Consider the following 144,179-nt stretch of genomic DNA (forward strand, 5'->3'; position numbering starts at 1 on the left):
CTCGTAGAATTTTTTAAAGAATAAAATGGGCAAATTTGGCACGATCCAGTTGTGAAAAGCTCTTCGAGTTACCTAGACAGAGTCACTTCCAAAGGTGCTTCTACAAAGTAATGACTCAGGAGTGTGAATACTTATGTATTTCATTTTCAATAAATGTGTAAGAATGTCAAAAATCATGCTTTCACTTTGTCAATATGGGGTATTGTGTGGTGGGTGAGAAAAAAATGCATTTAATCCATTTTAAATTCAGGCTGTAACACAAAATGTGGAATACGTCACGGGGTATGAATACTTTCTGAAGGCACTGTAGGTAGGGATAAAGTGATTGAGCAACAGGATAATAAACAGTAACAGCAGCGTATGTGATGAGTCTAACGAGTTAGTCTAAAAACAGTCAATGCAGATAATCAATAGCTATCCGGACAAACTATTTAGCAGTCTTATGGCTTGGCGGTAGAAGCTGTTCAGGTTCTTGTTGGTTCCAGACTTAGTGCGTTGATACTGCTTACCATGCGGTAGCACAGAAAACAGTCTGACTTGGGTGGCTGGAGATTGACAATTTCTAGAGCCTTCCTCTGACACTGCCTGGTATAGAGGTCCTGGATGGCAGGGAGCTCGGCCCCAGTGATGTACTGGGCCATAAGCACTACCCTCTGTAGCACCTCGCGATTGGATGCCATACCAAGTGGTGTACAGCCAGTCAAGATTCTCTCAAGGATGTAGCTGTAGAACTTTGAGAATCTGATGACCCACGCTGAGTCTTTTCAGCCTCCTGCAGGGGATGAGGCATTGTCATTCCCTTTTCACGACTGTGTTGGTGGTTGTGGACCATGATAATTATTTAGTGACTTGGACACTGAGGAACTTGACTCTGTCAACCTGCTCCATTACAGACCCTTTGATGTGGATGGGGGCGTGCTCGGCCCTCCGTTTCCTGTCGTCCACTATGAGCTCCTTTGACTTTCTGATGTTGAGGGAGAGGTTGTTGTCCTGGCACCACACTGCAAGGTCTGACCTCCTCCCTGCAGGCCGTCTCATCGTCGTCAGTGTACAGGCCTATCACCGTCGTGTCGTCGGCAAACTTGGTGTTGGAGTTAAGCGTGACCAAGCAGTTGTGGGTGAACGGAGTACAGGAGGGCTTAGCACCCATCCCTGAGAATCCCCCGTGTTGAGGGTCATTGTGGCGGATGTGTTGTTGCCTACCCTCACCACATGGGGGCGGCCAGTCAGGATGTCCAGGATCCAGTTGGAGAGGGAGGTGTTTAATCCCAAGGTCTTTACCTTTATGATGAGCTTGGAGGGCACTATGGTGTTGAAAGCTGAGTTGTAGTCAATGAATAGCATTCTCACAGGTGTTCATTTTGCCCAGGTGGAAGTGTAATATAGATTGTGTCATCTATGGATCTATTGGGGCGCTATGCAAATTGGAGAGGGTCCAGGGTGTCTGGGATGATGGTGTTGATGTGAGCCATGAGAGATTGGAAACCCAAATTGGTCTAATCAGACAAGTTCTGGCCTAGTTTAGATCTTATCTGTCAGAAAGATATCAGGTTGTCTCTGTGAATGGTTTGTCCTCTGACAAACTGTAAATTTCAATGTTCCTCAAGGTTCCGTTTTTAGGACCACTATTGTTTTCACTATATATTTTACCTCTTGGGGATGTCATTCAAAAACAATGTTAACTTTCACTGCTATGCAGATGACACAAAGCTGTACATTTCAATGAAACATGGTGAAGCCCCAAAATTGCCCTCGCTATAAGCCTGTGTTTCAGACATAAGGAAGTGGATGGCTGCAAACTTTCTACTTTTAAACTCGGACAAAACAGAGATGCTTGTTCTAGGTCCCAAGAAACAAAGAGATATCCTGTTGAATCTGACAATTAATCTTGATGGTTGTACAGTCGTCTCAAATAAAACTGTGAAGGACCTCGGCGTTACTCTGGACCCTGATCTTTCTTTTGACGAACATATCAAGACTGTTTCAAGGACAGCTTTTTTCCATTGCAAAAATGAGAAACTTTCTGTCCAAAAATGATGCATAAAAATTAATCCATGCTTTTGTTACTTCTAGGTTAGACTACTGCAATGCTCTACTTTCTGGCTGGCTACCCAGATAAAGCACTAAATAGACTTCAGTTAGTGCTAAATACGGCTGCTAGAATCCTGACTAGAACCAAAAATAAATATCATATTACTCCAGTGCTAGCCTCCCTACACTCCTGTTAAGGCAAGGGCTGATTTCAAGGTTTTACTGCTAACCTACAATGCATGACATGGGCTTGCTCCTACCCATCTTTCTGATTTGGTCCTGCCGTACATACCTACACATACGCTAGTCACAAGACGCAGAATTTATAAGCAAACAGCTGGAGGTAGGGCTTTCTCCTATAGAGCTCCATTTTTATGGAATGGTCTGCCTACCCATGTGAGAGACACAGACTCGGTCTCAACCTTTAAGTCTTTACTGAAGACTCATCTCTTCAGTAGGTCATATGATTCAGTGTAGTCTGGCCCAGGAGTGTGAAGGTGAATGGAAAGGCTCTGGAGCAAGGAACCACCCTTGCTGTCTCTGCCTGGCCGGTTCCCCTCTCTACACTGGGATTCTCTGCCTCTAACCCTATTACAGGGGCTGAGTCACTGGCTTACTGGCAGTCACTGGTGCTCTTCCATGCCGTCCCTAGGAGGGGTGCGTCACTTGAGTGGGTTTCAGTCACTGACGTGATCTTCCTGTCTGGGTTGGCGCCCCCCCTTGGGTTGTGCCGTGGCGGAGATCTTTGTGGGCTATACTTGGCCTTGTCTCAGGATGGTAAGTTGGTGGTTGAAGATATCCCTCTAGTGGTGTGGGGGCTGTGCTTTGGCAAAGTGGGTGGGGTTATATCCTGCCTGTTTGGCCCTGTCTGGGGGTATCATCGGATGGGGCCACAGTGTCTCCTGACCCCTCCTGTCTCAGCCTCCAGTATTTATGCTGCAGTAGTTTGTGTCGGGGGGCTAGGGCCAGTCTGTTATATCTGGAGTACTTCTCCTGTCTTATCCGGTGTCCTGTGTTTAAGTATTCTCTCTCGAATTCTCTCTTCTCTGAGGACCTGAGCCCTAGGACCATGCCTCAGGACTACTTGACATGATGGTTCCTTGCAGTCCCCAGTCCACTTGGCCGTGCTACTGCTCCAGTTTCAACAGTTCTGCCTGCGGCTATGGAATCCTTACCTGTTCACCGGATGTGCTACCTGTCCCAGACCTGCAGTTTTCAACTCTCTAGAGACAGCAGGAGCGGCAGAGATACTCTTAATGATCTGCCTTGAAAAGCCAACTGACATTTACCCCTGAGGTGCTGACTTGCTGCACCCTCGACAACTACTGTGATTGTTATTTGACCATGCTGGTCATTTATGAACATTTGAACATCTTGGTCATGTTCTGTTATAATCTCCACCCGGCACAGCCAGAAAAGGACTGGCCACCCCTCATAGCCTGGTTCCTCTTTAGGTTTCTTCCTAGGTTTTGGCCTTTCTTTCACCTGCATTGCTTGCCGTTTGAGATTTTAGACTGGGTTTCTGTATAGCACTTTGAGATATCGGCTGATGTAAGAAGGGCTATATAAATAAATTTGGTTTGACCAGCCTTCCAAAGCATTTCATGGCTGCAGATGTAAGTGCAACGGGGCGATAGTCATTTAGAGACTGGTTACCTTGGCGTTCTTGGGTCTGCTTGAAACATGTAGGTATAATCCATGATAGTTTAAAAGCCCTGCCACATCCGACAAGCATCAGATCCCGTGTAGTATGATTCTATCTTGGTCCAGTGTTGACACTTTGCCTGTTTGATGGTTCGGAGAGTGTAGTGGGATTTCTAAGCGTCTGGATTAGTGTCCCTGCTCCATAAAAGTGGCAGCTCTATTCTTTAGCTCATTGTGGATGTTACCTGTAATCCAAAACTTCTGGTTGGGATATGTTCGTAATGTATGTTCACTGTGGGGACGACGTCGTCACACTTATTAATTAAGCCTGTGACTGTGGTAAACTCCTCAACGGCGTCAGATGAATCCCAGAACATATTCCAGTCTGTGCTAGCAAAAACAGTCCTGTAGCTTAGCATCTGCTTCATTGGACCACTTCCATATTGAACGAGTCACTGGTACTTCACAAATGAATCCATTATCTGTATCAGGCCTTGTGTGCCGGTGTAATTGCAGGTGAGTTTACTACTCTCCCCTCAGCAGAAGAGTCTCTCCAGCAACCCAAACAGACAAAGACAATCTACACACAAAATGTGCATCTGTATTTGGCTTGCAGCAACATTCAAATGAAAGGCTCTAAACCCTTACCAACCTGAAAACCCCTTTTAAATAGAAATTCCTATCCAATCAGATTCCTAACTCAGATTGAGCCCAGGTGTGATGAATTACATATGCCCATATGTGGAGTTCCTGCTAGGCCCATATCTGGAGATCCTGATAGGGCCCCAATGCCCAGATATGGAGTTTCTGTCAGGGGCCCCATTTCAACATGAATTTGACCCAAAAAAGACAGTCAGCTCATGGCATTTGCATTTGGGTTAATTTAATTAATGTAATGCATAATGTATTTTCATGATATAGCTTCCTGTTTCCTGTTCCAGACATACATTTTGGGGGGTTCTTTCTGTAACACATATACATTGTATAATAGTGAGTTTATAGCCTATAATGTTTCTTTAAGTTCAAACGAAAGGTATTTTTACCCTAATGCTGCATTCATAAACAAGTGGGAAGTGGGAATTTACCACATACAAATGGCAGAAAAATCACTTGAATGCCCTTCGAACAATACTATCTATCGCATCTTAGCCTATGTTGCTCTGACATTGCTCATCCATATATTTATATTTATACATTCTTATTCCATTCCTTTACTTAGATTTGTGTGTAGTAGGTATTTGTTGTGGAATTGTTAGATATTACTTGTTAGATATTGCTGCACTGTCAGAACTAAAAGCACAAGCATTTCGCTACACGCACAATAACATCTGCTAACCATGTGTATGTGACCAATACAATTTGACTTGATTTGAACTGATAATTAATAGGGGAAAACTAGTATATCATTCCTGAGCTCCAACTTCTCCCACATGTTGACTTCTGACATCGCCTACTAAGTAAATTACCTTGTTAATAGAATTTTCGACAGTTAAATGTAACAAGAAAACATGATTTATAAAAAGCAATCTATTAATATGGTTTCTAAAATCTATAATTTGTTTACAAGCATTATAGCTGTACTTTTGGTTTATGGTTGACACAGCTTGATGGCCATTAGCCAATCGACATTTCTCAACGAGTTCAAAGCACGTCAGTGCATCCAACTGGTTTTTACGACTTCACAACTGGTAAATTCCCACCTCCCACTTGGTTATGAACGCAGGAAGTTTATTTTTCTCTTAACAGCAATCGTTTACTCGTAACTGGACTTTGTCACATTACTCATTGTCTTATGGCTTACTGATTGTCCTATATATTTTTTATGTTAATATGATACTTCACTTCACTCAAAGACCAAATCTGGAGAGCACAAAAAAAGACAAAAAATAAGACAAAATAAAAACCTTTTAAAAATGTGCCTTTTTTTAATACATAACCATCAGTTGACTTTATTCTTTCACTATGGGCCATGTCTCTCCATCTCTTCTCGGTAAATGGTGTGAGGCAAGACGTCCTAAGTGTAAATCATTTCTGTGGAACACATGTCCCCTGTGTAATTTGCTTGCTTGGGGCATTTTATTTCTTCTAATTTTTTTATCTGCTTAACCCTTTGAAGAACCCTTTTGGGCTCCAGGTAGAGCCTTTTGGGTTCCATGTAGAACCCTTTCCACAGAGGGTTTTTACATGGAACCCAAAAGGGTTCTTCTTTTGGAACCCTTTTTTCTAAGAGTGTACTAATCATAGACTCGAATGTAAAGCTGACATTTAAATGAAGCTTATTTGGCATATCATGTATCTGGACAGTTGATGGTGTCTACAACAGTCTTAGCTATGCATTACAGAGTTCTATGTGCAGAACTGATGTATTGAAGCATGATCATCTTTATAAGTCATCCATTTGTTAAATACAGGAAATAAACTAAAACTGCAATATTTAAAACACACAACAGAAACATTTGAATATCCAAGAATAATAGGCATTGTACTGTACAGTATATCATAAGTATTCACACCCCTTGGATTTCTTCACATTTTATTGTGTTACATAGTGGGATTAAAATTGATTTAATTGTAATGTTTTGTCGACAATTTACACAAAATACTCTTTAATGTCAAAGTGGAAAGAATTGTATTTTTTTATATGAATGAATCTGGCCTCTTTCTAGAGCTACGACCTGAAGATCAATGACATCATCATGATTCGACCTGGTCTTTCTCCGAGTTCTCAGTTGTTTTGAAAGCACCATGAATCCAGATAATGCCAGACTTTGATGACAAAATTTTCCCATGAAGGACCGCCGCGCCACCTTCCTGTTCAAGTGAGCACAGCACAACAAGGTGAGCGCAAAAAATGTATTGTATGCGTAGGTTGTTGTGACAAGAGTCAAAAGTGGCTGAATGATGATCCCCCTTTGAGATGCACGGGGGCTTTCAGGCTGGTTGTGCCTGTTTATGTGCCTTCATTAAGTTACCGGCCTATAAGTTCTAAATGTTCTGAATCATGTATATTCATCCTCTTGTTATGTGAGCCATCATGAAGTCATCATGAGACATTTTGACACATGACTGTTTCCACTGTCTTTGACCATTTTGGCACAGTTAGCTGCCATCAACTCTATCACAGTGAGTGACGTGTGAGGTGAGGGGGTGGAGGAAGGTAGACACCATTGGTCAGTCGATAATGAGGGCTAAACCCCTCCCTACTGAATATAAAACAGTCCAGGACATATTAACCATCAATCCCACCATGGCCATTTAACCTGGGTTACTTCTCTAGAGCCCACGCTTGGGATTGTCTTCAACAATATTCATTGGCCAGTGGACCATCAGTCACACCGTTACTCTTTTGTCTGAAGATCTTACCAACTTCAGTAGAAAGCACTCTATTGTACACAATGAGTAACATGGTGACAGAGATTTTGGCCTTTATTCTCACCACGTCTGGCTGGGTCCTGATCTCCTCCACCATACCCACGGATTACTGGAAGGTGTCCTCTCTGGATGGCACGGTCATCACCACAGCTACCTTCTGGTCCAACCTGTGGAAGACCTGTGTCACTGATTCAACAGGAGTCTCCAACTGCAAGGACTTTCCCTCCATGCTGGCACTGGACGGTCTGCTCAAAGTTTATTTCTTGTCATTGGGAAAGGGTCTTATAGCAGCTGCTTTGCAAGCTTAAGAGGGCCTACTTGCCTATGGTGATACAATACACAGCTTTTAAACTGTAAGAGCTCCATATTACTGTGATTTCTAATGCCCTCATTGTGTAAAGGTATAGTTATTCCCATTTTTTTGATCCAGTTGATCAAGTTATTACATCTTAATGCATTCATTATGCATGGACTAGTTGTAAAAGCCTGTTACATGGATTGTACTCAACTTCATGGATGCTAATGAAAGTGTAGTCTTCAGGCTAGCAGTGTTTCAGCATCTGGTCAGTGTGTCTCAGATGAGGGTCAGTGGATCTGCCACATCAGTGTAACTGTGCCACAGTTCAATTTCAAGCTCATTACTTGGAAAGAGAAGGGCTCATTACTTGGAAAGAGAAGTGCTCATTACTTGGAAAGAGAAGTGCTCAGAGCTTGCCAGTGCTAATAGATTTTAGGGGAAGGTACAATGCAGGTTTTCTCCCAGGGACAACTCATCTACCTTCAGAAATGTCAATGTTTAGCCTAACTTCATGGGAGTTGAAGGCTATAAATTAGATTTACTGGGAGCTTGGGGCTTTCTGCCATGGTTGGATAATTTCTGGGGTTTTACCACCAAGCTAATATTTGCCTGTTAATCACATCTCAAAGGCAGCTCCAATTTCAAGACTACAAAAAAATATATGCTTTATTGTCACATACACCAGATAGGTGCAGTGAAATGTGTTGTTTTACAGGGTCTGCCATAGTAGTACGGCACCCCTGGAGCAAATTAAAGTTGTGCCTTGCTCAAGGGCACATCGGCAAATTAGCATATCTCTTTACTAAATAACAATTACTGGTTATGCTTACAAATGATTGTTTATTCATACTGAACCAATTTGTTGCTTGCACAGTTAGCTGAGCAAATGAAAAGTGAAGTCTAAGCAAGCCTAAATATCTTACATTGAGTGATAATTCACTTAAAATGTGTCTTTTTTACTACCAAGCTACAATATTGGCAAGATATTTTACCTTAATAAGACGATTAAGGTAAAAAATCTTGAAATAAGATAAATTACATGAATTAAGCCTTTTATTGGTTAAAATAAGCACAATTGTTAAAATAAGCAAAATGATCTGCCAATGATAATTTAGCTTTCACTTTTTGATGTGTGGTAATTCTGCATGGTATGTTGGTGTAATGAGATGGGGAGGGCATTGGGGGAAATGGCTGGGGGACATTTAGCTATTGGGAACGCTTCGACTATGCTTACAACTACAGTTGACCATGCATCAAATCAAGAAGCATGGCCTAAAGGTATGTGTAACAGATGTCTGACGTGGTCGACGCTTGTTCTTCCAGGCTACATCCAGGCCTGCCGGGGTCTGATGATCACTGCTGTATGTTTGGGCTTCTTTGGTGCCGTCTTCGCCTTGGTTGGAATGAAGTGCACCAAGATTGGGGGATCAGACCAAAGCAAAGCCAGGACAGCTTGCATCGCCGGAGTCAATTTCATACTCAGCGGTAACTATCATGTCACAGCCATTGATGGACAATACTGGCATAGTCTGCAGCACTGAATGCTCCTTTCTTCTCTGCAGGTCTCTGCTCGTTGTCTGCATGCTCCCTGTATGCACACAGGATAACATCTGAGTTTTTTAACCCCATGTTTGTCGCTCAGAAGTGAGTAACTCGTTTGATGTACAGGATCAGACATACAGTGCCTTGCAAAAATATTCATCCCCTTGGTGTTTTTCCTATTTTGTTGCATTACAACCTGTAATTTAAATGGGTTTTAATTTGGATTTCATGTAATGGATATACACAAAATTGTCCAAATTGGTGAAGTGACATTTAAAGAATAACTTGTTTCAAAAAATGATATATAAAAAAAACAGAAAAGTGGTGCGTGCATATGAAGCCCCTAAATAAGATCTGGTGCAACCAATTACCTTCAGAAGTCACATAATTAGTTAAATAAGTCCGCCTGTGTCCAATCTAAGTGTCACATGGTCTGGCACATGATCTCAGTATATATACACCTGTTCCGAAAGGCCCCAGAGTCTGCAACACCACCAAGCAAGGGGCACCAACAAGCAAGGGGCACCACCAAGCAAGCGACACCATGAAGACCAAGGTGCTCTCCAAACAGGTCAGGGACAAAGATGTGGAGAAGTACAGATCAGGGTTGGGTTATAAAACATGTTGAACATCCCATGGAGCACCATTAAATCCATTATTAAAAAATATGGCACCACAACAAACCTGCCAAGGAGGGCTGCTCATGGACCAGGCAAGGAGGGTGTTAATCAGAGGCAACAAAGAGACCAAAGATAACCCTGAAGGAACTGCAAAGTCCCCCCGGCGGAAATTGGAGTATCTGTCCATAGGACTACTTTAAGCTATACACTCCACAGAGCTGGGCTCTACAGAAGAGTGGCCAGATAAAAGCCCTTGCTTAAAGAAAAAAAATGAGCAAACACGTTTGGTGTTCGCTAAAAGGCATGTGGGAGACTCCCCAAACATATGGAAGAAGGTACTCTGGTCAGATGAGACTAAAATTTAGCTTTTTGGACATCAACGAAAACACTATGTGGGAATGTTTTTCATCGACAGGGACTGGGAAACTGGTCAGAATTGAAGGAATGATGGCTGGCGCTAAATACAGGGATATTCTTGCGGGAAACCTGTTTCAGTCTTCCAGAGATTTGAGATTGGGACGGAGGTTCACCTTCCAGCAGGACAATGACCCTAAGCATACTGCTGAAGCAACACTTGAGTGGTTTAAGGGGAAACATTTAAATGTCTTGGAATGGCCTAATCAAAGCCCAGAACTCAATCAAATTGAGAATCTGTGGTATGACGTAAAGATTGCTGTATATCAGTGAATCATCCAACTTGAAGGAGCTGGAGCAGTTTTGCCTTGAAGAATGGGCAAAAATCCCAGTGGCTAGATGTGCCAAGTTTATAGAGACATACCCCAAGACAGTTTCAGTTGTATTGCTGCAAAAGGTGGCTCTACAAAGTATTGACTTTGGGGTGGGGTGAATAGTTATGCACACTCAAGTTGTTTTTTGTCTTATTTCTTGTTTGTTTCACCCCAAAAAATATTTCACATTTTCAAAGTGGTAGGCATGATACAAACCCCCCAAAATAAATTAACTCCAGGTTGAAAGGCAACAAATAGGAAAAAATGCCAAAGGGGGGGGTGAATACTTTCACAAGCCACTGTACAGCAGTGACCCACATGATCATGGATGAAGTAATGCTGCTGTTAAATAACTAGTCTCCTTTGTTCCCCTGTTTTCCAGGTATGAACTGGGGGTTGCCTTGTTCATTGGTTGGGCAGGATCTATTCTTTGTATTCTGGGAGGGGTGATACTCTGCTTCTCAATAGCAGATAGTTCCACTACAAGGTAAGTCATAAAGTTCAATAATATGTAATGATATTTGGTAAATTACATTATTGGTTTACTTAACATTTTTCTCTCTCTCCTCTCCCTCTAGTCACACAGGCTATGCCTACAGAGGAGCTACCTCTGCCTCTAATGTTTCTTCTCACCCTAGAGGGCATGCACAGCCCATGAGCCAGAGGCCTCCACCAGAGTACAGTAGCTCTTCTAGAGTACAGCACTTTGATAAGAATGCCTATGTGTAAGGGATGATAGGACAAATGCAGAACCTGAACAGCGGCATGGTCTCGAGAGGCCAATATACTGCCATACCAGTTAAAAGGAGGAGAAAGAATGTGTTACGTGACTGGCTGGCCCATTGTGTCACAAATTATGACAGATCAGAAAGAGATCACTTTATATTGGAGTTGATCCCCATGTTCACCTATTTATGACAGCACTAATTTCTAGTCCAATGGAAATCAGAGCTTTTTTGAGTTCGTAGGAGATTTGCTGAGATTTGTGGCTCTGATATTTACTTTATAATAAAATGTGAGCCTTCTGGTAGACCTACGCTGTGAATCGAAATAGTGTCAATAATAACCACTTTTCTGTACAATTGTTGATTTTTTAAATTTTATTTTTTGATAATTGTTTGACATTAAAGTGAGGATGTGAACTGTTATATTGTCTTGTCTTGCCTGTCTCTTTATCTGCTAGACACACATTAAAATGCTGTTAATCTTTAATGACAGACCATTTAAAACTATGTTTAACACCGACAACATCATGTTTCTAACCTACCATTGACATAACCATAAACTACAGCATGTTTTATAATCAACATATCTTTGAGGTCACTTTTGGAAAAGTGTTATCCAGTTACAGTACCTCTTGTATATTTAAACAACTCATTATTTACAGTCCAATTTCAACTGGCACCTATTTCAGAAAATCCTAAACAACTTGTATTTAGCCTATTATAAAATCATGTGTATTTGTGCTTGTTTCAAATAATCCTCTCTCCCTAAAATATGATGTAATTACTATGCCATTACAATAGTACAAAGTGAATTACTACCACTAAATATAGAAAGTCTATAATATATGTTTTTTCAGAATATTACATATTAAATTCAACAAAGGGTTTTACCAGCATGGCTCAAATGAAACACATGCCCTTTGTGTAAAGCTGTCAGTGATGTGATTAATTTCAAGTTGGACCCACACTCCTTACAGTTTACAGTAAACAGCTTACATCATGGTTTTGACAACAGAGTCCACATCAACACTCTCCTATACACACACACCATGTCATCCAGTCCAGAGAGACATGTTATCACCTACTGAAACAAGACAACAAGCACCAACATCCTACAGCAGTCCCGGCATCACGTGTGTCCTGAGTCTCGAACCCTCACGCGCACCTCTTCAGGAGTGCCTAGGAGCAGCAGGTTAGCACACCCATCCTTTCTCATCTGGAACCATGAGGAAAAGGCTGATCCAGGTTTCTGGTTTCCTGATCTCAACGCTGGGATGGCTTTTTGTACTTTGTACTATGGCAATGGATTACTGGAGGATCACCCAGATAGGTGGCCAGGGAGGTTCATTCATTATCAAGGTGGCCTGGTACTGGTCCAACCTGTGGCAGGACTGCTTCACAGACTCGACAGCAGTCACCAACTGCAGAGACTACCCTGTGCTGTGGTCTGTCAAACGTAAGAACATTGTTCAAACATCTGACTTTCTGGTATATTAATTACATTGTAGGATCTCTGCAAATTGATCACCATCCTGTTGCATTATTCCATACTCAAAAATGACTTTGAATTCTTGAGAGCTTGTCGCGCTTTTCTAATGGAAAGAGCAACAACAAAAACGTTGTGCTGATCGATGATATGTTGACTCATATCTTCTCCTTTTATTTAAAAAATATATATATATTATTTTACAGCTATCGTCCAGGGAGTGAGAGGCCTGCTGATGTGTGGACTAACCCTTGGGTTTTTTGGTGCAATATTTTGCTTTGTTGGCATGGAGTGCACTTATATTGGAGGAGGGGGAAAAAACAAGGATATGCTTTTGTTCGCTGGATCCGTATTTCACTTTGTCGGTGGTAAGTACTGTCCATGGTATGTTCATTTCTCCAGATGACTTGTTTTTTCCCCATCAACATTTCCAAGTATGACTGAAACCTCTTCACACAGGTGTGTCAGACTTAGCTGCATACTGCTTATACATCAACAAAGTCGCAAGGACAACTTTTACTCAATCTTCGCCAGGAATCCTAAAGTAAGATTAATATTTCAAATAATCTGTTTGAAATTAAAAATATAAATTAACAGCTGCACATGTTAGTAACTGTACTGATGTATGCTTTCTACTATTTTCTAAGGTATGACTTAGGACCTCCCATTTTTATAGGATTGGTTGGGTCTTTCTGCATCCTCTTAGGGGGCATTCTCTACGCTGTGACTGTATACAAAGTCCTATTCCCTAAAGCAAAGTAAGAAAACTGTTTTGAACAAGTCATTTGATCAGAATGATAGATATTCATTATATCTCTGAACGGTAAGATCCCATCATTCTAGTGTGCCATCATTGTATTGCATTCATTGAATAATGAGAACAATGAGAAATATGTTTTACTATGTGTCTCATTATTTCAGAGTGGTGCTCGCCCATGGTGGTCCTAGAACACGAACATACATGGCCTCTCGGGCCGGAGGCAGAACCCTTTACACTGGATACTACAGACCACCCAGACAGTACAGATCCTACGGCTCAGGGATAACCAGCAGCTCTAAACTCACTAGGATCTCCCAGATAACACCTGAGAAGCTGTCAGACAGAGATGCTTTTGTGTAGTGGCATTGGCTACAGTACTAGTTCCAGACAATGTGTTTGTAAATACCATTAAGATAAAGTCTATTAAGGAAATTGTGAACATTGTTTTTTCCCCAGCTACATTATTTGATCTAGTCTTTTCAGGTCAATTTTCATTTGATCACTCTGTTGTTGAAGAGAATGTTCCTGCACAGAAGGAAATGCTAATTCTAGTGTATTTGAGGTTTTAAAAGGTTTCTAAAGTTTGTCATTTCCATGTTAAAATGTCAGATTTGCTTTATCATAACTAAAAATGTATCAACGCCGACAAAAAAAGTCCATTAATTTCAATCCACATAATAATTCACATTTCCTGTCCCTGCAGGATTATTTTCCTGCTGTTTAACTGGTCAAATTAAGATAGTATTGCTATGTATTGTATTGCTATGCCATAGGTTTTAATTTACAAATCTGCCACATACTGTTAAGCATATCTGTTTTCTGTCTGTATGATTGATACACCCAGAAAATATGAGATTCTGTGAAAGTGCTAAATGACTTAAATGTAAATGTAAATGTATGACATGAGAAGGATCTTTGTATGCAATTATGATATGTTTGATATTTTGATGAATATAAATACAACTTTGGATATACAATAGAAATAATGGAGTGATTATTGCAGACACAACTATTTCGTAAAACCTCTAGTGCAGACTGAAACCTATAAGGAAAATCATGGCAAAGCCATAACATGAACACAACCTGTGTTTTTAGGCCTATACGAAACAATGTTGGTAGAATCCTGGATATTGTACCAATAACAAACATGGCATGCCCTCATGGGGAGAAAAGTCATCGGTCAGCATACACCTGGCCTCTTTTTCCATCAGTTTGGAGAGAGGAGGTGTGATGATATACACAAAGACACGCTCTCAATGCGTTGAGGAGGGGTGGGGGTGGTGGAAGAAGGTGAGCCTTCATTCTCCCGATAGCTCACAGTTCTCAGTTTGAGTTCTGAAAGGGACGGCAACAGCTCAACTGTCATTACTTGGCTTTCTCCCTCTGCCTGGTGTCTGTTGCATACAGAGAGGCAGCAATCAACTACAGAACAGTAGCAATGTGCATGGAGATTGGCTGCTTAGTGCTCTGTGTGAGTGGATGGATCCTGGTCTGCTCTACAATGCCACTGAGATCTGGACCTGCTCTGAGGTAGACAGCATCGTTCTGACCACTTCAAACTACTTCTCCAATCTCTGGAAGGACTGCACTTCTGATTCAACGGGAGTGTTCAACTGCAAGGGTATCCCATCAATGGTCGCATTGAACTGTAAGTGAACAATTCAAGTGGATGAAGGAGTCTTTTTTTAAATGATAGCAGTATGTCAAAATAATGAAACTGCATTAGGTTCATTGAGAGGTAAGAGGAAAATGTACTCCGGTATCTTAATGCTGTACAACAATGGATGAGGTATTGTGCAGTAGTGAATTGAAAGGTTTGTGACTAAACCATGGTCTCTTTGTTCCTCCTGGACAGGGGGCATCCATGTGCTCCGGGCTCTGATTATCACCTCTATTATCTTTGGATTCTGAGACAGGAGGATCTTCTGCACTAAGATAGGAGGATCTGAGATTACAAACGCAAGTGGGACTTTTGATGGATGGATTAACTATCTTGTGTCTGGTAAACATTTATTTTTGTTGATGTTGATGTGGTTATTCTGATCATTGGGTTCCTGGGTGAACTCAAACAGTTGAGTTGTCTTGTTTCAGGGTTGTGTTCCATGACTGCATTCTCTTATTATGGAAACAAAGTAAGAGCAGAATTTCAGGATCTCAATTTCAGGGCACAAGAGTTAGTAAACATTTATCAATTCTATGTAGATCCAATACTTAAACTGGCGTTTAGATTTGTACTCAGTAATATATGAAAACACGTCACAGCTATTATAGTATAAGGGAGGGACATGGAGTTGTAAACAATGAAAATGAATGACACACCTTCATGGTATTTTTAAAAAATCAGATACTAATAGGTAAAGAAATCAAAGTAGGTGTTTCCATTGGATGTGGAGGCTCGAACCTACTGGTCGTTGGGGGCCTCATTTGCAGTTTCTTTGCACATAAGGAAGGGTGTCAATCAAGGTGTGTTTTATAGATTTTATTTTTTAAATGACATGCTCTAGATTTCAAATCATGTGCCTAATTAGGGTATCTAATGATGGTTCCATCTCCAATCCAACCTTCACAGATCAAAGAACAAACACATGCCTGTCTACAAGTTCCCTGATAGCTACATGGCACCTCCATCTAAACAGAGGTACCTACCTGTGTCAACAGAACTCACAGAGGGTGGAGAGAGCATAAGACCAAGACCAGCAGTTAGACTAGGAGCATAAGGAGCAGCAGCAAGACACCCTCCAGTTTGAACACGTATGTGTTGTGACCTGCAGTTTGACATTTGTAAAAAAACAAAAAATAAAATAAAAACATTAAGCTCTTTCTATGAGACTGACCAGGTGAAAGCTAAGATCCCTTATTGATGTCACTTGTTAAATCCACTTCAATCAGTGTAGATGAAGGGGAGGAGACAGGTTAAAGATGGATTTTTAAGCATTGAGACAATTGAGACATGGATTGTGTATGTGTGCCATTCAAAGGGTGAATGGACAAGACCAAAGATTTAAGTGCTTCTGAACTGGCTGTGGTAGTAGGTACCAGGCACACCGGTTTGTGTGTGTCAAGAACTGCAACGCTGCTGGGTTTTTCCATGCTCAACAATTTCCTGTGTGTATCAAGAACGGTCCACCCGCCATAGGACACCCAGCCAACTTGACACAACTGTGGGAAGCATTGGAGTCAACATGGGCCAGCATCCCTGTGGAACGCTTTTGACAGCTTGTAGAGTCCATGCCCTGACTAATTGAGGCTGTTCTGAGGGCAGAAGGGCGTGCAACTCAATATTAAGGTGTTCCAAATGTTTTGTACACTCATAAGATATTTGTATTGTATTCATATATTGCTTTGAAGCCTTAAACTCTAAATTACACTGTGAAGGTATTAATCAATGGTCAACTGTTTTTCCATTGTACGCTTTGTATTGCATCCCATGTCCTGAAATGTATTTTATATGTGAATAAAAGATCCCAAACATTGATCATATGTTCCAATCATTCATAACACTACCTAACCTAAATCGTACTTGATTTCCATTGCACCCCGTATCAATAAGCATCATCATCAGTTTAGGCTACAGCAGAGACAAATATTTAATTGTTGGCTGAGCCTTCTATTCAAAACCGTGACTGAACATGCCTACAGCTAGATAAATGCTTTTTCATACTAGCCTCTGGCCCTTCACTGAATGACACGCACTTACTGCTTACTTTTGTGCTGCCGTGGCTCGATTCCGTTGAACGAACAGTGGGGGGCGGAGTTTTCCAACAAATGGCCCAATCAGAGTAACCCACGACCGGTGGACTCGCTTTATGTCTGGTTGGTTAACTGAGTAACGTTAGCTGTCATCTAGCTAAAAATGGGACTGTCAAGTGTTTCGTGAGAGTTTGAATTGTCGTAGGTAGTATTTTCCTTTATTTCTAAGAACTAAGAGAGTTACATTATGGTTGCAATAAACCCAGTTGTGCACAAAATAATAAGTTATGTTCCTTTTCTTCTTGTTTTGATTGACCTGCGATACGAAGGTAAGCCTTCTCAGACAATGGATTTCAACCTATGTTTTATTAGTTATGCTACCAGGTTCAGTAACCTGCCATACAGACTAACTACAACAAGTATAATAGCTAGAGTAGATAACTAGCTAGGTTGCCGGATTGAGTTTCATGGAAGATAACCGTTAGCTAGTTTGTAAGGCTAACAACAGCATGTGCTTCATGTATTCCATCATTTGTGTTGGCATTTGCATACATGCAGTACGTTTGTTTGCTAACTAGGTACCTGGCTTGCTAACGTTACACCACGGAGTTGTATTTACATGGCAACAGTGTTGCTACTTTCACAGCTGCGGTAAGTTGCTTTTAGCAACGCGGGTGTATTTACATACACTAGCTTTGCGTTCAGCTGTACTGGGTTGCACAAACAGTCCGCCAGAAGTTGAAATAAACGTATATTTAAACTTACTGTACCGGTGGGCGGGACTGTTGGTCATTATGACGGGGGGAATTTGATACAAATGATCGTATTATTTAACATACTTTCCAAACGTGGGTCTGTTGTATTCCCACGTCCTCTCTGCTGACCTCATGCCAAAATCAAAGTACTGCACGTGCGCCATGTGGACAAAAATAATTGACTTGTGGGGGACTTTTAGACTAATTTCCCCCTCGTAGAAACTAACCGAAAATGTTCCAGACCCACGTTTGGAAAGTGTTTTAATAATACGATCCTTTAGATATTGTCTCAAATCCACCTCCACAGTAAAATTGAGACAGAGTTGTTTTTAACTAGGGGAGAATGACTGCCCCCTAATTGAAGCCATGGCAGTTCTAGGCCAGCTGCTGGCTGTACTGCAGGCATTCTTAGCAGCAAGCAGGATCCCCATTATAGTGAACGGAAAGTTGCATTCTTAGTGGGCAGCACTGAGCTAGCCTGCAACATCACTTCCTGGAGTAACTCAAGTTGTGGATATAAATTCCTTCTGTAGCTTAGTTGGTAGAGCATGGCGCTTGTAACGCCAGGGTAGTGGGTTCGATTCCCGGGACCACCCATACGTAGAATGTATGCACACATGACTGTAAGTCGCTTTGGATAAAAGCGTCTGCTAAATGGCATATATTATAAATTCTTCCATGAGATGCCTTCTCACAAATAAAACAAGACAGATATTTCACCTGCTATATAAATGTGAAGTATCCGCTTACCGTTTCCACTCATATGGTAGTGAGAGGAAGCACAGTGGCCGGCAGTGGGAGAAGATGGAAAGAGATGGATTTTGTCTGACATTCTGCTAATTTTCTCATCATTGAAACATTTGATCCCAATACAGTTTTATGTTCTCAAAACTAAAATCTGTTAACTAAGCTTTGTAGACTTTACCCGTTGCCAAAGTTTAAACAATGGTGGTGTTTAGGAGTGCAAAGGTGAATTGCTTTATTGCGCACTTGGCAGAGTGGGTGTTCCCTAACGGAAATATGCAAATGTATCCTAGAACGCACCAATAGGATCTCGCTAGCTCATGCTTGGCTCTGCCCACCTCCTTGCTTGTTCTGCCCACTATGACTCATTTGTTTCCAATTGAATCGACACACCGTCTATCTTTGTTATAACTAAACCGACTTAATTTATCTTCAATGCGCTATTGAGTCCTCGCATAGGAATGCATGGTGTCACGTGATTGATTGGCAGTCATTGTATTTAACATCTGGCGTCCAATGGACTGTTTTTGTGCAACCTAATGCAATTGAAAACAACGCTAGTGTATGTAAATACACCCGAGTTGCGAAAAGCACCTAAGCGGTCACCATACTTTAATCATTAGTGAAGTAGCTACCTAGCCACTTTGTATCAAATCACAAGGCAATGGAAGACTAGCTACGAGGTGGAAATACTGTAATATGCACAAATCGTGGTTACTTACATTTTGGATGACATTCTCCTTGGTTTCAGGGGTATGTGGCAAGGATGGAAGTTTGGAGAACCATTTGGAGATGGGGAAGAAACTCCTTGCTGCTGGACAGCTGGCTGATGCACTCTCTCATTTCCATGCTGCTATTGGTCAGTACTGAAGGGTTTACATTGTTGACAGTAAAATCAAACTGAATATTCATGTGTGCTTTTTAAAGTAAAAAGTGTTTTATGATTAACAGATATTTTATAATTTGTTTAATATATATATATTGTTTTGTCATTGCCTGTGTTTGATCATGTTCAGATGGGGATCCAAAGAACTACATGGCCTACTACAGGAGAGCGACAGTCTACCTGGCCATGGGCAAATCTAAATCTGCTCTGCCGGATCTGAGCAAAGTCATTGAACTCAAACCAGACTTTACATCGGTGAGTCCACTGTCTACTTTTAGCAGCAGAAACATAAGAGGAAGAATGTTTGTCTTACGGTTTCAAGGTCAGTGTATGCTTGAAATGTTTATTAACAGTAGTTTACTGTAGCTCTTATCTCGTCTATCACTCTTCCAACAGGCAAGACTTCAGAGAGGCAATCTACTCCTGAAGCAGGGGAGACTAGATGAAGCAGAGAGTGACTTTAAGAAAGTTGTAAGTAATGCCAACATACAGTAACCATCTCACTGGAAGTGACTTGCAGTGGTGGAAAAAGTACCCAATTGTCATACTTGAGTATATTTAAAACCAAATACTTTTTTACTCAAGTATCAAAAATAAATGGAATTTCTAAAATGTACTTAAGTATAATCCATTTCAAATTCCTTATAAATTCCAAACCAGACGGCATAATTTTATTTTTGTTATTGATTGGCGGATAGCCAGGGGCACACTCCAACATTAATTACCAAATGAAGCATTTGTGTTTAGTGAGTCCTCCAGATCAAAAGCAGTAGCGATGACAAGGGATGTTCTCTTGATAAGTGTGTGAATTGGACCAGTTTCCTGTCAAAATGTAACGAGTACTTTTGGGTGTCAGAGGAAAATGTATGGTGTAAAAAGTACATTATTTTATTTAGGAATGTAGTGAAGTAAAAGCAGTCAAATATAAACAATAAAGTACAGATACTACCTACATAGTACTTTAAAGTCTTTTTACTTAAGTACTTTACACCACTGGTGACTTTAAGGAGTAGCAGCCAGGAGATGTCGGTATTGACCAGTGGAAACAGCTCCATCTACAGTACATCCCTCAACAACAACAAAATATTCAGATCAACCTAATGCACTTGCGCTAATGTAGATACTGGCTTTGTTGTTTGCCATATTCATTGGCAAATAGCCTAAGGCTAAGATTTAACAATGCCTACCTGAACAGGAATAAGGATAATGAAATTAGATGGCCTGGTATTTTTATCATTTATATCAGACATATTCAATAAGCCAAATTAACATTGGAAATGTGAAATTGTCTGTCCTACTGAACACAATGTACAAACCAGGCTTAATTGGATGTCTAGTCATCTCTCCTCTTGCCCATCGGGGATAGTTTTCAGGTGCCCAGTTTTTTTAAGGATGAAGAGTGAAAATCACTGATAGATTTTCCATTAGTGTTACCGTTATGCCCGGAGCCTCATAACATTGCCAGAAGACATAAATGCCCTTGCAGTTCTACTTTTTAATGATTTGACTCCATTAAGTGGGTAGGTATACGCAGTGGAAATGTTGAAGTAGCCTAATTCTTCAAGCAGTAGAGTTTGAATGTTAGTCACTTGTCACCTTAGGTATTGTCCTGGGTCTGCAGCTCCTTGGGCCTTTGTCATTTACACATCCCTCTTCAGATACAGGGAGGGGACGCAATGAGGAACACTATGCAAAATAATGTACTTTATTACAATGTAGAATAGCAGGATTGAGAGTCTGTGTTTTGTTTGGCTTAAAATTATGTATTCAAGGACACTTCCCAGGTGGCTTCCCAGACACAATGTAATGCTGGTTTTTAAAACGCTAGTAGAAGTAGATTTTAAGAGACCGCTCAAGGTGTGGAAATTTCCATAATTGAAGTCAACTATCATGCTATTGCGCAGCACTGAGTCATAGCTGGAGGGCAATATGCATTTGGACCTGTACAGTTTTATGTGTGACATATTTTGCCAGTATGTTGTGGACAACTCTGGCTAGAGGTGCATGCGCTCCTGCTGCTTCAGCAGTTTACTACACAGGCATGCTGTAACGCATCACACTTATTCATCACTCCCCTGCTTAGGGCTGAGCTAGCAAGAAATCCTCATAGGATAGCCAATTCTATTTGTAAAGTATGTCCCATTAACTAAGATTGCTATCATGGCGATGATGAGCACTATGCTGGTGAATAATGGGTTCAGGGATCAGGACTGTAAGTACAGGGAGGAGTGACGGGTAAAAGCTTTTAAGAATTAGTGTTATTTTAAGTGTATTTGCAATAGTGGGTTCATCCTTTCAAGGAATGTTACTTTTTTTTCAAGTAAATAGGCAGGTAAATAGGCTGTAGTATCTGGTGTGCTTCCTTCCCTTTTTTACTGGTTAAAAGGAATGGTTCTCTCTTCCAGCTCAATTCGAACCCTAGTGACAAAGATGAGAAGGAGGCCCAAAGTCGTCTCAAGACATCTGATGAAATCCAGAGGTGGGTGACTCAGTCACGGGTTAACTTTGACCGCAAGGATTACATCACCGCCGCTGCCCAATTGGACCTAATTATTGAAGTGAGTGGCACACCTGACTCAACTCCTAATGTCAGAGATAAAGCAAGTCTTGTTAGTACACTATGATCTGTGGCTGTTCTTCCTGAGACTAGATGTTGTCACTGTCATCACTAACATAACATTATACCAAGTCTGTTGACACATATTGAGCTGTACTGCTTCCCTGCCAGACGTGTGTGTGGGACGTCAGCTCTAGAGAGCTGCGGGCAGAGTGCTTCATCCAGATGGGAGAGATGGGAAAGGCCATCAGTGACCTGACGGCTGCCTCCAAACTGAAGAGTGACAACACCCAGGCCTTCTACAAACTCAGCACCATCTACTACCACCTGGGTGACCACGAAATGTCCCTCAAGTAAGACTGTCTGTGAATGTGAGATTGACACACGTTACTTTTGGACAAAGCTGCATCCCTAGATGGTTGTGTTTCCTCTCTGTCTCCAGTGAGGTTAGAGAATGTCTGAAGCTGGACCCAGACCATGAACAGTGTTACAGCCACTACAAACAAGTCAAGAAGCTCAACAAGCACATCCAGTCTGCAGAGGAGTTGATCCAGCAGCAGAGGTGTGTCCCTGTGTGTCCCTGTGTGTCCCTGTGTGTCCCTGTGTGTCCCTGTGTGTCCCTGTGTGTCCCTGTGTGTCCCTGTGTGTCCCTGTGTGTCCCTGTGTGTCCCTGTGTGTCCCTGTGTGTCCCTGTGTGTCCCTGTGTGTCCCTGTGTGTCCCTGTGTGTCCCTGTGTGTCCCTGTGTGTCCCTGTGTGTCCCTGTGTGTGTATTAATAATATACCCTTGGATCAGCAGAGAACACATCCATTGTAGATACTGTGTGTATCCTATAAATTATTTATTTCTCCTCTCCTACATATCCTCTCCCCCAATAAGCTATTAAAAGCAGACTCTCTCTAAATGCATCTGACATCACATTTAGCATCATCGGTACCAGTCAAAAATGTGAACACATTCATTCAAGTTTTTTGAAAATGTTTACTATTTTCTACATTGTAGAATAATAGTGAAGACATCAAAACTATGAAATAACACATCTGGAATCATGTAGTAACCAAAAAAGTGTTAAGCTTTTTCAAAGTAGCCACCTTTTGCCTTGATTGTCAGAGTGTGCAAAGCTGCATTCTCTCAACCAGCTTTGAGGAATTATTTTCCAACAGTCTTGAAGGTGTTCCCACATATGTTGAGCACTTGTTGGCTGCTTTTCCTTCACTCTGTGCACCAACTCATTCCAAACCATCTCAATTGGGTTATTGTGGAGGTCATCTGATGCAGCACTCCATCACTCTCCTCCTTGGTCAAACAGCCCTTACACAGCCTGGATGATAGTCCCACTAAGCGCAAACCAGATGGGATGGTGTATCGCAGCAGAATGCCGTGGTAGCCATACTGGTTAAGTGTGCTTTGAATTCTAAATAAATCACTGACAGTGTCACCAGCAAAGCACCATCACACCACCACCTCCATGCTTCACAGTGGGAACCACACATGCAGAGATCATCCGCTCACCTACTCTGCGTCTCACAAAGACACGGCGGTTGGAACCAAAGGACAGATTTCCACCGGTCTAATGTCCATTGTTCGTGTTTCTTGGCCCAAACAAGTCTCTTCTTCTTATTGGTTTCTTTGCAGCAAGTTGACCATGAAGGCCTGATTCAGTCTCCTTTGAACAGTTGAGGTGTCTGTTACTTGAAATCTGAAGCATTTATTGTAGCTGCAATCTGATATGCTGTTAACTCTAATGAACTTATCCTCTGCAGCAAATGTAACTCTGGGTGTTCCTTTCCTGTGGCCAGTTGAGAGACAGTTTCGTCATAACGCTTGGTTTTTGCGACTGCACTTAAAGAAACTTTCAAAGTTCTTGAAATGTTCTAGATCTATTATTCGACAATGTAGAATAGTCAAAATGAAGAAAAACCCTTGAATGAGTAGGCGTGTCCAAACTTTTGACTGGTACTGTAGGTCTGGGTGTGGTGATATTCTCGGCAACGGTTGTGTAAAATTCTAGCGGCAAGACTTCACTAAGACTCCTATTTTACCCCAAACCCACGTGTAGGTATGGAGATGCAGTGAGTAAATACGAGTCTGTGATTAAGACTGAGCCAAATGTTCCCCAGTACTCACACCATGCAAAGGAGCGCATATGCCACTGTCTGGCACAGGTATGACTATCTGTCTAATGCAGATTTGACAGGACAATAAACGTTTTTTTGAATTACTAATGAAATGTAGACGTGTCTTTTGACTGAGTTTGGTTTTGTAGTATGAGCATGTTCCTTCGTGTCCTTGTTCAGGAGCAGCAGGATGTAAGCAGAGCCATCACAGTGTGCAGTGAGGTCCTTCAGTCTGACCCTCAGAATGTGAATGTGTTGAAGGACAGAGCAGAGGCCTACCTACTGGATGAACAGTATGAGGAAGGTAATATCTAATTAATTTGTAATAATTGAATGGCTTTACAGTGCATAATTTACAGTGCATTCAGAAAGTATTGAAACCCCTGGACTTGTTCCACATTTTGTTGCATTACAGCCTTATTCTAAAATGGATGAATTTGTTTTTTTCCATCCCTCAATCTACATACAATACGTCATAATGACAAAGAAAAACCTTTTTTTAATTTTTTTTATTTGTGTATACATGCATACATAGTTGGAGTTTACATACACTTAGGTTGGAGTCATTTAAAACTAGTTTTTCAACTTAAACATTTCTTGTTGACAAACTATGGTTTTGGCAAGTCGGTTAGGACATCTACTTTGTGCATGACAAGTAATTTTTGCAACAATCATTGAAAAAAAAAAAAGACAGATTATTTCACTTTTAATTCACTATCACAATTCCAGTGGGTCAGAAGTTTACATTCACTAAGTTGACTGTGCCTTTAAACTACTTGGAAAATTCCAGGAAAGGATGTCATGGCTTTAAAAGCTTCTGATATGCTAATTTATATAATTTGAGTTAATAGGAGGTGTACCTGTGGATGTATTTCAAGGCCTACCTTCAAACTCAGTGCCTCTTTGCTTGACATCATGGGAAAATCAAAAGAAATCAGCCAAGACCTCAGAAAAAAAAATTGTAGACCTCTGCAAGTTTGGTTCATCCTTAGGAGCGATTTCCAAACACCTGAAGGTACCACGTTCATCTGTACAAACAATAGTATGCAAGAATAAACACCATGGGACCACGCAGCCGTCATACTGCTCAGGAAGGAGACGTGTTCTGTTTCCTATAGATGGATGAACTTTGGTGCGAAAAGTGTAAATCAATCCCAGAACTACAGCAAAGGACCTTGTGAAGATGCTGGAGGAAACGGGTACAAAAGTATCTATATCCACAGTTAAACAAGTCCTATATTGACATAACCTGAAAGGCCGCTCAGCCACTGCTCCAAAACCGTCATAAAGATAGACTACGGTTTGCAACTGCGTTTGGGGACAAACATCTTACTTTTTGGAGAAATGTCCTCTAATGCAACAACAAAAATGGAACTGTTTGGTCATAATGACCATCGTTATGTTTGGAGGAAAAAGGGGGAGGCTTGCAAGCCGAAGAACAACATCCCACCCGTGAAGCACGGGGGTGGCAGCATGTTGTTGGGGTGCTTTGCTGCAGGAGGGACTGGTGCACTTCACAAAATAGATAGCTTCACGAGGAAGGAAAATTGTGGATATATTGAAGCAACATCTCAAGACATCAGTCAGGAAGTTAAAGCGTGGTCGCAAATGGGTCTTCCAAATGGACAATGACCCCAAGCATACTTCCAAAGTTGTGGCAAAATGGCTTAAGGACAACAAAGTGGCCATCACAAAGCCCTGACCTCAATCCCATAGAACATTTGTGGGCAGAACTGAAAAAGTGTGTGTGAGCAAGGAGGCCTACAAACCCGACTTCGTTATACCAGCTCTGTCAGGAGGAATGGTCCAAAATTCAGCCAACTTATTGTGGTAAGCTTGTAGACTGCTACCTGAAACGTTTGTCCCAAGTGAAACAATTAAAGGCAATGCTACCAAATACTAATTGAGTGTAATGTAAACTTCTGGGAATATGATGAAAGAAATAAAAGCTGAAATAAATCCTTCTATTATTCTGGCATTTCAGATTCTTAAAATATCACCACTTGGTGATCCTAACTGACCTAAGACTGGGAATATTTACTAGGATTAAATGTCAGGAATTGTGAAACTGAGTTTAAATGTATTTGGCTACAGTGTATGTAAACTTCTGACTTCAACCTGACCTTTACATAACTATTCAGCCTAGAGTTTTCTTGGTTATGACGCTACAAGCTTGGCACACCTGTATTTGGGGAGTTTCTCCCATTCTTCTCGACAGATCCTTTCAGGCTCTGTCAGGTTGGATGGAAGCATCGCTGCACAGCTATTTTCAGTCTCTCCAGAGATGTTAGATAGGGTTTCTGGCTGGGCCACTCAAGGACATCCAGAAACTTGTCCCGAAGCCACTCCTGCATTGTCTTTACTCTGCTTAGTGTCATTGTCCTGTTGGAAGGTGAACCTTCACCCAAGTCTGAGCGCTTTGGAGCAGGTTCTAGTAAGGTTGTTGGTGGTTCTAAAATTCTTCCACTTAAGAATGATGGAGGCCACTGTGTTCTTGGGGACCTTCAATGCTGCAGAATTGTTGTTGGTACCCTTCCCCAGATCTGTGCCTTGACACAATCCTGTCTTGGAGCTCTACGGACAATTCCTTCAACCTCATGGCTTGGTTTTTGCTCTGACATGCACTGTTAACTGTGGGACCTGATATAGACGTGTGTGCCTTTCCAAATCATGTCCAATCTTTTGAATTTACCACCGGTGGACTCCAAGTTGTAGAAACCTCCTCATAGATGATCAATTGAAACTGAATTAACCTGAGCTCAATTTTGAGTCTCATAGCAAAGGGTATAAATACTTGTAAGGTATTTTGTTTTTTATTTAATACATTTGCAAACATTCCTAAACCTATTTTCACTTCATCATTATGGGGTGTTGTGTGTCAATAAGGATTCAAATATATATATATTTTCTTTTTTAGAATAAGGCTGTAACTTTACAATGTGGAAAAGGGGAAGGGGTCTGAATATTTCCGGAATGCATTTATATAGTGCTCTTTCCAGTGTTTAAAGCACTTTTACATTAGTATGGGAGGAACTCGCCTCTTCTCTAATTGCATCTGACTTTTTCCTGACATGGATGAGTCTGTCCATACAACATGCTGAACAGTGAAATCTTGTCAGGTTTGCTGTTCAACATTGTCTTGGCTTCAGTTTTTTTTGGAGTGGTGTTGAGGCTTTGTAGACTGAATTATTCTGAAGGATAACTAGAGGGCACTGTTTTACTATCGGAGTCATGTTCATCTATAGTCTATGAAAAACAATTATTTGTTAGACACATTGCTACTACAATTTTTAAAAAGGATGGGAGGAAATACATATTTTAACTTTAAGTTTTCTGTTCAACAGTGATTTAGTCAGCTCAAAGTGATGCAATAGTATTATAAATGCAGAGGGAGCAATTTCCCCTCTGATCTGGACCCTAGTAAGCAGTAAGCAAAACCTGGAGTGATATACAGCTCTGCTGCCTCCCAGGCTGCACAGCCACTCGTTAATCAAGCCACTAGCAATTCAGTGGTGGCAGAGCCAACACACTCACACAGGCTCAGTGGTGCCATCTGTACCGGTCCAAACGGAAGGGACCTTAACACTTTGCCAAGTCTTACCTGTGGTCTCTGGAGTTGTTGCTACAGTGTAGGTGTGTACTTCCAGTCCTACTGCTACGCTAGACCAACAATTCTCACTACCAACGATTCTCATGACAAATTGTTGAAAGGCTAGTCGTGGATGTAGACTTGAAATAGTACATTTATATACAAGGGTGCTAACATTTTTAAAAGGAGGAAAGTGTGAATGGAATTGTTCCATAACAATCTGGTGATTTTAGAAAGCTCCCTCTTAGCCTCGAAGGCGTGTTTGTGTGGTGAGTGTCTTTGCGGTGTATAAATAGCGTGGATGTGTGGCTGGCTGCGATGCGGCTCAGGCAGCTTCCATGTAGCCACAGGCGATCTGGGCAGTCGGAACTGCGCGCGCTACCCGCACCAGGGCACCAGGGCTCCATCTCCTAAACACCAGCCTAGCAACCGCAGGGGATGTTGACTGGGCAGCAAAGGAGGCGTAAATTGTCATTAAGGCACTTTATCTGCTTAGGCGTGAACACCGAGAGCGGCGGGTGGGTGGTAGCATCACAGACTCGGTCATGTGGGCTTTTAAACTGTCAGGCTCCACAGGGCGCAGTAAACCGCAGCATCTCTTAAATCCTCCCTCTCGCCCAGCCGCCCGCCCGTCCGCCTCACAGAGTACGGCTGCCTTCACACGCCACCTTCTAGTCCACACAGGCTGCTGGAATTGATGCACATCACACTGAACTTAAGATGATTGGGTTTTACTCCATGACGAGACAGCGTATTATACAGACCTGGTTAATCACCAGAACCAGACTTCGGTACTGCAAAAATAATGGGGGTATTGTATAGACCCCCCCAATTGAATACACACGTATTACAGGTTGTTTATGGGGGTTTACTCTCTCTGCAGCTATCAAGGACTATGAGACTGCCCGCGAGCACAGTGAGAATGACCGGCAGATCAAGGAAGGGCTTGAGAAAGCACAGCGCCTCCTCAAACAGTCCCAGAAGAGAGACTACTACAAGATCCTGGGCATTAAGAGGTGCATTACAAACTGCTATGCTGATCAGGACTGGGCTGCTCTGCTAGTCATAGCTCATGTAGAACACTGTCGAGTAGAACAGAATTGTATTACCTCTGTTTGTCCCTGTCGCAGGACTGCCCAGAAGAAGGAGATCGTAAAGGCCTACAGGAAGCAGGCGCAGCAGTGGCACCCAGACAACTTCCAGGATCCTGTGGAGAAGAAGAAGGCAGAGAAGAAGTTCATTGACATTGTTCAGGCCAAGGAAGTGCTCACTGATCCAGGTAAATGTCCAATGGGCAGAGCTTACTCCCCCCTCAGCAGCTGTTCACTAACCAGATGTCAATGAAGACTGAAGCAGACAGATGTATAGGGTCAGATAACCAAGCGTTTATCATGCACCACTCTGCACAGACCCAAGTTCTCTAGTGCATTTTCAACGCAGTAGAAATGTTTATCCTTCATCTGCCAATCAATACTTTCATGACATTCTATATAAAATGTCACTTAGTATACTTCTAGGATTTATTTGGGCATATTGTATGTATCACCCTCTGTACTAGATGGTCAAACCTTCAATTTGCACTTTAGTTGTATTGATTTAGCAGTACTCTTGTCACATTGTTTGGGAGGACTCTGTGCTGTCTACCTACCTGTTCAATTAATATCAAATGGTGTCTCCTGTCATATGGATGAAAAACTAGCCACCTGTCAAATATGCGTAGGGTTCAACTGCTCTCGATCTTTCAGTTTCAAAACGCTGAATGCCTCCACTCAGTCTATTGTTGCTCTGTTAACAGCGTTAACATTGCTGTGTCTGTCTGTGTGCCTGTACAGAGATGCGGCAGAAGTTTGACAATGGCGAGGACCCCATGGACCCAGAGAGCCAGCAGGGTGGACACCATCAGAACTTTCACAGTGGTTTCCAGGGCTTTAACCCCTTCAGCTCCGGACAGTTCAACTTCAAATTCAACTACCAGTGAGCCTTAAGAGAGGAGCTTCTGGGCATTGATCCAGTATGGTTGTAGCTTAATCTCTCTCTCTCTCTCTCGTTCAGGGAGAGCACAATTACCTTCATGATGACATGTCTGAGACAACTTGAACAGATTAAAGATGTCTTTGCTGTTGAACGATATGTTTTTGGAGCTACATTCTCTGATGCAAGTCTGACTTTTAAATTTTTTTAATCTTTGCAGCAACTCCCATCTTCAATTTGAGTTCTGGGTTAATTCCAAAGAGACAACACCTTTTGTGGTGTACACTGAAAATTGGAATCCATTCCTAATGTGTACATAGATACAGTACTATTTTTATATGAATGGAGTCATTGCGAATTGTAAATAAAGATCTATTTATGCTTCTAGTATCATGGCATTCCTTTTGGAATTCAGTAATGTCCCATTTATACATTTACAGTGCCTTCAGAAAGTATTCAGACCCCTTGATTTTTCCACATTTTGTTTCGTTACAGCCTTTTGTAAAAGGGATTAAATAAATGCTTTCCCTCAATCTACACACAATACCCAATAATGACAAAGCAAAACAGGATTTTAGAAATGTTTGCTAATTTATTAAAAATAAAACACTTATGTAAGTTTTCAGCTCCTTTTGGCAGTGACTACAGCCTCTAGGCTTTTTGCGTGTGATGCTACAAGCTTGGCACAGCTGTATTTGGGGTGTTTCTCCTGGCTGCCATCTGGCCACTCTACCATAAAGGCCTGATTGGTGGAGTGCTGCAGAGATGGTTGTCCTTCTAGAAGGTTCTCCCAGCTCCATATAGGAACTCTAGAGCTCTGTCAGACTAACCATTGGGTGCTTGGTCACCTCAATGACCAAGGCCCCTCTTCCCCCGGTTGCTCAGTTTGGCCAGGTAGCCAACTCTAGTAAGTCTTGGTTGTTCCAAACTACTTCCTTTTAAGAATGATGGAGGCCACCAATGCTGCAGAACGTTTTTGGTACCCTTCCCCACATCTGTGCCTCAACGGAATCCTTTCTCAGCTCTGCAAAAAATCCCTACAACCTGGGCTTGGTTTTTGTCCTGACATGCACTGTCAACTGTGGGACCTTATATAGACCGGTGTTAATAGACTTTTCCAAATCATGTCCAATTAATTGAATTTGCCACAGGTGGACTTCAAGCTGTAGAAACATCTCAAGGGTGATCAATGGAAACAGGATGCACCGGAGCTCAATTTTTAGTCTTATAGCAAAGGGTCTGAATACTTATGTAAATATTAACTGCTCAATATACAAGTGCTGACTGTAAAGGGTACAACGTGCTTTTAAATCTCTCCTTTCTCCCGAAGTGTGCACTTCTAGAATTCTCCCACGCTGCGGCAAAAATGGATACGCCTAGGCCACCCACTGGAGGACAAGGAAGAGAAGGGTAAAACCAAAGATGGTGCTATATAATATACTGACTCAAAAGGCAGGGAACATAGACGACAGTGTTACTGTTATAAATTACAAGGGTTAAGGCTGAGTCATGAATAGGCTACGTTGCAAAATAGTCTGCCGAGACGAGTCGCTGTCTGAGCATTAGCAAACAGCATCTGCGATATCACGGCCATGTATCAACTCCTAGATATTAGTCTCGAGCTGCAAAATACTCAACATGTTTCCATTGCGGGCTGTAAAGAACACATTTTAATAGTGAATGTCCGACTAGCAACTTAGGCCTACGAGACTTTATGTAAGGGAAATGGCACGATACAGTTACAGTGACCTCAACCTAATATTCTGTTTGTGGAGTGCAGAGACTGCGTCGTGATAACGAGTTAGAAAATATCAGAATACACTCTCAGACAAGTAATATTAGAATTCATATTCATAAGCATGTTCTGTACCTCTGCCAGGGCACACATCACACCTCCATCAATCACACTGACACAATGGCAGTTCATATACATAATGAGGTTTTGGTAGCAAAGAGATTTTATTCCTCACACCTGAAAATGACAAAGACAAGAAACACCTTCATTTGACACACTGAGGTGAAAGCTGAACTTTAAGAGCAAGCTATTGGCTGTTAAGACAAGACCGTGACAGGTATAAAAGGAGTTTTGATAATGCATCAACACCTATTTCATTCCTGAGAAGATTTGCTGTACATTAAGGTATTGAAAAATGCAGTCTAAAATATACATACTTTAACCAACAAACACAAGGTATGTAAACAATGATAACTTAATTGTTTGAGATTGTACATATATTCGCAAATGGATAGTGAAATGCTGAGATCTATGTCCTCCCAGTGATTACAGGAAAAGGTGACCCTATCTGGCAACAAAGCATTTGCAGTATTGCATCACTTGGCAGAGAATTGAAATGGTTGGTGAAGCAATCATTCAGACAGACAGCATTGTGGGACTCTCGGACCACAGTGTGTGTAGTGTTGATTACATCCCTTATACAGCAGAGCACATTAATGTACAGATATGAGCCATGTGAGCCTCCATTACAATTGTTTGCAAGTAGTGCAAGAAATCAATTATCAAAATGTAACATTGTCTCCAAGCGCTGATGGGCATTTAAGTCAATGGCAATATCACACCAATCAATAACAGACAAACTAAAAAGGCCCATTATAGCAGCCTACATTGCCAGGCAATTTAGATGTGGCTTGGTGCTCGAAAATGCTAAGAATGTTGTCATATAAAAATTCAAATGTCAGCTGATCTTAACAGATCACAGAGAACACAAAGTCAGCTTATGAATGAGCCATATTCATTTGATTCTTTGCATACAGTATCAGTGCAATCATTTCAAATGCCTTTTACCAACAGTGACCTCTTAACCCTTTATACTTCTTTACATAAGAGAAGACCATGAAGCAAACTACTGTTCATAAAGTTTATATTAGACCACAAGAAAGGGTTACGTCAAATGATTTCCTTCGTAGGACTCCTTCGTTATAAAAATAATAATAATTCTCGTGTCTCTGTCTTTTCAAAGGGAGGGCGTAATACTTCTTGGCTAAATACGTTTGTGGGAAATGTACATCATCTTTGTAGTCTTCAAGCTTCATCGGAGAATTAGGTGCAAATATGCCTCTCTCCTCTTCTGCAGTGTGGGCAGGTGCTAGAGTTCATCACGCTCGCTGCCTGGAAGTTAGACGGTGAGAAATGACTGCTGTTATCGGGTACAGTTTAGACTTGTTAGGACATTGGGCTGTATTTGATGTAACTGTAAATAAGTAGAGAAAATTACATCAAAAAAGCTAAAAGAAAGGGACAAAAATAAATGGATACACACATCCCACTGGGCACACACTGGTTGAATCAACATTGTTTCCATGTCATTTCAATGAAGTTATGTCGAATTGGCATCTGTGCCCATTGGGATATAGATTGATATGTTCAGAGACTTCTCTCCTGTATGGGAGCAGCTATAACGGGACTAGAAACTGAGTTACTCTGTATACTAACCCGTCTTCTCTGGAGGGGAGGAGGGTGCAGGCATCGGGCTCTGCGTCGCTCGGTCATTGTCTTTCTGCTCCTGGACGTCTCTCAGTAACTGTTTTATCTTGTTGTCGTACTCCACCCACTCGGGCACAATCCTCACGGCCGCCGACAGCTTGGGCTCCTTGGTCTTGGGGTTATTACACTGCAGATAACGCAGACACACACATCAGTCATGACTTCTTCCACCAGAACAATGGACCCCCCCCTCTTGGTGTCTGCAGCTACCATTTAAAGCTGATCCGATTTCCTTCTCCATTAAAGAGACATTAGTCTTTCTCATGTATCGGTGGTGCCCAGTGGTGTCTCAGGGTCAGAAAATAGTATGCTTCACTTTCCAGTCATTGTGAGCCTGTCAGATATTCCCACAGCCAATTCTTCACTCTGTACTCATAATTAGTTTAGGAGATGGGGGAAATAACACCAATTTCCCATATTTTCTACTGTCATCACAAAAACTTAGAGCCGATAAATGCCAAACACATTAGCATTACTGGATGGATGATAGAAGTTATGGAGCCTAAGAGGATATGCAATAAAACAGTCAAAATCATGGACTTTACATAAGATTCACACTCGATAATGCATACTAAGGTTATTGGCACTTAGTGTGAACTGCTCTTCCTCAATAAAAATGAATATGGGAGGTTGTTAGCACTTCTACGTTTTACAAGATCTTGCGGAATAGACTAAGAAAATGATGGCCTCCTCTTTGCGCAAGTGGAATCACAGCTATAGTCCCAATGCGGAAGTTGCTACGACTGTCAGGTTGTAACTGATAAAGCCACACTAGGACGGTCAACTGCTACTGTATAAAAATGTACTTTACTCTATATAATCCCATAACTAAACAAAAATAAAAATGTTGCAGCTCACAGCAGTGGAATTGAATGTGTAAATGACACTTCTATTCTTGACTATGTTAGCTGGTAAATATCAGCTAGGATTATTCTTGCTTCCTGCAGGGGTAGAGGATGGAGACTTCCATCAGTAAGAGTATGTCTGGCATAGTAATGAGATTCCCTTCCTCAGTCAGTCAGTCAGATAGATAGAAAATAGACCCACCAGGTCAATGGTCTTGGCGGTGGTCTTGGATGCGTTGTCACACCAAGTCTCACACCAAAGCCACTCCTGGGGCAGGGACTTGATGGCCACCTGGTGGATCATGTTGTTGGGCAGGTCCTATCAGAATGAAATCAAACATTTACTCTACATTTCAATTAATAGTAATTAGACATTTACTGACAGAATTGTCAAAAGGTAAGTGGAAACAGATCCTCTGCTACGGGGATGTCATTGTAACTCAGTAGTTGTCCTGCCATTGAGACAGAGAGAAGTGTGTGATGTCCCCTCTCACCTGGTCCAGGTTGGACAGACTGTTGGGGTCCTGGCTCAGGGCTTGGTACTGGCCACGCAGTCGGTCTCCTGCTGCTATCTTGCGGAACTTCTTCAGATCTACCACATACAGAGCACTGGACAGAGAGAGAGAGGAGACGTTTCTGAAACAGTCAAAATGCTTTGAAATGGATGACCCACCAAGAGGGAAATACTGCTATCATAAACCAAAGCTAAATGTCCCAGTCATCCACATTTATAAGTGTATCTAGTGTAGCATGTTAACATACACAAAGGTGCCACGTACAGTGGCAAGGAAAAGTATGTGAACCCTTTGGAATTACTTTGGGTTTCCTGCATAAATTGGTTATCAAATTCGATCGGATCTTCATCTAAGTCACAACAATAGACAAACATAGAAAACTAATAACACACAAATGATTGTATTCTTCTTGTCTATATTGAATACATCATTTAAACATTCACAGTCTAGGTTGGAAAAAGTGTGTGGCTAATGACTTCAATACAAGCTAATTGGAGTCAGGAGTCAGCTAACCTGGATTCCAATCAATGAGATGAGATTGGAGATGCTGGTTAGAGCTTCCTTGCCCCATAAAAAAAAAACTCACAAAAAGCATTACCTGATGAGAACCATGCCTCGAACAAAAGAGATCTCAGAAGACCTAAGATCAATAATTGTTGACTTGCATAAAGCTGGAAAGGGATACAAAAGTATCTCTAAAAGCCTTGATGTTCATCAGTCCACAGTAAGACAAATTGTCTATAAATGGAGAAAGTTCAGCATTGTTGCTACTCTCCCTATGAGTGGCCTTCCTGACTGCAAGAGCACAGCGCAGAATACTTAATGAGGTTAAGAAGAATCCTAGAGTGTCAGCTAAAGACTTACATAAATCTCTGGGACATGCTATCATCTCTGTTGACGAGTCTACGATACGTAAAACACTAAACAAGAATGGTGTTCATGGGACGACACCACGGAAGAAGCCACTGCTGTCAAAAAAAACATTGCTGCAAGTCTGAAGTTTGCAAAAGTGCACCTGGGAGTTCCACAGCGCAAGAGACAAAATATTCTGTGGACAGATGAAACTAAAGTTGAGTCGTTGGGAAGGAACACACAACACGATGTGTGGAGAATAAAAGGCACAGCACAGCACACAAACATCAAAACCTCATCGCAACTGTTAAGAATGGTGGAGGGAGCATCATTGTTTGGGGCTGCTTTGCTGCCTCAGGGACAGCTTGCTATCAGACGGAAAAACGAATTCCCAAGTTTATCAAGACATTTTGTAGGAGAATGTTAGGCTATCTGTCCGCCAATTGAAGCTCAACAGAAGTTGGGTGATGCAACAGGACAACGACCCAAAACACAGAAGTAAATAAACAACAGAATGGCTTCAACAGAAGAAAATACGCCTCCTGGAGTGGCCCAGTCAGTCCCGACCTCAACCCGATTGAGATGCTGTGGCATGACCTCAAGAGAGCAGTTCACACCAGACATCTCAAGAATATAGCTGAACTGAAATTCCTCCTTTCCCTTGTGCAGGTCTGATCTGCAACTACAGAAGACGTTTGGTTGAGGTTATTGCTTCCAAAGAGGGTCAACCAGTTATTACATCTAAGGGTTCACATACTTTCCCCACCCTGCACTGTGAATGTTTACACGGTGTGGTCAATAAAGACATGAACACGTGTAAATTGTTTGTGTTATTAGTTTAAGCACACTGTTTGTCTACTTCTGTGACCTAGATGAAGATCAAATGTTATGATCAATTTATGCAGAAATCCAGGTATTTCCAAAGGGTTCACAAACGTTTTCTTGCCACTGTACTTAATGTGCCACGACTCCCATCACAGACATTGACAGTCTAAATTAAAATCGGACTCATACAGGAGAATTTACTGGCATTTCAGCAAGCTGTGTGGTTTGATTCATGTCACACCCTGTCCACCCTGCCTGGCTGCGGTTGGCCCCATGCAGCTGTGCAGCCCGCTGGAATCCAATACAAATGTTCCTGATTCGCTGGCGGCCTTTGTTCCAGCTAGCTAGCCTCCCAGGCAGTGGACTCCTGCTCTGGCCCAGTGGATAGAGCATCTTGCTGGGGAGCTTAATCTGTTCAGCTGGCTGGCTGAATTAAGCCACTTCAAAATGGGCCACCAGCACCCCCACACTCCCAACAAGGAACCAGTGCACTAGTCCCTTTACCACGCCTAGTTATTCATGTATAGCAATGCGGATACAGGGCCGTAAACATTGAACCTGAAGTAAAGCTATTTCCTCACTTCTGGAAGTAACAGTCTCTTCAATGTGGTGTTCCACATACATATTGTATGGCTTTCATGGTTTAGCCTCACAGAGTGCAAGGAATAACAACATGTTAGTGAAGACCAACCCCGAACAGCGAACAGAGGTGCGATACTGTAGTTGTGATACAAATATTCCCGTCTGCGTGAGAGAGAAAGGGAATGTTTTATCAGTGGATATCAGTGGAGGTAATTTAATCGATGCGGAGAGGGTAGCATCCTGCTGCATCTTCCTCACCCACTGTTCCCTCTGAGAACCATGTTATGCCTCGTTGTGAAGGACAGGAAATAAAAATCGATGAGCGTTTCTGTATGAACCGCCAACAGCCGACTCAAAGGAGTCACTGTCAAATAGTGAACGTTAATGTTTTCAACTATATGCATTTATTCTGCTGAATACATTGAGAGGGAACACATTTTCCTTCAATTGTATTTTCCTTCATATCTTCTGTGAATAACTTAAATGAAATATCAATACAATGACAGTAGATCGGCCTCAGCAAGGGAAAAAAAACAGGAGGATACCATAACTCTCAAGCTTGTATGAATTAGCAAAGAATATGTGTTTACTATGCAATAGTAACATTGTAAATATGCACTTCCAGTGGCTGGTGGACATTAATGGCATAGACAGCACTACAAATCAAAATGTCAAACTGTGTAGGTATTGTAGCGGGGTTTACCTAATGTGGTATCTCCTGTTCCCCAGATGTGAGGCCCAGTAGCCAGTCTTCCAGAAGCGGTAGCCCTCCATCTCCTTCCGACTGTCACAGAAGGGAGTGTACCCATAGGGGGCGCCCTCCAGGTTCAAATCCCTCAGCTCCTTCAGATCGGCCCTAACTATCTGCGAGGACCAGGAACAACGGTAAATCAGCACCACGGACAGCACTAAAACCGTGTGGTTGCCTTGCACAAATCCTGCAGGTCCACTTCTCGATGATTTACTATTTTTATTATGGGTATGAATTTGGTTTTGTAAGAGCGGTATCAGTTACCTGGTCAGCATCCACAAAGATGATTTTGTCCACAGCCAGGGGGAAGAGGACATCCAGGAAGAGGATCTTGTAACCCCAGATGATCCTCTGTTTCTCAGTCTGCTGGTGGAGCCAGCGGGGCCATTTGTACTGGACCAGCTCATACTGGAAACCATAGGCCTCAGCCATGTAAGGTATGGACTCCTAAAGACATATAAAACCTCATATAATGAGAGGAAAAATATATCGCGCCCGGGCAGAAAACAATGATTTTTTCTCTCTTTAGGTTTATGAGAAAATGTACAATAGGTCCTGACATTTGGTCTTAGGAAATAATTATTGTGAGAAACTGACTAAAATACATTAAAAAACAGCAGCAATATTTTGAGCACTTGATCAGTGTAAATATATAGACACTGAGCACTTGATCAGTGTAAATATATAGACACTGAGCACTTGGTAATGCACATTTCACAGATCAAGCAGAACGCCCTTGAGGCATAAAATAGTCGCATAAAAATATTTCATAAGTAGTGAAACATTCCAAATGCAGAACATTTTCATAATACTCGCCCTTTCCTGTGGCTCGTTTGACTATTTTAGATACATATGATGTAGCTTAGTAGGTGTTCATGTATATGGACTCATCCCTATAGTGGGAAGAACAGATAGATAAAAAGAGCACAATCACAAAGGAGAAGGCCTCCCGCAGTTCCTTTCATCCCTCAACACAAACAAATCTATTTCTCCCAGGGGTCGCGCTGCAGCGAGGAGAAAGTTATCACGACAATGCAGGAAGGCAGAAAGTTTGTGTGGAGTCAAGCCGTGAGGCGGTTACCTTGAAGGACGGAGAGAGGTAATTCTTGAGGAACCAAAACTTCACAGGGGTTTTGGTGTGCTGGAGGACGGACAGCATCATTATTCTGGAACAGGAGGAGAGAGAGGGAGAGAAAGAAACAGAACGAGAGGGAGGGAGGGAGAGAGGGAGTAAGTCTCAGAGGATGAGGGCTAAGAAAAGGCAAGAAGCGCGTGGGGCCTCCAGACCAGCAGTGTATGTCTCTGTGTGTGTGTGTGGGCGTCTCACCTCAGGAAGCGCTCGTATAGATGGCCTGAGGCCACAGAGAAGATGTTGAGCACATCTTCCCTGTTCTTCTCTCCGTCCTCTGAACTGGACCCACCACCTGCGATGCTACAAAGGGCCATAGGTGTTACATAACCCGGATTGAAGTAGACTGCTCAGTAACCTCCTCAGACAAACACTACTACCTCAGTCATAATACACCACATCAGTAACAGAGATGATTCTCCAACCATAAATCCCTTATATTTACACTTGAGTAGTGTTTACTTGTGCGACAGAATGTCAAAAGATCATGACACCCCTCTGGTAGACCTAGATCAGTTGCTACTGTCTACAGCAGAAAGTGCCACTGCTCTCCTGCTGGCTCTCCTCCAGAATAATCAACTGATTACAGCAGAGACACAATAAAAAGGCAGCTGTAATTTTTATGGGGCCCCTTCTGTTTTCCTCCACAAATATCAAATAAAGAACAGATAATGAAATAGACTCTCGCAACACCTCCAGAGCACAAGCTCCTCTCCATCCCCACACGGCTGCTAATGGCAGATGTTTTTGGACTCAGTCATGAGATTGGTGAACCCTCTGGGATAGTCAGGTGTATTCACTGAATGGATATATTGTGGACATGGCATGTGAACAGAGTATTTGAGACGCGTTCAAGCCCCAGAAGCTGGGAAGGAAGTGCTGTATCCAGGTTCTAATCATTTTCCAATCCAAATCTAGCCTACACTGATCTGATAGTGTGTAGTATAAAAACAGTAGTATAAACCAAATGAAATCATTAACTTGTGTAAGCACTGTAAAAACAAACTGTTAAAAAACTAAGGGAACTAAGATTAAAGGTAGGAATACAGGCACTGTCCAAACTCATAAGATCATGCAGGGCACATTTGGAGGAAACCAATCAGGGCTTGTGCTTGGGGCAGTGATGTCTGCAGTCAAACTGTGTGTCCTTCTCTGTAACAGACTGCTGATGAGGAGAGTCTCTCCTCCCACACTCAATCAGCAGTGCAAAGAAAGGCCCAGAGGCTCCAGCGCACAGAATTGAAGAGGGAAAGAAAGTCTCTCTGCCCTCACACACAATACTGTAGCAACCCTCCCTCCATGTCATACAAGGCTAAAGCCTGCCTCTCTTCCATCTCTCTATGTCTCATACAAGAGCCAGCCTCATAGTGTTACTGTAAGCCCCACCAATGCACTGCTGCTTGCCCTGGTGAGCTGGCTGCTGGGCCATCACCGCTGTGGTCCGGAGGATGCCTTGTGCCTGGCCTGGCTAAGCCTGTCATTATGGAGGGGGCGACGGCTGAGGGGCGCGAGGCGGCCTCCATTGTGAGGGCCAGATAATGCCATCTGCAGTGCTCCACTCCAGCGGGACCCCAGATAAGCAGCTTTAGGTTTTCAGCTTTTCAGGTGAGGGCCGGTTTGGCCGACATGCACCAGATAATCCAGACCTCTGGAAGGACCCAACCCTCAGAGTACTCTCCGGCCGTCCTCAGCCCGAGTACAATTACAGAGCAACTCCAGAGCTGGATTGTAAACTCTCCACATTTCAGTTCCTACTACAGCCACAACAACATCAGTTTACTGTGTGGGCAGTTCTAGCAGCATTTCTCTACATCAAAGCATATTATTTTAATTAGAAAATATCATGTTCAATAAAATAAGGGTTTATACCAGTGACTTGAAGTTCAATGTGACAGTAAGAAAATAACCAATGTCCAAAAAATATATACAAAAATAAAGCATAAATATCATTAAGAACTGAGCCTGGGAAGCAACCAATATTTACTTACAAGACACTTCTATGTTAATCAATATGGTAAACAGACAGGTTAAGTAGTTGCAGCAATACACATCCTACCTTTTCTCAAAAGTGCTCCACACACTTCACACAGCAAGCATTAGGTGAGGAGACAGATCACACAGTTAGGGTGTGTCAATGGAAACACAACATGCTCCACACACACACACACACATACACACATACCTAGGTCTACAGTAGCACATTTTTTTGGCAATAGATTTTACAGAGTAATATCTCAGCCTGGCTCCGAGGGCACCATCTCTCCTGCTGAAACCGCAGCATTATTAGTGTCCATAGATAGTGGATCAACTCGCCCACAAATCAATGCTCTTACCACCATTCTATTGATGTAACTTGATCGAATGAAGTCTATGTAAGATATAGCTACTGCAAGTGAGAATGCGCCACACTCTTACCTAGCGATGGAGTCCCATATTCCCTTGTTCTCTGTGGCTTCACTTAGGAGGTCCTCGCTGATTCTGTCAGACTTTTTCTGAACCTACAGTGGGGAATTAGACAGAGGCACACTGTTTATTTATTTATTTTTCTCTCTGAAGCTGGGAAGTACACTTGAATCCATACAACATCCTTAGATTAGGAGATGACACATTACACTAAGACAAATGGATGAATATCTCCAAACTACACTGTCTTGGAGTGTGTGCCTGTGTTAGAGCTACACTACATGAACAAAAGTACGTGGACAGCTGCTCGTCGAACATCTCATTCCAAAATCATGGGCATTATTATGGAGTTGGTCCCCGCTTTGCTGCTATAACAGCCTCCATTCTTCTGGGAAGGATTTCCACTAGATGTTGGAACATTGCTGCGGGGGACTTGCATCCATTCATCCACAAGAGCATTAGTGAGGTCGTGCACTGATGTTGGGCAATTAGGCCTGGCTCGCAGTCGCCGTACCAATTCATCCCATAGGTGTTGATGGGGTTGAGGTCAGGGCTCTGTGCAGGCCATTCAAGTTCTTCCACACCAATCTCAACACACTATTTCTGTATGGACCTCGCTTTGTGCACAGGGGCATTGTCATGCTGAAACAGGAATGGGCCTTACCTAAACTTTTGCCACAAAGTTGGAAGCACAGGATCGTCTAGGTCATTGTATGCTGTAGTGTTAAGATTTCCCTTCACTAGCCCCAGAACATTATTCCTCCTCCACCAAACTTTACAGTTGGCACTATGCATTGGGGCAGGTAACGTATTCCTGGCATTCACCAAATCCAAATTAGTCCGTCGGACTGCCAGGTGGTGAAGTGTGATTCATCACTCCAGAGAACGTGTTTCCACAGCTCCAGAGTCCATTGTGCGTGGTGATCCAAGGCTTGTGTGCGGCTGCTCGGCCATGGAAAATAATTTCATGAAGCTCCCGACAAACAGTTCTTGTGCTGACGTTGCTTCCAGAGGCAGTTTGGATCTCGGTAGTGACTGTTGCAATTGAGGACCAACGATTTTTACGAGCTGCGCGTTTCAGCACTCGCCAACCATAGTTCTGTGAGCTTGTGTGGCCTACCACTTCGCAGCTGAGCTGTTGTTGCTCCTAGACATTTCCACTTCACAATAACAGCACTTACAGTTGACCGGGGCAGCTCAAGCAGGGCAGACATTTTACAAACTGACTTGTTGGAAAGGTGGCATTTCTATGACAGTGCCACGTTGAAAGTAATCAGTAAGGCCATTCCACTGGCAATGTTTGTCTTTGGAGATTGCATGGCTGTGTGCTTGAATTTATACACCTGTCAACAGTAGGTGTGGCTAAAATAGCCAAATCCTCTAAATTGAAGGGGTGTCCACATACCTTTGTATTTATAGTGTATGCGGTTAGAGAATACATACCCTGACTTTGATGATCTTGCTATGGAAGCTGTTCAGCACAACTTTAACGTCACCAGAATCAGCGGGAGAATCAGTCCCATCATGCCTGTCAGAGAGACAAGAATTAGGGGGAAATAGTTGTAATAGTATATAGTGGACATAACATGGACATAGTATTCCCAGAACAGCATTTGCCTCTCCCTCTATACCCTGGGAAAGGAATCACCTCTTCCACTTTACTTCCAGATCATGTCCCCTGATCTTCGTGAAAACGCGGCCATTTAAGATGTATATAGCTACAGTACCAGTCAAAAGTCTGGACACGCCCACTCATTCAAGGGTTTTTCTTTATTTGTACTATTTTCTACATTGTCCAGTAGAATAATAGTGAAGACATCAAAACTATGAAATAACACAATGGAATCATGTAGTAACCAAAAAATGGTTAAACAAATCAAAATATATTTTAAATTTGAGATTCTTCAAAGTAGCCACCCTTTGCCTTGATGACAGCTCTGCACACTCTTGGCATTCTCTCAACCAGCTTCATGAGGTAGTCACCTGGAATGCATTTCAATTAACAGGTGTGCCTTGATAAAAGTTAATTTGTGGAATACCTTTCCTTCTTATTGCGTTTGAGCCAATCAGTTGTGTTGTGACAAGGTAAGGTTGGTATACAGAAGATATCCCTATTTGGTAGAAGACCAAGTTCATATTATGGCAAGAACAGATCAAATAAGCAAAGAGAAACGACAGTCCATCATTACTTTAAGACATGAAGGTCAGTCAATCCGGAAAATTTCAAGAACTTTTAAAGTTTCTTCAAGTGCAGTCGCAAAAACCATCAAGTGCTATGATGAAACTGGCTCTCATGAGGACCGCCACAGGAGAGGAAGAGCCAGAGTTACCTCTGCTGAAGAGGATAAGTTCATTAAAGTTACCAGCCTCAGAAATGGGCAATTAACTGCACCTCAGATTGCAGTTCAAGTAACAGACACATCTCAACATCAACTTTTCAGATGAGACTGCGTGAGTCAGGCCTTCATGGTCAAATTGCTGCAAAGAAAACACTACTAAAGGACACCACTAAGAAGAGACTTGCTTGGGCCAAGAAACACAAGCAATAGACATTAGACCGGTGGAAATTTGTCCTTTGGTCTGATGAGTCCATATTTTAGATTTTTGGTTCTAACTGCCGTGTCTTTGTGAGACACAGAGTAGGTGAATGGATGATCTCCGCATGTGTGGTTCCCACCGTGAAGCATGGAGGAGGAGGTGTGAGGGTGACACTGCCTGTGATTTATTTTGAATTCAAGGCACACTTAACCATCATGGCTACCGCAGCATTCTGCAGTGATATGCAATCCCATCTGGTTTGAGCTTAGTGGAACGATCATTTGTTTTCAACTTGACAATGACTCAAAATACACCTCCAGGCTGTGTAAGGGCTATTTGACCAAGGAGAGTGATGGAGTGCTGCATCGGATGACCTGGCCTCCACAATCACCCGACCTCAACCCAATTGAAATGGTTTGGGATGAGTTGGACTGCAGAATGAAGGAAAAGCAGCCAACAAGTGCTCAGCATATGTGGCAACTCCTTCAAGACTGTTGTAAAAGCATTCCTCGTGAAGCTGGTTGAGAGAATGCCAAGAGTGTGCAAAGCTGTCATCAAGGCAAAGGGTGCCTATTTTGAAGAATCTAAAATCTAAAATATATTTTGATTTGTTTAACACTTTTGTTGGTTACTACATGATTCCATATGTGTTATTTCATAGGTTTGATGTCTTCACTATTATTCTACAATGTAGAAAATAGTCTGAATAAAGGAAAACCCTTTGAATGAGTTGGTGTCCAAACTTTTGACTGGTACTGTATATAAAATTATATTTGAGTTTGTGGATGAATTTACATCTGCGTTTTATGACGATTTTGCTCTGAAGACCACTGCACTATGTTTTTGCCCATTGAATACCATTCAAAGAGTCTAGGAAAAAAATAAAAGGCTGCTTCCTGGAAAACAACGTGTCACTTGCGTAGCGTATTGAGCTCAATATATCCACACACACACACACACACACGTAGGCCACCAGCTAACATGTGTCATTAACTGTGAAGAAGCCCACAGCACGAGTGTCCCACACCCAGACAAACCCATCAATCTAGAGGGAGGGGGAAAGAACACAAGGACAACAACAAAGGTTATGCTCAGGAAGAAAACACACGGTGAGAGAAAAGCACTGGGGACCACCGACAAGGCATACATTGACAAGACAACAGAATGATGCATGCAAACAGGCCTTTCTGGGAACTCCGCCAAGGTCTCGCTCTGATCATATTAATCCCCCCTACTCGTCATTCAACATCCCCTTTATTCCATTTTATCAGTCGTTACTTTCCAACCGTGCTTTCTGTTTTATCCATTGACACATTCTTTATGCGGAAACACCTGTAGTGTCAATTGCGTGGCCACTGGACTTTGGCTGTGATTGTTTTAAGATGACCCAGTGTTCTGGTCTTAACACTTGTGCGGTGGAGAGTGTCTCTGTGGGGTAAGTAACATTAGACACCTCAGGTCTGAGGGTTAGAACGCCACTGAACAACCTGCAGCCAGAGATGATCAATAGGCTGTGGCTCAGCAAACCATCATCACTTCAGCGCTTACTAAAGGCAGAGAATTAACCGTATCACCATGATAAATGTCAGCCCTCATTGGGCACAAAGTGCATTTTCCCCAGTTGGAAAGTGCTGTTTGGTTTGGACTGGTCCACTGTCGCCTCCGCCGAGGCCATTAGGGGCTGTGGTGGGAAAAGCGCAAGAGATCAATTTGTATCCGGGGACAGCTGGGCGTCTCATTCATCGCTGTCAGGGCCAGTACGCTACAGGAGAGGGCACGGCGTTGGGACTCGCAGTGAACAGACACTCCCACTCGGCTCCGATCGGCCCCCCTAACCAGAGCAGAGCGCCATTAACCGCAAGAATAATGGCGCTGCCAAGGTGAAAAATGACATCACCTTTTAGCTTCACCTGGAGGATTGGGGAATAACTCTTGTTGTCTGATATGATTGTGGTGGAATCCAGGTCTGGAGGTGTCCTAAATCTTCCCTGTGTGGAGATGAATGGGTGGGTAATCCCTGGGAGACCAAATGTACTGTACGTACGGATCCACGGATGGAATCATGGAATTGTCCAATCATATTCTCTAGGATTTCCATGCACAGTACTGCAAGTGATACATTCATGAGGGTTTTAATAAGATTCATTTGGTCATTAGGTTGATGTGTTTTTAAGACATCGGATAGATAAATGCATGGAATTTCAAAAAGGTTTGACCAAGCCGCAACCCTAGAGAGGAATGTCTAAAACCGACTACATTTAATATGCATGTACATCATGGGATATATTAAAACAGCAACGCCGCCTGTATTAGCAGCAATCCACACCCACGCCCTTCCAAGCAGCCAGGAAAATATTGTGCTGCTGATTTTCCTGGGTTTAGAGAAGATCGCATGGCAGGTGAACGGCTGAATCATCCCTCCACCCGGTCTTCCCTCTAATAGCATCCCTCCCTCCCTCCTCCCACCCATGTCTGTCTCCGAGGCCATACGCACACAGCACAACTCCCTGCGCTCATCAAAACCTTGAGCTGCAACAAAGTCAGCAGCTCCCTGCGTTACCATAGCGATGTGCTTGGTACCTCCAGCAAGCAGTTACTGAGGTAAAAAAAAAGAAAACTCGGATGTTGTACAGATGGAGACAGTTAATTACCAGCAGGCTTTGCATGCGTTCACACAAATTACTAACTTCTATCTGGAATGCAGTGATATGATGAGAGAGAAAACTGTGGTAGCACACAGGCAGATTCAAAGGAAAATTAATGCAAAATCAACTAAAACATTGATTCCGTAGACTCACTATACTCACGCTAGAATTTGATAGATATCCTCTGACCTCCCCTCCCGTAGCTTCAAGATCCAGGCTCCAGGATTGGCTTTCAACTGGAAGTATCCCTATTGACAACATGGGTTAAGATAACATCAAAGAATGATCTGAGATCCATTTATTTTAATTCCTTGAGTCCATTATCAGAAGCATAGCTGTACACAGTTCTGCAAACTGTCCTCCATATGAGCACCAAACACTCCATAACAATACCATTAAAATTCCTATTTGAGCCATCATGAAATGGGGAGCCAAGATGGCACCCATTCAACTACTACAACTGAGTGATTCTCACCAGGTTGGCCATGACAATGGTGTCCTGCATGAGGGGGTCCTGGCTCATGCCCAGGGTGAACTGCAGGCCGCGGGGGGGCTGGCCCGTAGACAGGTCAAAGCAGTGGCCCTCCAGCAGCAGGTGCTCCAGCTCGTACTCTGCAGTCACTACACCTTTCACCTGAACAGAGATTAAAAGGTCAGAGGGTTAAGGAGGAGTCATGTCTCTTCATTGGTTTGTTCAGGTTTGGGTTTTGTGCAGATACCCATTAGCCTAGCTCAGTACCTCCTGTAGGTGGATGTTGTCCAGGTCATAGGGGCTCCTGACAGCCTCCACCATCCAGCTCTCTGGGGTGATCATGTTGAGCGTGAGGAGGGGCGACTCAGGGAGCTCCAAGAAGTGAGCCACTGGTCCTGCAGACACCGTTTCATTGGCCAGGAAAGACACATCCGACTCCAACACAAAACGGTAGAAGCTAAAGAGAGAAGAGTTAAGTGAGGAGTGACAGAAGTCGATCGGTTCTCACCTACAACTGTGAGTGTTAACGATTATCATGATTAGGTCATTGGAGACGGATGGAACACAATTGAGTAGCTTCTGTTAGCTATCGACAGACATGTTGTACACTATTTCACTTTCTAGGGAAGAGAGTCATTCTACTGTGACCGCTGAGGATACGGTGTCTTTAACGCGGAGGTATCTGAAACCGTATCGGCCAATAATAGGAACGTATACCCCAGATATAGAGTGTATTCTACTTCAATGGTATCAGTCAGCCAGAGTTTTCACATAGGTTATTGTCTGCTAATCTTTATGCTAATTGCTTTTCTTCAATCTGCCCTCTGACACAGTGAAGTTGTAATGAGTAAAGATAACGCGGCAGACGATCAATATTACTAACACCTTCTCTCTGTATTTAAAACTGCCATCCGATCCCAGAGGCTAAAGGATCCTCACATTTCCTCCCGAGAAGATTTTTCAAAAGTTAATTTCAGTTGCAGCAGCTTGCCTTGCTGCTGGGGAGAGTTAGAGAGAGGAGCGCTTTGACTCCAGGGTGGAAGAGAGCGAGAAAGCTGGTGCATATGAAGTTAGGGGGAAAGAAGGGACAGAGGATTAAATTACTGAGCCATAACCAAGTCTCCAGAGGAAACTCTCTCTCTCCCCCTATCTTTATTGGATTGGTCCCAATTTAGAAGAGTGAACCAATTCTAGACAGAGAGAAAAGTCAGAAAGAGCTGAAGAAAGCAGCCAACTGAACTGATATCCTCCTCGCCATCCCCCTCAAGCCATGAAAGTCTTGGAAGACATTACAATGTGCTCGCAATGGCAACGGATGCACCGGTGCTCTTGCCAGTAGCAAAGTATCACAAATAGTGAACGAAAGAGTTAGCGTCCCTCAATCACCTGCTGGGGCGTTGTAGTTGGAAGGAGTCTTGCAGTCTAAACTGCCTTATTATTCATTGTTGCTTATTCTCCTAAACCCACAAATGAAGTAAACACTTACACACGGATACCATCAAATATCGTTCCTGTCAAGAAACAAACTCCACTCAATTGCACCTATGTGATCAAGAGAACGCATCTACCTTAAACCTCCATACCTCAATGTACTACCATATGTGTTCAGGGGAGGCCCAGAGCAATAAGGTGGTGTTATTAAATAGATAGTATCTGTGGGGCAGTCTCAGAGAGGTCCTGGGTGGTCACACACACACACACACACACACACACACACACACACACACACACACACACACACACACACACACACACACACAACAGTACTTGGGCAGGAACTTTAATTAGGAGCAGAGGAGGAAGCTTACCTCTTGAGGGGCATATCGGACAGCTTGGCCCGGCAGTTCATAAACACCTGCAGTTTCACATTGACCACTTGACTGAGCACCTGCAAGAGGGGAGTGGGCGGCCCGACCCAGTTAGCGTACACAGTGAAATAAACCACACTCAGCAGGCAGGATAAAACTACACGCTCAAAGTTCTACCGAGAAGCTCAAAGTCTGCTGTCCACCTCTACTCAGCTACTGTATACCGCTGTGAAAACCTGAAGGAACTAGCTAACACAAGACATAGTTTCTCCTTAATAAACACAGTGACTAGTGCTCAGGTTGACAGAAAGACTCAAACAGGGGTGAGGGCATAAGAACAGTGTGTCCGACTGTGTACAGCTGGTTCTCTCCTGTGTTTCCCAGCCGTGCCTGGCTGCCTGCAGCTGATTGAGTGGCAGGGCGATCACTTCCGCATCACAGCAGACTGAAACACACTCTCCTGGCCACCGTGACACACTCCACATCACACCAGAAGTGGCTGCTCAGGAAGTGATAGCAAGGTGACTCATAGAATTCACCTCAGTCATATAACAGGCAGGCAGGCAGCTGATGTACAGAGGGCAGCCAGTGGGTTTGTGTCCGTGAATCATCATCATCAGACTGAATAAGCAGGCAGCTCCAAATAACAGCGTCCTTTCCTTTTCCCGGAGGAACTCAGAGCTGTACATTTCACACTGTGCAGCAAAAATAACTGGCAAATATCTGTCAAGTTGGATAATTAGCATGGAGTAGCGCTCGCAGAGCAATAGAGTTACCTCTGAATCTATTTACAAACGTCCATTTAGGGAAAGTCGCATTTCATGAATGATGAAATTGTAAAGAATTGAAAATGTACCTTTTTCAGTCAGCCTATATAAAATTAAGAACAGTGTGATTGCAGAGAATGAGAAGTAATAACGTCAGTTATGGGTTTGAAAACATTTTCGCTTCAGCCTGCACTTTCACACATGCCCTTGTCAGAGGCTGTCAATATCTCTGTCGCCTTCCTGCAAATTAAACCTAATGTTGAACGTCCTTGACGTAGTCATAATTAACTATGGGTGACAGAGGGAAAAGGGGAGCGCTGCTCACAATCAACAGCGGTGACATCTTCTGGGCATCCCGGGTCACGGGGTCCACAATGGCCACCACGTCGTAGAACACCTCGTCTTCCCGAGGGGCGAAATGGAGCACGCTGGGGAGGACGAAAAGGCAGTGTCAACACTCAGCCACACGTCGGCAATACGGCTCTACTTCCACGAAGCACTCTCCCTATTACGACAGCAATATGATAGAACTAGCAATTTCCCGACCCATTACGACAAAAGGAAAGCCCGTTGAAACTGAAGGTGCAGTAGAGGGAGACATAGTGGCGAGTGAGAATTGCTATCCTTCACCTGTGCTCGTCTTTGACGAAGCGGAAGTCTCTCCTGCCCTCTCCTTTGGGGGCAGCGGCGAGGAGGGCGTCCACTTTCATGACTAGATCGCTGGCTCTGGGGGGCAGAGGAGGACAAGGGTTATTCCATCACTTATTGATGACGCTTATTATGGTGGTCAGAGAGAAGCCAGAGGACGCATCCCAAATGGCACCCTATTCCTTTTTTAGTGCACTACTTTTGACCAGGGTCCATAGGGGGAATAGGGTGCACGATGTGATAATAGGGTACCTTTTGGAACACAGCCAGAGACATCTGTCCTCTGCTCAGAGTTGTGACTTCAATATTGTTCAAATGAATAATATGGCTCGAGACAGATCCTTAAATATTCAAAAATGGACAATTCTCCACATAAAAAAAACTGTTTTTCCAAAAACAGTAGTCTTTTTTTGTAGAGAAATAGTAGTTTAGAAAATAAACGGAATGTGTGGCTCTAGGGGTTCTGTGAAGTGATTTGGAAACTGATGAATGGAAGAATTTCATCGTAGGGTATGAGAAGTGATTTTCACTTGACTTTCATCATAAAAGTAGGATTTGTGTAGCAGTGTCCATCACCTACGGTGAAGTACAGGGCACTGCTACAGACAGTGAGTCCAAACAGAGAAAGAGAAATGTTCACAAACGTACTGCTTTCCCTTGCTTCCCATCTGCTTGATTCTAGCTTTGACTTTCTCGGCTGTGGTGCTCAGCGTAATCTTCTCTAACAAATGGAAATCCTCCACGTTGAATTCCTCCTCGTCTTCAAATGGCCCCAGGATCTAGCATGGAGAGAAGAGAATACAATCATGGAGGCATTCAATGTTTTCAGAGGGATGGAACCGTGACGTGCCACACAGAGCAAACAACCCTCAGAAATAAAATCCCGTCACAATTTTCACTAATAGTTCCTCAACAATGTGCTCTGATGTACCTGTTTATAGACACTGAATCTTGTACAGAGCAGCCATCTAAAATAAATAACTTGTGTAAAGGGAGGTATTTAATCTCTTCCCGCCATATGGTCACTGTGTTCCAGGGCTACTGCCTCTCCATTTTTTCTTTCTATTTTAAAGAGGAGAGAGAGCATCCCCTACGCTGCCGGACGGACTGCAGAGGAATGGAAAATTATATTAATTGTTACAGCCATCTCAGGGTCTGGCCCCTTCATCCTTCGCTGTCAGCACTGCTGCTGCTACCAAGACATCAGTCATCAGCTCTGCTCTATGATAACACACACACACAGACGCGCACACAAACACACACGCTGCAGCCCTCTGTGCCACCTGTGACCTCTGGGAAACAGAGGTCATGCTGACTGGACAGTCTAGAGGAGCTCTGTGAAACACCAGAGAATAATACTCCCCTGCTACAGCAGCTTACTGTGAAATAACCCGCTCATCTCCCCCTGACAACACCGACAGCGCTTACTTTACCGAAAGGTCAACGTGCTCTACTACCTCTCCCGACTGACAGTAATCCACGGTTCATATAATTCTTTGTTATGATGTTTAGTATGACTCAGTAAAGTAGGGCTGAGTTCATATATTCCCTATTGTGTTAATGTCACTGCAGGGAACAGTATCACTAGAACACTGGGAAAGCAGGGACTGTAGAGTCCTGTCCACTCACCCTGCCGTTGCTGACCACAGCCCTTTGTCCAGTGTGCAGCTTCAGGACATCTCTGCAGAACAGCTGCTGACTGCGGATGAAATCCACCTCCATGGTGTTGAACTTCTTCTCAAAGGCGTCCGCGTCCATGCCCTGCAGTGGAGGAAAAGAAACACGGCACACTGTTGGTCTAAGCAGATATGTTGAGTGCAATCGTACTGTACATGACTGAAGAGCGGGTGATATATGATCTGATAGGCCTCCTGAAGGACATCGCTCCCATTCCACTCCACTCAAAACAAAGTCTGAATCGTATTGATATAACGTAGGATCCATGCCAGGCTACAAATCACTTTGTTATTGACAAATCGTTGAAGTCCAGAGCAATCACTGCTCCGCTTTTAAACATAAATATTTCATAGTCAGAGCCGGCTGAGCTAATAGCAATGCTCATGCTGGGAGGGAAAAAAAAAATCAGAAGAGAGATTAATCAATTTGTAATTAATCTAACACAATTTTAATTAAACATTGGCCATTTTGTCCATAACAAATCAGCCACCAGAGAGAGTGTTCAGTTTGCAGAGTCAGGTTATTAGTTTCTCAAACAATTTTTTCGCCCCCAAGGAGAACAGGTGAAATACCAATAATGTCAGCCCCAACTCTGTCAGCAAGTCTGTCTGGCAGCCAGTAATAACATCATATCCCCAGCTCTCTGGATCCCAAACCACAGAGCTCCATACACAGCGCCACTGCTGATATTTCCATCACTATTCCTCCCTCCCTCCTTCCTTTAACGAGGGCAGAAATTGAAGGCCGGGCTGCTGTGGTAACTCTCCCAGCCTCTCTGTGTTAAGGCCCCTGGCTGAACACTCACTAGACTCAGGATGGCTGTTGTCACTGGTGAGAGTGAGAAGGGGGGGGGGGTGTCTCCTGTCAGTTGATTGGCTGATCGATCCCTGAGAGGGAGGTTTGCTATGAGTCTGCCAGTGTGTATGAATCCTATACCGTAATAGTGTGCAGACAGACAGAGCAGGATGAACACCTGTGGTTGCAGAGATGGCTGAGTGGAGAGTAGAGTAGAGTAGAGGGGAGAAGAGACGTGGTCAGGCTTGATCAGGTACATGGCTGAACCACACGGGCACGAAGACCAGGCAACAGCTCAGCCACCACGGTCTCTCTGGGGATGGGGTATCCAAAGAACACTGGTAGTTCAGTATTCAGCACGTGGAGCTTGTGCGCACTACTCACGCTCTGACTGATCAAGTGTAACTGACAGTGAGTAGGTCTATGCATCCCCTGTCTGGAAGCTGTCAGGCATGCTCAATATTTATACTACCACATAATATTCAGGGTGTGGAGAAATGAGAAGAGGTGCTCAACCGTCACCAGTCCTGTGGCACAGGGTCTCACAGAGAGAACAGTGGAGATGAGTCTCCAGTCATTCGGCAGTAGCTAATAATTTAAGGGTTCCATGTAAAAATATGAGCCGACTACAGTGCCTTCAGGAAGTATTCATACCCCTTGACTTAATTCCATGTTTTGTTGGGTTACAGCCTGAATTCAAAACTGATTCAATGTCTTCTAACACCTACACACAATAACCCATAATGACAAAGTGAAAACAAATATGTTTTTAGAAATGATTGCTAAATTATTGAAAATGAAATATAGAAATATCTCATTTACATAAGTATTCACACCCCTGAGTCAATGCATGTACAATCCCCTTTGGCAGCGCTTACAGCTGTGAGTCTTTCTGAGTAGGTCTCGAAGAGCTTTGCACAATTGGATTGTACAATATTTGCACATTATTTTTTTTTTTTAATTCTTCAAGCTCTGTCAAGTTAGATGTTGATCATTGCTCGACAGCACTTTTCAAGTCTTGCCATAGATTTTCAAGCCGGTTTAAGTTTAAACGGTAACTCCCTAGTCCTTTCCGATGACAAGCATACCCATAAAATGATGCAACCACCACCATGCAAGAAAATACAGTATGTAGAGTGGAACTATGTGAAGTGTAGTGCTGAATTTGACAAACATAACATTTTCTATTCAGGACAAAATAGTAATTCCTTTGCAGTTTTACTTTAGTGCCTGATTGCAAACAGGATGCAAGTTTTGGAATATTTTTTATTCTGTACAGGCGTCCTTCTTTTCACTTTGTCAATTAGGTTAATATTGTGGAGTAACTACAATGTTGTTGATCCATCCTCAGTGTTCTCCTATCAAAGCCATTAACTGTTTTAAAGTCACCATTGGCCTCATGGTGAAATCCCTGAGCGGTTTCCTTCCACTCCGGCAACTGAGTTAGGAAGGACACCTGTATCTTTGTAGTGACTGGGTGTGACTGGGTGATACACCATCCAAAGTGTAATTAATAACCTCACCATGTTCAAAGGGATATTTTAATGTCTGCTTTTTTTGCGAGACATTGGAAAACCTCCCTGGTCTTTGTGGTTGAATCTGTGACTGAAATTCACTGCTCGACTGAGGGACCTTACAGATAATTATATGTGTGAGGTACAGAGATGAGGTAGTCATTCAAAAGTCACATTAAACTATTATTGCACACAGAGTAAGTCCATGCAACTTACTATGTGACTCGTTAAGAAAATGTTTTCTCCTGATCTTATCTAGGCGTGCAATAACAAAAGGTTTGAATACTTATTGACTGAAAACATTTCAGATTTTCATTTGTCATTGACACAAAATCTAAATGTAATCTATTTTAAATTCAGGCTGTAACACAAACATGTGAAAAAAGTCAAGGGGTATGAATACTTTCGGAAGGCACTGTATTGTCTATGTGAGGGGGGGGGAAAGGCACCCCTCTCGCTATTCAAGTTAAGTAAGAGTCTTTTGATGCACCCGTGTGTCAATCTAAGTAAGGTTTTTTTAAATCCCCATCAAAATCTGTCAATTTAAGCTAGAGATAGGACTACCTGTTTTTTTTGCATGGGTTGCATCTCATTCTACTCTATTGTGGCCTTCCATATCTGTGGTGGAAGGAAGGTGGTCGAGCTACAGGTGTTTGTCAGATCACGAGACATGCCAAAAACCAGTCTTCTGAAGAAAAAGCCTGTAGCGTCCAAATGGTTTGGCCTACAAACTGATATGAGCACGATGGTGTTCTCCGTTTTGCTCTACGACCCCCACAAGGGACACATCTGAAAATAACCTGGTACCGGTTTAAAAAGATGAATGGAAGTATGGAGGTCGTTTTGTGCAAACAAAAAAAGGGGATATATATATATATATTATCAGACCTTTCAGACACTTCAAAACCTTATGATTTATTTTTTACTTTCTGTTTTATCATTTATGAATGTGTTATTCACTGTGTTTCTATGGGATAGTATCAATGGTCAAATTATATATTTTATAAAAAAATGTTTTATATTTTCTGGTATAGACCTACAGGGGTCCTATGTTGGTTTAGAAGAACCTCCCTCCTGGTCACACAATTGTCAAATTCAGATTTTCATCCCCAGTTTACCTTCACCAGTAGGTTCTTCATCTTGGTTCCTTGTTGAAGGAGCTGGACAGTTTCCTCTTTAAGGATTTTCTGCACAAACTCCACTGCGGCCTTGTTCTTCTGGGTGAGCAGGGCGGCCCACACTGCCCTGTAGAGCACAGTGCTGTCCTCGCTGGCCGCACCGCCGCTGGGATTATCAATCACCCCCACACGCACACTAGCACTGGCCCTCTGCACACACACACACACACACACACAAGGTTAGAGAGCACTCAGACTAGCATTGATTTACTATACACTTCTATTTACAGAGTGAAGGTGTCGAGAAAGGGGTGGAAAATGTTAATTTAATTAATATAACCTTCATTCTCTTTTTTGTAAATACAACACACAATATCCACTTGTTTAACTGCTGTAATGTTCATCCTTCTCTCACTGTCTGCACAATGAGAGCTTTCACATCTGCTCACAGCATTATGTCAAGCTTAAAGGTCCAGTGTAGTCAAAAACGTGATTTGCCTGTGTTTTCTAGACACTCACCGGACCGTTTATTACACCCATCTAGTACCGGTCGGACCCCCCTTGTCTCTAGAACATCCTGAATTAATCGGGCCGGAGGTTTTGGAAATGTTCCATAGTGATTTTGGTCCATGCTGACGCTACGACATCACACAGTTGCTACATATTGGGACGGTTCATACATGATTACAAACAGCCAGTTCATCTCATCCCAAAGATACTCTATTGGGTTCGGTCAGCAACAATGTTCAGATATGCTGTGGCATTCAATCGTTGCTAAATTGGTATCAAGGGACCTAACGTGTGCCAGGAGAACATTCCCCACACCAGTACACCCCCGCCACCAGCCTGTACCGTTGACACCAGGCAGGACAGATCCGTGGAGTCATGCTGCTTACTCCAAATCCTGACTGCATGACACAACAGGAACTGGGATTCGTTAGACAAGGCAATGTTTTTCCACTCCTCAGTTGCAATAGTCCATCCGTGACAAGGATCGACGAGTTGTGTGTTCTCAGATGCAGTTCTGCACACCACTGTTGTACTGCGCCACTATTTTGTCTGTTTGTGGCCCGCCTGTTAGCTTACACGGTTCTTGCCATTCTCCTTCGATCAACAAACTGTTTTTGCCCACAGGACTGTCGCTGACTGGATAATTGTTTTTGTCGCACTATTCTCAGTAAACCCTAAACACTGTCATGCGTGAAAAGCCCAAAAGGGCGGCCATTTCTGAGATACTGGATTCGGCGCGTCTGGCACAGATGATCAAACAATGTTCAATCGAACAGTAATTTAACCTGTTTGAGCTAGGGTGCAGCATTTTCACTTTTGGATGAAAAGCGTGCCCAGAGTAAACTGCCTCCCACTCAGTCCCAGATGCTAATATATGCATATTATTAGTAGTATTGGATAGAAAACACTCTGAATTCTCTAAAACTGTTTGAATGATGTCTGTGAGTATAAGAGAACTCATATGGCAGGCAAAAACCTGAGAAAAAATCCAAACAGGAAATGGGAAATCTGAGGTTCGTAGTTTTTCAACTCAGCCCCTATTGAAGATACAGTGGGATATTGGTCATGTTCACTTCCTACGGCTTCCACTAGATGTCAACCGTCTTTAGAACGTTGTTTGATGCTTCTACTATGAAGGGGGACTGAATGAGAGGGGAATGAGTCAGAGGTCTGCCAGCAGTCACAAGCTCAGTCACGCGCATTCACATGAGAGGAAGCTCCCGTTCCATTGCTTTTCTACAGACAATGGAATTCTCCGGTTGGAACATTATTGAATATTTATGATAAAAACATCCTAAAGATTGATTCTATTCATCGTTTGATATGTTTCTACGACCAGTAATATAACTTTTTGGAATTTTCGTCCGACCTTTCAGCTGGAAGTTGCACACGCGTTCCGATTTGTTTACCAAACTCCCTAACAAAAGGAGGTATATGGACATAAATTGTATATATCGAACAAATCAAACATTTATTGTGGAACTGGAATTCCTGAGAGTGCATTCTGATGAAGATCATCAAAGGCAAGTGAATATTTATAATGCTATTTCTGACTAATGTTGACTGAGCAACATGGTGAATATTTCTTTTGGCTGGTTTGGGCTCTGAGCTCCGTACTCAAGATTATTGCATTGTATGCTTTTTCCGGAAAGTTGTTTAAAAATCTGACACAGCGGTTGCATTAAGGATAAGTTTATCTAAAGTTCCATGCATAACACTTGTATTTTCATCAACATTTATAATGAGCTCTGAAAATGCACTGCATGTTTTGGAACTACTGAACATAACACGCCAATGTAAAATTAGATTTTTGGATATAAATATGCCCTTTTTCGAACCCTTTATCCTATGAGTGCCATCTGATGAAGATCATCAAAGGTTAGTGATTAATTTGATCTCTATTTGTGCTTTTTGTGACTCCTCTCTTTGGCTGGGAAACTGGCTGGGTGTTTCTGTGACTTGGTGGTGACCTAACATAATCATTGTGGAGCTTTCGCTGTAAAGCATTTTTTAAATTAGACACTGTGGCTGGATTAATGAGAATTGTATCTTTAAAACGGTGCCTAATGCTTGTAATCTTGAGAAATTTGATTTATGAGATTTATGATGATTTGTATTTGGCGCCCTGCAATTTCATTGGCTGTTGGCGAGGGGTTCCGGACAGGTTAAATCCTTGATGCCTGTCTCATTGTCTGTAGGAGTGGATTAGTTAATAGACCAAGAAGGGAGTTCCAAACCACGCTGCCAGACAGTCCTAGAGAAATTGCTGTTTGCTAAGAAGTTTTGTTTAATTGTTTAATTGAATTTTTAAAAAGTAAGGTACCTTTAACATTGCCTATACAAAACATTTTGAGGATGTCCTTGAAATTACTGCAGACAGGAGATTTATTGTGAGGCTAGAGGCTTGTTGACAAGGTATTGTCTGTCTCAGTAGAGAGCTCACAAAAAAATATACCTTCTTAAAAATAAGCCTCAATAGCTTGCAGTCTCCAGACTGCTAATAGTCTTTCTCTTCTTATCTGCAGTAAAGCGAGGTATAACCCTGGCTGGATTTTAAATCAACTATGGGATATTTATGTGGGTATTAATCAGAGAACAACAACTGCAGCCTTTGTTTTTATTTCAGGCCAAGGTAAAATTTGTCCCACATGAGTTTTAACATTTTAATTCCATCAAAGATTCTCCATGGCAGCTGGATAGTAATTAAAGTCTCGGGGTATACCTACCTTGCTTGCTTGACTACATTAAAAGCTACATATGCATTGGTGTGGTGCAGGCCACTGCAGTGTAATAAATGAGGATTCCTAAATCACATTGGCGTGACTGATCGGTAGTACTGAGAAAAAGTGTGATATTGGTTTATTTTATATGTAAATTATAATTAAAACATAGCTTAATTCATAGTGCCTTGTGTGGATAAGGGAAAGTAGAAGGGCTGCAGTAGAGAAGGGTCGTCGTCGTCGTCGCCCCCCAGGGTGCACGTTTTGGTTTTTGCCCTTGCACAAACCACCTGACTTCAAATAACCAACTCATCATCGAGTTGAATTATTTGAATCAGCTGTGTAGTGGTAGGGCGAACACCAAACCATGCACCCTGGGGGGCCCCACATGACAGGGTTTTGGAAGCCCTGCAGGAGCATAAAGCAGCAGAATCTCACCAAGTGTTTCAGTGCGTTCAGCAGCAGTCTTCTCCCTGAGGCCTTTTCAAAATCCCCAACGATCCACACAGTCACTCCATTAATCCCATCCTCATCTGGAAATCAACATCAATTACTGTACAACGCAACGTTTCAAATACGGTGACATTTCTGAAAGCAGAAAAACTGCCATTGTCAAAAATCACTGAATCATTTCAAATGCTCAGTGACTCAGCCAGTCTTGACAGAAGATATAAAGCAGGAAGAGATGAAAGTATTCCTGACAATTTTCTCAGTTAAAAAGAGGGATCGCAATCTTAAAGCTCCAGCTTGCTTATAAGGGAATACTGCTAATCCCTTAAAAGGGTCTTGACACAGACCACCTACTGACAGTGGAGACGGGCAGTGAGAAGGGAAATTAAATCTGGCTCAAGTTATATGATCCAGAGAGAAGAGAGAGACAGTGTGAGAGAGAGGCACAGTCCTTGAGGAAAGCACACTAAATCAGAAGGAGATTGTGCCACCTGTCAAGGTTTACTGCTTCATTCCCCCCCCAGTCGCCTTCCTCAGCCTCTCAGCTTCCCTGGGCAGCTCCAGCCCCACCCTGACTCTGAGCAGGGCTCCATTGGCAGGATGCAGCAGAGTTGGGGCTGAGGCTGGACCACTGGCCTGAAGCCAAACTACTAACCAGGGCGCAGTGCAATTAACTCAGACCAAGCACAGACGGCTCCCCTAAAGAGCAATTTTACACATCCCTGGATCCATACTAATATGTCGGTATATTATCCGTGTGTAAAGTGTGAAGATCCGCCTGGTGAAATGAAATGTTTGACGAACAAACACTCCTCAGATGTTCCCGGTGTCGTTTAAGCTGCTCAGCTTTTTTTGAACAAATTGTTTATTTTGTTCAAGTATACGCAACCATACAACACTACAGTATTTACACTCAAGGGAGAAAAAATATATAAAATCAGGAGTGCCACAAAAGTATACCCGGCCTCTTACCATTTTTGGTGAAATACTTCATTCTCTTTGCAATGACAGCAGTCTTGTCCTTGGAGTCCAGGTATGAGTACATGGTGGTGTCCTTCCAGTCATCTACAACTGAAAGGGGAAAATGAAAAGTATTGTAAATTGTATGAAGACTATTGTCAACATACACATTAACAAAAGGACAAGAATGTGGTATTTGTTACCTGGAGAGGCTGTGAGATCCAGATAGGTCCTGTCAGTGCTGAGGATGAGAGGGTTGATGCGTGGTACCATATTGGCCTGGTCCATCAGATGGTCCACCACATCTGTCCCCTCAGTCAACTGGCCCTGTGGCATGAGTAAATCATATTATTTACATAACCTATTCAACCAAAACACTTCTCATATTCAATAACAAACTAAGATCGGTTTCCACAAATAAAATGGACACAAATGGACAATATGATAATGACTACAATTCCCTCAACAGTTCTTACCATGTAGACAGCTCTCTGGAAGAAGTTGGTGGTATCCATGATGCGCTGTAGGATGACAGTCTCCAGTTCATCTGGGTCCATCTCCTCAGCATTGAGTGGGACTCCGTTGAACAGAGCCAGAGGCAGAGGGCCCAAACCACTCTTCTTGTAGAACACTGCCCCTGCCTGTTGTCCCCAACACAGACCAGCGCCAGGGTTAATGGACACTCAAGCTATTTGATTTAAGTTCCTCGACTTCAAGTACGCCCACACTCGTGAAGAAACTGCGACAGCGCCCCCCCAGGAAGTTGAAAAGGTTTGGCATGGGTCCTAACATCCGCAAAAGGTTCTACAGCTGAAGCATTGAGAGCATCTTGACTGACTGCATCACTGCCTGGTATGGCAACTGCACCACCCTTGATCGCATGGCGCTAAAGAGGGTGGTGCGGACAGCCCAGTACATCACTGGGGCCGAGCTCCTTGCCATCCAGGACCTCTTATATCAGGCGGTGTGAAAGGAAGGCCTGGAAAATCGTTAAAGACTCCAGCCACCCAAGCCATAGACTGTTCTCTCTGCTTCCCGTTTCATTAGTGATTTATGGATTATGGACAAACCTTTAGAGGAATGTAATCAAATTAATCTGGTATTTTGACACTGTAAAATACTTTATCTTATGGTTTACATTTGACAAGTAAACGCACAATAGAAACATACTGTCCATTAATCACACCTTTCTTTTGTCATCATACTCGGAATCTTCCCCAAGAATCCTTGCAGCACTGGCTTTGGGGAACTTCTTCTTGAGATATGCAGACACTGTGTCAACAGACAATGCCTCGCCGATCTCCACTTTGTTGTACATCTGCAAGTGCACAAAACGTCAGTGAGACTTGACCGTCCCTCTCCATTACATCAAAGGCACTGTCGATAACATAGTCTGAAGCCTCAGGCAAACCCTTACTCGTCTAGTCCAATAATGTCTGAGACAGCGGCCCAACTGAGAGAGGGCACTATTATACAACTGAGAAACATCAAAAGAGACATGAGCTTGCAAAAGATTGTGCTTAAATAATTCCACAAGAAAGTGCTCGCTGGAAATGGGAAAGATTTACAAGCATGAGATACTCACAGAAACCATAGACATGAGAGCCTGTGATAAATCATACTCGTCGGCGATGTAATTCAGCAGCCGGAAAAATGCAACTCCAGCATCCGTAGTTCCATCGACTTCGTCGTCAGTATTGACGACAAACACAAATCCGATCCTTAAAGGAGCAGAAAGATACATTGTTTCAATTTGCAGACAGAGTTTGAGTCACCATCTGGTGGAGGTTGACAGGTGTAAAGAGAAACGGGTAGTTCTCTGCAACCTATAAAGTACCTGAGAGGAATCTTGTGTTTGTAGAAGAGCTCTGCCAGTTTCACCAGCTCAATGCTCTCTTCCTGAACTGGGTCCAGCAACAGCACCTGAAAACAACGGAACGTAAGACAGATAGACTTCTCAGCTAGATAAACATCCTTACAGAATCAGTTTACTTTGACATGTAGGTCTATTGTAGCGCAAATTCACCTGACCACCATCTATTATACAGGACTTCCTCTCAAAGATGAAACAACTGTTCCTGGCTTTGTGTCACAACCCTTCCCAACTGTCCTTTCTCCTCTCCTCCTGGGACTCACCAGGTTGAAAAAGTTGCGTCGTATCTGGCGGATAACCCCGGGGAACGTGGCTCTGAGGAGCTCCTGAACACCGGAGGGCCAGCTGCGGTACATGGAGTCTGTCTCGATGTCGTTAATCCACTGGGAAAGGCAAGAGGAAAGCTGGTTTAGTGTGGAAGGTTGTGAGAATTAGTTTAGTCTTAAACTGAGTTTAAGTGTCCCGAGGCCCAAATACATCAGAGTAATCAGCACAGTGAAAGCTTTGCGAGCGTAGCTGCATTTAATTAGAATTCAGTATTTTAATAATAAAATAAGCCACACTCGCATCAGCCAGAAATATTGTCAACCGTAACTCAATACCATACATAACAGCAACCGACAGTTTTAGTCTTGGAAACGATCAAATGAATGCAATGCTACTGCACTTCACCCCATACACCCCCGGGAGCAGATGGTGCTATGTTTAAGCCATCTGAGTGAAAAGTGCATGGGACGTTAGCAACATGTATAGACTCTAGTGTTAGGAGGTAGGGAAGCAAATGCCTACTGTAGCTTAATAATAATCCATTACAAGCCAAACTGGCACTAACAGAACTCTCTCTCTCTTTCTCTCCTCTCAGAAGGCTGAGAAACCTCCCTGAGTAACAAAGAGTCACAATGGGATACCTACCAACACTCCTGTCGGTCTCTGCCCAGAGCAGACAACCCAAAGGGTAACATTTTCTACTTGCCTCACTGAGAGAAAAGACAGACAGCAAGCCTGATCGGAAGGAGACATTCTCTAGATGAAATGTCATGTTCATTTGTAGTTGCTTTCTTCAAGTTGTTTTTCCATAATAAAATGTCAGAGGGGCATCATATTAAAGTTTGCAAGTAATTATTTTTATTTGATACAGTAGCTTTCCTTGGCTGGCTGCCAAGTGTATAATTTAGGTTTTTGGCAGACTGGGACTAGTGCAATAGTCTGATGACTGATCCTCTAATCCACACCCCGATGCCAGCACTCAAGACAAAGCACCTGCAATGCTGATCTGGGCCAGAAAGAAAGGAAAAAAAACAATCCTTTCTGCAGGACGATGGTTCTTGGCATGGGTTCATCTCTCAGGGTGTTTTAACATATAGTCCTCTTTAAAATAATCGATCTCAGTCCTCTTTAAATTGAACTCTGGGGTAAAAAAAAAAAAGAAGCTAAAGAACTCGGTTCTCTTTGTATTCACACTGCCCTTGCCTTTGAATGAGGACTCTTTTGCCAGTTCACTTCACCTATTTTGTGGTCCGAGTACACTTTGCCCTCACATTGTTATGTTCAGGAAGGAACCAAGATCTTTGTCCAACATTCACTCAATGCACTCTGGGCTTTTACAAAGTACAGGACAAGCCATTCCATCAGAACGTGTTATCGGACAGTTAGATATACAGTACCTAATTACATTTAGTTTAAAAATGAGACATACAGTAATAATTATACTTTGAAGATAATATTAACATGTAAATATGATTGGTAACAGAATAAATAGCAGAAGAATACAGCAGATTAAATAATGCTGTAATTTAAAATTGTACACCCAATGTAGGCTACTGGCCCTTTAAGAGCTACTTTTGATGTTGTGGTTAGTGCTTTCTGGGATCTTTGGGACGTCCCTACCCAAAATCCTAACCATACCCTGGAACCATAAACCTTAATCCTTAACATAACCATTGTAAATGTCAACTTCAATGGGGTAAAGTCAGAGTTGGGACGTCCCAAGGTTCCAAGATAGCAAGGACCTTGGTTTTGTACCCTATATTTTGATTCTCACAAAATATGTCTTCTCACACCTTTCAAACCCCACAAACGAATAAACAGCGTATAAAGCTTTCTTAGCTTATAGATCAGATATTGCAAACAAATAATATGAACACCCTGACTCTCACCGTTATAGCTGGATGGCGGATGTCTAAGGCATAGTTTTCTTCCACTGGGTTCATGGGCAGTCTCAGTAGCTTGCCTAGGTTCTCTTCCTTAATGCCCAGGTTATGGAGGCCCTCCAGGATCTTGGCTTCTCCTCTGATAGTGTCCAAGATGCTACCAAAGACAGAGAATCAGAGAAATCGCAGGTCAGCATTCATTTCCCCCGAGCAGGGGAGCCGTCTGTCGGCGGTGCACTAGGCTAGTTTTAATCCTGTAGCCCTGGAGCACTGAGCTGTGGGCAGCCAGTGCTGAGGCTGGGGAGACCAGGGGGGGAGAGAGAGCAGGAAAGCTGACAGTTGATCCTCCCTGCTGAGTTGAGCTCCTACTGTACCTGAAGGGGTTGTGGACGTCCAGATCAATGTGAAGGCCGTTGATGAACAGGCCTCCATCTCCCGGATGGATCCCCATGGTCTCACTCAGCCGCTGGAACAGAGAGGATTCCCTGCGGTTAGTCTGATGCCAACCAAACCCTCATCCTCTCTATAGTGTATGCCTGATATCACAATGTAGAAATAGATTCTACGGGCTGTAAGCTCTAAGATGCCAGTGGAAAGAATGTAAGAGCATTTACATTAACAGATGATACGTCGAGACCTCACATTAGACAAACAAGTGCACAGTCTTAGGGACAAACTGCTGCTTTTGATATCCCACCTTCTGGTTCTCCTCAATTTCTCTTCTCATTTCTTGGTTCACAGACACTCTTGTCAGTGATCTGTGGGAACAGTAAAACATGTAGTCACCATCAGCTTTTTTTCTCCCCATCGAGCAGTAAAACCCCCGTTTAATCTCCCAAATCTGTGGGCCCTCAGATGGTATATATATCTACAGCCGACTCTCTGTAATCACGCGCCAGACCGCTGACTCTGCACTCCTGGTTTGTTGTTCATAACAGCCGTCTAAAACAAGTTGCACTCCAGGATCGGATTCAAGTCTACAAGCCGGGAGAACCTCTTCTTATTTCATGTCAAATAGGCTTATTTATTCCTACAGACTGTGCAAGGTTTTTAAATAGAAAGAGTGTGAGGTGTATAGCTTCACCTGGCTTTGCTGGGGAAGTTCTGACTGAGGTCTCTCATAAGCTTCAGAGCATCAAACGTTGGTACAGACATGATCCTGGCTGCTGCCTGGAAGCTTAGATCTGCAGATGTTTTCATCAGAAGTTGAAATCATTTGAAGTTGAACCAGTTGATAACTTTCTCTTGGAAAAGGAGATCACCTTGGGATGCCTACAATACTTGGTGAAAAATGGCCATGCATAAAAATAAATGTTCATTTGTAATACATAGATTGAATCAAATATTGATTTCATTCAAATATTTGATTCAGACTGAGGCACTCTGTGAAGTCGGTACATATATCATTAGCTCAACTTCTAAATATTTCAAATAGTAGACCATTTTCCCTTTTATAGGACATCATACCGTTCTGTGTTGAACTGATTTGGCGTAAGGGTTATTTGAAAGCTTGCTTCGTCCTGCCTATTTCCACACAATCAAAGTAATAGCACACGGTTAAAGCAACACGTTGCCAAGCCCGGTACATTGAACCTGTGCTTGACAGTCTCTACTGAACATAAACTGATTGCTTTACTAAGCTCAAGAGTAAAGTGCTATCATTTACATTCCATTCATCAAACTGTCACCATGGTGATCCTCACAGTCACTAAGTGCCACACAGGCTAGCACACAACTAATGGGTATGGCCAGGGGGTTTTCCTCAACAAGGGCTCAGACCTTTTCCTGCTCAGATCGAGTGGTATACACTGAGGTGTAGACAAACAATGTATAATGGGTCAGTAATCAAAAAGATGTTGCATAAAACTTACTTAAGAAATAGAAGAAATCGTTTTCTGTCGACTATATACTTACTTTCAGTGACAGCTGTGACGGCATCAAGTCTATTGTCAATAAGCACAGGTATACTTAGTGTATGTAAACTTCTGACCCACTGGAATTGTGATACAGTGAATTAATTATAAGTGAAATAATCTGTCTGTAAACAATTGTTGGGAAAATGACTTGTGTCATGCACAAAGTAGATGTCCAAACGGACTTGCAAAAACTATTGTTTGTTAACAAGACATTTGTGGAGTGGTTGAAAAACGAGTTTTAATGACTCCAACCTAAGTGTATGTAAACTTCCGACTTCAATTGTATATAAATATAATTCTGTATTCCTGCACGGTATAAATGAATAACTCGATTTCATCTCCTTCCTATTGGCCAAAAGATATACAACAACACTGTCCATATCAGATTTTACATGTCGTTTATGAGTTAGCCCCACATATTTATGAACATTTGAGCCTGATGTCCTTTGTGGTAAGCTATCTCATGAATTGATATAATGTACCCAAGTGAGCAGCCACCTGAGGCAATTGATTAATGAACGGTTCACGCCTGATGCCCTCAATTGACCTTTGTGCCCGCTCCCATACCCGATAATTCTGTATTTCTTCGTGACCAACTTGAATACAGGTAGACCAGAAAAGCTACATCCGTGATTGGCAGATGAGAGGCAACCCTAATTAGAAGCACCTGCTGCTCATCAGTGGTTCCCTACAAATGCTGTTTTGAATTCAAATAAAATTGCACCTAAAACACTGAAGGCTGCAAAGCCTAAATGGCTACGTATGCTATCCATTATGGAGTGAAAATAATAATTAAAAGAAAAAATACAAATGATGTAAGCTTTATGTGACATCTTTTCGAGTGTGGACCCATTACATCTTTTGTTTGTCTGAATTAGAGTGTTTTACGCACCAGCCAAGCTTTAGGGAGAGCGCAATGGTCCCCTTCTGACAAAATATTAAGAGCATCGTCCTAATATTGAGTCACACACTCTAATATTGAATTGGTACACTCGAGGTATCTATTAGCTTGGGCCTTGAGTTTTTCCTCGTCAGGTCATGTGGTCAGGAAAAACTTCTAGCATAACTAATGGATGCTCAGTACCTTGAAGCTCCCACACTTTGAGAGGAGCCATGTCATTGGTGCTCTCTAACAGATGCTTCCGGAGCTCCCCTAGCTGCTCCTGCAGGTCTGGGTGGGAGTTTCTGGGATGGAACAAGACAGAAGGTGATACTAAGGTTCTAATATTATTATACAAATACATTGACTCACAAATTCATTAACTCACTTCAATTTCCCAAAGAGAAAGCCTTGGACTTCATCAATGTCATCCACATCAGTGTTCACTGTTCCTTTATCTGTGGAAAAGCAGCAGAGTTGCCATTAATATTCTTCAATTGGCATCAGTTAAATATATATTTTAATACAGAATAGGCGTGCACAAACATACCTTTTACTTGTGTGTCATCCACAGCTTTGTACTCAGTGCTTTTTATGGCCAATTCAACACCATATCCAGACAACAGCATCTTTTGGGGCCTTGGCTCCTGTAGTGGAAATCAGCAATGGAAATATAATCATAAAATAATCTGTTTTAATTCAATCTAAGAACCAACGGTACTGATGTGTGTTTGTCATACTGACACCGAATAAGGGAGAAGCAAAACACTTATTTAACACTTAAAGGCCTATAAGAAATCATGTTTTTTTCTTCATGATCGGACCAATCAGTAGTGCATGCCAAAGGGCCTGGCATGTTAACTTCAACTCCACGACCCTGTGATTCTTCACATTTTATTCACATCTTAGAGACACGAGGCGCTCTGAATGTGTAGTCTTTTACACCTACACGGTAGCTCGTGAACTCTGTGGTACATCTCTGAAAAGAACACATTAGTGCTGCTTCTCACAGTGTCAGGCCATCCGTTACTCAGGCCCCAGCTAAACTTCCTCTGGTTATCTGTATTCTCCTGCTGAACACTGGCAGCTAATGCAATCCATTTGTTGTACAGCCCTGATGACCTCGCCCTTTGTGGATGTTGTTCTTAAAGCTGCAATGGCCTTCCTGTCACCCCCTCCATTCCATCTTCCCACAGAGCTCAACGTCGGGACCAGTGACCACAATGCACAGTAAAGCACAAGCCTGTTCCACATTAGCATGAACACTTCCAAGCTTCCAACAACACGCAATCTTACATCAGTCCAATATTGGACAAAACCAAATCAGATTTTTCACATGTACAAGAGCACAGCCAACCATTATGAGTTATAGCAACTGAGGATCAAAAACACCATACAGTGGTAATTTAATAAATTACTGTTCAAAATAAGTGTAGTAAAGCACCCGGTTTAAAGGAGGGTTGTTGCACCCCCTATAAAATCCCACTTCAATCCCTGGCTAAAGCACATCACTCTTTAAATACCGTTCAAAGCTGTTAAGGAAATCCAAAAAGCCTCACTACTCACGGCTACAAAGTGACGCAGCACATAGATGAGCTTGCCCTCCGCAGCCTTCTCAGCCAGCACCTTGTGGAAGGAGCCAAACTTTTTGGTGCCAATCTCAGCATAAAGGATCACAACTGGGACATCTGTCTTATTGAGTCCAGGGTATCTGTGCTCATTCTTGTATAGATAAGGTTTTGGCCTGCAAACATGTAAAAAGAGAAGTTAGATTCCACCATTTACATACAAATCTATCATTTGTACTAATAAAACATGAATATCATTTATTAACTGTTAATTATAAAATAACATTTTCATTTCATTTATTATAATTTATGTTGTTAGTTCACTCTTGCACTAAAGTGAGGTAGATCCTCTGAGGAGATGAGAACGAAGTGGTGTGTAGCTACCTGCCTGCAGCTGCCTTCAGGAGCTTCTTCAAATCCTTTGTGCTGCAGCCATGTTGGCCATGGACCGAAACAAAGGCAAGGCATGCCTCAGGCGGAGACTCATCACTGCCTATCTATTGAGAGCAGAGGAGCGACACAATTAGGCTACAGCATTAGGGCTGTGGCGGTCATGATATTTTGTCAGCCGGTTGTCATGCAGAAGACTGCCGGTCTCACGGTAATTGACCGTTAATTTACATAAACACATTTAGCATCTCCAGGCCCCGACACATACAAGCCGCTGATGGGCGCCATTGGAACATCTACATTTTAAAAAGTATAATAAATCGATTTAATATACACCATCACAATAAATGCATTATTTATTTCAGTAAGGTCTAAAGAAACATTATGATATGAAGAAAATGTATTTCAGAACAGAATATGAGTTGGCTACTGTATGTTTAGTTATATTACATTTAAGTCATTTAGCAGACGCTCTTATCCAGAGCGACTTACAAATTGGTGCATTCACCTTATGACATCCAGTGGAACAGCCACTTCACAATAGTGCATCTAAATATTTTAGGGGGGTGAGAAGGATTACTTTATCATATCCTAGGTATTCCTTCCTTATATGGCTATTCTCCAAAGACATAGGCTGTAGGCTTGTTCATTTAGCTGACAAGAAATGCTTATAAGTCCCTTGCCATTATTTTATATGGTTTAAAAGTAAAAAATAATAGAATTGAACTTAGCTTAATAAAATAGAAAGGATATTTTTTTTCCATTATGGAGCAAGTGAAGTGGCTATGTTGGACGTAAAAGTGATCATTTGAAAACCGGTCTGACATTCAGAAAGTATTCAGACCACTTCCCTTACACATTTTGTTACATTACAGCCTTATTCTAAAGTAGTTTTTTTTATCCCCTCATCAATCTACACACAATACTCCATAATGACAAATCAAAAACAGGTTTTTAGAAATGTAAAAAATCAAAATAAAACTTATTTACATACAGTGGAAAGAGTGTAAACCCTTTGGAATTACCTGGATTTCTGTATAAATTGGTCATTAAATGTGATCTGATCTTCATCTAAGTCACAACAATAGACAAACACAGTGTGCTTAAACTAATAGCACACAAATGTATTGTATTTTTCTTGTCTATATTGAATACATCATTTAAACATTCACAGTGTAGGTTGGAAAAAGTATGTGAACCCCTAGGCTAATGACTTCAATAAAAGCTCATTGGAGTCAGGAGTCAGCTAACCTTGAGTCCAATCAATGAGATGAGATTGGATATGTCGGTTAGAGCTGCCCTGCCCTTTAAAAAAAACTCACAAAATGTTTGTTTGCTATTCACAAGAAGCATTGCCTGATGAGAACCATGCCTTGACCAAAACAGATCTCAGAAGACCCAAGATTAAGAATTGTTGACTTGCATAAAGTTGGAAAGGGTTACAAAAGTATCTCTAAAAGCCTTGATCTTCATCTATAAATGGAGAAAGTTCAGCACTGTTGCTACTCTCCCTAAGAGTGTACGTCCTGCAAAGATAACAAGAGCACAGCGCAGAATTCTCAATGAGGTGAAGAAGAATCCTAGAGTGTCAGCTAAAGACTTACTGAAATCTCTAGGACATGCTATCATCTCTGTTGACGAGTCTACGATACGTAAAACACTAAACAAGAATGGTGTTCATGGGAGGACACCACGGAAGAAGCCACTGCTGTCCAAAAAAAAAACATTGCTGCACATCTGAAGTTCGCAAAAGAGCACCTGGATGTTCCACAGCGCTCCTGGCAAAATATTCTGTGGACAGATGAAACTAAAGTAGAGTTGTTTGGAAGGAACACACACTATGTGTGGAGAAAAAGATCAACATCAAAACCTCATCCAACTGTAAAGTATGGTGGAGGGAGCATCATGATTTGGGGCTGCTTTCCTGCCACAGGGCCTGGACAGCTTGCTATCATCAACGGAAAAATGAATTCACAAGTTTATCAAGACATTTTCCAGGAGAATGTAAGGCTATCTGTCCGCCAATTGAAGCTCAACAGAAGTTGGGTGATGCAACAGGACAATGACCTGACCTCAACCCGATTGAGATGCTGTGGCATGACCTCGAGCGGTTCACACCCGACACCCCAAGAATATAGCTGAAATGAAGCAGTTTTATAAAGAGGTATGTTAAAGATTCCTCCTTTCCCTTGTGCAGGTCTGATCCGCAACTACAGAAAACATTTGGTTGAGGTTATTGCTGCCAAAGGAGGGTCAACCCATTATTAAAGCCAAGGGCTCACATACTTTTTCCACCCTGTACTGTGAATGTTTACATGGTGTGTTCAATAAAGACATGAAAGCGTATAATTGTTTGTGTTTAAGCACACTGTTTGTCTACTGGTGACTTTTTGATGACATATTTTTGCAGAAATCCAGGTGATTCCAAAGGGTTAACATACTTTTTCTTGCCACTGTATGTATTTAGACCCCTTGCTATGAGACTCAAAATTTAGCTCAGGTGCATCCTGTTTCAATTGGTCATCCTTGAGATATTTGTACAACTTGATTGGAGTCCACCTGTTGTAAATTCAATTGATTGGATATGATTTGGAAAGGCACACACCTGTCTATATAAGGTCCAACAGTTGACGGTGCATGTCAGGGCAAAAACTGAAGGAATTGTCCATAGAGGACCGAGACAGAATTGTGTCGAGGCAGGTCCCCAAGAACACAGTGGCCTCAATCATTCTTAAATGGAAGTTTGGAACCACCAATACTCCCAGAGCTGGCCTCATGGCCAAAATGAGAAATTGGGGGAGAAGGGCCTTGGTCAGGGAGATGACCAAAAACCCGATGGTAACTCTGACAGAGCTCCAGAGTTCATCTGTGAAAATGGGAAAACCTTCCAGACGGACAACCATCTCTGGAGCACTCCATCAATCAGCCCTTTATGGTAGAATTTCCAGACAGAAGCCACTCCTCAGAAAAAGACACATGACAGCACGCTTGGAGTTCGCCAAAAGGCACCTAAAGGACTCTCAGACCATGAGAAACAAGATTATCTGGTCTGATGAAACCAAGATTAAACTCTTTGGCCTGAATGCCAAGTGTCACATCTGGAGGAAACCTGGCACCACCCCTACGGGTGAAGCATGGGGGTGGCAGCATCATGCTGTGGGGATGTTTTTCGGCGGCAGAGACTGGGAGGTTAGTCAGGATCGAGGGAAAGATTAAAGTACAGAAAGATCTTTGATGAAAACCTGCTCCAGAGCACTCAGTACCTCAGACTGGGTGAAGGTTCACCTTCCAACAGGACAACGACCCTAACAATACATCCAAGACAACGTAGGAGTAGTTTCGTGACAAGTCTCTGAATGTCCTTGAGTGGCCCAGCCAGAACCCGGACACCTCGGGAGACCTGAAAATAGCTGTGCAGCGACGCTCCCCATCCAACCTGACAGAGGTTGAGAGGAAGAATTCAGAGAAGAATGGAGAATCTCCCCAAATACATGTGTGCCAAGCTTGTATCGACATACCCAAGAAGACTGGAGGCTGTAATCCCTGCAAAAGATGCTTCAACAAAGTACTGAGTCTGAATACTTATGCAAATTTCATATTTACGTTTTTTTTTTCATAAATTAGCAATAATTCATAAAAACTGTTTTTGCTTTGTCATTATGGGGTATTGTGTGTAGATTGAAAAAAATAAGTCTATTCTAAAAATCAATTTTAGAATAGACTTAATAGTTATTTGGTAACTTTAGTTGGGAATGATACAACCCTTAGATTGTCTTAGAAATGAAAACATATATGGGCTGCATGGTGCAACTATAGACTATTGATTATTTGAGAAAGTAGCAAAAAAAAAAAAGCTTGCGTTCTGTTCCTTGCCTCAGGCTGCACAGCTGTTCCTTCAATCAAGTGACCATATTTTCACCCATCAGACTATTAATCTTGCCTTTCGATTTAAAATGGCTCATTATCAAATGGACAGGAAACAGGGGGGGGGGGACATGTCATCTGTATGCACTCAAATAGCAAATGGAGGCTGTGGTCTTTGCAGCCGGTACGTTTTGTGGGCTACTTCGGTTTTATAGCGGAGCATGTGCTTATTATGAGTAGCTGAGAAAATAACTATAGCAACACTTATTTCAATCCACTTATCAACTACTGTTTGAGGTGTGTGCTCTCGCTGCCCGACAGGTGATATTCCACCCAAATGCTGTATGCCATTAACTCTCCAACCTTGTTCCTGGAGCTACCCAGTGCTTAGTCTGCAAGCTCAAGAAAGGAATAAACGAGAGAGGAGGAGATGGAAACGCATGGTGGTGAGATATTCTGTATAGCTAAAGGTAATGTGTTACCTAATTAATTACAAAAATATTTAAAAAATTCCCCGTTACTAGGCTATTCAAAATCAAATTCACTAATTGTAGGCAAACTGTATGCCGCCCTCCACAATCAATGAACCAACAGCATTGCCTATGGCTATAAGTTCTCTTGCAGACTAATTGATATACATTTTGGAGGGTAGCATAACAGACCATCCAGTATGCATAATAATACAGTCCACACTCACGACCAATTATGTACCAAAGACACCTTAAATCAGTTTTGTTTGATGTTTTTCTGCTATGCGCAATATGCATAGTCTATGTATTGTATAATTGCACAATCATAATTGTAATTCATAAATAAACCTATGCATAAGCTCTAGTTTGCGTATGGGTGTTTAGAGTTTAAATCATCACCTTAGAAAGCCCTGTCCATTTTGTTGTGTTAGGCTTTGACACAACATCTACAAAAACCTGCTATTGAACGCCTTTCTTCAAATTGATCATCACAGTGAGGTGAGTTGTAAAAGTATTTCAGGGCCTACCTGTTGGGATGCATGAACAGCTGGTGAGTAGGACCTCAAGGAGAGAGCAAATTTGAGGAGATTGACCTGGAGCACGGTCAAAAACTGTCCAGCCTTCTTGATTACCAAGTTGTAATAGGAGCGCACAGACTCTGTAAAGGAAATCTGAGTCAAATGAATGCGCAACGAATCTTGACTCTCGCAATCAAAATCCACATAAATGAGTTAGTAGACAGATTTATGAGGTTCTCATGGACCATTGATCTTTATTATTTATCCAATTCAATCCACATTTACAGATCAATCAGGCACTGTCTGGAAGTGCAAGAAAGAGGCAATGTAACTGTGTGAGAAGCATTGTAATCTGACATAGAACACATATTTGTGTGGTAATAAAACTGTAGTGTTTGCTTGTCACATCATAGTGTCCACATACCTCCATTTTTGTAAACTGTTAACTCCTTCACAGTATCAACAAAGTCCCAGAATTTCTCATTTCCATCCTCTGCAATAAACTCACTAAACAAAAGATCAGGAAATAAAAAAGGTATGAACACAGGAGCATTTATGATTGAGGAACTGCAACATGTTACATTTAGTTGCTCTTACACCTGGCTTGCAGTAACACTGTCATTACTACACATTGTACTTTAGTAATTACATTTGTTAAACAGCTTAGCCGTTTTGGTGGAAACGGGAGCAGTCCCCATTTCTATTGTAATTAGTACACAAGCATAATCTACATGCATGTAGCCGAGCCTAACGCTTACAAAATGGATATCCCTGCATATGTGGTATTCAGGAGAGACATGACTGGTAGGCCTATGCTATCCTGGAGACATCGAGTTTTTGTTTTCCAGCTAATTTATTCCGTAAAATATACCTGGTCTCCAGGAGAAAAGGCGTCATGCTCCACTTGGCTTTCAGACTGGCAGAGACGCCTTTCGATGCGGACTGGACATACTGGACGTTCAGCAGAAGCAGCGACGACAACAACAAGATGTTTTTACTCATCCTCTACACAAGACACGATGGAGAAGATTGACATGTTCGGCAATAGATTAGATTTATAGAAAAGAGAGTGAAATGTAGCATGACCCTGTAACGTTTTGTCGTCTCAAAAGTGCCACGTAGCTGTAGCAAGCAATTGTTTACAGATGTAATAGCAACCAACATATTGAGTAAAGGGATAGCTTATGCAGCCCATTGAAGAAGATGATGAGATGAAAGAACGTGACATAAAATAACAGGGGCGGGAAATCGTTCATGTGAGAAAGTCTCAGTTAGCCAGGATAACAAATGATAGCCTCACGTTTAATTTAACACACACTATAGGAAAGCTGCTTATGGGAATGACAACGGATGCAAGCAGCGCTACAATAATGTCAAGGAAAAACGGGCTATGACAAGATTGTGACTTTGTAGCCCATAAATCTCCCAAATGAAGCTTCGAACATTCTACACACATTTTTAGTGGTTACAATGTATTCATCTTCCTTACCCCGGTAATGCTGGCCGCTGCCATTGATAGGTCCTTCGCTGCTTCTTTTATTGTAAAATATATTTGTTTGTATTCTTTTTAACAGCCAAAGGAAAATAAACATTGTATAATATGTATTGGATTTTGTATTACATAATGCACACCTTTCTGAGAAGTGTACTCGCGCGTAGCTAATAAAATAACTAGTTTTTGGTGACAACATTTTGGGACATGCAATGTCATGGCCACCTACATGTTAGATTCTTTTTTTTTTATTCAAGGGGTTTGCGGAGCAACATCCCTCCCTACCCCCTATCCATAACGCTTACCGTTATCATTTTTCATATCATTTAAACGGGGTAGAGATGTCTGAAGGATACCGGATATGGAACCGAAAAGGCAGCATGCTGCAGAAAATTGCTGCACCTTATATATAACCAACTGTGAAATAATGGGAAATCACAATCGAATTTTATATTAATAAAGCATGCCCTACATATTGGATACGTAGGCCTATGTGTTAATTTCGAGACTCGTTGTGTCAAATCAAATCAACAGGTGTTGACCATACAGTGAAATGCTAACTTACAAGCAATACAGTTCTAAGAATATACCTAAAAAGAAAGTAAGAGATAAGAATAACAAATAATTAAATAGCAGCAGTAAATAACAATAGCGGGGCTATATACAGGAGGTACCGGTACAGAGTCAATATGAAGGGGCACCAGTGTCGAGGTAATTGAGGTAGTATGTACATGTAGGTAGTGTTATTCGAGTGACTATGCATAGATAACAGAGTAGCGCCAGTGTAGGGGGGTAATGCAAATAATCTGGGTAGCCATTTGATTAGATGTTCAGGAGTCTTATGGCTTGGGAGTAGAAGCTTTTTATAAGCCTCTTGGACCTAGACTTGGCGCTCCGGTACGCTTGCCATGCGGCAGCGGAGAGAACAGTCTATGACTAGGGTGGCTGGAGTCTTTGACACCGCCTGGTATAGAGGTAATGGATGAATGGAAGCTTGGCCCCGGTGATGTACTGAGCCGTACGCATTACCCTCTGTAGTGCCTTGTGGTCGGAGGCCGAGCAGTTGCCATACCAGGCAGTGATGCAACCCGTCAGGATGCTCTAGATGGTGCAGCTGTAAAACCTTTTGAGAATCTGAGGACCCATGCCAAATCTTTTCAGTCTCCTGGGGGGGAATAGGTTTTGTCATGCCCTCTTCACGACCATATTGGTGGGCTTATACCATGTTAGTTTGTTGGTGATGTGGACGCCAAGGAACTTGAAGCTCTCAACCTGCTCCACTACAGCCCCGTCGATGAGAATGAGGGCATGCTCGGTCCTCCTTTTCCTGTAGTCCACAATCATCTCCTTTGTCTTGATCAGGGAGAGGTTGTTGTCCTTGCACCACACAGTTAGGTCTCTGACCTCCTCCCTATAGGCTGGGAGGTTTTTAGTCCCAGGGTCCTTAGCTTAGTGATGAGCTTTGAGGGCACCATGTTGTTGAACGCTGAGCTGTAGTCAATGAATAATGTTTTCACATAGGTGTTCCTATTGTCCATGTGTGAAAGGGCAGTGTGGAGTGCAATACAGATTGCATCATCTGTGGCTCTGTTGGGGCAGTATGCAAATTGGAGTGGGTCTGGGGTTTCTGGGATAATGGTGTTGATGTGAGCCATGACCAGCCTTTCAAAGCATTTCATGGCTACAGACGTGAGTGCTACGGGGCGGTAGGCAGGTTACCTTTGTTCTTGGGCACAGGGACTATGGTGGTCTGCTTGAAATATGTTGGTATTACAGACTCAGACAGAGAGAGGTTGAAAATGTCAGTGAAGACACTTGCCAGTTGGTCAGCGCATGCTCAGAGTACACGTCCTGGTAATCCATCTGGCCCTGCGGCCTGGTGAATGTTGACCTATTTAAAGGTCTTACTCATATCGGCTGCGGAGAGCGTGATCACACAGTCGTCCGGAACAGCTGATGCTCTCATGCATGTTTCAGTGTTACTTGTCTCGAAGCAAGCATAGAAGTTATTTAGCTCGTCTGGTAGGCTTGTGTCATTGGGCAGCTCTCGGCTGTGCTTCCCTTTGTAGTCTGTAATAGTTTGCAAGCCCTGCCACATCCGACGAGCGTCGGAGCCGGTGTAGTACGATTCAACCTTAGTCCTGTATTGACGCTTTTCCTGTTTGATGGTTCGTCGGAGGGCATAGTGGGATTTCTTATAAGCTTGTGTGAAGTATTTAAAACGATTTCTACTATTCTACCTGAATTGCATCTGGTTGTTTGTTCCCCTAAAGTATTAAGCCCACTAAATGTGATTCCTGCCACAAAAGAAACAGATGTAGACAGATAGAAGTAGACAGATTTGGATCAAAAATAGAATAATATTGTATTTGTAACATCCGCCGAATACTATAGGTGTAGACCGTACCGTGAAATGCCCTTAACCAACAATGCCGTTTTTAAGAAAAATTTGATTTAAGAAAAATATTTACTAAATATAAACTAAAGTAAAAAAATACAATTTGATTTGATTTGCAGCTGCTGTTTAGGCTTGTGAAGTGGCTGTGTTCAGACAGGCAGCCGGTGTCTGATATGTTTTCCACTACTTGGTCTTTTGACCAATCACATTGGATCTTTTCACATCTGTTCTTTTTCAGAGGTGATCTGATTGGTCAAAAGAGCAATTAGTGGGGGGAAAAAAGATCAGAATTGCACTGCCTGTGTTAAACCAGCTGGAGAGTCCTTCACTATGGACTCAATTACTCTTTTTAAAATGTATTTATTTAAAGTATTAATTTAAATTTTTAAACTGTAGACTAATGACCATCATTGGTCACCGCCTTTCAAAGTGTGTTGCATTATGGGGATAACAATTGACCAATTTGGGCCTACACGTCGACTGCATGAACGGTACAAAAATTCTGAAATCATAGGTCATGAAGATTTGACTGCAGTTCTGCAGTTTCTCTTTACCAACTTCATCCTGCAGCCATTGGCTGCATTGAGGGTGGGAGGCTCTATTGTCAACCAATCATTAGGGTGTTTTTAATTTGTCTGCCTTGATTAATAGTCTACAAATGAGGCTCTCTCTCACTTTGATTATTTAACACATGCATATGATTTCAGATGGTGAGTGTGTGATATTGGGTTTGGAGACATGTTAAGTTTCGACATTTTAAAGAAAAACTTTTATAAACAATGGCAACACTGCCATGTCAATCTGAGTCTTGCTGTTGGAAAACCACATTACATGCTGACTACACCTGGCACGTGCATATGCCACAGCGTGCACGTTGATTTTGTCCATCCACGCCAGACTTGATCAGGACACGCAGGTTGAAATATGAAAATGAACTCTGACCCAACTATATTAATTTGGAACAGGTCGAAAGCATTAAACATTTATGGCAATTTAGCTAGCTAGCTTGCTGTTGCTAACTAATTTGTCCTGGGATATAAACATTGAGTTGTTATTTTACCTGAAATGCACAAGGTCCTTCACTCAGACAATTAATCCACAGATAAAAAGGGTAAACCTAGTTAGTTTCACAGTAATCTCTCCTCGTTCAGACTTCTCCTTCGTCTTTGGACTTCAAATGGTGGTTGGCAACCAACTTTAAGGTGCATTACCACCACCGACTGGAGTGTGGACATCAGTACATCATTCAATCACCCACGTGGGTATATGCTCCTAGAAATCAATGAGGAGATGGGAGAGGCGGGACATGCAGCGCGTCAAGCATCATAAATATAACTATTTTAGCGCCTGGCTACGCAAACACTCATTGACGCGCATGAGCAGTGTGGATGCAATGATTGAATAACATGTATGTGTGCATTTATTTTGCAACGCTCGCGCACGTAACATGAGCGGTGTGGTCGGCATGTTAGTGTCTGACTTTTGGCTTTCTTAAATGCACCTACCCCAGGGCTGGACTGCCGCATTTGGGGCCCCTAGGCACCTACCTCCAGGGTGCCCCACACCCCCCAAAAATGGGGCAGAGAGATATGTGCCAATTTATAATGCTATGCTACACATTTTGTCAAAAGTGCTGAGAGAATATTTGCAATTTCAAGCTAATTTACAACAATTCTACACATTTTGCCATAGGGCAGAGAATAAAAAAATGCTGTTTTATACAGTGCCTTGCGAAAGTATTCGGCCCCCTTGAACTTTGCGACCTTTTCCACATTTCAGGCTTCAAACATAAAGATATAAAACTGTATTTTTTTGTGAAGAATCAACAACAAGTGGGACACAATCATGAAGTGGAACGACATTTATTGGATATTTCAAACTTTTTTAACAAATCAAAAACTGAAAAATCGGGCGTGCAAAATTATTCGGCCCCTTTACTTTCAGTGCAGCAAACTCTCTCCAGAAGTTCAGTGAGGATCTCTGAATGATCCAATGTTGACCTAAATGACTAATGATGATAAATACAATCCACCTGTGTGTAATCAAGTCTCCGTATAAATGCACCTACACTGTGATAGTCTCAGAGGTCCGTTAAAAGCGCAGAGAGCATCATGAAGAACAAGGAACACACCAGGCAGGTCCGAGATTCTGTTGTGAAGAAGTTTAAAGCCGGATTTGGATACAAAAAGATTTCCCAAGCTTTAAACATCCCAAGGAGCACTGTACAAGTGATAATATTGAAATGGAAGGAGTATCAGACCACTGCAAATCTACCAAGACCTGGCCATCCCTCTAAACTTTCAGCTCATACAAGGAGAAGACTGATCAGAGATGCAGCCAAGAGGCCCATGATCACTTTGGATGAACTGCAGAGATCTACAGCTGAGGTGGGAGACTCTGTCCATAGGACAACAATCAGTCGTATATTGCACAAATCTGGCCTTTATGGAAGAGTGGCAAGAAGAAAGCCATTTCTTAAAGATATCCATAAAAAGTGTTGTTTAATGTTTTCCACAAGCCACCTGGGAGACACACCAAACATGTGGAAGAAGGTGGACAACAATGCAAAATGTTATGTTTGGCGTAAAAGCAACACAGCTCATCACCCTGAACACACCATCCCCACTGTCAAACATGGTGGTGGCAGCATCATGGTTTGGGCCTGCTTTTCTTCAGCAGGGACAGGGAAGATGGTTAAAATTGATGGGAAGATGGATGGAGCCAAATACAGGACCATTCTGGAAGAAAACCTGATGGACGGAGATTTGTCTTCCAACAAGACAATGATCCAAAACATAAAGCTAAATCTACAATGGAATGGTTCAAAAATAAACATATGCAGGTGTTAGAATGGCCAAGTCAAAGTCCAGACCTGAATCCAATCAAGAATCTGTGGAAAGAACTGAAAACTGCTGTTCACAAATGCTCTCCATCCAACCTCACTGAGCTCGAGCTGTTTTGCAAGGAGGAATGGGAAAAAATTTCAGTCTCTCGATGTGCAAAACTGATAGAGACATACCCCAAGCGACTTACAGCTGTAATCGCAGCACAAGGTGGCGCTACAAAGTATTAACTTAAGGGGGCTGAATAATTTTGCACGCCCAATTTTTCAGTTTTTGATTTGTTAAAAAAGTTTGAAATATCCAATAAATGTCGTTCCACTTCATGATTGTGTCCCACTTGTTGTTGATTCTTCACAAAAAAAATACAGTTTTATATCTTTATGTTTGAAGCCTGAAATGTGGCAAAAGGTCGCAAAGTTCAAGGGGGCCGAATACTTTCGCAAGGCACTGTAGCTCATCTCATGCTATTCTCCACATTTTACAGTTTTAAAGCACATTTCCTACTATTTTACACATTTTGCCATGAGGCTGAGAGAAAATGTTGCAATTTTAAAGCCAATTTCCTACGATTCTACGCATTCTGCCATTGCTTATGAAGTGCTCTTACGATATTTGCCCCCACCCCAGCCCCCACTCCTGCAACCATTTAAAAAAAATGCTGTGTGTGCCTTGAATTCTAAATAAGTCACAGTGTCACCAGCAAAGCACACCTACACAATCACACATCCTCCTCCATGCTTCACGGGGGGAACCACATATGCGGACATATGCGGACATCATCCGTTCACCTTCTCTTCGTCTCACAAAGACACAGTGGTTGGAACCCAAAATCTCAAATTTGGACTCATCAGACCAAAGGACAGATTTCCACCGGTCTAATGTCCATTGCTTGTGTTTTTTGCCCCAAACAAGTTTCTTCTTCTTTTTCTTCTTCTTCTTTCCTTTAGTAGTGGTTTCTGTGCAGCAAGTCAACCATGAATGCCTGATTCACGCAGTCTCCTCTGAACAGTTGATGTTGAAATGTGTCTGTTACTTGAACTCTGTGAAGCATTTATTTGGGCTGCAATTTCTGAGGCAGTGAACTTATTCTCTGCAGCAAAGGTAACTCTGGGTCTTCCTTTCCTGTGGCGGTCCTCATGAGAGCCAGTTTCATCATAGCGCTTGATGATTTTTGTGACTGCACTTGAAGAAACTTTAAAAGTTCTTGACATTGTCCAGATTGACTGACCTTCATGTCTTAAAGTAAAGATGGACTGTCATTTCTCTTTTCTTATTTGATCTGTTCCTGCCATAATATGGACGTGGTCTTTTACCAAATAGGGCTATCTTCGGTATACCACCCTGACCTTATCAAAACACAACTGATTGGCTCAAACGCATTAAGAAGGAAATAAATTCCACAAATTAACTTTTAACAAGGCACACCTCTATATTGAAATGCATTCCAGGTGGCTACCTCATGAAGCTGGTTGAGAGAATGCCAAGAGTGTGCAAAGCTGTCATCAAGGCAAAGGGTTGCTACTTTGAAGCATCTCTAAAAAATACTATATTTTGATTTGTTTAACACTTTTTGGTTACTACATGATTCCATATCTGTTATTTCACAGTTTTGATGTTTTCACTATTATTCTACAATGTAGAAAATAGCCAAAATAAAGAAATTAGTAGGTGTGTCCAAACTTTGTTTTATATATACTGTATATGTATATATTATCCTTTTGGGGGGTAGGGGGACCCTGGAGGTCGGGCACCGGGGCACGTGGCTTGCATTAGGTAATCCGTCCCTGACCGCCCCTGACATCACACCTAGACTTTTGTCTACAGTTGGTTGGTGTAGCCTTACTACTCAAATGCGCCCATTGTTTTCACCAGCCATGTGCAATTTACTCTGGAAGTCTGCCTTCAAAAAAATAAATAAAGTACTTTTCTAAAAAATGTATTTCTCAGCTCCTCTTTTAACGCTTTTTAGATGACATAGTATTGGCACAAGGCTCTTTTAAAATAGAATACCTTTACATGAAGTGATCTTCGTGGTAATGAATCGTTCTCGCGTCCAATTTCAGCACCATGGACAGATACCATGTGTCAACAATTTACAACAAACAACCTCTTGTGTTGCTACTTGATACCTGGCATCTGTCCATGGTGTTGAAATCGTAAGTGATGATGGTTCATTCACTAGCGATTGGTTTTGAACTTTTATATGTATTCATTTTTTAAATTAATCTAATTATCTATAAATATCGTGCTAATTGGTTTAAATGCTTTTGGTTATCATGAAACCATGTCAACGCATGAAATAGGCTGCCTGAAGTTAGTACAGTATTTGGATTGGACTGGATACATTGTTTCCCCATTTGATTGGCTGGCAATATTGTAATGTCGTTTGTATTCTATTATTCTGTCGCCATTGGCTTTCGTTGCAATCTTCAAAGTGCTATTGGTTGCATTTTCTTGGTGTAAGATTAGCCATCATTGGTTAATTAATTGCACGGCACTAAACTCACATTCCGTTCTCAATTTCTCATAGCTTACTTTAAAAACATCGAATTGTCTAGTCACTTGTGTGTGCTGACTGATACGTAAGAGCTAAATGTAGGCTGTCTGTTCTACGAGACAAGAAAGATTATGAGCCTTTTATCCTATGCTAGCCTATAGCCAAGTTACAGTAGCCTTGGTTATGTCCACAAAAATCGATAGAGAGTATATTACCACGAAGAGGGCGTAACGTGATCACCGGGTCTTGAATGCAGCAGCATCTTCAAGTAATAGCCTAAGCTAGCCTGCAATATTTGAACAAAACTGAACTGCGCGATGTATGAGGATGCTTCAGGACCCATCCCACTGTAGTCGGAGCAGCAGTCGCTTGCCCCTTCATGCGCACGCCTTGGACATAAGGATATATGAACGCCGACATTTCTCCACTTCCCTACAAGCACGTTTGTGGTGCTGAAGTGAATCAGACAACTGTTTCCCGAGATGTAAAGTTGTAATTTTGCGGGATCAGAATGAAACATGTTGACAGGTTCGGTTTCACTTGAAATCCTAGCACGAGGGACGTCAGTGTGCAGCACTGAAAATACCGTTTGTGAAGTTGGACAACCATGACGAGAAGTAACCGGAATATGTCATGTTTCGGCGAGCCTGCCTCGTTTGAAATGATCTGCTCTGGTGTGATATGACTGCAGTATCCTTGAAACATAAAGGTAGGCTACCTGCTTAGACCAAAATATGCCTTTTGATAGCAAGAACAATAACTAAATCTTGTCCAGATCAACATGTGGCGCTTTGAAGATCCATAGACATTATTGTGATGAACCAAGCAGCAGCTACTGAAAGGATCATGTGTAATAATTCACACTAATGGCATGAAAACATATTCTTGTTAACATGGATGATAAATCCAATAAATTGATCTTAGTTCCTATTTTAGCTGTTCTTTTTGTAATGATAGGCTATCAATATATATGTCCAGCTGGCAGCAATTCTTGCCACTTTAAAACTGGGGAAAATTTGAGAGGGGTCAGTATACTTTCTACCCAATATCGGACAAACGAAGACTTTTACACAGAACTGGAGGATGACAGCCCTCCGAAATTGCCGTCAAAATTCAACTTTACTGAACGAGACCTTCAGCGGCACGTGGATTTCAACATCAAAGGATACGATGTGATAGTGTTTTTACACATTCAAAAAACCGGGGGAACCACGTTTGGAAGGCACTTAGTTAGGAATATTCGTTTGGAGCAACCATGCGACTGCAAGCCAGGGCAGAAGAAATGTACATGCCACCGACCAGGGAAAGAGGAGTCCTGGCTGTTTTCTCGATTCTCTACGGGCTGGAGCTGTGGTTTGCATGCCGACTGGACAGAGCTCACCAATTGTGTACCTGTCATCATGGACAAGAAGGAAGCTCAAAAGAACAAAAGGTACTGTATAACATTCTATTCGCTCTCTATCTGTCTCTCTCTCTCTCTCTCTCTCTCTCTCTCTCTCTCTCTCTCTCTCTCTCTCTCTCTCTCTCCCCTCTCTCTCTGTGTGTGTGTGTGTGTGGGGGGAGAAATACCTTTACATTCATATTCACACTTTCCATAGCATTACCTTCATGAAAATATTATTATTATTATTTTTTTTAAATGTGCTTCTGTAACTTCTGGAATTACAGTACGGCCTACAGTTCAATGTGCATTGAACTCTGAGACTATGAACTGTAATACAACAAAACTATTTTGGTAGTTACCTGTAATACAAACAGTCTTTTGAAGTTACCTTTTGTTCTTTTGAGGCAACAGGGAGTTGTTGGTGATAACTTACAGGTCTCAGAGATAGACAGACTGTGGACCAGTTAAATTAGAGATTCCAAGTGCAGCTGGTGGAAATCTATCTCTCAGCACAGAGAGATAGTGTAGAAGACAGTGAATGGATGTGATAGAAGCCTGAAATCACATAAAAACTTTGGTCATAGTGTTAAAATAAGGTCAGACAGAGTGGATTTTGTAAACCAATTAGGTGTTACCAATAACATGGGCATTCCTGCAACTAAAATGAATTGAACCATAAAATGGTGCCACTGCTTGGAATTGATGATGCATGCTATATTCTCAGAACTGCTAAGTAGGTGCTTTCTGTTTGATCTGCGCATGACTTTCCCTTGAAAACATCACAGGGTGCAAGGTAAAGAAGGGTGGGAAAAGTCAGATGAAGTTCATCCATCTCAAGTGTGAAGAAGCGTCACTCTCCTGCACTGCTATGAAAAGGATAGCATGGAAATTCATGTAGAACATAAGGGATGTATGTCTATGTTGGCCACAAGGTTCACAGTCTCCCTGGAGGACAGAACACAGCCCTGTTTTCTCAGAAACATCTTCACCACCATTATCCACCACAGCTGTAGCAAACACAAAAACGACAGTTTACTCTTAGGCAGGGGCGACTTTTCACTGTGGACAGGGGCGGGGCATGCCCCCCCCTCCCACATTCTGAAATTGCATCTTTGTCCCCCACAGTTTTATGATTGGAATGTGATATTAAACGAGGCAACGGTGTGCTTTAGGACGAGGCGGACGTCTCTGAGCGGTCTGGTAGGCTGTTTTTTAGTGTTCATCTGACTGGGGGGGAAAAAAATAATTAAAACAAATATTTATGTCCCCTCTAATTCTAAAACCAAAGTTGCACCCCTACTCTTAGGTCTTTTCTACAGTTTAGCCAAGGACAGTGTTCAAATATATTGTATGAGGTGGCCAGTCTGGAATGTATACACCGATGAGAAACACTCCGATTTTTTCGAGGATTACAGGTGGGCTATTCAAGTGGACTATCTGAATGGCATGCCAGTTTATCCGTTTATAGTGTGGGTTATATCCTTTTGTCTGGTATCTGCTTTTGTGCAAAGGCTCTCGACACTCCTCATGTCAACCATGTCATCTCTAATCCATTATAGTCTCCTTTAATAGTTTTATATCCCCAGCTCACTATCTGTAGCATGTATTGTAATGTGTCCATGCTGTTCATTTTCTTAAACATTATTTTTCTCTGGTCACTTTTCAAAGTCTTTTTTTGTCCTTGAATTACCTTTCAATGATGCAGGAATACAGTCACAGCAGCTACCATTCTCCCACTCTCCATCTCTCTACCTTGTATATCCATTGTTCTCTCCCTGCCTACTGTTTACCTAGAAGCACCCTGTTACGCAGGCTTCACGCCTCTCTGCCTTTTTGTCTGCATCCTCTATTATGAGAAAATAGGTCTGTCTCAAGCATATCCTCATTATGTCCCCACCTCTGTAAAAGCTCCTGTTGCAGTTGCCCTTACTTTTATTTCCTGGTATTAAAGCCCACTGCAAATAAATGTAGTCTAGACCAAACACTACATAATCTCTGCAATCAAACCATGACCTTCAGAGATTAGGAAAGTGACATTTAAAGTGATCCATTTTCATGTATTCACAGATTTGCATACAATTGAGGCCCACTGGGCGTACCAAGTCATTTCAACGTGGATAATTGGGTAATGTTTGGTTGAGACATTGATTACAACCTATATTCACCCACTCAAAAAGTTTGTTGAATTTCCAATGTGTTATCACTATGCTTTCAACCATCTAAAGCACAACCAAATTCCAATTGAATAACAACGTGTGTTTTTGGTTTAGTTGTAACCCAAATGTCTGTCACTGTGCTTTCACTCATTTAAAAGCACAGCAAAATTCAAATGGGAATTCCATGTCAGATATTTTGGTTATTTATACAACAAATCAGTGTTATCACTGTGCTTTATCTAATAGCACAACCAAATTGCTTGGATTGCAGTTGATATTGCATAATAAGTACATAGTGCAAGTGATCAATGCAGTTCGAGATTCTGCACAGATTATTACAGCAATTGTGAAGATCTCCACAGACCTGCGACGACCTATTCATGCTATCTTGAACATGCACGCTTTATATGATTACATAAGAAGACATTTATAGTTACAGTAACCTCAAAATATGGCCATGGATGTGTTACCCATTTTACAGTATATTGTTACATTAGCGATATAGGACCTTCATTTGAGCCAGTTTACTACAGCAGGAAATGAATGAGGCAACAGGAAATGTGAGTTATGATATGTGGATTATAATTAATGGACATCTTTGTCCCGGTCGATACATTTTCCATAAGGGAAAATCAAGTCTGAAACGTCAAAGGGGAAATGAGAAACTTCAGAAGCCTTTTTAAGCCTCAAATTACACTACAAATTATCCTGCAACAGGGGATCAAATTAAGATCCTACACCTGTAGTAGGCTATTTACTGGGCTATTTGCTGTGTTACAAAAGTAATATGGAATTGTGTTTGGTTGACAACACAACAAAATATCAACATTTAAAGAATATATGTGTACTGCTTAGAATAGTTCCATCTGAGACACTGACTTAATTCCATTCTTTAACCTGTATTTTTGGTTGAGTTTGAGACTTGAATCCAACATATCATTTGTGAACTTGTCGACAAGTTAATAGGCTATTTATTGTATTACAAAAGTAATATTGACTTGTGTTTGGTTGACAACGCAAACAAATATCAACATTTAAAGGAGATGTAATAGTTCCATCTGTTCCCCTGACTTAGTCTGGCTTTAATTCCAGTTTTTCTACATATTACATATAATTCCATCTCAACCAAAAATCTAAGTTAAAGAATATGACTGAATGAATGAAATCCAACTTTAAATGCACATTAGTCCTATTCTTTAACTTAGATGTTTGGTTTGCTCTGTTAAACCTGCCCTTTGGAATGACTTCTATAGCAGCAGTAAATCTATTTAGTTGTTAAGTGGAGATCTCTCTCAACAATCATTCTCACGATAGCACATTAGTAATAGTCAGTTACAAATATCATACTCAAGCAGTGCTGGGCTTGGTTAAAACCCTGGATAGGAGACCAAAAGTTAGCTGTAGATAGATCAATTCTCCAGTAGGATGTGCTGCCCAGCCTATTGTTATATTTTCTGATAGTGGAAATGAAGTTGAAGATCTGATGTTGTTTTAAAAGGTACAAATTCAACATACAGTATTTTATACAAGGTTTGTCTATGTTGAAATTTGATGACCGTGATGACATATTCCTGTGGTTGAAATGTCACCCTCAAAACAACCGTTTACATGATAACATCTTTCAAATCCATTGAATTTTCCATGTACAGTTCATTCGGAAATTTTTCAGAACTCTTGACTTTTTCCACATTTTGTTATTTTGTTATTTTAAAATGTATTAAATACTTTTCCCCCTCATCAATCTATACACATTACCCAATAATGACAAAGCAGAAAGAGGCTTTTAGACATTTTTGCAAATCTATTACAAATAAAAAACAGAAATATCTTATTTACATAAGTAATCAGACCCTTCGATATGAGACTCGAAATTGAGCTCAGGTGCATCCTGTTTCCATTGATCGTCCTTGAGATGTTTCTACAACTTGATTGGAGTCCACTTGTGGTAAATTCAACTGATTGGACATGATTTGGAAAGGTACACACCTGTCTATATAAGGTCCCACAGTTGACAATGCATTTAGAAGTACAGTTCTTACCATTTAGAAATATTACAGGGAGAAATTGACTGAAGGCGAAGGGCAAAGACTTTTCTCCATTTCATGATATGTATTATGAGCCCTAAGATCCTCTGTCGGTGTATTATTGAAACGTGCATCTGCAGCCTTTTTCATCAAATCATTTGACATGATGGCGTTTACTTCATAACCTTGGCCCACTGACTGTCTGAATTTGTCTGAACTGCCCCGAGTCGATGATGTATGTGATCGGTTATTCCAACGACAGCAGATATAATGTATAATAAATACTCAGTATCTGTATGTATAGTATAAATACAGATAATTAGTGTCACAAAATCATTATTTCTGCATTAAGGATTCCTCAAGCTTTAATCCCAAATTCACAAGGCAGAGTTTAATCAACCAAAACCCAGGGACTCTAGGATCATAGGAAGGGGTAAAGCTGTAGTGATTATATTTTTTTAACTGGCTTTACATCCATATGGATGAGGGCATCTATCTATGTTCACTCAGAGGTTTAAAGAGTTGGCCAGTGGGCAGCATCATGCCAAAGACACACACACACACACACACACACACACACACACACACACACACACACACACACACACACACACACACACACACACACACACACACACACACACACACACACACACACACACACACACACACACACACCTTCCCTTCACTCTCTGGCCTTTGAAGTCTGGAGATCTACTGATGATCTGTCTATGAGTTTGAAGGGGCTCGTGTTCTTGTGTGTTCACGTTGTACATAATATGTGAACATTTCTTCACAGCTGTGATGTTTATAGTGACCCCTACAAAATGGCGCACGGTTAATGCTGGTATAGGTCCACCTAGTTATAGATTGACGTAATTTACAATATATTGCACAAATTCCATGTCATTTGAGTTTCTTTCACATTCTAATTACACAGTAACTACCAAACAGTTTTATACCAGTTACCATGTACACTACCGTTGAAAAGTTTGGGGTCACTTAGAAATGTCCTTGTTTTCCATGAAAACATCAACTCTGCAAAAAAAGAAACTAGAGGTCGACCAATTATGATTTTTCAAGGACCGAAAATCGGAGGACCAAAAAAAGCCGATACCGGCCGATTAATCGGCCGATTTAGTATATAAAAAAAAAAACGTATTTGTAATAATGACAATTACAACAATACTGAACGAACACTTATTTTGACTTAATATACAGAAATAAAATCAATTTAGCCTCAAATAAAATGAAACATGTTCAATTTGGTTTAAATAATGCAAAAACAAAGTGTTGGAGAAGAAAGTAAAAGTGCAATATGGGCCATGTAAAAAAAGCTAACGTTTAAGTTCCTTGCTCAGAACATGAGAACATTTGAAAGCTGGTGGTTCCTTTTAACATGAGTCTTCAATATTCCCAGCTAAGGAGTTTTAGGTTGCAGTTATTATAGGATCATTTCTCTCTATACGATTTGTATTTCATATACCTTTGACTATTGGATGTACTTATAGGCACTTTAGTATTGCCAGTGTAACAGTATAGCTTCCGTCCCTCTCCTCGCCCCTTCCTGGGTTCGAACCAGGAACACATCGACAACAGCCACCCTCGAAGCAGTGTTACCCATCGCTCCACAAAAGCCGCAAGGGGAACAAGCACTCCAAATCTCAGAGCGAGTGACATTTGAAACGCTATTAGCGCGCCCCCTGCTAACTAGTTAGCCATTTCACATCGGTTACACCAGCCTCATCTCGGGAGTTGATAGACTTGAAGTCATAAACGGCGCAATGCTTGAAGCGCAGCGACGAGCTGCTGGCAAAACGTACGAAAGTGCTGTTTGAATGAATCCTTACGAGCCTGCTGGTGCCTACCATCGCTCAGTCAGACTGCTCTATCAAATATCAAATCATAGACTTAATTATAACATAATAACACACAGAAATACGAGCCTTAGGTCATTAATATGGTAGAATCCTGAAACTATCATCTCGAAAACAAGACGTTTATTCTTTCAGTGAAATACGGAACCGTTTCGTATTTTATTTAACGGGTGGTATCCATAAGTCTAAATATTCCTGTGACATTGCACAACCTTCAATGTTATGTCATAATGACTTAAAATTATGGCAAATTAGGTGGCCCAAACTGTTGCATATACACTGACTCTGCGTGCAATGAACGCAAGAGAAGTGACACAATTTCACCTGGTTAATATTGCCTGCTAACCTGAATTTCTTTTAGCAAAATTTGCAGGTTTAAAAATATATACTTCTGTGTATTGATTTTAAGAAAGGCATTGATGTTTATGGTTAGGTACATTCGTGCAACGATTGTGCTTTTTTCGCAAATGCGCTTTTGTTAAATCATCCCCCGTTTTTGCGAAGTTGGCTGTATTTGTTAGGAAGAAATAGTCTTCATAGAGTTCGCAACGAGCCAGGTTAGCAGGCAATATTAACTAAATATGCAGGTTTAAAAAGATATACTTGTGAATTGATTTTAAGAAAGGCATTGATGTTTATGGTTAGGTACACATTGGAGCAAGACAGTCCTACGCACTGCATCGATTATATGCAACGCAGGACACGCTAGATAAACTAGTAATATCATCAACCATGTGTAGTTACTGTAACTGGTGATTATGATTGATTGATTGTTTTTTATAAGACAAGTTTAATGATAGCTAGCAACTTACCTTGGCTTCTTACTGTATTCACGTAACAGGCAGTCTCCTCGTGGAGTGCAATGTAATCAGGTGGTTAGCTGAAAGGTTGCAAGATTGAATCCCCGAGCTGACAAGGTAAAAATCTGTCATTCTGCCCCTGAACAAGGCAGTTGACCCACCGTTCCTAGGCCGTCATTGAAAACAAGAATGTGTTCTTAACTTACTTGCCTAGTTAAATAAAGGATAAATAAAGGTGTAAAAAAAATCAAAATATTGATTTACGATTGTTATGAAAACTTGAAATCGTCGCAAAGTTCAAGGGGGCCGAATTTCGCAAGGCACTATATATATATATATACTTACATTTACATTACATTTAAGTCATTTAGCAGACGCTCTTATCCAGAGCGACTTACAAATTGAATGAGTAGGTGTGTCCAAACATTTGACTGGTATTAATAATATAATACCAGCCAAAAGTTTGGATACACCTACTCATTCAAGTATTTTTTTAAAACTATTTTCCACATTGTAGAATAGTAGTGAAGACATCAAAACTATGAAATAACACATATGGAATCATGTAGTAACCAAGAAAGTGTTAAACAAATCAAAATAGATTAGAGATTTGAGATTCTTCAAAGTAGCCACCCTTTGCCTTGATGACAGCTTTGCACACTCTTGACATTCTCTTAACCAGCTTCATGAGGAATGCTTGTACAACAGTCTTGAAGGAGCTCCCACATATGCTGAGCACTTGTTGGCTGCTTTTCCTTCACTCTGTGGTCCAAGACATCCCAAACCATCTCAATTGGGTTGAGGTCGGGTGATTGCGGAAGCCGGGTGATTGTGGAAGCCAGGTCATCTGATGCAGCACTCCATCACTCTCCTTGGTTAAATTGCCCGTACACAGCTTGGAGGTGTGTTTTGGGTTATTGTCCTGTTGAAAAATAAATTGTCCCACTAAGCGCAAACCAGATGGGATGGTGTATTGCTGCAGAATGGTAGCCGTGCTGCTTAGGTGTGGCTTGAATTCAAAATAAATCACAGACAGTGTCACCAGCAAAGCACCCCAACACCATCACACCTCCTCCTCCATGCTTCATGGTGGGAATCACACATGCAGAGATCATCCGTTCACCTACTCTGCGTTTCACAAAGATACCGCGGTTGGAACCAAAAATCTCAAATTTGGACTCATCAGACCAAAGGACAGATTTACACCTGTCTATTGTCCATTACTCGTGTTTCTTGGCCCAAGTAAGTCTCCTCTTATTATTGGTCTCCTTTAGTAGTGGTTTCTTTGCAGCAATTATACCATGAAGGCCTGATTCACGCAGTCTCCTCTGAACAGTTGATGATGAGATGTGTCTGTTGAACTCTGTGTGCTGCAAATTTTATTTGGGCTGCAATCCGAGGTGCAATTAACTCTAATGAATTTACCCTCTCCAGCAGAGGTAACTCTGGGTCTTCCTTTCCTGTGGCGGTCCTCATGAGTGCCAGTTTCATCATAGCAATCCAATGTATATTCCATGGAATGTATATGTATATATTCCATGTACAGTTCATTCGGAAAGTTTTCAGACCCCTTGACTTTTTCCACATTTTGTTACTTTACAGCCTTATTCTAAAATGGATTAATTAAAAATGTTTCCCCATCAATCTACACACAATACCCCATGATGACAAAGGGAAAAAAACGTTTTTAGAAATGTACTTATTTACATAAGTATTCAGGCTCCTTGTTACGAGACTCGAAATCAAGCTTAGGTGCAATGTGTTTCCATACGAGTTGATTGTCTATATCAGGTCCCACAGTTGACAGTGCACGTCAGAGCAAAAACCAAGCCATGAGGTCGAAGGAATTGTCCGTAGAGCTCCGAAACAGGATTGAGTCGAGGCACAGACCTGGGAATAGGTACCCAAAAATGTCTGCAGCATTGCAGGTCCCCAAGAACACAGTGGCCTCCATCATTCTTAAATGGAAGAAGTTTGGAACCACCAAGACTCTTGCTAGAGCTGGCCACCCAGCCAAACTGAGCAATCGGGGGATAAGGGCCTTGGTCTGGGAGGTGACCAAGAACCCAATGGTCACTCTGACAGAGCTCCAGAGTTCCTCTTTGGAGTTGGGAGAACCTTCCAGAAGGACAACCGTCTCTGCAGCACTCCACCCATCAGGCCTTTATGGTAGAGTGGGCAGATGGAAGCCACTCCTCAGTAAAAGGCACATGACAGCCCGCTTGTAATTTCCCAAAAGGCACATAAAGACTCTCAGACCATGAGAAACAAGATTCTCTGGTCTGATGAAACCAAGATTGAACTCTTTGGCCTGACTGCCAAGTGTCACGTCTTGAGGAAACCTGACACTATCCCTAAGGTGAAGCATGGTGGTGGCAGCATCATGCTGCGGGGATGTTTTTCAGTAGCAGGGACTGGGAGACTAGTTAGGATCGAGGGACAGATAAACGGAGCAAAGTACAGAGAGATCCTCAATGAAAACCTGCTCCAGAGCTCTCAGGACCTCAGACTAGAGTGAAGGTTCACCTTCCAACAGGACAACGACCACAAGCACTCAACCAAGACAATGAATGAGTGGCTTCGGGACAAGTCTCTGAATGTTCTTGAGTGGCCCAGCCAGACTTGAACCCGATCGAACATCTCTGGAGGGACCTGTAAATAGCTGTGCAGTGACGGTCCCCATCCAACCTGACAGAGCTTGAGAGGATCTGCAGAGAAGAATGGGAGAAACTCCCTAAATACAGGTGTGCCAAGCTTGTAGCCAAGAAGACTCAAGGCTGTAATAACTACCAAAGGTGCTTCAACAAAGTACTGAGTAAAGGGTCTGAATACTTATGTAGATGTATTATTTCAGTTTTTTTTCTTTATAAATGCTTTTCTTTGTCCTTATGGGTTATTGTGTGTAGATTGATGAGGGAAAAAAAATATTTAATTCATTTCAGAATTAGGCTGTAACATAACAAAATGTGGAAAAAGTCAAGTGGTCTGAATACTCTCCGAATGAACTGTATATAAAATGTGATGTTGAAACCTTTGGGTTTTGATTTACTCATATTGGTAGGCCTAATTGAGTTTAAATGGGAGAGGTTGAGCTGTGGAAAACAGTCAAGCACCATCCACAAGTTTCACTGAGTGATGTAAAATATATAGCCTTAGGAGATAATTAAAAATCCACATTTGCACATATATGATTGTCTAAGTAAATAAAATGCCATCTGTTTGTTACTGCCTACCAAAAGGTAGTTAAACTTATGAGATTCACAGTCAATTATTAAATGAAGAAGCCTGTTATTTGGCTGTTCTGACCAGTCAGTCCATTGAATGAATTCATTCATTCACCATGAGTTTAATTCTCTCTTTAGCCTACAGTCGATTGTACCCAAGTAGCTCCTTGATCTTTTAATGTCAGAGAAGGGCGCAAATGAGAGAAAAATGTGTTATGCGAAGCACACCCTTGATGCCGAAACCGCAGTGTTTGTAGCAGAGAAATTACCTCCCTGCTTTGAAGAAGAAAAATACAATGGTGCACTAAACTGCAAGGGCATGAGCACATGATTTATTTCTGCAGCGCCAAGTGTTTCCTTTGCTCTGGAAAGCGCTCACTGGATGCGACAGCTCCTCGTTTCATAGCTGCAGCATCAATTCTGCACTCTGAGTCCTCCCCTCCCTGTCTCCTAAATGGGCCCCCAACAGCTATTTCAAGAGCATATTACCACTGCCTCCATTGAGACTCTGAGAACAAACATGTCACCTCAGACAGTTAAGTGACAACATTATGAAAATGTAAAACTCCAAACACCACTTGTTTAAAACAGAAAATTATGGAGAAATGTTCTTCGTCATTTATGCGCAATTTCCTTTCTCCTCATTGTCTTGCTTAATCTTAAATTAAGTGAAAGGCCTCTAACGTGCGTTGACTGCTAATGTTAATCTTTTTAGCTCTGAATGGAGCTTTTAATGATTGATATATAAGTTAATGAGATATCTATAATGTGACACCATTAATGGTGCCATAGATTTGGATGCATACTTATTAGCTTCTTTAAAACACTTCTGTATAGGTTACATATATTTTCAGCAGAAGCTAGATGAGTGCTTAAAAGTGGCCCAACCTGCTGATGGTGTTGTAGAGAAGCACAGGGTTCATATTTCACAACCAGATTCTGATGGCATGGCCCTTGTTTTGCAGCTGAGAGCCCCTCAGACTGAGTGGCTGTCTGTCCAGGGTGAGTGTCCATGGCAGCCAGGCCTGAGATGGCAGCTAGTGCAGGGGCTGAGGTGAGGCGGGGTGGTGAGCATGGGTCGGCGGGGCCCGACTGCCTGGCCTGACTGGCATGGCCTTTTCAGGCAGGCACGGCAAGCCAGCCCAGCCGTGCAGCCCGGGAAAGGTCAGGCATGTCAGAGAGGATCAGCGTGTCGTCCTGCAGCGGGGCTCCACTGGAGTGTGCTGCCAGTCAGAGGAGAAGAGGAGAGCAGAGAGGGAAGTCTCAATGCTCATTTCTGCAGGGCTTTGGGGAGAGAGATGCCTCTCCGAGCTGTCCTCTTACGTTGCTGCTGTTTGGAGAGCAGAGTGGGTAGATGCATGATTTACCAGAACTGGGAGACATCTAGAGCAACACCAGCTTTTGTCACGCAACGAGATAATGGTCCTTGATTCATCTCAAATCATTCAAAGTTTATTGTTCACGTAGAAAGATTTGCAGATTTTATCGCAGGTGCAGTGAAATGCGTATGTTTCTAGCTCCAACAGTGCAGCAATACCTAGCAATACAATAACAATACACACATAATCCAAAAGTAAAATAAATCAAACATGATACAAATAAATGGACGAGCAAAAACAGAATGAGCAATGTCAGAGTCTGGAATATAAATATATATACAGTGAGTATACCAAACATTAGGTAAACCAACACCTTCCTTTGGCCCTCAGAACAGCCTCAATTCTTTGGGGCATGGACTCTACAAGGTGTCGAAAGCGTTCCACAGGGATGCTGGCCCATGTTGACTCCAATGATTACCACAGTTGTGTCAAGTTGGCTGAAGGTCCTTTGGGTGGTGGGCCATTCTTCATACACACGAGAGTTGTAGTTCTTGACATAAACCAGTGCGCCTGGCACCTACTACCATACCTAGTTCAAAGGAACATAAAAGTTTTGTCTTGCCCATTCACCATCTGAATGGCACACACACAATCCATGTCTCAATTGTCTCGAGAGGCAAAGGTCGAGAGTCATGCATCCTCCGATTCTTCTCTGCAGATTCTTTCAAGCTCTGTCAGATTGGGGAGCTTTGCTGCACAGACACTACCAGTCAAAAGTTTTAGCCTGAATGAGATTTTGTGTCCAAACTTTTGATTGGTACTGTAAGTATTCAGACCCTTCACTCAGTACTTTGTTGGAACACCTTTGGCAGCGATTACAGCCTCGAGTCTTCTTGGGTATGACACTACAAGCTTGGCACATCTGTATTTGGGGAGTTTCTCCCATTTTTCTCTGCAGATCCTCTCAAGCTCTGTCAGGTTGGATGGGGAGCGTCTCTGCACAGCTATTTCCAGGTCTCTCCAGAGATGTTTGATCGGGTGCAAGTCCGGGCTCTGGCTGGGCCACTCATGGACATTCAGAGACTTGTCCTTAAAAGCCACTCCTGCATTTTCTTAGCAGGTTTTCATCAAGGATCTTCCTGTACTTTGCTCCGTTCGTCTTTCCCTCGATAGTGAGTAGTCTCCCAGTCCCTGCTGCTGAAAAACATCCACACAGCCTGATGCTGCCACCACCATGATTCACTGTAGGGATGGTGCCAGGTTTCCTCCAGACGTGACGCTTGGCAGTCAGGCCAAAGAGTTTCATCTTGGTTTCATCATACCAGAGAATCTTGTTTCTCATGGTCAGAGTCCTTTAGGTGCCTTTTGGCAAACTCCAAGCTGGCTGTCATGTGCCTTTTACTGAGGAGTGGCTTCCTTCTGGCCAGTCTTCCATAAAAAAGGCCTGATTTGTGGAGTGCGGCAGAGACGGTTGTCCTTCTGGAAGGTTATCCCATCTCCACAGAGGAACTCTGGAGCTCTGCCAGAGTGACCATTGGGTTCTTGGTCAACTCCCTGACCAAGGCTCTTCTCCCCCGATTGGTCAATTTCGCCGGGCGGCCAGTTCTAGGAAGGTTATTTGGTGGTTCCAAACTTCTTCCATTTAAGAATGATGGAGGCCACTGTGTTCTTGGGGACCTTCAATGCTGATTTTTTTTTGTACCTTTCCCCAGATCTGTGCCTTGACACAATCCTGTCTCGGAGCTCTATGGACAATTCCTTCAACCTCATGGCTTGGTTTTTGCTCTGACATGCACTGTCAACTGTGGGACCTTATGTGGACAGGTGTGTGTCTTTCTAAATGATGTCCAATCAATTGAATTTACCACAAGTGGACTCCAATCAAGTTGTAAAAACATCTCAAGGATGATCAATGGAAACAGGATGCACCTGAGCTCAATTTCAAGTCTGAATACTTGTCAGAGTGTTTATGATTCTTTAAAAAAATATATAAATTAGCAAAAATGTCTAAAAACCTGTTTTTTCTTTGTCATTATGGGGTATTGTGTGTAGATTGATGAGGGGGAAAAAATAATTTGGAATGAGCTTGTAACCTAACAAAATATGCAAAAAGTCAAGGGGTTCGAATACTTTACGAAGCCACTGTATATGTAAAAATCTTGTGGGTACGCTACAATGTCTTGAATGACTATTTAACGGCCTAGGAACATTATAACAGTGGTCTCCCTCTGGATGAAAACCATGCACAGAATAATTTCCCACAGTATTGAAACACTGTAGGCAGGCTTCATGTCTCCCCTCTGTTGTCCTCTGTCATCTGATCACATTCTGCAGGAGTCAGGCTCCTCTCTATTAGACACAGAATGCACCTTCTGCTCCACTTCGTCATCATTACTAGGGCTGCTCATCTGATCGGAGAAGATTAAAGGTACCAAACATATGGCCCGGAGCCTCAACAATAACACAACTCTGCTTCCTTAATAATGAATCGAAAGAAACCCAACCGAAGCCTTTTATGCACCAAAAACGGCCAAGAATCATATATTTCATGAACATGAAGAGACCCAACATCATTACATTATCACTCTCAGAACAGGGTCAGATTGCTCTCTGTTCAACTGGAATGGAGCATGGTGTGATTTTCACACACTATCCCAGAGAGCTGAGAGTGTGTGAGCGCAGGGTGCTCAAGTCACCTTAGTTGCTAACCAGAGAGAGAGAGAGGGCTGACTGTTGATTTTCATACTGCTGCTGCTTTACCCAGCAGGCTCTCTGTCCTTGCTTTAATTATTGACAACGTCCCTGCAAATTTGGTGAAACTGCAAATCAAAGTTCCGCTCGGCCAGATTACTATGCCATGCAAAGTAATAAGCCTAAAATTGCTGTCTCATTGATTTACCAAAATGAATACAAAGTATCTTACCTGTGAAACCCCCTCTGTTTAGCAGTTGTCTTGACATTTAACAAATCACTGGCATAGCTGTGGAAAAAGGAGCGGATTAACTTGTCATTTCTCAGCATATTTCTATATCCCCACCTTAAAACTGCTTAAGGTTCAATTATTGAAAGTATTAGTACCTTTAATATTAGCTGCAGTGCTTCTCATCATCCATTCTCATTTACATTTCAAAGCTTAACGATTAAGTCCTAACTATGCAGATGCTGATGACGCAGTTGTGAATGAAGTATAAAACTTCATGAATTAACCCACTGTTTTTGTCTTATGAACATCAGTCCAGAAGTACAAAAGAGCCTAACAGCAGGAGTTTTTAAAATGTGTTTTACTTTTACGGTAGCTCAAAATAGGGGCTACCCATCACCAGATACTTTGATTCTAGTCTTAAGACAAGGGGGATGTGTGCACGCGTGCGTGTGTGCGCGCCTGCCTGGGTGCATGTGTGTGTGTGTGTGTGTGTGTGTGTGTGTGTGTGTGTGTGTGTGTGTGTGTGTGTGTGTGTGTGTGTGTGTGTGTGTGTGTGTGTGTGTGTGTACAGTGTGTGTGTACAGTGTGTGTGTACAGTGTGTGTGTGTGTACAGTGTGTGTGTGTGTACAGTGTGTGTGTGTGTACAGTGTGTCTCAGTTCAGCTGAGCTCCACAGCGCGTACAGCACGGTAATAGCTGCTCCCGCATTCCCCTCAAACAATTTGGAATATAATAGATTCACAACCTCTTCATTTCCAAGACAATCAGAGTAATGAGCAACCTGCAGCAGCAGTAATGGCCCCGTTATTACTCACATGGCACAGCGATGACACGCTACTGCCCAGCTCCTGGCTGAATAATACCCCACATCATATTTTATTCATTATAGCCTACGCAGAGAGGGCTGCAATTACTGCATGCCCCTTACCACTTACCGCTCAGATCACCCAGCCATGTCTGCCTGCCTCCACCTGTCCCCTGGTGCCTGGGCTTTAGCCAGTTAGATATCCCCCTGCATGTGGGCACGTGGGTGGGCATGGACTGTCAGGATGACCCAGACAGACCAATTGTGGTGATACAGTGTGGTGTGTTTTTGAACTAATACAGTGCTGTTCCATAACGTCATCACATGCCCAAACCACGGCAGTCAGCCAGTGTGTCACCAATGCTCTGTCAGTGAGGTAGGCATAACCCAAATGTAATGTCATCTCTCATGTACATCCTCAAAGCCAAGCAAACCTAGTTTGGCCATTAACATACAGGTGCGTTAGTAATGTTTGAGTAGTAAATAGGAAGCCTTATGTAAATAAATAAGTACATTTGTGGATCTAGGAGTTCCCAATGGTCAAAATGGATACATTCCATTCATAAGAAATACAGCACTGGACCTAGTTATCACAGTGAAGATTTTATTCTCTCAGGGATCTCCTGTTCAGTGAAACAAAAGCAACTGAAAAGGCCCCAATAAGGGTCTGACCCAACACATGCAGCAGCAGCAGCAGGCTGTAGGCCAGGTGCCTAAGGGAGCACAGATGAACCTGTAGAAGTAAAGTTTTACAGATTTACAACCTTGGCCGCATCAGCAGGCCTGCCAGGCGAGCGATCCCGATTATGGGATGTTTATTATGTGTGGAGTGTGCCCTTGTGGTGCCAGTCCTCTCAGGGTGTGGGGATTGCTTTTCATGTGCCGTTAATCCAAGCTGTCATCGGTTCGATAATGAAGTGTAACCTAGACAGGGGGTGTTACAGCATCAGTCAAGCACTTATTCACTGTCTTGACAAAGCAAATTAAAGGGAGTCAAGGTTTTAAATATGATTTAAGATGAGATATATTATCAGTATTATCGGTGTTGCAATTTGAAAACACGTTCAGAGATGATATAGTCAAGTAGTCACAGTGTGCTCAGGATCACATGCAATCATCTCGACTCTTCTCATATGTGTGGTGCTTGTGGAAACGGGGTTCTGGGAGGTATGCTGATTAGTTTCTGAGTAATGTTTTTATGGGCCTTAAATATGCATGTTTTATGATTCTGATGTTTATCTCTGTAAGGAAGATGTGCGTCAAACTAGCAAATATTCAATACTTCAGAACCTAACAGGTAAAGGGGTTAGAAACGCTAATAACTGCTAACCTGGTTTTGTTCTGTAAGTGGCACTTTTTGCTCTTTTCAAGGGATGGGTCCCAACCTCTTAAAGGCCCTAGGATCCATGTGTACGGGGGTGGAGTGCCAGTGACATGGATGACAACCCTACTTGGGATGGGGGAAAGTTTGAGGGAAATTAGAGGACAACTGGAGGTCTACTTAGATCCAGTTGGTGCTGCAGTATGTTTAGCAGGGTATCAAGGTACAGCTACGTGGATAACGGACAGACAAAGGTTCTGGTGGTATTGGTAAGTATGGATAAGTATCTCAAAATAATGTCCAGGAAAGTGGTACATTTCTCAAATATAACCCATCATGGTAATTGGTGAATTGAGGAAATGTAGCTATAATTCCAATGGTTTGGCTGATAATAAATAGGAAATAGAGGGCAGTTTTTACATGGTTAAAGGAGGACAACCATTATTATTTATTTTTTTACAGGAAACTCATTCAATATACTCTGACAAAGTGGCTTGGGAAAAAGAGTGGGATGGTCAAATCTAATTCTGTCATGGGCTAAGGAATTCGAAAGGTGTTATGATTCTATTAAAAAACAATCTAGATCTTGAGGTGTAATCCATTATCCATCCTCAAGGAAGATGGATTGCATTTAATATACTGCTTGATGATAAACAGATATGGCTCGTTAATCTATTTGGACCGAATAATGAAGATCTGAACTTCTTTGAAAATGTTTATAATAATTAAATTACTTTCCAATATAGAAGTAACTCTATTATAATTGTAGGGGACTACAACACAGTTTTAATTACGTCAATAGACCATAAAGGCAATCATACTACAAAAAATGTCACCCTCTGGTGCACAAAGAGATTGCGAATATTATAATCACTTTGTAATTTACTGATATTTATTTAGATGGCTTAAAAACAAGGATCTCGTAGAATATATATACTTGGATGAGGCATAATCAAGATAGTCATATTGATTATTTTCTTGTATACTTTTTTAAATGAAAAAAGTATTGAATGAGGATCGAAAGCGATCAGATCATCAACTTATATCTTCCCATTTAACTATGAAATACTTTTCACTAGGATGGGGATATTGGAAATTTAACCAGGGTTTATTGACTGACATTACTTTATTTTTAAAAAACTAAGGAATTCATAACAGACTCCCCCTCTCTGGCGCTCGAGGGCGCCAGGCGGCCCATCATTACGCACACCTGTCACATTATGTGCATCAGCGCAATATTGGACTCACCTGGAATCCTTCACTTTGTTGATTTCCCCCTCTATATCTGTCTGTTCCTCAGTTTGTTCCTTGTGTCAGCACTAATATCGTTATGTTTGTCATGTCCAGACACTGTACTGTCTTGTTTCATGTCTGTTTATTAATTAAATGTTCACTCCCTGTACTTGCTTCTCTTCTCCTAGCGTCTGTCCTCACAGAATTCTGACACCACAATTTGAAACATCAGGGAATTTTTTGTTGTTGTTTTGGTTGGTGGCGTTTGGTCTGGGCCTGCTGCCGAAGTAACCGGGGGTGCATCAGCTCTCTTCTCGGGCTTCCACACCTTAGCTGACTTGAGAGGTTTCCTTGCCTCGGTTGGCTCAGCAGGCTCCCACTCCACGTCATGCCTCAGCCAGTTCGTCAGGCTCCCACGCCTCAGCCGGCTCGTAAGGTTCCCATTCCTCGGCTGGCCTGTCATGCTCGCCCAGGTGGGATGCCGGGTGGCGCCCCTAGAGGGAGGGTACTGTCACACCTGCTCATGCTCCCCCTCTCGAGTGCCAGGCGGCCCATCATTATGCACACCTGTTACCATCATTACACGCATCAGCGCAATATTGGACTCACCTGGACTTGCCCCCTCTATATCTGTCTGTTCCTCAGTTTGTTCCCCCGGTCAGCACTAATGTCGTTACGTTTTTCATGTCTGACGCTGTCCTGTCTTGTTTCATGTCTGTTTATTAATTAAATGTTCACTCCCTGTACTTGCTTCTCGTCTCCAAGTATCTGTCCTCACAAATACAGGTTCAGCGCACCCGCTTATCTTATGGGATGCCTTTAAATGTGCCTTTAGAGGCCATTCAATAAAATGTTAATCCCAAAAACAAAACGCTATCGGTCAAAAAAAATCTAACATTACACATCGATGGTGTTGATAAATGTAGTACAGAAGTACTGAATAATTTAATAATCTAGACACAAAACAGGGGTTTGAAGAATTTATTCAGAAAATATTAGGTTTTATTTATGTAATAAAACTGAGCAAATTGGATGCTTAAACCTTCAATATAGAAACATGGCCAAAAATAACCTAAAATAAATTGTTCCAAACGATGGAGAAATCCTTATCTCACCAAAGGACATTGTGAACGAGGAAGTAAAATATTTAAAACAAACATTCTCTTGTCAAGTTCCTTGGCAATCGATTCCTTTCAGATGGGGAAAACCCCTGGCCTCGATGGCATTCCAATAGGGATATATCAAATTCTTTATGAACTACTGAAAGATCCATTACTATCATGTTTTAATTACTTGTATATAAATGGCAAACTGAGAAAGCCTTCGATACAGTATGTTTAGAATCATTTTATAAGTGCCTGGATTCTTTCAACTTTGGAGAATCTCTCATAACGGTTTCTCTGAGAAATGAATTGATAAGAGGCGTAAAACAAGGTTTCCCTCTGTCAACATACGTACAGTATTTGTTATGGCCATTGAACTGTTAGGTATAAAAATCTGATCTAATGATAACATTAAGGGGCAAACAATGCATGCCGATGATTAACGTTTTCTCTTGAGTCCTCAATCTTCAACCTTGAAGGGCCTCATTGAGGACCTGGATCATTTCTCCAGATTAAAATCCAACTATGATAAGTGACCTATATTAGTGATTGGGTCTCTCAAAGATGCAAACTTTAAATTGCCATGTGGTCTCCCGATTAAATGGACGGATGGTGAAGTTAATGTGCTTGGTGTACCGTACAAATGCCGGAAAAGTTGAGCAATCTTGCACTTATTAAGTTTGATAGAAAACTTAGCAAAACAGATAGGATCTTGAAACCGTGGAGAGGGAAACACCTGTCATCTATGGGGAAATTACCCTGATTTATTCTCTAGTGATATTGCAGTTTACATATTTATTAAATGCTTTACCATCTCCAGGAGAATCCTTTTTGAAATCATGCAAGAAAAAATGGCAAACCAGATAAAGTTCAACAGGCATATTTATATAATGAACATGAGTTTGGAATAGGGTTGGACTGTATACCGTATATATATATATTTTTTTTCATTTTACCTTTATTTAACCAGGAAAATATTCTTATTTTCAATGATGGCCTGGGAACAGTGGGTTAACTGCCTGTTCAGGGGCAGAACGACAGATTTGTACCTTGTCAGCTCGGGGGTTTGAACTCGCAACCTTCCGGCTACTAGTCCAACGCTCTAACCACTAGGCTACGCTGCCGCCCCGTATATACCGTATATCGGGGTATTTGGAAATAGCCATGGGATTAGTTATCAATACCGTTAACACCGTTGAAACAATTTTTTAAACGTTTGTTTTTATAAATGTGAATTTTGATAGCTACTTTTGAAGTAAATCACCTGCAGTCAATTTGTGCAATATGTTAAGAGATAAAGAAGATTGTCTTCTTCATTTCACATCACTTTTCATTATGAAGCTGACAGGTGGTCCCCAGTAACGTTGTTTGATTACAAGCACACAATGATGAGAGACTGTAGCCTTGTGAGTCACTCACTGTTGTGTAGCCAGGTGATCTAGGTGATCTAATTACAGTATGGAATTCACAACAAAGTGTTTGCCAGCTAGACATCTAATAACTATTAAGTTAACTGTTAAAAATGTGATAAATGCGCTGCAGTTGTGCATTTGGTTTGCTAATTTAGTAGCTAGTTCGCTGTCTAGCTACATGGTTAGCTTATTCCAAAGGTTTCGCTTGGTAACAGCAGAAGATGTGTGCAATGCACTCGTTAGCATTTAGTTAGCAGTCTCAATGGGATTTGATCATGTACTTGTTTAGCATTGCTCAACTCCGGATAACGATAGCGCCCCTTGTGTTCAGCGATAGCGCCCCTTGTGTTCAGCGCCCCTTGTGTCAGTTGAGAACAAACTGTTATTTACAATGACAGCCTAGGAATCTGCCTTGTTCAGGGGCAGAACAACAGATTTCTTTTACCTTGGCAGCTCAGGGATTCTCTCTAGCAACCTTTCAGCTACTGGCACAATGCTCTAACCACTAGGCTACCTACCACCCCCATTAATCCAAACTGGTTTTCCAGTAGGCTACTAAGAGAGGCCTATTCTATGTTGAAGAGTGGGCTCTTTGACTTTTTGCAGATAGACGACGGGTTGGCTGACAACGTCACAGAAGTTATGAGCACGGATCAATGTGTCCGGAATGTGTGCTTTGTTATGATTCTGAACAGTCAGATCACTAGGAACAATGACAAGGATCTGCCACGTGGGGAATCGTAGGTGGCTTGTTTCAGCTCGTTCTATCTTGTTATTGATACCATGTCTTGTTGTTTTTAATGATGTCATGTCTATGCTAATATAGCTTAGAACCACTAGCTAGCTGGCTAACCAACAACTGTAACAATGTATTTGAAAGACAGCAAGTGGTAATTGAGGAAATATCACATTTTCAAGGTATTGCAGGACTTTAACTTCTGACCTTCAAATTTGAGTAGGCTACTTCAAGCCCCTTGTATTGTTTCAAATTGCAGGTGTAACATGGAAAACAAAATGTATTTGTCGTGTCATTTCATTACCAGATCATATTGTGACTACGCCCATTGGGCTATGTCATTTGCTGTCATTATATCCAGAATAATGAATAGGACTATCTTTGGGTGGTGTGCAATATTCTATCCTTCCCAATTTGCACACAGTAGTGGAGACAGTCTGTGTCCAATTTGAGGCACAAAAACATATGAAAACATAAACTCATCACCTTGATGCTATCTTTGTTAAATCAAGCAAGACCCTGCAGTAAATCAAGCAGACAACAACAGATGATCAACATCAATTCTCTAGGGATTTTAGATCCAATGTAGATCCAGGCACAACTGTCTTCACTGGCATAACGAATGAGACATCAACATTTGATGGACATTCCTCGCGAATCCCTTTTTTCCAGCTCTTGGGCTGTTGTTGCATCGCATGCGCTATCTCAACAGCTGTTCATTACTCGACTGTCTTTGTGAAAATTCCTTCCAAGATCAGATGATGATGTGTGAAAATATCACAGCGTAACAAAAAAAATGCTCATCCAACAGGTGTTATGTATAATTATTGAAGAACCACGTCAGTGACCGTATCGATTTAGGTTTTAGGTATCAAGGTAAGGTGACTCTTTCAGGAAAGAAGCATTTGATTTTGGAATCACTGTTATTATTTTGGATTTGTGTGCCCATGAAAACAGTTTTCACCCCCTAACATAAGAGGACACAAAATGTTCTCTATACAAAAAGCTAGATCCGGGATTCTTACAGGGTTCAAGTTCAATGTCTAATTTAACTGATTGTTGATTACTATATGATATAATGACAACTTACGCTGTCATAAATGCAAGGACAGAAAAGTTGTTTTATGTCACATGATTTTGGACAAATCCATCAAGACACCAACCATGATATAGGATTAAACGTAGGTTTTAAATGAACTCGGGAACGTTATTGTCACAGTTTTCATGTGGTGAAGGAGAGTCGGACCAAACTGCAGCGTGTATATTGCGATCCATGTTTAAACACACAACGTAACACAAATCCAAAACACAAACTCTACAAAACAATAAACGTAGTGAAAACCGAAACAGCCTTAACTGGTGCAAACTAACACAGACTAAGGACATCAAGACACTCAGGACAATCACCCACAACAAACTCAAAGAATATGGCTGCCTAAATATGGTTCCCAATCAGAGACAACGATAAGCACCTGCCTCTGATTGAGAACCACTCCAGACAGCCATAGACTTTGCTAGATAACCCCACTAGCTACAATCCCAAATACATACACACCAAAACCCCAAGACAAAACACACCACAATACAAAAACTCCATGCCACACCCTGGCCTGAACCAATACATGAAGAAAAACACAAAATACTTAGACCAGGGCGTGACAGTTATGCTTGGCGTACACATAAGACCCCATCATGTCAAAGTGAAATTATGTTTTTTGAAAATGTTGAACAGCTGAAATGTCTTGAGTCAATAAGTATTCAACCCGTTTGTTATGGAAAGTCTACATAAGTTCAGGAGTAAATATTTGCTTAACAAGTCACATAATAAGTTGCAGAGTTTAATGACTGTGTTAGGAGAAAACTGGGGGTGGGTCAACAACATTGTAGTTACTCCACAATATTAACCAAAATGACAGAGTGAAAAGAAGGAAGCCTGTACATAGTAAAAATATTCCAAAGCATGCATCCTGTTTGCAACAAGGCACTAAAGTAAAACTGCAAAAAATGTGGCAATGAAATTAACTTCATGTCCTGAATACAAAGCGTTATGTTGAGTATGCTTGTCATCAGCAAGGACTAGGGAGTTTTTTTTAGGATAAAAAGAAACAGAATAGAGCCAAGCACAGGCAAAATCCTAGAGGAAAACTGGGTTCAGTCTGCTTTCCAACAGATACTGGCAGACAAATTCACCTTTCAGCAGGACAATAACCTAAAACACAAGGTCAAATATACACTGAAGTTGCTGACCAAGATGGCATTGAATGTTCCTGAATGGTGTAGTTTACACTTTTGACTAAATCGGCTTGAAAAGCTATGGCAAGGCTGGAAAATGGCTGTCTAACAATGATCAACAACCAACTTGACAGAGCTTGAAGAATCTTCAAAAGAAAAATGTGCTAATGTTGCACAATCTAGGTGTTCAAAGAGACTTGCCCAGACAGACTCACAGCTTTAATCGCTGCCAAAGGTGATTCTAACATGTATTGACTCAATTGAATCTATTTTGAATTCCAATCCTATTAAAACCACACATTTTTGGTGGATTAATGGATCCCTGTTTAAAGTATCCTCCTTTTTAAATGAAGCCTACAGAGATGTTCATACAGAATTTCAATGTCATCCTCCAGAAAAGGCTGATCAAATATTACAGCAATAGCGAAAAAGAGGGCAACGTTTAGAGAGAAAAACGCATTAGAAATTATGCAAACAATGAAATTGACGGAACCCAAAACCTATCTGCAACTGTAAAGCGACAATCAGCCCTAGAAACAATAACAAAGCGTGCTTACCACCTTTGTTTTGGTAAAAAAAAAAAGCTGAAAGACGGGGCTGGAGAAATGTAGCACCCTCAAATTCATAGGCAGAGCTATGGATGCAATGGACTGACTATCCGTGATATACATTATAGATTTATCCATGTTTTGAGGCTATATATTGTTTGTTTACATGTACTTATTTGACAAACATTGGAGTAAAACAAACTTACATTTGGGTTCTGATGAGGTATGACAGTTGAAATAAGCTCATGAGGCATTTATAAGTTATTTTCTTCAAGAATCAATGCATACATATCATTCATGTCCAAAAATCGATGTATCAACTGCTGATTGCCCCTTTAAAGCTGATCTACCCCCCCCCACACACAATAGAAATACATTTTAAATCTCTAGTTACTTTGAGGAAGATTAGTGTAAACACTGTGAAGTCTTTTCAGCAGAAAGAAGATTATAGTTCCAGATTTATGCAGAAATATTTAGCTTCGTTCGTAACACATCAAAATGGGGGACCAAGTTGCCTTCATGTTTTTTATTGTCTAGTGCGCTTTGATTAAATAGTAGGAAGTTCTGATTTGAGATTACAGGCTCTGGACCAGCACTATTAGCATTTGGGAAAATGAAAATCCCTGCATGTTTATGAGACCATTCTGCATATTTAATGCTATTTCATCTGAAACATTTCGATACGGGGCTCATAGTGTGTCTCTAAAAGCCACTCTGGGTAATGAAAGGAGTGCAGCTTGCCAGAACAGCCAGCCAGGCAGGCACACAGCTCCCCTGATCTGACACCACTGCTGCTGCTGTCAAATTCTTGCTGGTCTGGCAAATATGAATCTCCAATAGTTGATTCAGCTCTTCTCCTCTGATTAAAGGGGGACTCTTGGACTGGACCAGTGGCTGGCCAGGACCTCTCCTCTTTGGTGAGTGTTCAGGTCTCCCGGGTTTCACTGTAGTAGTCAGATAGTTCTGGGTGTAAAGCTTTGGTCCATGCACCAAATACATTGTTGCATTTCAGTCTATCTATATGATTTGCACAGCACATCTCTGTAACATCCTCTAATTGAGAGCTTATTGCATTCTGCTGGATGCTAGTTGGGGCCTGTTTTTTATTTAGTTGTTGACTCCGAACATTATATAGAAGGAATGTGCCATATGAGTGGAGAGCTCAGCCCCCATGCAGGCAATCCTCTGGAGGACATGCGGTGCACCATGTCTCTGAGACACTCCACTATGTGTGCTGTGACTCACTTCCATTACATTGATGACTGTATTTAACTGATTCTCAATGTCCTGCCACGTCCTCTGTCCCTCCACCATTGTATTTGCGATCAAAAGGAGATCATGCCAGACGGCCTGCTTCAGGGAAAAGACGGAGAACATGGCAGCACATTGTATCAGGTATGAAGGTAAGACCCAGATGCAGACAATATCGAATTAACAATGGTTTAATAATCCAACAGGGGCAGGGAAAAGACAGGTCAGGGCAGGCAGGGGTGAGTAAACCAGAGGTTGGACAATGGTACCAGATGGTAGGCAGGCTCAGGGTCAGGGTAGGCAGAGATCAATAATCCAGAGGTGGGGCAAAGGTACAGGTCGGGCTCAGGGTCAGGCAGAGTGGTCAGAAAATACTTATTTTCCACCATAATTTGCAAATAAATTCATAAAAAATCCTACAATGTGGTTTTCTGGATTTCTTTTCTCATTTTGTCTGTCATAGTTGAAGTGTACCTATGATGAAAATTACAGGCCTCTCTCATCTTTTTAAGTGGGAGAACTTGCACAATTGGTGGCTGACTAAATACATTTTTGCCCCACTGTATATACACAGGGGATAATGTAGAAGATGGGTGACACCTGGAGGGGGGCAGAGACAATCACAAAGACATGTGAAACAGATCAGGGTGTGACAGTACCCTCCCCTCTAGGGGCCCCACCTGGCATCCTACCTGGGCGCATACCTGGTTGACCAGGGTGCAGGCGGTGGTAGTCGGTGATGCGGGCTGGGTCCAGGATGTCTCTAGCGGGGACCCAGCACCTCTCCTCCGGGCCATACCCCTCCCAGACAACCAGGTACTGGAAACCCCTGCCCTGTGGTCGAACACTCAGGAGGCGTCACACCGTGTACGCCAGATGGCCATCGATGACACTGGGAGGAGGGGTGGGCCTGGAAACAGAAGACAAAGGGCTGTGAGGTAACCGTGGGGTTATAGCGTTGAGGTGGTGGGAGAAGAAGGTGCAGGGATGCAGCTTAAGGTCCAGGGCAGAACGTTGGGACAGAACAGCCCCCACTCCGACATCCGAAGTATCGGCCTCCACCACAAACTGACGGGAAGGGTCAGGATGAACCAGGATAGGAGCAGTGGTGAAGCAGTGTTTAAGAACCCGGAACGCCCGGTCAGCGGCAGAGGACCACATGAACGGAACCTTGGTAGAGGTGAGTGCAGACAGGGGGGAGGCAAGTGTGCTGTAACCCCGGATAAAGTGGCGATAAATGTTGGCAAACCCCAGGAAGCGTTGCAGCTGCACCCTGGACGTAGGCTGAGGCCAATCCACCACCACTCTCACCTTCTCGGGATCCATCTGGACACTCCCAGCAGAGATGATGTAGCCCAGAAAGGGAACAGTGGAGACATGGAACTCGCACTTTACCACCTTAACAAACAACTGGTTCTCCAGAAGGCGCTGGAGAACTTGTCGGACGTGGAGCACGTGTTCTATTGGGAGCGGGAGAAGACGAGGATGTCATCAATGTAAACAAATACGAACCGGTTCAGCATGTCGCAGAGAACATCATTCACCAGAGCCTGGAACAAGGCAGGGGCGTGATATTTGTAGTGGCCGCTGGCCGTGTTAAAGGCTGTCTTCCACTCACCCCCCTCTCGTATCCACACCAGGCGGTAAGCGTTTCGTAGATCCAGCTTGGAGAAAACAATGGCCCCCTGGAGCAGCTCAAAGGCCGAGGAAATGAGTGGTAGCAGATAACGGTTCTTCACAGTAACATGGTCTTGTCCCTTTTCTCCACAAAGAAGAAACCTGTGCTAGCGGGAGTGGAAGAGGGGCGGATAAATTCGGTAGCTATGGAGTCCCCAATGTAGCTCTCCACAGCCTTGATCTCGACAGAGGGTGCAGACATCCCCGGGTCGGCGTGGTGCTAAGGAGAAGGTCAATCCCGCAGTCATAGGGTCGGTGCGGCAGAAGGGAAGTGGCCTGGGACTTGCTGAAGACCTCCCGGAGGTCCTGGTACTCCACAGGAATGGCAGAGAGGTATGGAACAACTTCCAAGCGCCCAGGAAAACATCTCGGGGCAGGTTGCGCCGACTTCAGACAAGGGGCGTGGCAGAACAGACTTCAGCCCATGAAAGCACCCATAGATCAGTTAATGAGGGGATTGTATCACTGGAGCCAGGAGAATTCTAAAACCACGGGAATCTGGAAATACTTCATGAGCAGGAATTGAATGGTCTCGCTGTGATTCCATGACACACGTATGTTGATGGAGGTGTTATTATGGGTGACCCGACCTATAGAGCGCCCTTCCAGCGCTTTAACATCCATGGGAATGGAGAGGGGCTGAGTGGAGATGTTCAGCTCGGAAGCCAGTGTGCTGTCCAAAAGGCTCTCATTGGCCCCAGAGTCAATTTGGACTGGATTCCCCACATCAGAATGAGTACTGATGGTTTCCCCACATCAGTACTCCATATGGCCCACCAGAGTCCTCGCTCCTACCGATGAGCCTGGTGTTTTACCGAGCAAGAGGACACAAAATGACCAAAAGTCCCGCAATACAGACTACTCCTTGTGTTGATCCTGTGTTGCCGTTCCGTTGCCTAGTTGCATAACCCGGGAAACAGTGCCTCGGCCGTCTTCGGTGACTCTCGTGGAAAGTCGGGAAACCTCGGTGCTCTCGGCAACGGGACCATTGGAGACTTCCGGGATGACTCTGAGGCGAGGTGGAATCCCTGTACGTGAGAGCAAAATCGAATGTCCTCTCCATCTGTTGTTCCCGCAATCGCCCTTCACTGCGGATGGTCAAAGCGATGAGGGAATCAAGATCTGTGGGTAACTCACGAGCAGCAAGCTTGTACTTAACCTCTTCTGAGACGCTGTGCAGGAACATGTCGAACAGTGCTTCCTGGTTTCACGCACTCTCCGCTGTCAACGTGCATAAATCCGTCACATAGTCGGCCACTCTGCAGGAGTCCTGCCGGAGCTGGATTAGCTTCCGGGCAGCTTCTCTGACGGAGAACGGGGCATCAAAACCTTCCTCACCTCACCTCTCCCACGAACCCATCCAGACTCACGCACATGGCCGGCTGTTGTTCCCATATGGCGGTAGCCCAAGTGAGGGCCCTCCCAGACATCAGCGCGATGAGGTAGGCTATCTTGGAGTGATCTGAGGGGAAGGAGGAGGGCTGAAGCTCAAAAATGAGGGCATACTGAGCTAAAAACGCCCGACAGTTGCTCGGCTCTCCATTAAAGCGTTCCGGGGAAAGTAAACGGGGCTTCCGGGAAGGTGGAGTGGCCAGTGGGGCGGCAGTGGGGTTACCAATCGCTCCAGTAGCATGTCCAACGCACGGTCATGGCTCTCAGCCAACGTTCGGATATATATAAGACCACAAAGCAATTCCTCATGCCTACCAATGGAGGCACCTTGGGAGGAGATGGCATTGTGCAGCTGGCCCGGGTCTGCTGGGTCAGTCATGGCCAGTTTGTACTATCAGGTATGAAGGTAAGACCCAGATGCAGACAACGTTGAATTAACAATGGTTCAATAATCCAACAAGGGCAGGCAAAAGACAGTTCAAGGCAGGCAGGGGTCAGAAAACCAGAGGTGGGGCAACGGTACCGGACAGCAAGCAGGCTCAGGGTCAGGGTAGTCAGAGGTCAATAATCCAGGGGGGGGGGCAAAGGTACAGGTCGGCAGGCAGGCTCAGGGTCAGGGGCAGGTAGAGTGGCCAGACAGGTGTGCTCAGAGTCAGGACAGGCAAGGGTCAAAACCAGGAGGGCGAGAAAAAGAGAGACTGGAAAAAGCAGCAGCTGAGACACAAAACACAAAACAGAGAAGACAGGTATATATACACAGGGGATAATGGGGAAGATGGACGACATCTGGAGGGGGGTGGAGACAATCACAAAGACATGTGAAACAGATCAGGGTGTGACACATTGAGAACCAGTTAAATACAGTCATCAATGTGATGGAAGTGAGTCACAGCACACATAGTGGTGCACCGCATGTCCCCCAGAGGACTGCCTGCCTGCATGGTGGCTGAGCTCAACACTCCTATTATCAGAGGCACAATTAACTTTGGTGCACATCCCTTCTAATTGAGGAAAGGACTTTTTGCTTCTGCAAACGGCCAGCTAAATGTACACTAACTGTACCGGCCAGTGCAAGGCTCCTCAGAGGAGGAAGGGAGTAGGACACATCCTACACAATGAATTTTAAAAAAGAAAAGAAAAGAAAAAGTGAAACATTAAAAAGTTAGCCTTTTAGATACAAGTACACTAAATATATTCACGTCACAAAATAATTGATTAAAACACTGTCTGCAATGAAGGTCTACAGTAGCTTCAACAGCACCATGGTGAAGCTGGAGGACAGCTATTTTCCATCTTCCTTTGGGTACATTGACTTCAATACAAAACCTAGGAGGCTCATGGTTCTCACCCCATTCCATAGACTTACACCCCAGAGTTTCTAAACCCAGAGGCGCAAACATTGCGAGACTTCGTTGAATGCTGACCAACAGACCAAGTAGACCAGACCGGCATTTGAGAAGCGCAAAATTAGGTGTTCAGTTTTTTGAAATCTCAAGGCGCAACCTAGATTCAAGCCATTAGCTAGGTTTCCATCCAATTGGTGACAGATTTTCATGAGAATATTCAAAAATCAGCATGAAAACAATATGCGTATTTTTACCGTCAAATGTACTTGTTGTGGATAAAAGGCTGTGCATGACGACATAGTGCACTTAAAAATACCTTTTGTAGTTCAATTCCCATGTACCTAATAAAAAATACATGTTAAATCGGTTTCCATCCCTTGTTCAACTCTACTGATGGTTTTCTCACAAACAAACTCCGGAGACTCCGGTATCAGCTGCAGATACAGCATTGGTATAGCCTACATACACGATGAGATTATTATAGACAACAGAGAAAGATTATTTTGATTTGTCAAACAGCAGCCAAGCATCAATCATCATGTCACCAGAATAAGACCCTCGATATTCTTTGGAAAGGAACATTAAGCTCATCACATTGCACTTTCACCACCCTATGAAGTTCACCATAACTTATTTGTTCTGTAGCCTAATAAACTGTATGGTTTCCCAAAGAGTCGTAGTGGGAGGAACACACAACATATCATATAAGGGTTATTATATTATTATTTCCGCATAATAGTGTTTCCACCAACATTTCCCGCATAATTCATTTTAGAGACACAAAAAGGTCCCACCTTGTCTAGCGTATTTTTTGTTGTTGTCGACATTTGGAAAGTTTACGGACAAATGTTTACTCACATAAAAAGGTTGGATGGAAACCTGGTTAATATCTTAAGTAGTTTAACATTATTACTCCAACCTCGTGAAAGTGACAAAGTGACACGTTTTCCTTTTCGTCAGAAACAACTTTATAGTGAAGGAGTACCTTTGAATTGATGGCCCCTGCACATGTGCAGTTTGGTGTGAGTAGACCATTAGACCCGATGACGTTTTTCTACGCATGAGCTTAGCTAGCCAAAGTCGCCATGGCATCGCCTACAAGTGTGGTCAGGGATTTATATTTGAGAAGCAGTTTCTGCTTATCTTCATACTGTACTGTCTTTGCTTACCCAGTAAATATGACAACTTCTGGAGGACATCCTCCAACCTATCAGAGCTCTTGCAGTATGAACTAACATCTTATCCCTCCGATCAAAGGATCATACAATTAATCTAGTACTGAAAGCATAAACTACAGCTAGCTAACACTGCAGTGCATAACGTGTGGTGAGTAGTTGACTCAATGCGAGAGAAAGACAACAGTTTTGAGCTAATTGTTTTCTTAAAAAACCTAAGAGAAGCAGCAGAGAGAGATAGAGAGCGCTATCTATATTTCAATCTATTGTTTTCTTCTTCTTAGTTTACCTTTCACTCAGCTAATGCAGCTAAATGAACCTACTCAACAATTTAACTCAAACATAGAGGAATGCTGTTTATGTTAACTAGCAGGCTATATGATACTGCAACTCTTCAACATCAAGGTAAGCATCCGGTTTATAAATGTATTGCCACCAGGACCTGCCAGTGTAACTGCTAAACTGCTTGCTGTACACTGTATTGTGCACGCGTTTGTACACGGATTGGATTGTGGGTTTACTAACGCGTTAGTTCTAGTTTGTTGACTATAACGTTAATATGGTGACAATGATCTAGGCTGTGTAGCAGTTAGCATTTATGGTATGAAGGTTTGGCTCTAAGAAGTTTTTGCACCTGGTCACAGTTGTGTTGTGCACTGAAGTCCAGAAGCGAAGGGAAAAAGTGAGAGGAGGAGAGCATGTAGATGAGAGAAGGAAATATGCAACGAGCAAAGTGATGATGCTGTATGTGGCCGCTATGAAAGTGAACTGTGTGTGCTGGTGATCAGGGGTGTATTCATTCCGCTGATTGGGTTGCAAAACGTTTCTTAGACGGAAGAGAACGTAACGAAATGGGGAAGGACCTACAGTACCTGAGTTTGTCGTATAGAAACTCTCATTTGAACTAAGGATTACACCCTAGATCAGCTAGATGCAGGCAAGAGTGTGTAAGGCGGCATTGATTGTGTCACTGTCTGTCAAATAAAATAAAATAAAATAGTATTTGTCAAATGCACCGAATACAGCAAGTATAGACTTTACCATGAAATGCAGAACATTGATTCGTCTCTTGACCTGTGCAGCTACATTATCAACATTCATTTGTCGGCTAGGTTGTAGCAACCTCATGATGGGTATTATGTAGGAAAAATTCTAGTAACATGTAGTAGCCTAAACCTATCGATATTATATTTAGCTGGCTGAATGGAATATGATTGACAGTCATCTAATATGCTGTAATAGAAGTAAGGCCATGCTCATAACAAAAACAAAAAAAACGTAACTGCTTCCGGCGATACAACTTTAAGATCGCGGTCATACATTCTTAATTGAACACCAATTAAAATAGCCTGATCAGCAGTTTCTCACAACAAATTGCTCTGATGATTCAGAGAAAACAGCCTTAAACAGCTGGAATGTTGTAGCCAAGCGTATTTTTTTCTGCCGTCTTGCAGATCTGGGTCTTTGCTTAATAAAACTCCTTTAAGTGTTTGTGTCTCCCATTAAATGTGTTATTGTCTCAAGCTTGAAAGTGCAAGCATATGTAATATCAATAGACGATGGTAGTTTAGATAGTGTTTACCTCAACAGAAACATATATATGATGTTACAGTACATAGAATAATATAAAATATTATGTGAAAACCATGCACCAACCACCCCATGGTACTTGGGGAGTTAATGGCGCTATCTACCATTGCTGTCTTTCATCCGATTTCTCCATCTCTTTAGGATTATTCTTTACATAGGTTGCAGTGTATGTACTGTTTGTGAGTCATGTAGAGTCAATGTTGTTGTTGTATGTTATTGTGTTACATAGCAGTCATACTCAATATCTCACGTAAGGGTTTTTGCTCTCTATAACCTGAAAGAGTTCTTCGGCTGTCCCCATAGGATACATTTTAGAAGAACCATTTTTGGTTCCAGGTACAACCCTTTTGGGTCCAGGTAGAACTCTGTTGGGCTCCATATAGAACCATTTCCACGGAGGGTTCTACATGGAACCCAAAAAGGTTCTACCTGAACCTGAAAATGGTTCTCCTATGGGGACATCCGAAGAACCCTTTTGGAAACCTTTTTTCTAAGAGTGTAGGTGTCTGTCTAACACAGTCTTAAAGATAAGGTAAGCTCGGTGGATTTCGATGTCTACAGCCAGGGATAGACTTTCCTCTCAGCAGCGTGTTGTTCCTGCTTCTTTATTTAGGTGACAGACTGACAGCTCAAACAGCGACAGGGAAAACGCCAGCTCAGATACTTTGCACTATTATTTTTCAATTGATACGTGTAAGGCGTGACGAAAGGTTTCTGCCAGGGAAAGCCTGCGCTGGGGCTGATTTATCATAACAACCTGGAGAAAGGTCATCTGTCCTTATTTGGGGCAAGCTGCTGACAGGTAAGTTATGCTGCAGGGCCGGCGAGGGGAGGCTTGCCGGTAACTGGGCTAGGGCTGGTGCTGCCTGTGCCGCGAGTCTTTCTAACATGGATTTAGTGGTATAGCAACCTGGCACGTTGTGAGTACAGGTACAGAGTCACCTTCACACTGCCTAATCTCCTCTCCAGTGCAGGGCCGGGCCCACCATACCGCCTCAGCTCTGCTGCCAGGGGATTGGTTCAGCCCTATGATATCACGGTGCCAGCCTACAGGGCAAAGCACCACACTGCATTTAAATGTGCCTCGGACCCCACCGCTGTGCCCATCACTGTGCCGGATATGAGCTTCAGAGACCCCTATTCCAGGACCTGGCAGGTGCCTGGGGTGTGATGCTCACAGATGTGGACAGTGATGGACAGATATGTGGTGACAGTGACAGGGACCTTGCAGAGGCTTTTGACAGTGCTTTTAGTGGCTCTTGCAAGAATCTGACATTCTATTTTATTATGCACATGGAGAAACACTTCTACAAATGTAATTCGCAAAATCTCCATGGCATTTCATAGACATCCCTTCTAGTCTCTTCAACGTGTACAGTGCCTTCAGTATTCATACCCCTTGACTTTTTCTACATTTTGTTTTGTTACATCCTGAATTTAAAATGGATTAAATTGAGATTTGTTGTCACTGGACTACACACAATACCCCATAATGTCAAGGAGGAATTATGTTTTTAGAAATCTTTACATATTAATAAAAAATGAAAAGCTGAAATGTGTTGAGTCAATAAGTATTCAAACCATTTGTTATGGCAAGCCTAAATAAGTTCAGGGGTAAAAATGTGCTTAACAAGTCACATAATAAGTTCATGGACTATATGTGCAATAATAGTGTTTACCATGATTTGTGAACGTCTACCTCATTTCTGTACCACACACATACAATTATATGTGAGGTCCCACAGTTGAGCCGTGAATTTCAAACACATATTCAACCATAAAGACCAGGGACGTTTTTCCAATGCCTCGCAAAGATATACCTATTGGTAGATGGGTAAAAAAAGCAGACATTGAATATCCCTTTGAGTATGGTGAAGTTATTAATTACACTTTGGACGTTGTATCAATACACCCAGTCACTACAACGATACAGGCGTCCTTACTAACTCAATTGCCGGAGAGGAAGGAATACGCTCAGGGATTTCACCATGAGGCGAATGCTGACTTTAAAACAGTTACAAAGTTTAACGGATGTGATAGGAGAAAACTGAGGATGGATCAACAACATTGTAGTTACTCCACATAAATAACCAAATTGACAGAGTGAAAAGAGTACGACAAGGCACGAAAGCAATACTGCAAAACATTTGCAATAATACAAAGTGTTATGTTTGGTGCAACACATTACGGAGTACCACCCCTCATATTTTCAAGCATAGTCGTGGCTGCATCATGTTATGGGTATGCTTGTAATCATTAAGGACTGGGGAGTTTTTCAGGATAAAAAAATAAATGTAAAAAATCCTAGAGAAATATTAACAGGCAAAATCTTAAAGGAAAACCTGGTTCAATCTGCTTTCCATCAGACACTGGGAGATTAATTCACCTTTCATCAGGACAATAACCTAGAGCACAAGGCCAAATCTACACTGGAGTTTCTTACCAAGAAGACAGTGAATGTTCCTGAGTGGCGTAGTTACAGTTTTGACTTAAATCGACTTGGAAATCTATGGCAAGACCTGAAAATGGTTGTCTAGCAATGATCAACAACCTATTTGATAGAGTTTGAATATTTTTTTAAAGAACAATGAGCAAATGTTGCGCAATCCAGTTGTGGAACGCTCTTAGAGACTTAGAGAGAAAGACTTAGAGAAAGACTTAGAGCTGTAATCACTGCCAAAGGTGCTTCTACTCAGGAGTGTGAATATGTATGTAAATTAGACATTTCTGTATTTCTGTATTAGCAACATTTTCTAAAAACATGTTTTCACTCTATCATTATAGGATATTGTGTGTAGATGGGTGAGGTAAAAAAATTATTCATTTGGAATTCAGGCTGTAACATAACAAAATGTGGAATAATTAAAGGGGTATGAATACTTTCTGAAGGCACTGTACCAAACTGGCTGTGCGAGAGGCTAGAATGATCTCACTGAACAGATTGCAGCTCAGATTGCTTCTTAGACTCTTCTGTTTATAAATAGGCGCTTGTGTCTGTTCCTGGTTTCCTTTGCAAGATCATTTCTGATATTTGATTAATACTTGATAAGCACATATTTTTGAATCTTTACGTTTTAGTGAAACAAGGTTATTAAAGTAAACAGTTTTTAAATGTATTTTTTACTTCTGAATGTGCCAGGGAAATGCTACGAATAGAAATCACTATCACTAGCTATCACTAACTCTAACAGGGAGGAGAGAAAAAAAGAAAATAAACGTTTGAGAGAACTAATCAGAGCTCAGACGAATACTGCATTTACACCAGACCAGTGTGTCAAGTTTGAAGTTTATTCGCCTCGTGCACAGAATACAACAGGTGTAAAACAGCACAGAGAATCTGTGGAAAGACTTGAAGATTGCTGTTCACCGCTGCTCCACATCTAATTTAACAGAGAAAATCTGAAGAATGGGAGACAATCCCCAAATCCAGATGTAGATAGCTGATAGACACATCCAAGATGACTCAAAGCTGTAAGGTGCCAAAGGTGCTTTTAAAAAGTATTAACTCAGGGGTGTGAATACTTATGTAAATGAGATATTTCTGTATTTCATGTTCAATACATTTGCTGATATAAAAAAAAACATGTTTTCACTTTGTCATTATGGGGTATTGTGTGTAGGGTATTGTGTGTAGGGGTAAAAAAAAGTAAATCATTTGAATGCAGGCTGGAACACAACAAAATGTGGAATAAGTCAAAGGGTATTAATACTTTCTGAAGGCACTGTACTTATGGTAATATACTAATGGTAATATACACTGAGTGTACTAAACATCAGGAACAACTGCTTTTCCCAAGACATAGACTCACCAGGTGAATCCAGCTGAAAGCTATGATCCCTAATTGATGTCACTTGTTAAATCCACTTCAATCAGTGTAGATGAAGGGGAGGAGACAGGTTAAAGAAGGTTTTTTAAGCCTTGAGACAATTGAGACATGGTTTGTATATATGTGCCATTCAGAGGGTGAATGGACAAGACAAAATATTTAATTGCCTTTGAACAGGGTATGGTAGTAGGTGCCAGGCGCACCATTTTGTGTCAATAACTGCAACGCTGCTGGGTTTTTCACACTCAACAGTTTCCCGGGTGTATCAAGAATGGTCCACCACTCAAAGGACATCCAGCCAACTTGACACAACTGAAGGAGGCATTTGAGTCAACATGGGCCAGCATCCCTGTGGAAGACCCTGACGAATTGAGGCTGTCCTGAGGGCAAAAGGGGATGCAAGTCAATATTAGGATTTAGGTGTTCCTGGTGTTTTATACACTCAGTCAGTCGGTGGTGGAAAAAGTACTTAAAACTCATACTTGACTAAAAGTCAAGATATCTTAATATAAAATGACTAAAGTGAAAGTCACCCAGTAAAATACTACTTGAGTAAAAGTCTGAAAGTATTTCAAATATACTTAAGTATCAAAAGTAAATGGAATTGCAAAAATATCATATATTTACGGATAGCCAGGGGCACACTCCAACACTCAGACATTAATTTACAAATGACGCATTTGTGTTTAGTGAGTCCGCCAGATCAGACGCAATAGGGATGACCAGGGATGTTCTCTGTTTAGTGAGTCCGCCAGATCAGACGCAATAGGGATGACCAGGGATGTTCTCTGTTTAGTGAGTCCGCCAGATCAGACACAATAGGGATGACCAGGGATGTTCTCTGTTTAGTGAGTCCGCCAGATCAGACGCAATAGGGATGACCTGGGATGTTCTCTGTTTAGTGAGTCCGCCAGATCAGACGCAATAGGGATGACCAGGGATGTTCTCTGTTTAGTGAGTCCGCCAGATCAGACGCAATAGGGATGACCAGGGATGTTCTCTGTTTAGTGAGTCCGCCAGATCAGACGCAATAGGGATGACCAGGGATGTTCTCTGTTTAGTGAGTCCGCCAGATCAGACGCAATAGGGATGACCAGGGATGTTCTCTGTTTAGTGAGTCCGCCAGATCAGACGCAATAGGGATGACCAGGGATGTTCTCTTGATAATTGGACCATTCTCCTGTCAAAATGTAACTTTTGAATGTACTTTTGAATGTCAAGGAAAGTGTATGGAGTAAAAAATACATTATTTTCTTTAGGAAGGTAGTGAAGTAAAGGAAAAAGTTGTCAAAAATATAAATAGTAAAGTAAAGTACAGATACCCCTAAAAAATACTTAAGTACTACATTAATGTATTTTTTACTTAAGTACTTTACACCATTGCACTCAGTGTATACATGTTAAGCAGGAGTAATAGTGACCATTAGCAGGATAAATAGATACTAATGTTAATGGAAACCAATAATCAATGAACAGCTTTGTAATGGTAGCAATAAATCAAATCAATAGTCATTATAGCAGCAGCATAGGTGTGAGGGGGTGTGTGGGTGTAAATGTGTGGCATCAGTAATGAGTGTGTGAGTGAGGGTGTATGTGAGTGTGTGTATGTGAGTGTGTGTGTGCTTGTGAATAAGAGTGACAGTGAAGGTGTGTGTATCAGAGTGGGTAGAGACCTGTTAAGGGGCGTACAGTCAGTGCGGATAGTCTTTGGGAAAGCAGTAGTTGTTAGCCATTTAACAGTCTTATGGCTAGGGGATAGAAGCTGTACTTCTATCCCCGGTACTTCTAGCCAGACGGGAGCCTGGAGAACAGTCCATGACTTGAGTGGCTGGAGTTCTCAGACACCGTCTGGCATGTACGTCCTGGATGGCTGGGAGCTCGCCCCCAGTGATGTGCTGGGCTGTCCGCACCACCCACTGGAAGTATGAGAGTGCTGGTGACTTCATGACTGTGCTAGTGTGAGAGGACCATGTTAAGTCCTCAGTGATGTGTACACAGGAACTTGTAGCTTTTGGCCCTCTCCACTGAGGCCCCGCCGATATGGATGGGGTGTGCACCCCACCCCTGTTTCCTGTAATCCACGATCAGCTCCTTGGTTTTGTTGACAATAAGGGAGAGGCTGTTGTCCTGGCACCACACTGCCAGGTCTCTGACCTCCTCTCTGTAGGTTGTCTCATCAGTGTTGGGGATCAGGCCTACCACCGTCATGTCGTCAGCCCCCGTGTTGAGGGTCAGCGTGGCAGAGGTGTTGTTGCCTACTCTTACCACCTGGGGTCGTAGTCGATGAACAGCATTCTCACATAGGTATTCCTCTTGTCCAGGTTGCTAGCTTGTCAATGTTATCAACATATTCCAGTCAGCACTAACAAAGCAGTCCTGGGGCATAGCCTCAGAGGACCATTTCTCGACTTAGCGATTCACTGGTAATTACTGTTTAAGCTTTTGTTTGTAAATAGGAAGCAGGTGTATAGAGTCATGATCTGATTTGCATTGGGGGGACAAGGGAGAGCCTTGTATGCTTGCTTGTGCATTGAATAATAGGGATATAGGACTTTATTGCCCCTAGTGACGAAAGAAACGTGTTGATAGAAGTTGGACATCACGTGTTGTAGTGACCAGCAACAAGAAAAGCAGCCTCAGGGTGCATGGTTTCCTGCTTGTTTGTAGCTTTGTACAGTTTGTCAAATGCCAGCCAGCTTGTTGTTGTTTTCCTGAGAATGAAAACCCTCTCGGGAGGTAGAAGGGTTGGCATTTGACCATCAGGTATTCCAAGACGAGTGATCAATAGGTTGAGACAGTCTGCACGTCATTTGTTGTTGATGAAAATACATTTCCCTGAATCCAGTGTCCTGTCCGCACGGTGAATGGAGGATCCATTGAGTTGGATAGACAAAGGGGCTATCTTGTTCAAAAGCCGTGTTTCAGAAATACAGACAATATTGCCATTACGAGAGTCTCGTTCATAGCGAATCTAATTATCAAGTGGCCAATAGAATGGAGGGAAGTGGTGGCCGTTTTTTTCTTAGCCTTGGTCTCACCTGACGCCAGCTCTCCTGCCTCTTTTTCACCTGCCTTTCCTCTTAAGTAGCCCAAAGATTGGGTCAGATATACACAGAGCCCAGGGCAGATGAGTCGAAGTCGAAGTTGAAGCCGGAATTGAGGCTAGTAACTGCCTATCCGATGTTCAAAAGTTCTTATTGATCAAAGGAAATAATAGAGGATACATTTAGTTCAAAAAAAAGTAAAGATCATAGTGTTTAGGACTGGCATCATGATGAGAGAGCAGATATTGCTACTGTATAGATATAACTTTGCATGTCCTATGTTCTGCTGACTAAACTCCTTATTATAATATATCTTATTGCAATGGGAAACTATAGATCAATTGCAGGGCATGACTGTATTGCAGTATAAATTGGCTCCCCAGTCCACAGTAAAATTACTATGGATTGAAAATCCATCCTAACAATTGGAATGGCACTGGAGAATAGAGTAACATCTTGCGGTATCACAGAGTGGTGATGTGGAACAAATAGCATTATGTTCCAGTGTGGGCTGTGATACAGCACATAAACTTCATCATAGGAATCCAATGTCCCTCAATTGAAGCCAGTCCTCCTGAGGCACAAGAGACAGGGTTACTATCTACAGCTCCAAATCACATTCACAAATCCAGGGATCACCCTGCTCTCATTTATCTGGTTTTCTGCAGTGAATCATATACTTTCTGCCAAGCGACGTGTGTGTTATTCAATATTCTAGCCCAGTTCCTCATGTATTGTCTGGGAATTCAGGGATGATTTGTTTGCTTACTCTTCGAGGGTGGTAAAGGAAATTGTCCTATCACTATATGCATTGAAAGTACTTGTAATGCCAAGCATGCTTTTGAATCGTAATAAGAAACAGGCAAACGGTATTAAATATCTGGGTCTGAGTGGTCCCAATTCTTCTCCATCTGAAAATTTTTCCTCACTTCTAAGTGGTGTAAAGTACTTAATTTTAAGTAAAAATAATTTTAAGTACTACTTAAGTCAATTTTTGGGTATCTGTACTTTACTATTTATATTTTTAACAATATTTACTTTTACTCCACTACATTCCTAAATTAAATCATGTAATTTTTACTCCATACATTTTCCCTGACACCAAAAGTACTCATTACGTTTTGAATGCTTAGCAGGAAAGAACAATTGTCCCGTCCCTGGTCATCCCTACTGCATCTGATCTGGCGGACTCACTAAACACTAATGCTTCGTTTGTAAATGATGTCTGAGTGTTGGAGTGTGACCCTGGCTATCCTTACATTTAAACAAAAAACAAGACATTTGTGTGATCTGGTTTGCTTACTATAAAGAATTTGAAATTATTTATACTTTTACTTTTAACTTAAGGTATATTTTAGAAATTACATTTACTTTTGATACTTAAGTATATTTAAAACCAATTACTTTTAGACTTTTACTCAAGTAGTATTTTTCTGGGTGACTTTGACCTCTACTTGAGTCATTTTCTATTAAGGTATCTTTAATTTGACTCAAGTATGACAATTGGGTACTTTTCCTACCACTGACAGTATCGGTGCAATGCGGCATAGCCTAGTCCTTGTCGCTTAGCGAGCGATTTCCAGGTGACCAGCCACAGTGGTCACAGTGGCCAAGAGTCCTGAGACCCCCACTATCCTGGATTGACACATTCTAATTGTGCGGCCATTGAGGGCATGGCTTCATTTCTCATCCATGGGTCTGGCCTAGTGTGGGGTGTAGGGAAGGCTGGGTCCCAGCCCCAGGAGCACTATACTGGGTGCCAACATGACTAATGTCCCTTACCTGGACCTGCTATCGACTGGACAGAAATACACTGTGATTGATTTGAGCGCTTATGCCACAGCCATAATCTGCCCACATATCATGGATATGTTGTGTAAAAAAACAATGCTCCTGCAACAAGGCAGGAGGTGCCATTTAATATCATTCGGAACATCCAACCTGTAAAATGACCAGCAAGGTGTAATGGTGTGCTTCATTTACTTTGACCTTATTCTGACCCCGGTGTGCCAGGGTGGCCTAGTGGTTAGAGCGTTGGACTAGTAACCGGAAGGTTGCAAGTTCAAATCCCCAAGCTGACAAGGTACAAATCTGTCGTTCTGTCCCTGAACAGGCAGTTAACCCACTGTTCCTAGGCTGTCATTGAAAATAAGAATTTGTTCTTAACTAACTTGCCTAGTTAAATAAAGGTAAAATAAACATCATATGATGTTGTTTTGGATTAGATTATGTTACCTCTACAGCTTAAACTGATTTATTTCCTCTTCATTTGTGTCTGTTTATGACAAGTAATTAGCTCATTAACCTTTTACTGTAATGGACAAAATCAGGGTGTGTCCATGTGGGTGTTTGAGTGAGAGACACAGAGGAGAACCAATCCGTAAAAAAAAGCACATCCCTTCATTATCGACGCATCTTGCCGACAACATCAAAATAGCCTTTCCAGACCTGGAAGTCAGGAGGACTTCGAGTTAGTTGTCAGCCAGACGGACTTCTTGGCGCTGGTTAGCAGTAATAATACACACGGTGGTGGGTTAGGTTAGGTTTAAATTGCAAAGTCAATCTCAATGAGACTTGGATTTAAATATTCCGAGTATATTTCAGCCTGCCAATTAACTCACCCTTCCGTCTTAGTTTTAAGGAATATGAATGTCTGTGATTTTGTGCTCCCTTTCTACTGAGAACAAAACACTACACGTCTTCATAATTGAGTAACGTCTTGGGTTCAAGTCCAGCAATACTCTGTGGAGAAGTCCTTGACTGAAGTCTGTGAATGACATTCACAATCAGAAAACCATTATATACTGAACCAAAATCTAAACGTAACCTGTAAAGTGTTGGTCTCAAGTTTCATGAGCTGAAATAAAAATATCCCAGAAATGTTCCAAATGCACGAAAAGCTTCTTTCTCTCAAATATTGTGCATAAATTTGTTTGCATCCATGTTAGTGAATATTTCTCCTTTTCCAATATAATCCTTCCACCTGACAGGTGTGGCATATCAAGAAGTTGATTAAACAGCATAATCATTACACATGTGCAACTTGTGCTGGGGACAATAAAAGGACACTTGAAAATGTGCAGTGCCACAGATGTCTAAATCTTTCAGGGAGTGTGCAATTGGCATGCTGAATGCAGGAATGTCCACCAGAGCTGTTGCCAAAGAATTTAATGTTCATTTCTCAACCATAAGCAACCTCCAATTTGGCAGTACGTACAACCGGCCTCACAACCACAGACCACGTGTAACCACCCAGCCCAGGACCTCCACATCTGGCTTCTTCACCTGTGGGATCGTCGATGGTAGACAGTGTGAATAGCGTCGTGCGGGAAAGCGGTTTGCTGATCTCAACATTGTGAACAGAGTGCCCCATAGTGTTTGAGGGGTTATGGTATGGTCAGGCATAGGCTACGGACAACGGACAAAATGGCATTTTATTGATGGCAATCAATGTACAAAGATACCGTGACCAGATCCACCGTGATGCTGTACAGAATTCCTGGAAGTTGAAAATGTCCCAGTTCTTCCATGGCCTGCATACTCACCAGACATGTCACCCATTGAGCATGTTTGCGATGCTCTGGTTTGATGTTTACAACAGTGTGTTCCAGTTCCAATATCCAGCAACTTCACACAGCCATTGAAGAGGAGTGGGACAACATTCCACAAGCCACAGTCAACAGCCTGATCAAGGAGATGTGACGCACTACATGAGACAAATGGTGGTCACACCAGATACTGACTGTTTTCTGATCCCCGCCCCTACCTTTTTTAAGGTATCTGTGGCCAATAGATGCATATCTATATTCCCAGGCATGTGAAATCCATAGATTAGGGCCTAATGAATTCATTTCAATTGGCTGATTTCCTTACATAAACTGTAACTCAGTAGAATCTTTGAAATTGTTGCATGTTGCATTTATGTTTTTGTTCAGTGTAATTAGTTAACTTTATTCATCAATCAAGCACAAGGGATGGAGAAAAAATCTGCAGGCACTCGGCCCCCCGTGGAATGAGTTTGAAACATATGACCTCAATCTAAAGCATTGTAGTTCATACCTGTCAGATCAGGTTGAGCTCATGGTGGATTGGTGTCACACAATAATACTCCAAATGTGACATACAAGACTGAAAAACTGAATGGCTGTTAGATTTCCGGGGATTCTCTTCTACTCTAGTCTTTCTCCTTCGTGTCCAATAAATGTGTGGTTGGCTCTCCGGCCTTCCTTTTTGTGGGCCTGGATGGATTGGGCCTGGATGGACTGGGCCTGGATGGACTGGGCCTGGATGGATTGGGCCTGGATGGATTGGGCCTGGATGGACTGGGCCTGGATGGATTGGGCCTGGATGGATTGGGCCTGGATGGACTGGGCCTGGATGGATTGGGCCTGGATGGATTGGGCCTGGATGGATTAGGCCTGGATGGATTGGGCCTGGATGGACTGGGCCTGGATGGACTGGGCCTGGATGGATTGGGCCTGGATGGACTGGGCCTGGATGGATTGGGCCTGGATGGATTGGGCCTGGATGGATTAGGCGTGAGCTGCGAGATTGCGTCCAACATTCCCTTTAGACTGAAGCCTTTGGTCTTGTGTGATAAATGCCTTCTGTTTGCTAATGTAGCATGATTAACGAACACAGCCCAGAGCCTCTCCCTCCTTGCCCTCCGTTCCCTGTTCACTGCGCCTGAATCAATCATCTACAGTCCGTGGAAGGGACACTTTCTAGCTTTAGAGAATGCTTAGAGCGTTCAGCTCTTTCTCCCACTCTTAGTTTTAGGATATTGGTGTTGCTAAAGGATTTGCTCTCAGATATAATAAATATCACGCCCAAAAAGTCTACTGCTGTGGAATTTTCAACGCCATCCTAGCTACAGCTATAGCTGAAGAACATACACACAACCCCTCACTTACATGCATCTACACACAGAACAACTAATTGAACTGGTGCGATGACAGATTTAATACAGTATATTATCTTCACAGAGGGATAAAATCAATTAATCATAGTCAACAGTGTGGCAACACTGCCATTACAATGTAATCATACAGCAATTGCTGGTATAATATATTGCTGGTATAATATTGCTGTAATATTATAGCAATTGCTGGTATATTATAAAAGTTCATGTGAAATGTTCAAAAAGAAAGTGAAATTATCTGTGGCCTTTAGATGGATCCTGCGGTGTCCAGAAACAGATGTGAAGCTGGCACAGCCTGACTGGCACAGTCACATCCTATTTACATATCAACTGGATAGCGCTTGCTCATTTGACTTGAGGCTGTGCTTGTACTTGCAGGAGAAATGAAATGAGAATTGCCAAAGAAATGCAATCAGAGAGGCTCAAAGAGAAAGCGCCGAGCACACAATGCAATTCACATCGGTTTACTCATTTCACTCATGCTTTGACATTGACAGGAAGGTCAAGTGTGTGCATATCGTACCATCTGTTTTACTCTGTCTGAGTCTCTGTACACATGGCCTTTGCTACTATAGTAAAAATAAAAAAAATCCCCTCACCTGGTTGTCTTGGTCTTAATTAAAAGGAAAAACCAAAAACCCGCAGACATTCTGCCCTCTGTGGAATGAGTTTGACACCCCCGATTTAGGTGCTATCTGTTTTCCTATTCTTTCTGCAACCAGATCTAATTTTGTACTTTCCCCCGTGTCTTTTTCCTATAGTTGAATATTTTAGAGAATCCTATACATTGTGATGCTACTTTATCTGTGCCTAAATGTGTATTCTCTCTCATTTGAATGCCTAAGTGTCACTCTAGCCCAACTTTTAATGAGCTATGTCGTGACAGGTATGAGCTAACTACCAGTGTCATTTTACCTGGCATGAAAATGATTGCCAGGGGGTATAATGGCCCCCATAGAGCTAGGGAAGCCTCAGTACCTCACACCCCTCAGCCCCAAACATGGGCTTTGGTAATGGTTCTCCCAGTGGGGGGATGCTTTCAATCCCTGAAATAATGGGCCTGGAGCTCAGTGGGGCCTTCCCATTGTCCTGCTGGGAAAGCTGAGATAAAAGCCACTTAATGCAGCTCAGCCAGTCATGTGAGAGGTGTTAAGCTTTTAATTGGGAGATAAATGAATCTTGATGCTCTTGTTTACTTTAGTGTGTGGTGTTTTTTGTAGTTTTTTATAAAAATCGTTGGTGGTATTGATCAAATGTCACATTCGACTGGGAAAGGGACCATGCGGTTTACTCTTGGATGAGTAAAAGGGGCCTTACATTCTTTGTTTTGTTCCTAATTCATGGTGACAGCCACGTACTGTACCTTAATAAGAAGTGTTAACCATTGGAAATCAGGTCCAAAATGGTTGGCTTCACATTTCCCAGAATCACAGAGTGGTTCTTCGTCTGAAATTGGTTGATGAATTAGGAGAGTGTGATGTAGCAAACCACCGCTCCACTTCTCTTCATTTGCATATGATTTTGGCTGTTAAGTGGGTGACTGAAAACCAAGTGGGAAACCAAGTGGGTGACTGAAACCAAGTGGGTGACTGAAGCCAAGTGGGTGACTGAAACCAAGTGGGTGACTGAAGCCAAGTGGGTGACTGAAACCAAGTGGGTGACTGAAACCAAGTGGGTGACTGAAGCCAAGTGGGTGACTGAAGCCAAGTGGGTGACTGAAGCCAAGTGGGTGACTGAAACCAAGTGGGTGACTGAAACCAAGTGGGTGACTGAAGCCAAGTGGGTGACTGAAACCAAGTGGGTGACTGAAACCAAGTGGGTGACTGAAACCTGTGACTGAAGCCAAGTGGGTGACTGAAGCCAAGTGGGTGACTGAAGCCTGCTTGATTACATGGAACCCCTCCTCTCCCCATCAATCCCTAAAGCCCAAGTAATTCACTTTTACATGATGTCACATTTTGTTTCTTTGTATGTTTTTTTAAGCATCGGACGGGAGATGAGGGTTGCAAGTTGTACAAATCGATGGGGCCCTGGACAGTGTAGGGTGGCAGCGTGCCGATATTAGGCATTTGTTTCTCATTTCGGCAATACCGGCCTATTGTAAATTATCAAATGTCTGATCGATACATACAATTATGTATTAACATTTAATTTTAATTTTATATTGCTAACGCAGAGGCACCAATAAATTGTCCAGAATTGTATGCCGTTTCCCTTTATGTCTAAGATTCTAAGGTGACTCAGACATGGCTAATTATTGTGAAGAAGTGTATCAATGAACTGCATTCTGTCATTATTTACAAAACACTAAGAATGCAATTGTGTATTGCTGCTGTCTCTCTGATATCAAACAGTCCGTGAACAGCTCTGTGGACCATGAGAACATGTTACAGAGAAAATGGATTGAGGCGTACTATTTAGGCTCGGAATGACATGTGGCCCATTGTTTACCTTGTCATCAATGATATGTGGACCATGAATATAAGCTCCCCGCCCATACAGGCTGTTATTTCAGGCTTCCTGGTAGTTAGAGATGAGAGAAAAGGCAACACTTTTAAAAAACTTCTTTAAAAAAAAAACACTTTAATAAGGTAAAAATATTATGGGTGATGTTTTGGTCCCTGAAAGGCTATTTTTACTTGGGAAACAGAATGACTGTGTGGGACCTTTAACAAGACGTCAAGCATATCCCCACCATATGGATATGAATGAAACCCATCTGCCCTGGGCTGTCTTTCAATGCAAAACACGTTGAGTCCATTGGGAGTCTTTGCCCAGGATAAAGCGCTCTGACATTTACATTATAATGCACAGTGTCACAAAGTTTAGGCAGTGTGCCTGATCTCCTTCCCTTCCCAGTCCCCTTGTATATCTTTTCTCGTTTTTTTAAAAGCACGGGCGCCGCACCACACGCTCCCTTAGGTCCTAAGCGCTGATGCTTGATAAGCTAACGCAAACAGGCTCATGTTTATACAGGGCTTTGATGAATGCGCTGTGCTTTTCATGTTAGGAAGACAAACAACATCGATGGGAGGGTAACTACCGCTGGTTTTAATTAACGTGCCACACGTAATCACAGCAATAAACCTGTCCACCGTCGCTGTCTAATGAAAGTATATCAAAGTCAAACCCAACTGAGCAGTTTGAGGTGAGCCTCTTGTTCCCCAACGTGTTTGAATGGGTGTCACCTGGGAGCTGCAGGGGGAAATATAAATTGCGGGTGTTTAATGTCACTCCACATTTGGAGGCTTCCTGTCAGGATGGAGGTGCTGTGACATTCCCCTCTGCCTCAGAGAGTGGCAGGTCCTCCTGAAATTTGTATTCATGGGACCAAATGGAAATTAAATGAGTGCGAGAGGTGTCCTGAAGCGCCGGCCCCTGTTATTGATGTGTGGCAGTGGGAAGAGAGTGACATTTAACTGTGTGAGGAGGAGACTAGCCTCCCTCCGTCCAGCTTGAGTGCACAGCCACAGTCGAACAGCAACAGAGGCCCCACCCACATACATTCTACAAGTCTCTGTCTGAGTCTAGTCATTATTATAGAGGAGAGCGAGGACGGAGGAAGCAGAGAGGAATGAATGGGCCATAGGGCTAAAGAAGCCATCCCAGCTATGACTACCCCAGCCTTGCCCTGCCGCAGTCAGAGGAGACAAACAGGGAAATCAATAGTCCCACTCAGGACAGCTCACTACAAGGGCCTCCCTCGGTAACATTGTCTGTCACAGGCAAGACGGGAACTGCTGACAAGAGAGGTGTCAGACCACACTGAGCACACCATCACAGAGAGATTGAGAGGGAGACGGAAAGAGTTCAGAGAGAAAGAGGCTTACAGAGAGAGAGAGGAAGAGATGGAAGGGTTCTGAAAGAAAGAGTGAGAGAGGTGTCGAGCGAGAGATGTCTACAGAGAGAGAAAGAGAGAGGTGTCCAGACAGAGGTGTCCAGAGAGAGAAAGAGAGAGATGTCCAGACAGAGGTGTCCAGAGAGAGAAAGAGAGAGGTGTCCAGAGAGAGAAAGAGAGAGGTGTCCAGAGAGAGAAAGAGAGAGGCGTCCAGACAGAGAAAGAGAGAGGTGTCCAAACAGAGGTGTCCAGAGAGAGAAAGAGAGAGGTGTCCAGACAGAGAAAGAGAGGTGTCCAGAGAGAGAAAGAGAGAGGTGTCCAGACAGAGAAAGAGAGAGGTGTCCAAACAGAGGTGTCCAGAGAGAGAAAGAGAGAGGTGTCCAAACAGAGGTGTCCAGAGAAAGAAAGAGAGAGGTGTCCAGAGAGAGAAAGAGAGAGGTGTCCAAACAGAGGTGTCCAGAGAAAGAAAGAGAGAGGTGTCCAGAGAAAGAAAGAGAGAGGTGTCCAGAGAGAGAAAGAGAGAGGTGTCCAGAGAGAGAAAGAGAGAGTTGTCCAGACAGAGAAAGAGAGGTGTGCAGAGAGAGAAAGAGAGAGGTGTCCAGACAGAGGTGTCCAGAGAAAGAAAGAGAGAGGTGTCCAGAGAGAGAAAGAGAAAGAAGGGTCAGCACTACAGTCAAAATATAATGCATGGCAATGAGAATGTAACACTAGCAGATTTGTTTTACAGGTCATTGAGGACTTCCATTCTTTATGTAGGACTAACTAAAAATGAATGATGTGTTTTTTGAAGGCCATACAGCAGCTTGTTCAATGCAGATATTAGGCTACACCTATGCCTTTACTCACAGCTTCAACATTCCCCCAGTAACAGCTTCAACATTCCCTCTGTTACGGCTTCAACATTCCCCCAGTAACAGCTTCAACATTCCCTGTGTTACGGCTTCAACATTCCCCCAGTAACCGCTTCAACATTCCCTAAGTAACAGCTTCAACATTCCCTCAGTAACAGCTTCAACATTCCCCCAGTAACAGCTTCAACGTTCCCTCTGTTACAGCTTCAACATTCCCCAGTAACAGCTTCAACATTCCCTCAGTAACAGCTTCAACATTCCCCCAGTAACAGCTTCAACATTCCCTCAGTAACAGCTTCAACATTCCACCAGTAACAGCTTCAACATTCCCTCTGTTACGGCTTCAACATTCCCTCAGTAACAGCTTCAACATTCCCTCAGTAACAGCTTCAACATTCCCTCAGTAACAGCTTCAACATTCCACCAGTAACAGCTTCAACATTCCCCCAGTAACAGCTTCAACATTCCTTCAGTAACGTCTTCAACATTCCCTCAGTAACATCTTCAACATTCCCTCAGTAACAGCTTCAACATTCCACCAGTAACAGCTTCAACATTCCCTCAGTAACAGCTTCAACATTCCTTCAGTAACCGCTTCAACATTCCCCCAGTAACAGCTTCAACATTCCCCCAGTAACAGCTTCAACATTCCTTCAGTAACGTCTTCAACATTCCCTCAGTAACAGCTTCAACATTCCCCCAGTAACATCTTCAACATTCCCCCAGTAACAGCTTCAACATTCCCCCCAGTAACAGCTTCAACATTCCCTCAGTAACAGCTTCAACATTCCTTCAGTAACCGCTTCAACATTCCCCCAGTAACAGCTTCAACATTCCCCCAGTAACAGCTTCAACATTCCTTCAGTAACGTCTTCAACATTCCCTCAGTAACAGCTTCAACATTCCCTCAGTAACAGCTTCAACATTCCTTCAGTAACCGCTTCAACATTCCCCCAGTAACAGCTTCAACATTCCCCCAGTAACAGCTTCAACATTCCTTCAGTAACGTCTTCAACATTCCCTCAGTAACAGCTTCAACATTCCCCCAGTAACAGCTTCAACATTCCCCCAGTAACAGCTTCAACATTCCCCCAGTAACAGCTTCAACATTCCCTCAGTAACAGCTTCAACATTCCTTCAGTAATAGCTTCAACATTCCCCCCAGTAACAGCTTCAACATTCCCTCAGTAACAGCTTCAACATTCCTTCAGTAATAGCTTCAACATTCCCCCCAGTAACAGCTTCAACATTCCCTCAGTAACAGCTTCAACATTCCCTCAGTAACAGCTTCAACATTCCCTCAGTAACAGCTTCAACATTCCTTCAGTAATAGCTTCAACATTCCCCCAGTAACAGCTTCAACATTCCCTCAGTAACAGCTTCAACATTCCTTCAGTAATAGCTGACTATTGAGATAAAGGAGGAGGCACAGACAGTCAGTCAAGTTGTTCCCACAGTATATTTCCACAGTGTAGAGATGGAGGGAGAGCCCATCAGAGAAGGCTGCCAATGGTAATGAAGCCACCATTATAAATGGGCTAGACATTCATGATTAAGTGGCGTGTCATGCCTGAAGTAATTGCCTTAATTAGCTATTGAACAGGTTTCAGGGTTAATGGGACAACAGGTTGGCAGTGAATGTGATTTACCTTTGGAACTTAATGATTTTACTCTCATCTTCCTTTCATTCCTCGAAATGATTTGATTAACAGTAGAGGAGAAACAGATCCCCTTGTTTGTTAATACAAAATCAATTTCATGGCTGGCTGAACTATCTCTGACAGTGTTTTTGTTGGGCGAGCAAGGTCCTCAGTCAGCCTCCAGAGAGAAGAGAAGACAGACAGAGGGGCTGTGGAGGAAGAACAGTGTAAATCTGCCTAGCCTGCAGAGCTTGCCTCCTCCCAGGGAATTGAATGCACTTCCATTTGTCCATTCGTAAAGGCTGGCATCCCTCACCTTATTTCCTGCCTGCTAGTTTACCTCACTAAGCTTTTTGTGACGACTTGCGGCCAACCCAACCTATGTGAGTAATTGGAGAGCAGGTACTGTAGAATCCCAGGAAGGCTAGATCGATAGGATTTGAAACATTAGGGGAATTTAAAATGCCAGAGGGGTGAAAATGTAATGATATTACCTTTAAATCCACAACCAGCGGAGCCGCCACATTTGGGAAACATGGTCTTATATTAAACTGAGGTCAAAATAGAACAACCTTTTTTGTTAACCTAATTCTCTCTCTCAATGGAGAAACTCTTTGATAGTGAAGCCCAATTTAGCCCTTCTCCTCGATGGCACTGTTTGCCTGTGGCATGGCGAGAGTAGAGACATTTTGGCAGTGAATACATTTGGTTTCAGAGCTTCCAGGGCAGATTCAGATTCACTATAGAAATCACATACAACCTTTAATTTGCCTTTCATTCTTCCAGACTGGTTTAGCATATAAATGCCCATGATTGGAATACCTACGAGACAGCTGTGTTTGGACAATGAATTCGGACCAGTATGCATCAGTCTGACCATCTGTATCAGTTTACTCTGACTCACCACAGTAGGAGATTTGAAGGGATACATTGCATCTACAGAAACACAGCTGGGGATTGGAGCTGTTCAATTGGATGCTTGTGTTTTGTTGTTCTATAGTTCTGTGCTTTATACGTCCAACATAATATTTTTCCCCATGCAGAAATATACTGTGCCTTGGGCTTTTATGATTATGGCAAGTTGGGTTTGGTTGACAATAGCCTTAGTGGTTGCAGTGGTCATCTTTAGCTTATTGACGTCATCCCTCTCACACCACCTCTTAAGGTTGCCCTTGTGTGTTGCCGTATTTCGTAGGAGATCAATAAAAAAAAAGTCTTTGCTGGGATGGTTGAACTGAGGAAACGTACTTTGACAGTCTCTGATATACGTCTGGTAGGTACCTATAGAGATTAAAGCCAGACGGAGCAGTTAAAGTGGAACGTTTCTGCTGAACTGCACAAAGACGACTTTTGGGTACCTCTTGGGAGCCATAAAAGCACCGGGCACAGTAAATGAAGTGTGAGTGTATTTCACTGCCTCCGTTGGGCTGGGGGCTGAGTTTGGGCTTTTCACAAAAACCTGTCTTTGTCAGTCAGAGGAAAAGATGAAAAGAAGGGAGGAAGATAGAGGAGGACTGTGATAGAGGAGGACTGTGATAGAGGAGGACTGTGATATAGGAGGACTGTGATAGAGGAGGACTGTGATAGAGGAGGACTGTGATAGAGGAGGACTGTGATAGGGGAGGACTGTGATAGAGGAGGACTGTGATAGAGGAGGACTGTGATAGGGGAGGACTGTGATAGAGGAGGACTGTGATAGAGGAGGACTGTGATAGAGGAGGACTGTGATAGAGGAGGACTGTGATAGAGGAGGACTGTGATAGAGGAGGACTGTGATAGAGGAGGACTGTGATAGGGGAGGACTGTGATAGAGGAGGACTGTGATAGGGGAGGACTGTGATAGAGGAGGACTGTGATAGAGGAGGACTGTGATAGAGGAGGACTGTGATAGAGGAGAACTGTGATAGAGGAGGACTGTGATAGAGGAGGACACCCTTTTGGTGTTTTAGTCTCTAGAACTCCTTCAACTTTAAAGAAACTTGCCTTTCACATTATCAGCCGTGCTGTGTCATTGGATCAACCACACAATTGATTCATGTTAATTATGTATATAGTAGTCCCCCACTGGTTATCAATCACATTACCAATACAAAACAACAAGGTTGTTCATGCAACACTTGAGTTATAGCCATTATTACACTGCTGAGACCTCTTACAGTGTTTGCCTCGGTATTCTTCGCACATTCACACACAAAAAAAAAGTCATGCAATGTTTTTTTGCGTCTGTTGGAACAGCATTTAAAAAAAAATCAAATACTTCATGTGCTTTAACTGAGAGACCCATGCTCTGCCAAGAAGGTGCCAGCCTGACAGTGAAAGTAGAACTTGTCTCGCAGAAGAGTGAGGAAAGCAGTGCGTGCCAGTGTGCGTTTGTGTGTATGCGAGAGTGCCACTGTCACCCCCAGAGTGTCAAGCCAGAGTTGTCTTTAACTGATAAGGACTTTGTATGAAGTTTGCACATCTCCAGAACAGCGACATGAAATCCAGCAGCAGTGAGTAGCAGCAGTAGCAGTAGTAGCAGCCAGAAGAACGTACTCCCTCTCCTCCCTGTAGTCCTCTGATCAGGTTGTCAGCTCTGACAATCCCTTTGTTCATTGAACAAGTCTTTCTACTCAGATTGTCAATGAAACTTAGTGTCTGTGCTATAGCGAGGCAGGCAGTCAACGTTCTTCGCGTCTGTCAGACTGAGCTGTTAGTCTATTGGCCTGTAATCACAGCGAGGCTGTGGGGGATTTGCTGTAGCACTGATTTGTTTGCTCAACTGCACTGTGCTATATGAAATCCTTCAGAAACTTTCCATGTCCTATTCTTAAAGCTAATGTGTGCCAGGGTATGAAACTCAATTAGCATCTTCTTTTTCGCACAGACTGAACAGTCCCCACAAATCAAAACTGTACACAAACACGGTCTCAAATGACTGCGCCTTGGTTGGTTGAGACTTTCATAGTGGCTGTTTCTGAACGTTCCACTTACAGTTATTCTACCATAATCCAGTGTTTAAAGACATCCAACTGAATGCACTTATGACAGTCTATAAAAGCCCCTGTTTCCAGTAGTTTGAGTTACATGGCTGAGACTGTCTGTGTATCTCATCCTGGAAGGGGAGCTGCTTTGGCTGTAACTGAAGCCGTGCTGCGGTGCTGTGGGGCTGCGGGGCAGCATACTGCCAGGTTGTCTGCAGCCGGCTGGCTACAGGACACGGCCTGTAATCGAGCAGGAGAACATGGAGGAGATAAATCACTGATGTTATCAGTTGGAAAGTGGGACCACGGTGCTCCTTCACTCAAACTCTTAGCGGATCAGAGGAGCCGTCCGGCCTGGTTCCTCAGAGATGCCCTGGCCTGATAACTAAATGCTCCGGAGCAGCAGAGAGAGAGAGAGAGCGCGCCGCTGTAGCGATGAAACAATGAAACGCTACACTGCACCACTACTGCTAGCTACATCTGTCTGATAATGATGGTCAGAAAAGACGGATTGTATTTCTCCTCGACCTTGGCAGACACACATCACAGGTAACAGAGAGGGAGAGAAGGAGAGGATATCACACAAGAGGTTCACCTGACCCTGTCAGTGTTCCTGACATACAGCTTCACTAACAAGCATCTGAAGTCTGCTCTGAGACAACACACTATAATGGTGGACTTTATGAACTGTACTGGAGTCAGTTAGATGATAGGATACCCAACCTCTTCACTTCCATGGCCTGTCATCTGCTTGATGATGTTGAATGTGCGATTTATAGACAAATAAATGTCTAATTGTGGGAGTTGGACCCAGATCTATGATAGACTGCAGCATGACGTGTTGGCGGGGAGGCAGTATGAACCCACGGACTAATAGAATGCTGCTGCGTCCATCTGTGTGTCCATCTGGTGTGATGGGTTGGGATGACGGAGTTTACAGCGCCTCGGGTACTGGAGGATTCTCTATCGATAAACAAGATTATACACAGAACATGACCTGACACGACAAGACGTAGCATAGCTTAACACAAGAGTAGCATTACGCCACCCTGAAATGGCTTTAAACATCACTTTACAGTAGCATCAAATAACTCCTTCCTGACGTCCGCTAGCTGTGAGGAAAAACTTTAGTGTGTGTGTGTTTTATCTGGGTGTGTTTTTGATCATCTATATCTCTGTCGGCAGGCTACATGCTTGGCTGATTAGCTCCAGTACTGTAACCTCAATCTCTATACCGTATCTCCAGGGCAGAAATGCCACAATTGACTGAAAGCTTGAGGAAAGGCCCAGCGTTTTGTGAAGTATGACCTTTCCTATAGTTGTGTATGACGATCCCTATCGATTATGGCCACACACATTATGTCTGTGATGAACAGGGTTTATCTTACCCTTGTGGTATTGATCATGCATGATTTTGAGGCAAGGTAGGGAAATATAGAACGTTATTATTTTGTCTCAGAGCTCTTGCCTGGATCGATAAAAAGCAACATATTACATTTCGTGTTTAGTGACCAGAATGTGTGTATTTTGTGGGCAACATGCAAGTGTATAGTATAGCAAGAGGTCTCTGTCTGCACTAGTCCATAACAATAATATCTGCCAATTAGAAGCCTTCCTTAGAGGCCTTGGGAAAGGTCACCACGGTGGTTTCATATTTCCACAGAAATGCCCTTCACATGGTCCGAAGCACAAGCAGAAACCCAATTTTTGTCAAGGGGAAAGGACAGTGGAATCTGAGCTTAATCCGGGGGTGGGACAAGTTCCTCTGTGATGATATCATGCCTGTTATCCTGTCAGGAAATGTGGGCTGTTAGCAGTGGGATATATTGGTGTAATGAGGTAACAGAGAGCAGGAGCAGAATGAAAGTGTCACCGTGGGTCCTTCCACCTCTCACACAGCCAACGGCGCTAGGATGGCAGAGACACTGTGAAACTGTGGGGATGGAGCTGGAATTCAACAGGACAGCAGATGCACAAGCAGTTGTGTGGTGGTGGTTATGCATCACACCTTTGTGTGTGATCTGATAATACATAATACATGGATCTCAGTAGAGTTGGTACAGGAGTTGGGATTAGATGCATGTCCACTACGAACTGTTGTGTGTGTGTGTGTGTGTGTGTGTGTGTGTGTGTGTGTGTGTGTGTGTGTGTGTGTGTGTGTGTGTGTGTGTGTGTGTGTGTGTGTGTGTGTGTGTGTGTGTGTGTGTGTGTGTGTGTGTGTGTGTCCTTATGTGTGTTTTATACAGAACATGGCAGGGATGTGTTTTGCTGGGAAGATTCCTGTGTGAGCTGTGATGTGGTCTGTCAATGCACTTGGCTCTGCGGGAGTGTGTAGATCAGCCAGGTCTCCAGAATGGTGCAGTATTATCTATGCTTCACAGGAGAGCAGTGAGCAGGCAGGAGGAATCAGACAGCAGTACCAGCTTCACTGCCCTGGAGCTGCCTGCCTGCCTGCCTGCTATCCACACTACACTAACATCCACACTCCTCTTAGCTGCATCACCCCAGTCACTCCCATTTCAGAGACCACTGTGCAAGTATACATTTTACACCACCCTTTAGCCTGGCACATGTCTAATGATAGGTAAGTAATCGTGCATAGTGAGGTGCCAAGCCTTTTTGAGATTCTTCAAGAGAATGAAGTGGTTGTTCCTGATAATGGATACACTAAAGGCCAGCAGCCAGGAGTGGAATGAAATCTTTTGAGAGAATTAGGCCTCTCCTCAACACCTCTCAAAAATAGTCTCTTGAAGAACTTTTCATCTAGCACTCAAAATCCTTTGTGTATTGCCTTAAAATAATCTAACCGTTTCCCATGGTGCCGCACTGAATAATATTTTAGAGGGAGGGCTTTGGAGTAGTTTTAATGTCAAGGTGAATCAGATCTTCTCCCTCAGATAAGAGAAAGGATGAATGGGCTATAGCCCAGATGCTGTATACAGGCCAGGGAGAGGCTTGGAGAAAAGATCAAAGAGACACTTTTACTGAAGGTGAAACTTCTGGAGATTAATGAACCATTAAAGCCTTTATGCTCTCCAGACTACAGTGAAGGAAAATACATTTGCAATGGTTTCAATAAAGGCAGAATCTCTGCTTTTGTACTCCATTGAATCTCGTAGTTCTGGAGGTGCTTTGTTAGTTCACTGAACCCTAGAATATTTCACAACAGACTTCCTTTTCAAAGAGCTGGGATGCTGAGAAGAGGAGAGAGGCCAGACCAATGGTCTGCATCCAGCCGGGTCTATAGAGCGGAGGGCTGGGAGGGTCATTTCTCTGGTGCCGGTGGAGGGATTCTATCTGACGGTAATAGGGTCCCTCTAGGTCAACTGAATCTAATGGACTTCTTTTTCCAGTAGGATAAACACAGACATACAAACATCCAAAATGGTGGGTTCACCTACGGCAACAAAAATAGTAATAGTCAGATGGAACAGAGTAAATAGGCATTTTAACGTCATAGATTTAGCCGGTGGTAACTTGTGGAATAGACACCGGCTGGAATGCGGTTTTAACCAATCAGCATTGAGGATTAGACCCACCCGTTGTATAAATGAGAGCATACAACACAGAATCAATGTCATTTTGGAGGCGTGTTTTACAAAAGTACATACATATTTCAATGACAGTATTTGACAGTGACAGTACATCGTTGGCATTAAATGTGTTTGTTGATATTGTTGTTGTACCGTGGCTCACACGCACCATGTGTGTATATTGTTGTGCTGCAGAGCTTCAGAGGTAAATCCAGATAGATCCTCTACACAGAGAGCTCCCCAGACCCAATCACAGTAGCCTATCTTCAGCTGTGGAGGGAGTTCACGGCCGTAATAGCAAATCAGAGATGAGTATTTGATATCGCTGCTGTAATTCAGAGACACGTAATCCAGTTTGGGCCAAAACAGAATGATAATTCAGCTGCGGCCCCAATAATCCCCTGAAATAACAAGCTTATGGGCTAAACCCTCTATAATTTTATATTGAATCTTCCATACAGTGGAATTATAATGAGATCAAAGAACGACTGCTAATTCGTGGCTAACAAATCAATAGACAGACGAGCCGTATTAATGCTTAATACGTGGCAAATTGGGGAAGGGGCAGAGCTATGGTTTGGAACCTGGGTAGAGCCTGGAGAGATTGTCTGGATGGGAGATATCCGGCTTACTATGGCACTACTCCCATTGTGCTCTGTGGCTTATAGCTGATGGATGAACCCTGCACCAAAGTTATGTTTTATTCCAATCTGATGGGTTATTCTCATGGGCAAAATGGGTTGTGCTTCTTTAGTTCATTCGTTGGGAATGAGTATGTTTACTGTACATGTTTTGTGGCAGCGTGGGTTAGCAGATGAAGATATTGTATATATATATGTATTTCTACATTTCTGTATAGATCTGTGAGGATCCCTTCCTGGAGCCTACTGCTGTTGTTAGTCAAATGTATGAATAGGTGAACAGTTTCATCTTACACTGCCGTTTGAAATATTTGAAGTTGGCAAAAGCCACTGGACACAAACTGGTTGAATCAACGTTGTTTCAACGCAATTTGTCAATGTATTGTGATGTCGAATATATGTGGAAAATACTGTTGTTTTGAGGGTGACGTTTCAACCACAGGATTATGTCAAATCAAATCAAATTGTATTTGTCACATGCGCCGAATACAACAGGTGTAAACCTTAGAATGAAATCCTTACTTACAAGCCCTTAACCAACAATGCCGTTTTAGGAAAATACCTAAAAAAAAGTAAGAAATAAAAGTTACAAATAATTACAGAGCAGCAGTAAGATAACAGTAGCGAGGCTTTATACAGGGGGTACCGGTACAGAGTCAATATGCATGCGGGTGCAGTCGAGGTAATTGAGGTAATATGTAGATGTAGGTAGAGTTATTCAAGTGACTATGCATAGATAATAACAGAGAGTAGCATCAGCGTAGAGGGGGAGGGGGCAATGCAAATAGTCTAGGTAGCCATTTGATTAGATGTTCAGCAGTATAATGGCTTGGGGGTAGAAGATGTTTAGAAGCCTCTTGGATCTAGACTTGGCGCTAGACCACTTTCCGTGCGGTAGCAGAGAGAACAGTCTATGACTAGGGTGGCTGGAGTCAATTCTTAGGGCCCTTCCTCTGACACCGCCTGGTATAGAGGTCCTGGATGGAAGGAAGCTTGGCCCCGGTGATGTATTGGGCCGTTTGCACTACCCTCTGTAGTGCCTTGCGGTCAGAGGCTGAGCAGTTGCCATACCAGGCAGTGATGCAACCTGTCAGGATGCTCTCAATGGTGCAGTTGTAGAACCTTTTTAGGATCTGAGGACCCATGACAAATGTATTCAGTCTCCTGAGGGGGAATAAGTTTTGTTGTACCCTCTTCACGACTGTCTCGATGTGCTTATACCATATTAGTTTGTTGGTGATGTGGACACCAAGGAACTCAACCTGCTCCACTACAGCCCTGTCGATGAGAATGGGGGCATGCTCGGTCCTCCTTTTCCTGTAGTCCACAATCATCTCTTTTGTCTTGATCACGTTGAGGTAGAGGTTGTTGTCCTTACACAACACGGTCAGGTCTTTGACCTCCTCCCTATAGGCCGTCTCGTCGTTTTTGTCGGTGACCAGGCCTACCACTGTTGTGTCATCGGCAAACTTAACGATAGCGTTGGAGTCATGCCTGGCCGTACATTTGGTTACCATGGTAACCACATTTAAACATCGACAAGCCTTGTATCAAATATGTTTCGTTTGTACGTCTTACCTTAAACCTTATATGGACGACGAGAAAAAAACAACAATAGGTTGGACAGCACCTCCAACTGGAGCGATGATCTATCAACAGCTAACCTTTGGTCTCCCGTCCAGGGTTTTAACCAAGCCCAGCCCTGTTTAGCTATGATGTTTACCACGGACTATTACCAACATGCTACCGTGAGAGTGATTGTTGAGGAGTCTCCACTTAAAAAGGATTTACTGTTGCTATCGAAGTCATTCCAAAGGGTAAGTTTATCAGAGCAAATGAAATGGGACCATACTTTATCAGTCATATAGCATCAAGGAACATATAGCATTTGAAAAGTCATCTACAACTATTGTTTCAATTCAACCCTGGGTTCAACTAAAAATAGTCGATGGAATTACAGTGCCTTTGCGGAAAGTATTCAGACCCCTTGACTTTTTCTACATTTTGTTACGTTACAGGCTTATTCTAAAATGGATTCAATAAATAAAAATCCTCATCAGTCTACACACAATACCCCATAATGACAAAGCGAGAAAAGTGTTTCAGAAAATAAAAAACAGAAATACCTTATTTACACAAGTATTCAAACCCTTTGCTACGAGACTCAAAATTGAGCTCAGGTGCATCCTGTTTCCATTGATCATCCTTGAGATGTTTCTACAACTTGATTGGAGTCCAACTGTGGGAAATTCAATCGATTGGACATGATTTGGAAAGGCACACATCTGTCTATATACAGTGGGGCAAAAAAGTATTTAGTCAGCCACCAATTGTGCAAGTTCTCCCACTTAAAAAGATGAGAGAGGCCTGTAATTTTCATCATAGGTACACTTCAACTATGACAGACAAAATGAGAAAAGAAATCCAGAAAATCACATTGTAGGATTTTTAATGAATTTATTTGCAAATTATGGTGGAAAATAAGTATTTGGTCACCTACAAACAAGCAAGATTTCTGGCTCTCACAGACCTGTAACTTCGTCTATAAGAGGCTCCTCTGTCCTCCACTCATTACCTGTATTAATGGCACCTGTTTGAACTTGTTATCAGTATAAAAGACACCTGTCCACAACCTCAAACAGTCACACTCCAAACTCCACTATGGCCAAGACCAAAGAGCTGTCAAAGGACACCAGAAACAAAATTGTAGACCTGCACCAGGCTGGGAAGACTGAATCTGCAATAGGTAAGCAGCTTGGTTTGAAGAAATCAACTGTGGGAGCAATTATTAGGAAATGGAAGACATACAAAACCACTGATAATCTCCCTCGATCTGGTGCTCCACGCAAGATCTCACCCCATGGGGTCAAAATGATCACAAGAACGGTGAGCAAAAATCCCAGAACCACACGGGGGGACCTAGTGAATGACCTGCAGAGAGCTTGGACCAAGGTAACAAAGCCTACCATCAGTAACACACTACGCTGCCAGGGA

The 144,179-nt window shown here is 42.5% G+C and overlaps 5 protein-coding genes and 1 long non-coding RNA gene across 10 annotated transcripts in view; 5 read left to right on the forward strand and 1 right to left on the reverse strand.

Annotated features, from left to right (window-relative positions):
- The first annotated feature begins 6,931 nt into the window (after positions 1-6,931).
- LOC118366489 (claudin-10-like) lies at positions 6,932-11,379 on the forward strand. Its single transcript, XM_035749113.1, has 5 exons — positions 6,932-7,290; positions 8,669-8,830; positions 8,908-8,989; positions 10,618-10,722; positions 10,814-11,379. The coding sequence occupies exons 1-5, from the start codon at positions 7,071-7,073 to the stop codon at positions 10,962-10,964; spliced, it is 720 nt and encodes a 239-aa protein (XP_035605006.1). The 5' UTR covers positions 6,932-7,070; the 3' UTR covers positions 10,965-11,379.
- A 644-nt stretch (positions 11,380-12,023) lies between these two features.
- On the forward strand, positions 12,024-14,177 carry LOC118366490 (claudin-10). The gene is made up of 5 exons (XM_035749114.2): positions 12,024-12,416; positions 12,653-12,814; positions 12,906-12,990; positions 13,094-13,204; positions 13,368-14,177. The coding sequence occupies exons 1-5, from the start codon at positions 12,185-12,187 to the stop codon at positions 13,564-13,566; spliced, it is 789 nt and encodes a 262-aa protein (XP_035605007.1). The 5' UTR covers positions 12,024-12,184; the 3' UTR covers positions 13,567-14,177.
- A 139-nt stretch (positions 14,178-14,316) lies between these two features.
- LOC118366491 (uncharacterized) lies at positions 14,317-16,681 on the forward strand. The gene is made up of 3 exons (XR_004821964.2): positions 14,317-14,854; positions 15,062-15,208; positions 15,776-16,681. It is a non-coding gene; the product is annotated as an uncharacterized LOC118366491 (long non-coding RNA).
- A 301-nt stretch (positions 16,682-16,982) lies between these two features.
- On the forward strand, positions 16,983-29,904 carry dnajc3a (DnaJ (Hsp40) homolog, subfamily C, member 3a). 2 transcript variants are annotated; one of them, XM_035749956.1, is made up of 12 exons: positions 16,983-17,101; positions 19,147-19,254; positions 19,412-19,536; positions 19,678-19,752; positions 21,687-21,839; positions 22,010-22,191; positions 22,281-22,400; positions 23,897-24,002; positions 24,135-24,258; positions 28,427-28,559; positions 28,674-28,822; positions 29,376-29,904. In XM_035749956.1, exons 2-12 carry the CDS (start codon positions 19,188-19,190, stop codon positions 29,519-29,521), a joined length of 1,380 nt encoding a protein of 459 aa, XP_035605849.1. In that variant the 5' UTR covers positions 16,983-17,101; positions 19,147-19,187; the 3' UTR covers positions 29,522-29,904. The 2 variants fall into 2 exon arrangements, with proteins under 2 accessions (XP_035605849.1, XP_035605848.1); XM_035749955.2 differs by having other exon boundaries at positions 17,014-17,225.
- Positions 29,905-31,449: 1,545 nt separating this feature from the next.
- On the reverse strand, positions 31,450-74,808 carry uggt2 (UDP-glucose glycoprotein glucosyltransferase 2). 4 transcript variants are annotated; one of them, XM_035749957.2, is made up of 41 exons: positions 74,659-74,808; positions 74,041-74,174; positions 73,594-73,676; positions 73,179-73,309; positions 68,312-68,424; positions 67,926-68,103; positions 66,910-67,006; positions 66,748-66,817; positions 66,564-66,664; positions 64,648-64,747; positions 64,261-64,321; positions 63,938-64,029; positions 63,570-63,720; positions 61,677-61,796; positions 61,378-61,463; positions 61,126-61,261; positions 60,727-60,858; positions 60,017-60,181; positions 59,744-59,867; positions 59,553-59,651; positions 58,569-58,663; positions 54,901-55,110; positions 51,426-51,557; positions 50,445-50,575; positions 49,779-49,874; positions 49,474-49,576; positions 48,382-48,461; positions 46,841-47,030; positions 46,577-46,735; positions 46,264-46,349; positions 42,362-42,446; positions 40,931-41,013; positions 40,572-40,595; positions 38,714-38,818; positions 38,468-38,552; positions 37,651-37,833; positions 37,339-37,499; positions 34,356-34,470; positions 34,064-34,180; positions 32,966-33,143; positions 31,450-32,641 (listed from the first exon to the last, which is right to left on the reverse strand). In XM_035749957.2, the coding sequence occupies exons 1-41, from the start codon at positions 74,680-74,682 to the stop codon at positions 32,619-32,621; spliced, it is 4,638 nt and encodes a 1,545-aa protein (XP_035605850.1). In that variant the 5' UTR covers positions 74,683-74,808; the 3' UTR covers positions 31,450-32,618. The 4 variants fall into 4 exon arrangements, with proteins under 4 accessions (XP_035605850.1, XP_052349718.1, XP_052349717.1 ...); XM_052493758.1 differs by lacking the exon at positions 40,572-40,595 and adding an exon at positions 40,698-40,778; XM_052493757.1 differs by lacking the exon at positions 40,572-40,595 and adding an exon at positions 40,698-40,781.
- A 7,623-nt stretch (positions 74,809-82,431) lies between these two features.
- hs6st3b (heparan sulfate 6-O-sulfotransferase 3b) overlaps positions 82,432-144,179 on the forward strand; it is a 99,094-nt gene continuing 37,346 nt past the window's right edge. The window contains exon 1 of the mRNA XM_035749115.2: positions 82,432-83,831. Within this exon, the coding sequence (XP_035605008.1) occupies positions 83,293-83,831 (539 nt within the window). The 5' untranslated portion in view covers positions 82,432-83,292. The remainder of the gene's footprint in view (positions 83,832-144,179) is intronic.

The sequence above is a fragment of the Oncorhynchus keta genome, chromosome 34 (genome assembly GCF_023373465.1).
Source record: "Oncorhynchus keta strain PuntledgeMale-10-30-2019 chromosome 34, Oket_V2, whole genome shotgun sequence".
In the NCBI taxonomy this organism is placed as follows: domain Eukaryota; kingdom Metazoa; phylum Chordata; class Actinopteri; order Salmoniformes; family Salmonidae; genus Oncorhynchus; species Oncorhynchus keta.

Bases quoted from the DNA above. Each gene is read 5' to 3' on its own strand.
- LOC118366489 (XM_035749113.1), top strand. From the start codon at position 7,071: ATGAGTAACATGGTGACAGAGATTTTGGCCTTTATTCTCACCACGTCT. The intron at 7,291-8,668 runs GTCTGCTCAAAG...TTGTTCTTCCAG, and splicing joins CTCCATGCTGGCACTGGACG to GCTACATCCAGGCCTGCCGG. The intron at 8,831-8,907 runs GTAACTATCATG...TCTTCTCTGCAG, and splicing joins AGTCAATTTCATACTCAGCG to GTCTCTGCTCGTTGTCTGCA.
- LOC118366490 (XM_035749114.2), top strand. From the start codon at position 12,185: ATGAGGAAAAGGCTGATCCAGGTTTCTGGTTTCCTGATCTCAACGCTG. The intron at 12,991-13,093 runs GTAAGATTAATA...CTATTTTCTAAG, and splicing joins TCTTCGCCAGGAATCCTAAA to GTATGACTTAGGACCTCCCA. The intron at 13,205-13,367 runs GTAAGAAAACTG...TCATTATTTCAG, and splicing joins GTCCTATTCCCTAAAGCAAA to AGTGGTGCTCGCCCATGGTG.
- dnajc3a (XM_035749955.2), top strand. From the start codon at position 17,144: ATGGTTGCAATAAACCCAGTTGTGCACAAAATAATAAGTTATGTTCCT. The intron at 19,537-19,677 runs GTGAGTCCACTG...CTCTTCCAACAG, and splicing joins TCAAACCAGACTTTACATCG to GCAAGACTTCAGAGAGGCAA. The intron at 21,840-22,009 runs GTGAGTGGCACA...CTTCCCTGCCAG, and splicing joins AATTGGACCTAATTATTGAA to ACGTGTGTGTGGGACGTCAG.
- uggt2 (XM_052493757.1), bottom strand. From the start codon at position 74,682: ATGGCAGCGGCCAGCATTACCGGG. The intron at 60,859-61,125 runs GTGAGTATCTCA...GTGCACTTGCAG, and splicing joins CTCTCATGTCTATGGTTTCT to ATGTACAACAAAGTGGAGAT. The intron at 49,875-50,444 runs GTACGTTTGTGA...TCTGCCCCCCAG, and splicing joins ATGGGAAGCAAGGGAAAGCA to AGCCAGCGATCTAGTCATGA.